This window comes from Brassica napus, chromosome A9 (genome assembly GCF_020379485.1).
Source record: "Brassica napus cultivar Da-Ae chromosome A9, Da-Ae, whole genome shotgun sequence".
Lineage (NCBI taxonomy): Eukaryota > Viridiplantae > Streptophyta > Magnoliopsida > Brassicales > Brassicaceae > Brassica > Brassica napus.
Window position 1 is genome coordinate 28,023,963 of NC_063442.1, and position 136,161 is coordinate 28,160,123.

Below are 136,161 nucleotides of genomic sequence, written 5' to 3' on the forward strand. Positions count from 1 at the left end.
AGCAAACCAAAAGTAAGAATGTATAGAGTTAGATAGAGCTCGTTTTGGAGCTACATAAGTTGAACAAGTCTCTTTTCATAAGTTTTTTCTTTCAAAAGTACACCTCCATTTGGAAATCGCAGATCTTTTATATTGTTTGAACGAGTCACTCTTTTCATAGCTTATGTTAATAAAATCACGGATCTAAACCCCACCTGATGTAAAAGACAATGCCTACTTGTACATCTTATTACCTTAACAATTGTTATAAATATGGCATTCAATAAAAGTCAAATCAGATACGTACCATTCTAGCAGATTGAAAACTGAATCGGACAGTAATGTCCATTGCAAATGTCATATATTAGAGACGATTTTTACTTCTTGCCTCTAACTATTAGATTTTAAGTTGATGATATAATAGTTTTCTTATCCCGCTATGTTCCTTTTCAAATATTTAGTTATATATCCGGTTTTATATAAAGTTTATTCACGCCAGAAAAAAATTATTTATACACATAATTGTTTATGTTCCAGTTACATGGTAATGAAGATATCTAAGCGACCAATTCAAACTTAAGAGTGAATACTTTATTAAAAAGGGATTGAATGGATTCATAATATATGCAATTTTTGATAATATTGAATGAGTCAACGAAAAAACTTTGTATAGTTTTCTACTATGTTCTGTACATTTCAACACTGTTTTGGTATCAGTTTAAGATTTTCTGACCAATTACTTCGTCGTTAGTCTCTTTAAAAGAATAACTATGAATTTCTAAATATTTACCTTTTTTTACTAATAAATATTTATCAATTGTTACTGCAATATATATACTTTTACCACAAAATTATATACAAACTGGGGAAATGAAAAGGAATATCCATAGTGACATTCTGGCATATGCTTCAAGATAATCCTGATGTGGTTTCGCAATATCTTATTTTTAACATTACCCAAGCCGTAAAGCAATAAGACTAAATTGTGAATCGGATATTTACTTAAAATATAAAAGTAAGCCTATGATGTTAACCCAAGTGAGTCTACTATGATGTTAACCCCTTAATTATTTTTATTTTTTATGTATTATATTATAGCTCTAGCGTGAAGAAATGAAACTACCAATAAATAAAATAAAACAACTAATGGGTCCAGTTATATGATGTAGTGTGGTATATATTATACTGAGTTAATTTATATTTAATTATCCTAACGCGGTCCTACTCGTTTTTCTCTAAAATTATGTATTTAGATTCTTTGGTAACGGATAAATTTATATTTTATTTCTGTTAACATGCTTAAATATATAAAATTCCATTTTCAATTCATGAACTAAACAATTCAATCAAGTGGTGATGGTTAAATAACTAAAGGGTTCTGATTGATTCAATAATTACGATTTCAATAATTTTGTTATTCATAAGCATTTTCAGTAGAAAATACAATTTCTATTTTATAAACGTTGTAATTTTTTATTATGAAAATATTCAGACGATATATTCGTGATGTATTTATTAACTGTTCATCACATTCAGGATGTAAAAACATAAACACATAGTTAAACATCATAATTCAATTTCCACAAAACAAGTTCGTTTGAGTTTATGGATCTCCCGAATATGGATAATTATAAATCTCCATTATTCTTTCGTGGGGGATGACTTGACATCTCAATTGATTATGGGATAACAAGTATGTTAAAATACTGTAGGGATGCATTATCCAACATTATATAATAACGCTCATTTCGGCACCTCTTTTAAAATCTTTCCAGCCCCATAGGATATAGTCATATACTTTACCATATATATTATATTTGTATTCTATCTATGTTTTATAGTCTATCTTATTGTCATGTCTCGTATTGATGACTGAAATAAATTCATCTCACCACCACCTAACATCGTAAAGATGTTGCATTTTTGGTCAAATGCAGGTCTATTTGGTGAATGGGTATGTCGTAAAATTAATGCCGAGTAATTGTGTTTATTAGTTGATGTTTTCAGTTTATTGGACAGAAATAAACTAGTAGAAGAACAATAACCTGGATCCATACTAGTCGAAGTCGTTGATTATTCCCTCACCATTCGTTATTAGACAACATGTGTATTCATTTGCTTTGAATACTGCTACTGGGATTGAGTTGGTGAAGGAAGCTACGAAGAATTTTAAATGTATGATATGAAAACTTCTAAAAGTCACACAGTTTTTTTTTCCCGAATCAAGCCGTGTTTAGGTTTAAGAGATACATTGCATTCAAATTTCATAGTTTTTATCCTTTGATTTGTTTTTTATAGAGTAGTAAGTATTTTGTCCATAAGTGCAGGCATAATAACTTTACAAATATTTATAAATAAATATATTATCAATTTAAATGCCATTAAAATAAATGTTGTTCATATGTTCAAAAAACTAAATAATAATAAATCAAAACAAAAAATTCTCTATATATACAAATTTTTATCATAAATAAATACTTTTAGTACGTACAATTTTTTTTTAAAATACCCATGCGTTTAAAATATTTAGTAATAAATTAAATATCAAATTCTTTAGATATTGAAAACTGATATGATCAAATTATCTTCTATTACGTAAAATAAACTTGAAAATGCTCATAAAGTTATATATAAATATATAAATAAATAGGAATTTATATTTATTTTAATTTTTTTAAAAATTATAATGTAAAATATTTTGTTGGATAATATAGTATAAACTATTTTTAGGATCTAGTTTCAGATTGGGATGAGGTATTTTCCGGATCTAGTTTTGGACTGTGGCTTATCGGATCTATTATCAATAGGAGCACTTTTCACTTGGTGGAACAAACAGGAGGGTGATCCAATTGGTAAAAATTTGGATCGTGCTCATGTGTTTTCCTCAGTCTCAAGTTCATTTCGAAGCAGAGGGTATCTCAGATCATGCAAGGTGTTCTGTTCGTATTGCTGATCGGTCTGCTGGTAATAGGAAACCTTTTCGACTTTTCAATTACTTTTCAATCATAACAAGTTTATTCCAACATTGCAAAGGATCTGGGACTTAAGCCCTCCACTGTTACACTCTCGTATGGCCCTTCATTTGTTTCACATGAAGCTTAAACTTCTAAAGTTTAATCTTCGTGCTTTAAACCGGACATAGTATGGAGACATAAGTACTAAGACCCGTGAAGCTTATGTAGTGTTATGCGACAGGCAGAATGAGGCGCTGGTAAATCCTTCTGATGAGTCATTTAGGATTGCGGCTGAGGCGTTGGATAGATGAAACCACTTAGCAACAATTGAAGAGAAGTTTTATAAGCAAAAGTCTTGTGTTAAGTGGTTGGAAGTAAAGGAGAGGAATACACCTTTCTTCCATCAAGAGGTTCAGTCTAGAATGCCAGGAATGCAATCAAGTCTCTTCTCTCGAGTTCCGGGGAAGTCTTCACAGATGTAGCTATTAACGAAGAGGCGGTTGATAATTTCCAGCGCTTTTTGCAGACACAGCCAGATACATCATCGGTCTCCTTGGAAGAGGTGCAAGAGCTCTTGAGTTATCACTGCTCAGATAGTAAAGCTTTGGATCTGGTCTCCCCTATCAAAACCACTGAAATCATATGCACTCGCCAGGCACTACCTAATGGCAAGGTCTCTGGTCCGTGGTCCGGATGGTTTCACTAAGGAGTTCTTTGTAGCAGCTTGGCCCGTTCTTGGAGCAGATTTTTCATAGCAGTACAACCTTTCTTCCTCTTTGGATTTATGCTAGTTGTGGTTAATGCCACTATCCTCTCCCTGATTCCTAAAACAGAATCAGCTCAAACGATGAGAGACTATCGTCCCATAGTGTGCTGCAATTTTCTGTACAAAGTCATATCTAAGGTTCTAGTCCGCTGTCTCAAAACAATTCTCCCTAAAGCTATTGAAGCAAACCAATCTGCTTTCATTAAGGATCGACTTCTCCTTGAAAATGTTATTCTAGCATCTGAACTTTTTAATGGATATCCCAAATCTACTATCTCCAGCAGAAGCACGATCAAGTTTGACATCTCAAAGGCCTTTGATACAATAAAGTGGTCCTTCATTGTTCTGGTGTTGTAAGCAATGGGTTTACCTCAACAATTTATTCACTGGATTTGTGTATGCATTTCCACTGCATCCTTATTTTTCTCAGTCAATGGCGAACTTGAGAGGTTCTTCACTACTGTGAGAGGCATACGCCAAGTTGCTCTCTCCCGCCATATCTCTATGTGATACTCAATAATATCCTATCTCAGCTCCTCAAGGCTGCAGCCAGCAGAGGTGAGTTTGGATATTATCTTTTCTGCAGGGAGATACAACTTACCCATCTTTTCTTTGGGGATGATCTTGTAGTGTTTACAAATGGGCCAACACGTTCAGTTCATGGTGTCTTGGCTGTGATGGATGGATTTGGCCAAATGTCTGGACTGTTTATCAATAACGTTAAGCCTTACTAAGGTGGACTAAGACCCTTTGCTTGATAAAGTCTGCAAGACTTTGCTTGGTTGGACAAACAAGACTCTTTCCTATGCTGCTCGTCTGCAGTTGCTTCAGTCGGTCATTGTGAGTATGGTAAATTTATGGTGCTCTGCATTTATGTTGCCTATGGGATGCTTGGATGTAATTGTTCATTTGTGCAATGCTTTCTTGTGGTCTAGATCGCCAAACAATACCCACAAAGCTAAAGTTGCGTGAGATGATATTTGCTACTCTAAAGAGGTTGGAGGCTTAGGCTTTCGAAGATAAGGACACTAACCGGGTTTTTGGACTTCATCTGATCTGGCACCTATTCACTAAGCCATCCTTCTGGGATGAAGGAGACCACTCTTGGCTCTTGGATTTGGAAAAAACTTATCAAACTGAGTCCTATGGCTTATGATATTATGCATGCATAGCTAGGGAATGGAAGGGATATCTATTTTTGGACTGATGACCGACTCAAAATTGGGCGCTTGATAGACATCACATGAAGCTTGGGTACTCGTTATCTGGGAATTCCTAGAGATGTTAAGGTGTGTGATGCGGTTATCAACGGGGAGTGGAAGATTAGTAGGATAAGTCGGCTTCATGGCGATTTGTGTAGACGTATCCTAGCTGAGGAACCGCCTGATGTTGCGAGTGGAGCAGACTAGTTTTTGTGGCGCCACAGTCAGGACACTTATTCTCGTTCCTTCTCTTCAAAGAATACGTGGGATCAACTGCGCATACGAAAAAACAAGGTCTCCTGGGCACATTTTATATGGTTCTCACAGGAGCTGCCTCGTTTTTCTTTTATCACTTGGCTTGCTGTGCTTGATCGTCTCTCTACTGGTGTTAGAATGAGAATGTGGAATGTCGAGCAGTCTTGTGTCTTCTGCTGGGGAAAAAGATGAGAATTGAGACCATTTGTATTTTGTTTGTCCATACATGTTTACTGTCTGGCTGAAGGTTGCGGGAAGCATTCTTGGGAACCGGAAACGCCGGACTGGACTGTTACTATGATCACTTTACAGGGTGATACTTTCTCATCAATGGACTATGTTCTGCTCTGACTAGCTTTTCAAGTAACAGTGTATTTATTGTGGAGGGAGAGAAATGCTCGTAGGCATCGTACGAGTTGATCAGATGTGTCGTCAGATTGATCGCACTATACAAAACCGTATTATTGCGCTACATTATGGAGCCACACACAAATTTGAGGGATTATTTCGTCGCTGGTTCGCCATTATTGGCTGAAAATGATAGTGAAAAAGACGGTTGAAATTGATTCTTTTTTACTGCTTTATACATTTTCATATCACACTGTAAATGACCAATTTCTTTATTGTTTATAATCAATTTTATATTTTATTTTTATATGGTGATAATTATCAAATCAGTTTAAATTCGTTTTCCATTTATAGTTAATTATATATTAACAAATATAACGGTCACTAATGTTTATAAAGACTTTATAGCATAATATAATTATTTTTAGATGGTGATAGTTGTTAATTTAATGAAATTCATTTTTAATCTACATGGTTAACTATATTTTAACAAATCTAATTATTTATTAAGAGTATTATAGATTTTAGCCTTTCTAAATTTAACCGCGAAAGTTCACAGACAAAAAAAATAATTCACAAATAATATATGTATATATATATCTGAATATAAATAAATATAAAATAGACATTAAAAGAAAATATGTACAGATTCAGTAACTTAAAGATCTTTGAAAATAAAATATAATTATAAACATATTATAGGTTTTTTTTAAAGCATTATAACATATAGTTATACCTTCATTGTTAACAAATAATTATACTGCCTAACTAAATATACAACTAGATCATACTACCAGTCGTATGTATTTGATTAAAAAACAAGTCAGTTACTAATAATCCAAATGATCGTTAGAAATAAATGACGTCATAAGTCATAAATAGTACCATCATTGAGCGATAACTGTATGATTTGGTTCTCAAATCGGTAAGCTCCTCTAATGCACAAAAATACGTCTAATTTTGATTTCTGAGAACTGAAACTCTTGAAAAAGGACAAATCCAAGATTGTTGTGGTAAAAATTGTCAAATCCAAGATATTTGACAATTAATGATTTTAACAAGAAAGATTAGATAACAATTTACATATCCTCCATTATTTTTTGCTAAATATTATATTATTAAAATTTTCGTATATGTTACATTTGAATTTTTAAAAACAACTACAAATAACGAAAAAATATTAAAAGTCTCACATTGAAAATTTCGTGATCAATGATTTAAAACTTTTGTTATAATAAAATACAAATGATCATAAAACCATATAAGTAAAAATAATATTTTATAATTATTTAGATTGATATACATATATTAAACTATATACCATATAAAAATATATAACTATTTTAATTTAAAATTTTGCATTGAACAAGTATTGAGAAATTAATATTTTAATTTTAAAATTTTCATTAAATTTTCAAGAAATATTATAAATTATTAAAAATATTAAAAGTCCCACACTAAAAGCTTTGTTATTAATGGTTTAATTTTTTGTTAAAGATATAAAAAATATCATAAAACCATATGATTTGGAAGTTTCATTTAATAAATAGCCATTATTAAAGATATACTGTATATCTATGTTAATATTATTTAAATTTAATTACATACAATACAAAATAGAGAAAATTATTGTTTAAATTTTTGTACCACAAAATAATAGTAAATAAACAAAAGTGATTTCTTTAATTTATTATTTCTATCAATTTAAGTATATATGTAACAATTAATAATTTTTCAATTATTTAATATATATTATTAATTTTTTCATAATATATAAAAACGTTAGACAAATAATAATACTTAAACATAATTTGTATATAAAATGTTCTTACGCGGAATCTTAAACTAGTATATAAATATAGAGGATAATTGGTTGAACTGTGGATGTAGGAATTTAGCTGTAAGATTTAGACTGTAGTTTTTATTGTTGTAGCTTTATATTTTTTTGCTGTAAAAAAATAGTACAGTTCATAAAACACTTTAAAAGTTGCTTTAATAAAAAATAAAAGTAAAACATGAACAAAAACAAAAGGTTGTAGATGCTGTAGCAAGACTTTGGCTTTGATTGGTGACATGAGTTACCATTAATTAAGTTTGAGTTGGGCTTAGAGCATCTCCAATGGTGCATCAAAATGAGGGAAAACATCAAAAAATGAGGGAAACTCATCTCCAATGGTACATCATTTTGAAGGAAAAATGAGTATATGAACAGTATTACATCAAATTTGAGGGAACACTATTCACAACCTCATTTTGATGTCAAGCTTTTTTTATTTACATAATGATCCTTTATTTTATGATAATATTTATTTTATGCATAAACAAAACATTAACACTAAAGATAACTTTTATAACTTTATACCCAATATGTATATACTGATTAAACTTCTTTAAAATAAAATTACCAATTATTAATTATTAAAATATAATTTATAATTTATAATTTTATAAATTATATTATATAATTTAAAAAATAAAATAGAAAAAAATACCATTGAGATACCATTGTAGTTGGAAGAGAAGTTTCACCTCCGGAAGTTGAAATAGCTGAAGACGAAATTACCCGATTCCAAAAGTTTGTGAGTCGGTTTAGACAAATCAAGGATAAAGAAGCTCATTTTTCTCTTCGAAATGAATTGATTGATCATTTGTGGGGAAAATATAGTAACAGTACTGTTTAAGTAAAATTCTACTATTACTTTGTATGTTGTTATGTACTTTTATTGATGTAATAAATATTTGCTTTTTACAAGTTGAGGTTTGGTTAAACTGTATAATTTAAAAATAAGTGAGAATAATCTAAAATCTTATAAAATAAAGGTGTTTTTTTGCAATATATAAAAAGTTGAAAAATGAATATAATAAGATTTGAGGGAGAAAATGAGGGGAACCATTGGAGCAAATCACAAACTCATTTTGAGTTTACTTCATTTTGAGGGAAAAAATGAGGTAAACCATTGGAGATGGTCTTACAACTCAAAAATGTTACCAATCATGCATTAAATTTAGTTTTTTATTTTATTTTAGGTTTGATTTAAGATGTGTTGTATTTGAGTTACAATTTTGACTTAGACCCTTTATAAATTTGTTAACTCAAAACATAAACCTACATCAACCAAAATCTCATGTTTTAGAATTTGAGTTACAAATTTGATTGATTTTTTTTTTAAGAAAAATGAAAATCGTGAACATGACTTTTTACAAAATAATATATATTGAACAAATAAGATGCAAAAGTAGATTTGGGAATATTGGTGGTGGGTGTGGGGGAGAGTGGGGGTAATATTTATTTGTTTTATTTTAAGATTTTATAAATTATTAATTTTAATGAATATATCTTTCATGATAGTCTATATTTTTCTAATAATTTTTTCAAATCTTCTATATAATACTTAGAAAATAATATAGACTGAAAATTCTTTTTCAAACTTTTTATACTTATTTAAAATAATTTTTCTTTTTGTTTGTTTTTAAAAGAGCTTAATAAAAAGTTTTATTTATCAATTTATATATTCATTTTTTTATTTAGAACTCATACGACAACTTATACATCAAAAATGTTACCAGTCATAAGTTTTAATAAATGATAAATTTTATTTTTACCACAAAACTTACCACATAAACTTACAGTTTTTACCACATATTTTTTACTGCAAGTTACATCGAACTACAAATCATACTGCAATTCAACTTTAATATTACATGTCACCAGTCTGAGCATTTAACTTTAAAATTAAAACTATATCATAATTAGTTAGGATTAATGCTTTAAAAATAAATAAAACTAAAGTCTTAAATTAAATCCCAACTCATCACCATATACTTGTAACCATTATTGGGTAGTAAATATAGGAGATAATGGAGTATTGGTTGAAAATGCATATATGTTGTGTGTGCTAAGAAAAAATTAAATAAAAGATTTGATAAAATCCGAAGACATTAATGGATAATAGCAGGAGAGATAATAATAAAAGATAAAATATAGGGGAAGTGTCAAAATCATAAGTTAAAAAAAATGTCAAAATCGGACGCAAAAATGTATTTAAATAGAGTTAAGAAAAACCTCCTTAAGCCCATCAATCATTCTCATCCTTTCTTGTCTCGTTCTGATATTTTTCCTCCATTATTCCCTTCTTCTCCCTCTCTTTGGTTTGGTTGGTGGTAGAGATTCATCTCTCTCGCTCGCTTCGTGCTTTGTATCGTGATCATCGTCGGTGTTCGGTAACTGCACCTTTTAGAGGTAATTAATTTAGTCTTTACCTCCTCCTCACTTTCCTAAAATTTCCCCCTTTTTTCGCAACAAATTCTGATTTTTTTTCAGTTATCAAACTTAATCATGTTTTCTCCGTCAATTGAATGTTTTTCTACTGAAATCTCTGGGGTTTTTATCTAAACCCTTTCTTAGAATTTTAAAAGGGTTTTTGATCTTCAAAAAGCTGAACTTTTTTTCTGTTTTGTTTGTGTCGGCGGTATTGATCAATATTGTGTCTGAAAGGTTTTAGCTTTTGATGATCCTGATAGATAAAAAACTAAACTGGGTTAGTTTTAATCATGCTAGTGTGTTCATCGATCTTCTTAGATTCTGATTTGGTATATACTCTTGGTATTGGTTTAAAGCTCCCAATCAGATTGCTTTCATGCCCTTTTGGATGTAAAGTTGATTTTTTTTTGCTTTTTAGCTTAATCAAAAAAAAAAAGAGTTCTAGCAGAGTTTATATTTGATTTGTTCATAGTCTCGTATAGATCAATTTTATTTTTTGAGTTCTGGCAGAGTTTATTGTTTGGTTTGTACATAGTTTCGTATAGATCAAGTTTTTTTTTTTTTGGTTACATTGAGGTTTTAGATCTTTCTTGCTTGCATGTTAATTTTTCAACACATGACTTGAGATTTTCTTATGTGTTGTCTGACCTGTGAAGTTCTTATTCTATCTGGGTCCATCTTGAATATGATATTTCATCATTTTCTCCACCAGGTCAAAGAAAGGTCAAAGAAGATAACTTTGTGAATGGATATTCCACAAGACGTAGCTGGAGCTTGGGGGATTCCCTCTGGAATGGGACGCCACCGTCATCTCCCCAGTGATGCTACTCTCTTCTCTGCTTCTTTACCTGTTCTTCCCCATGGAAAACGTATTCAACCAAATCCTTCAATCATTATATAGACGCATGTTTTCTCTTGCTTACTAGTTTTGCTTCTTTTTGCAGTACAATCAAGTGACAGCAGAGATGGTTTCCCATTCATAGACGACGCGGCTGCTTCTCGTCCCGTCCACGAAAGTGTTGACGACATTGAGTCTCATTCCATTGGAAACATGCTCCCTGACGAAGACGATCTTCTGACTGGGATGATGGACGATCTCGACCTCACCGAGTTACCACCAGATTCTGCTGATGATTACGATCTTTTCGGCAGCGGAGGAGGGATGGAGCTCGACGCTGACTTTCGTGACGGCTTGAGCATGAATGGTGGTCCTCCAAGGCTATCCATTTCAAGCGCAGTTCCGCAGTTCAATGTTCAGAACGGCGCCGGAACTGTTGCTGGCGAGCATCCTTATGGTGAACATCCCTCGAGAACGTTGTTTGTCAGGAATATTAACAGCAATGTAGAGGACTCTGAGCTCAAGACTCTCTTTGAGGTATAACTTCTACACTATTGGATTGGTTTATAACAAAGCTTACTCTACATACAGACAATGATTGGTTTATGTTTTTGTGGCAGCAATACGGTGACATAAGAACGCTCTATACTACTTGCAAGCATAGAGGGTTTGTTATGATATCTTATTATGACATTCGTGCTGCTCGAATGGCTATGCGGTCTTTACAGAACAAGCCATTAAGGCGGAGAAAGTTGGATATTCACTTCTCTATTCCTAAGGTTCACTAGTGCTTCTTTGTTTAAATTGTCTTCTTGTCTTGTTGATGCGCTCTAGTTTGTATCTAATGTGCATGTTGCCTGTGTAATCTGTAGGATAATCCATCTGAGAAGGATATGAATCAGGGGACACTAGTGGTTTTTAACCTGGATCCTTCAATAACTAACGATGACTTGCATGGAATATTTGGTGCTCATGGCGAGATCAAAGAGGTGATTCATCTCTTTGTATTTGTATTACTTTGAGCGTCTTGTGTTTTATTCAGTGTTAAGTGTTGTTTTTTTATTTCTCTCCCAGATAAGGGAAACACCGCATAAGAGGCATCACAAATTCGTCGAGTTTTACGATGTTCGAGCTGCTGAAGCAGCGTTAAAGGCTTTAAATAGGTGCGAGATTGCTGGAAAACGTATAAAAGTTGAACCTAGTCGCCCTGGAGGAGCTCGTAGAAGGTTTCTATCTTTCTTTGATCCTAATGAACTCTATTGTGTTTCTTACATCTGACCATACATTTGATCTTTCTAGCTTGATGCTGCAACTTAACCAAGAGCTTGAGAACGATGATTTGCATTACCTGCCGCTGCTTGGTTCGCCTATGGCAAACTCTCCCCCAAGTGAGTCTATTAACTATATGCTTCTCTTCAGACGAAACTGTAATTTTAACACTGTTTGTTGTGATGGCAGGTAACTGGCTGCAGATGAACAGTCCCGTTGAGGGTAGTCCGCTTCAGAGTGTGCTGAGCAGGTCACCCGTTTTTGGAGTAAGTCCTACAAGGAACAGCCACCTGTCTGGTTTGGCTTCTGCTCTAAACTCACAAGGACCAAGCTCCAAGCTTGCACCCATCGGCAGGAGTCCAGTTGCTAGCAACGTCTTCCAACAGTCGTCTCATTTGTTCCAAGAGCCAAAGCCGGATAACAAGTACACTGGAAACCTCTCTCCTTCTGGTCCTCTGATCTCTAACGGAGGCGGCATCGAGACGTTGTCCGGATCAGAGTTTCTCTGGGGGAGTCCCAACACACGCTCTGAGCCTTCAAACTCTTCGGTTTGGTCAACGTCATCCACTGGGGTTCCGTTCTCCTCGGCTCGTGTAGACCGGTCTGTTCCATTTCTGCACCAAACTCAGAACCGCAGCCATCATCCTCATCATCATCATCATCTCCACGTTGGGTCTGCACCGTCGAATGTTCCTCTAGAGAAACATTTTGGATTCTTCCCAGAGTCTTCAAAGGACACTATGTTCATGAACTCGAGTGGAATGGGTGGTGGTCTCAACGGTGTGAGTTTCCCGTCAAGAATGGCAAATCATGGGATTATGAATCCCGAGAACGGTTTCTCAAGTTACAGAATGATGTCTTCACCGAGGTTCAGCCCCATGTTCTTAAGCAGCGGCTTAAACCCTGGACGGTTCCCCGCTGGGGTTGATGGCTTGTATGAGAATGGAAGACCCCGTCGAGTGGAGAACAGTTCGAGCCAGGTTGAAAGCAGGAAGCAGTTTCAGCTTGATTTGGAGAAGATTATGAATGGAGATGATTCTAGGACCACCTTGATGATTAAGAACATTCCAAACAAGTAAAAGCTATTTTCTTTTCTTTACCGTTACTTCTTGTGAAATACTTCTTAGAATATAACTTTTCTGTTGTGGTTTTTTATCATCAACAGGTACACATCAAAGATGTTGCTAGCGGCGATTGATGAGAAGAACCAAGGCACTTACAACTTCCTCTACTTGCCCATTGATTTCAAGGTAAAACAAAAGAATCATTAAGGAGTTCACTAACTTACAGAACAAGCCGTTGATAAATTTTTTTTTGGTTTTGCAGAACAAATGCAATGTTGGCTATGCATTCATCAACATGCTTTCCCCGGATCTCATCATTCCATTTTACGAGGTCTCCTTCTCTCGCTTTCCTTCTAAGATACTAAATAAACTCAGTGCAGAAGATGAACTTAACATATAACATGCTTATTATTATGTGCAGGCGTTTAACGGGAAGAAGTGGGAGAAGTTCAACAGTGAGAAAGTGGCTTCATTGGCGTACGCTAGGATACAAGGAAAAACTGCACTTATAGCCCATTTTCAGAACTCAAGCTTGATGAATGAAGACATGCGTTGCCGTCCAATCATCTTCGACACACCTAACAGTTCAGACTCTGTTGAACAGGTAAATAAGCCTGTTTAAAGATAAAGTACAAACAACAATCTAAATGATGGATAAGGAAGTCAGGACTAGTGTTGATACATGGTTGTGATTTTGCTTTTGGTCATTACAGGTTATTGTTAAGGAAACTAAGAATGGGGATCTCTTTGACTCTGAGGTTAATGATGATGAGGACGATGGTAGAGAGAAGAGCTGACAAAAGAGAGAAGAAGACTCGGTGTTGTGATGATCATGGCTGTGTTTGTTTTTTTATTTACAAGAACTAATATTTAACGACCGTACATAATGGGTGAAAGGCAGAGTTAACTGATGCAGGAGCCTGCAAAAGTGTGTTTTGCGATTTGCAGGTTTTAAATGCTGCTGCAGCTGGAGTATCTATCTACCTACTCTGTTTCTTCTTTTTCTCTTCATGTTTTTTCCTTTTTGGTTCCATGGAGCATTGTATATTATATCAACAAAAGCCATGAATACTCGGATTTTATGTGGGTATGATGTTGTAACTCTCTCTCTCTCTCTGACTCTTGTTGCTTTTATTTATTAAAAGCTTTGGCAATTTGTACAGAAACTTAAACAAAGTGTACTCGTTCTCAAGTCTTTTTGTATTTGAGTTTTACATTATCTCGTCTCGTAAAGCTATTATTTCTGTTTGTTTCTTCTTATTAAAAGATGTCATTTCTCATGTAGAGTAGATGTTAAAAAAAAAAAGAGAAGATCTTAATCTTATCAACATAACGTGGAAGCTTTGTCATGTCCAAAATCTCATGTGGCGTGCGGTTCATGCCGACATGAAATTCGTATTTAATGCTGACGTGGAATCCTTCGTGGATAGATTGTATATTTCGAGTTGATGCCAACGGTGGAGATTCAAGATTCCTTTGATGATTGATTTGATTGTGAACGGCTTTCGTTTTCCCCAATCACGTGTGACTCGGGCCCCTCTTTTATATCACGTGCGAGAAAAGCTACACCGTCCACGTGGCAACCAAGTATGTGTAAGCTCGGGTCCCACTTTTAAAGCAGTTGCGCGAAAACCTACACCGTCCACGTGGCGACTATTGCAGCCCTCAGTGATACGATTTAACGGAAAGATCACTCCGTCATCTTTCTCCCACCACCACCGTCTCTAAACAAATTACACATGGCGAGTCTCTGCATCTCATCGTCCAGGATCGTCTCCCTCCACCACCAGAAACCGTTTCTCTCTCTTAAACTCCGGCCTTGTTCGTCAGGTTTCTCCGTTCCAACTCACCGCACGACTGCCGTTTGCTTCAATCCGCTAAGGTATTAAGACGCGCGATTCCAATTTCTCAAACATTTGATTTGTAAATTCTTCTCGTTCTGAATGTTGGCAGAGTACCGTTAGACCGCCAGCGAACCGCCGCTGCTGTGTCTAGGAAAGCTGAGAAGCAGCGAAAGAGAGGATCGAGTGTGGTCTGTTATGCTGCTCCTCCGATGTCTCTTCATAATCTACAATGGGTCTCAGCAATCTCTTGCGTGTAGGTTCTCACGAAATGGATTAGTGCGAATCGAGTTACATGATTCAGGGACTTTAAGCTTGTATATATGTTTGATTGCCTGGAGAGATCATCATGTGTTGGTGTGAATTGCGATAGGCAGCTAATTCTGTAGCTTTGAGTGTTTTCATTAATGTTTTCAATTGCTATATATATATACTGAATGGTGTTTCTGTGGTAGTGCATTGATGGTTGCAAGGGGTACAGGGATCCACAAGTCCTTTGTTGTTCCGCTACTTGCTCTAACTGCACCATCAGGCATTATCTCCTGGGCAAAGTAAGCTCTCTTTTTTTTCTTTTCTAATGGCTACCTTTTCTTTACTATAAAGCTTCTTCTTATCTCTGTTGTCCTTTTCTTATTCTGGATGAGCGAACTTTGTTTGATTGATTGTACTCCCCATCTTGAAGTTTTGCATTTGGTTTTGCAGGGGTGAATATGGAATCTGGACAGCATTCATAGCACTTCTTGCTCGACTGTTCTTCTCTTTTCCAGGTCTTTTTTTCTTTTCATCTTCAAGTGTTTTGTTTTGTTCAAATGTCTGTTACTGGCATTCATTCATATTGCAATTTGAGATCATGCTAATATCAGTAACGTTGTTCTGTCTCGTCAGGTTTTAAATTTGTAGAAGTTTGTCCCTGTCTTTATCTGCTTGTAATTGTTCGTTCTTAATAGGTGAACTTGAACTGCCATTCATTGCATTACTCTTGGCGATTGTGGCGCCATATCAAGTTATGAGCATAAGGTTAGAGTTTTAGAGAATTTTGGTGTGTTTTGATAACAGGGTTTTCTCTTCTTTAGTCGAGACTCATTGGCTCTATCCATGTGTGCAGAGGGAAACAAGAAGGGGCTCTCATTTCTTTGGCAATATCTTGTTTCCTGGCTTTTCAGCATTTCTCACGAGCAGGCAGCTTGCAGAAAGCGTTTGATCAGGGCTCAGTTGTCGCCACTTTAGGCATCATTGGTGTCACAGTTGTATCTGTCCTTTTCTTGATATAACTATACCTCATCTGTAAATCTCTGTAACGATGTCTATGAAGAGACGAGAAATAATGGGCTGTATTTATTTACTTAATGTTGCTCAACTCAATGTGCTTCTGTTTATCCACTGTGTATGAGATGCTTATATTTAGCACTGTTAGCTGGTAACACATTGATCTTTTTTAATCGTAAATGATTCCACAATAAACTTGTTGGGGGTTGAAAAATTCAACTCAGAAGGAAGGCACTGTTATGGATATTGTGATGCAAGCAACTGCTTTAAAACGCTGCAGGTAATGTGGAGCTTGCCTCCCCATCGTTGATGCGCCTAGCCGTTTTGGAATGCTTGCAGGTATGGAACTACTTGATGTAAAGTTCATTTTATATTTTGTACATCTTTCCCTTTTCTTATATGTGTGTGTGTTTTAACAGGACCCTAAGTATTTTTTATTCTCTAAAACTGTAAAAGAGATACATTATGCTTAACGTGTCTACAAGAATGTATATAACCTAAGCCCTTTCATTTTGTAATATCTCCTACTAAATAAATATACTTCCCGTTATGAACTATAGCAAGAGAACAGATGATGTGTATAAGGTCTTGGATTAAAATCTTCTTGCTGATCACGGCTGATTCCTTCAACTCCATACTATCGTGATGGTGTATTTGTAGGAAACGAGACTTGTAATTTGCAGAGAAAGATGGAAATCCTGAAAACCCTTTGTCCTTTTAGAGATAATTTTGCCTGAGCAGTGGCACTAGTATTCCAACCGCTGTAAATACTGAGAGAAAGCTATGTGACACATGAGTTGCTAAACTCGGAAGCCCCGTTGGCTCTGCCACGCCGTAGGGTGGTCCAGAACCAGGTATATCTGTAGTTGGAGTTGTTATTGGGGGTGGGTATGTAGGAGTAGAAGGTGGGGAATTAAAATCTGGTGGACTTGGTTGACTTGGCGGGCTTGTGCTGCATTTGGCAAATAGAAATCACTGTTATTTTTCTCAGTTTGTTTGACAGGTTAAGACGTTAATTTACCGGAAAAGAAACATACCTGACAGTTCCTGATGATGATGGGAAGCGACAGCTTCCTTTACCTGGAGCAGCGTAAGAGCAGATTTGAGTACCACACTCGAATTTATATTTAGCATATACAGGTGAAAATTCTAGTTGTTAGTGAGCTATTTCACACATTAGAATCATATGGTAAATTGGTGGGAATAGTATTCCTGGGTTCATGAACTTAATCAAGACACTCAGCCAAGTTGTAGTCTTGTAGAGGTCTTAAATAGCTCAATACATGGAGGCAGCAAAGAAAGAAGCAGGGTATATGGATGCTAGTATTCAGGTAACTTAGTTAATTATACTTCCTGGATCTTATGATAAAATCTTGGTAGACTTGTAGTTAAAAGGTTAAAAGTGTCTTACTTGGATCTGCACTGGTGAGTTGTGCAGCCCCTCCAAAGTTGCAGCTGTCTGAACCAGGATGCTTCTGGTAATAACTATTGAAAGCAAAGGATGCATGATCACGAATGGTGTTAGGCTCGTAACAGCTTGCACCTTGTTGGATCTGGCCACAATCAGCTCCTCCATACCCACAAGCGTAATCCAAAGCCACTTGTAATGATGTTGGCGAAGCAGTTGCTTTCGCTATACACCACTGACCTCCACCTCCTCCACCACCACCACCATTATCACCACCGCTGCCTCCACCAGGTGCACCACCACCGCCTGCACCAGTGTCACCACCGCCTCCTCCACCAGGTGCACCACCACCTCCGCCTGCACCAGTGTCACCACCTCCACCAGGTGCACCACCACCACCGCCACCTGGGGGTGTAGTACCATCAAGTGGTGGGTAACCACCGGTTGGGGTGGTACCATCAAGTGGTGGATAGCCACCACCGGTTGGTGGTGTTGTACCATCTAGTGGTGGATAGCCACCGGTTGGTGGATTTGGGTTCGTGACTGGACCTGGGAATGTTGAGGAAGGCGGTGATGGTTGGGTTATGGTTGGTGTGGTGGTATCACCCCCTGGAGATGTAGGATTAACAACTGGTATATCACCCTGTCCTCCCTGAGCTATAATAACATCTAGGGCTGAAACCAAACCAATCATCAGATTAAAGAAAACAGGTCAGTTCGTTGCAATAACACTAACTCTTAAGAAACTTTTAAGAATGTGCAAGAAAAACAGAGCAGCTTATACTCTAATGTTGTAAACAGACAACAAAGAGATTACGTGAAGTGATAAGAAGGCATAGAAGCATGATCTGGAAGCAACGAGGAGCTATACGGTGAGGCATTTCTTTCCGTTCCTTGTTAGTTGAAGCTTTTGAAAGAGAGAGACTTGTCAGGTAGTCTTGGGATGTGGGAGAGGGAAGATAGAATGGTTGCGAAGAAGTTCCATCTCTCAGGTATAAAGATGAAGAGAAAAGGGAGAATCATAGAATCAAAGATTTCTTGGGATGGGAGAGAGAAGGGACGCGAAGACATGAATGAGAGAATATAAGAAAACTTGAGAAAGGAGAAACTAGGAAGCTAGAATCGTCAAGCAAGAGAAAACACCATAAAGAGGAAAAGGTATTTACAGATCAACTTATATAGTACATGAAAATGTATAAGAAGCTCCTTTTTTTGGTGGGAAAATTCAAACATCGTCCTAACTCTTTCATCTCCTAAATTGTAAACAAAGATGAAAAAATATGAGATGGGTATGTGGTGAAAAAGAGATTTGTGTCGTTAATTAGTGTCAAAAGATGATTACAATGACATGAAATATCATACTTCCACTGGAAGTGAGTGTAATGTTTTATCTATTTTAATCAACGTTAGTACTACAGAATGTTGTCTTTTGGAGCTAGGAGTGTCCTTTTAACTGTTGTTGTTGTACTGAATCGAACAACAATAGAGAGAACATGTAAGTAAAGTTAAAAAAAAATAACGAAAAGCTAAAGTGTTTCCTATGAAACATAAGGAATGTGCTTGTTAAGCCTAGTTGTTATTCTCTATCTCTCTTTATTTGTATCTTCTCTTGTAAACAAGTGCTTCTTTTCGTCCATGTGTCTCTATCCCTTTTTCGCCATGTAACTTTTGTTCAGATTAGTTTTTCTTTATGAGAAAGTTCATGTGGTAACTTCCCCCCAAGTTATAAGTGTTTCTTTATCGTCTCTATGTGTTACTTTTGATTCACCAAAGTTGAACAGATCAAGAACAACAGGAAAATACAATGAACAGAATAGTCTGTTATTATCAATGAGTAACAGTGTCCATATATAGGGGGTGATTGGTTGGGCTGTAGAAAGTGACTTTAGCTTTAATTTTCATCTACAACCTTAAATACTACCAATCATGCTTTATCTTGGTTTTTAAAGCTACAACCAAAAAATTAAAACTACAGCAAAAACACACAAAAAATGGCTGTAAACATCTTATTTTCTAAAGCCCCATTTTTTTAGCTGTAGGAAATTTTAAAGCTACATCATTTAAAGCTAAATCAAAAATCCTACAGACAAAATATTAAAGTAAATTTTCTACAATTACAACCCAACCAATCACCCCCATACATGATTAAGCCAAAAGAAACTTAACCAAGAATAACCATAATCAATTTATCTTAACCGGAAATCCAACCAACCAGCAATCCTAACTGTTAATGTTTCATATGGCTTCTGTTCAGATTTGGTTTATTTATAGGTTCGTAAAGAACTTACGTTTTCGGTTTGTTTTTCTTCTCCTTGTCTTCATTTTGTGTTCGGATTCGGTATTTTCGACATTAAAAAAGTATTAAACTATGATAGCTAAATTAAGTGTTATTCAGTTTTTGATCAATTAGTTTTTTTTTTCATTCAGATTCGTTTGATTTATGGGGATTGAACATTCTGATTGGTTATTTAGATATATGACATGTTTTGGTGTCCAATGCCTGAACATACCTCACATCTCATGAGAACTTGCTTCGAAGTAGCTCTCCGTCCACCAAGCTCGTTTTAAAGTTTTCTTGCAAGTACACACATCATTCAAAATATATCATCAGGGCTGGCATGGCCGGCTCTCAGTCCATCCCATATCGGATCAGTTGAAATGCCTAATAGATTATTGTTAGCACGTATAAAAAATATTGCTAAACAGACTCGGCTGAAATTTTGGTATATAAACATGTAACAACTAAGAATTATGACAAGAGAAAATACAAACATGCATTATGTATTTGCGAGACTTCAACACACTATATTGGGCAGCAACAATGCAATGGGCTGGACGATTGGCAATTTGTGCTGAGGGCTCAATGCCTAATATAAATGGGTAGTTTCTGTATGTATAATCAGACTTGTTAAAACAATTAAAAAGTATTTCAGACCATCAAAATCTCAATTTCATTAATAAATAAGTTCAGCAAAATTAGTGAAATTTATTTAGAGTATTTTCATTAAGATTTATTAACATTACAAAAATAATAATTTAGAAAAGAAAGAAAATTTATAGAAAATGTATTTAGAATATTAACATTAAAATACAGGGGAAATTGCCAAAAATTATTCAAAACTTGATTTTAAATACAAAAGTGTACCTTGAATTCAATCAAATACAACTCAAAAGGTTAGTGAAATTATAATAACCTCCTTATGACTTTATTAAATTTTACCATTATAATCCTCCGCGTGAAAAGACTTACAAAAAAGTCTTCTCAGAAAAATTAAAAGGTAACCAGCTTCAGACGGAAGACGCATAAGGTGACCAAAACTCTCACTTGTAAAATCGAAACAGATTATGTGATCGTCAATCATGTCTTCTTCAGTCTTCCTTTGTGAAGCAAGTCAGTAAGTGTTTCCTTTGAGAGACACGTCTCGTTGATAAAATAGTTAATCACACAGTTCCCATATTTTTCAACCCTAGATAGAATCTCCTCTACCAAATTTATTGGAAGATTGGAGATCATCGTTATTGTTTCAACCTGCAATTAGGGTTTTGTTTGTTTGTCCTCTGATCCCTTGAACATTCGAATCTCTATGTATTATATACAACAATTGAATACTCAAACCCTGGAACGCCATGTAATGATTTGAAAAAAACTAATATCTTGGTTATTATATTTATCAATTTATAAAAATATTAATTTTGAGAAATGAAGATTTTGAAAAAGATGAACAAAGAGATAAAGATGAAAACGAAGATCTTTAATTTGATGGATATCGACAATGATATCCAATGCATTTTCTTCTTGTCTTCAGAGTTATCCCACCAAAATCTAACTACTAGTGACTGTATTATTTTGCAGAGGCTCACAAAGAGTTCAAAGCAGGACATGGAGTATGCTGCGATAACAGTGAGGATAACCTTTAGCATTAGCCATGTTCTTTTTGTGAACGCCACCGCCAGTGGCTGTGGCTGAAAATTTAACGTATCACCACAGCAAAACACAGCCAACCACATCAATCATGAAACCAAGCCAGCCTGTTTTCTTTGATGTTGCGGCTGATTGCGAGGAGTAAAAGGACAACTACTTCTCAGATTTTGTACTTACGGCAGTTCACTAAAGACAATTTTAATTTTTCATGGCGTTTAATTTTCTTCCATCACACTGTATTTTTTTTGTCGGTCGCACATTAATGACAAGAACATGGTTATTGTTTAACTTGCCTGCGTTGTAAATGAACTTTGTAGACCAATTTTAGGCTCGTTGTCTGATTCTGTCTATCTTAATGAACCAACATAATTGTGAAAACAAATTATAGAATCAGTTTTACCATTATTATTTTTTTAAATAATGTTCTTTTTAAAGTTTATAAACACTTTAAATTTAGTATTAAAAAAATGTTGATGTCATAAACATCAGTCATGATGAAGGTATCATAATAAGTGGCATCAATTCGTATAGATTAAAAAACCATAAATATATTTATTGTGTAATTCTGAATTAACTAGGTGTTTTCCTGTGCAGTAAGATTTTTTTTATTTAAATTATATTTAAAATACAAATTTTATTAATATTGTAGACTTTATTATTTTCATAACAGTATTTTAATACAAGATAAAATTAAGATAAAAATCTTTTTGTTTATATAAAATTCATTTAAGAATAAATATGTATATATTTAAAATTATAATCTTAGATAGATTTTTATATCTATTTCTTTTGGTTAAATATATTAAATCATTTTGTATAAATTAATAAAAATTAATATAAAATTTGTATAATTATCAAAAACTAAAACTAAACAGTTTTTATAAAGTTTGTAGATATATAAGAAAAAATGATTTTATGATTAAAAATTATATTTTTAACAAAGATTGTAGAAATTTTTGAATATTTTAGTAATAAAAACTCTGTAATTATAAAAAATGAAATTATATTATATTTTAAAATTTGTAATGTCATATTTGTAATATATTTATTTTAATGATGATGCATGATATATTATCATATTCTATAAAGTTTATCGAAATAAATATCAACATTAAATTTAATGTATAAGTTATTACTATATTCTAAAAAGTTTAACAAAAATATAAATCAATATTAATTTAATTATCCATATCATATTTAACCATAAGCAATGTCATCAATTTTTATTATCATTTCACATTTTTTTGTGAAAATAATTATAGAAAATACATATGGCAAATACTTTTCAAATAATTAATATCTAGAAATTTTGTAAGTAAAAATGCAAGTTCAGTGATCTGAACTCTGAATTAAAAGAATATAAAACAGTTGATATTAATAATATATTTTCTTAATAACCTAAATATGTAAACTAAGTGTTAACAAATTCTTTATTAACTTCACATTTAATTTACTCACCATCCCATATATAAAGATATATATATATATATATTTAGATAGTAAAAAAAAGGGCAAATCTCCAAAATAGCACATTTCTAAGTTTATATCACAAAAATAGCACTCAAAAACTAAAATGACCAAAATAGCATTTTATATTTTGAAAAATTTAAATTTTTTTATTTTAAAATTTGAAATCTTATTCCCAAAACCTCACTTCTCAACTCTAAACCCTAAAACCTAAACTCTAAACCCGAAACCCTAAATTATAAACCCTAACCCCACCCCTTAAGTGCTATTTTTGTGACTTTTGAACTTGAGTACTAGTTTGAGAACAAAAACTTGATTTTGTGCTATTTTGGTCTTTTTCTCCAAAAAAAATCGTAATTTTCACTCATTCATATTTAATTCAATTTACTATTTATAGTTTTATAACATTGATGTAATATGTGTGATATATTTAAATAATAGTGATAAAAATAAGGCCTATTTGGTTGGAAATACATAGAATAAAAGTTATTTAGGTAACTATGCATAAAACTTTTTAATTAGGTATGAGGATAAATCGGTGAATGAGAACTTACCCTTCTATCCCTAAAACGAAATCATAGTGATAAGATGATTCTATGAAACGGAAAAGAAAAATCCAGCAACATCGCCATATATATATGTAATTAATTACGTTCGTATAAATACGCATCTTCATTCATCACTCCACATATCTCAACACTTTCTCATTCTCATTCTCTTCAATCACAAAACCAAACCCCTTTATCCATCCAAGACAAAGAGCAAAGAGTTAATGTATATAATGGCAAACGGCAGCGGCGATCTCCATTAAAACGCAGGAGCATCCATCGAACGAGCGTCTCCGGTGGTCCCTCCACCTCGACGTGAAATCCCCACCGCCAATATCTCTCATGCAAGATTCACCGCACAAAACATGCTGTGTCAGAGATGTCAGACGAAAGAGAGGTAGTTAAGCTGGTTTAACCGGAGTAAAACTCTGTCAACTGGTCCGGTTAATTGGTTCCAAGCGAGTGATAAATATCTCAATGACGGAGGGAGAGACGCGGGAGAGATTGAACCGGTGAGGCTGTTGCCTTTGAGATCGATTCGGGTTAGCGATTGCGAGAGAAACGGAGGGATTGATCCGGTTAAGTGATTGTGGCAGAGAATCAAATTGGAGAGCTCCGGTAAGGATCCGATGGACGGAGAAATAGTTCCCGCTAGCTGATTGTAGCTCAAATCGAGCGTTCTGATACGGTGAATCTCGCCAAGACTCGCCGGAATCTCCCCGAAGATGAAATTCTGGCTGATTGCTAAGAAACGAAGGTCTTTTATCTGGGTGAACCGGCTCTGGGATCGCCGAGGTTGAGAGAAATTACTTTATCGCCGTCACAGTAAACTCCAGCAAAGCCGCATGGATCAGAGGTGAAGTCTCATGAATGGAAGAAATTGAAACCAGTCAAATCGTGGAGAGATTTACGAATTGTTAGCAAGATAAAATATCAACAGGGTTACTTTTGGGATATAAGGAAAATGAAACAGTACAAAACCAATCACCTAAATAATCTTTTTATCTTGTATATCATGTGCAATTGCTCTAAAAATATCTAGTTATATTGAAAAGACTGTATATTAAAATTTCATAGTTTGGGAAAGAGAAACGAAAGAGGAAAAAGAAAAAGAAATTAAAACGACGGTGAAAAATCTCGAGAGGGTTTTCTTCTTATATATCATCCATCCCCCCCTTCGCCTTCCTTGTTCGTATTCTCGCGGCTGACAAAAGACACAGAGCGTCGTTATATATTTTCAATCCAGATCCGATTGTGCGAGAGAGATAGAGAGAGAGAGGCAGAGGCAGGTCACGGCGGATAAGATGAGCAGCAGCGTCAAGGTCGTTGTCGGCGGCGGCGGAGGGAGAAAGGGCAATAATGGAATGAACGATATTCCGTCAGGGTCTAGGAAAATAGTACAGAGCTTGAAGGAAGTCGTCAACTCTCCCGAGGCTGAGATCTACGCTATGCTCAAAGAGTGCAATATGGATCCTAACGAAGCCGTTCATCGCCTCCTCTCTCAAGGTTTCTCGATTAGGGTTTGTCGTAATTGGCTGATTGTTTAGGGTTTCAATTGGGGTTTTCGAATTCTGATGTATCAAAGCTTTTTGATTTTTTAGTTTGGTACTATTCATATAGTTTAAAAGTCGTATTCTTTGGTGAAAGTTTGTTTTTGTTTTCTTACTTGTGGAAGTTAGTTCTCATCGTCAAGGTTTTGTCTTTTTATTAGTTGGCGTCTATTTTGTGATACTCATACTTGCTTTTGTTCTCTCTCTATCCAGATCCTTTTCACGAGGTGAAGAGCAAAAAAGAGAAGAAGAAAGAGGTGAGTCAGTCAGTGCTGAAACCCGTTTTCTTACCGCAAATAGACCAGAGTCTCTCTTTTGTGGCATTTTAAAATGCAAACTAATTTGCACTATTTGTTGTGTGTTACCACCATTATCTGCTGTTTCTAGTCACTGTTTTGTTCATTGACATGCCTAATGATGTCGATATACACCTGACTCTAGATGTTTTGGTGGAAGTCAATCATATTTCTAGTTTGAGTTAGTATCAATTGGTTTGCTGGAGCTTTTGGCGATTTTTTGAAGTTTTTTGTTTCTATTCAGACAAGGGATGTACCGGATTCCCGGCCGCGTGGTGCTAATAACAGATACAACAGCGGTGTTAGAGGTGGTTCTGATCGCTATGCTGGACGAAGTGCATCTACCCATCTCAGCTCTGCTGGTATGAACACGATCTCTTGAAATGTCTATATAGTTTTAAACTTTAGGATTCATGCTTATGTGCTTCTGTTGTTCAGATTCTGGAAACTTCCAGGGGAAATCTACAAGCAAGAAAGAAAGTGGAACTCAGGGTTACACTAGTTCTTGGTCTTCTGCCTCTGGAGTGCCAAACCACCAGCTGACACCACACAGGTTTTCCCTTGAGAGCTCTCTTTCTATTGCACTGGGGATTTGAAGCAACTGAAAACAATATCAGTGGAAGTTTTGTGTGCTTCATATTGAAATTGAATTGAATAAGTGATTCATATATCAACCATTTAGTTAATGATTGTATTCGTAGGATCCATTTAGTGTATCAGAATTCAGAAGTTACGAATTGAAATTCTGTGATCATTTGTTTGATCTTAGGCCTTGCCCTTGAAGAACCTTTAGCTGGCTCAAACTCTTTCTTAGGGTTTAAAGTGTTTATATGACCGATGGCGTAGTTATCTTATAGGTTTCACTTTTACTTTTACTAGTTTATTGCAGATCTTTAATTTCTGAATGATCGGAGTTTATAACTAAACGATCTTTTATGTATACTAGTTTGATCAATTAGAAGCAATGCAAATGTTTCACATGATGAGTCTAGTTGTAGGGGTCGTATGAAACTAGGCATGGTTTCTTTGTCAAAATCTTGCTATTTCAACTGTTTCTGATGCATGCTTTATATCTTCAGTGATTCTGTGGTAACGGAAAATAAATTGCCATCTGCTACCGGCGATGGAATATTACCATCACAGCCTGCTTCTGGACATCAAACTGCATGGTTTGGGGCTCCAGGCCAGATGTCTATGGCTGACATTGTGAAGATGGGTAGACCACAGAACAAGACAACAAACTCAAAACAGAATGTCAATATGCGTTCTGAGATTAATCACGAGCATGAAGCTAATGCAAACCACCAGGTCCCTGTTAAAGAAGAGTGGCCATCGATTCAGAAGCCACTAGCTCCTGGTAAATCTTCTGTATCAGTAGCACCAGCAGAGTCAGAGGTATGCGACGGTCAAACTGATTTCCAATCCGCTAGAGTAGATCAGCATCTGAGCGACCGGTTAGAAAACATACATTTAGCAGAAAGTGGCCCTTCTGAGAATCTTGGAGTCGATCAACTGCAACCTAACTCGGTTCCTGTTAAAAATGTCCAAGAAGATGACTCTGGAGTTTCGTCTGAATTTAACGAGAATCAGTACGCATATCAGACGCAGAGCCATCCTGTAGAGCACCACAAAGGTAATATCTTAAGTCTGTATTCATGTTTTCTTAGTTCTTATCTCGGATTAAATTTGGTGTAATTGTCTGATATTTTTCCTTTGATGGTTATGTGAACACTCTGTATATTTGAGGTGAATGACACTGCGTCTCTTCATCAAATGAATCACAATGATTGCTAGTAGTCTGCCTTCATGATCAAAATCCTTCTTATATTTCATCTTGGGGCCGGATTGTGTTAATTGATAATGTGAATACATATACCCTTATAGTTCTGCTGGAGGTGGATGAAAGCATTTTTTTTGCTATTTGTTTGTTCTGAAAGTATTATTTGTCTGTTCTGTTTTCTTCTACCAGTTATCTTTTGGCGGTAGAGTTAATACTCAGTTTGAAGTTCTGCAATAAGAAAAAACAGATTGTTTTTTTTTATGTTTCTTATTCACCGTGTCATTATTACTTTTCAGATGAAGATGAGGTTTCATCTGGTTCGGCTGACGTTCAACAACTAACAGTAGATAGTCATGATCAAGCAGCCTCGCATGAAGAGGATAGACGTGCTGTCGTTATTCCTAATCATTTGCTTATCCATACAGAAGAATGCTCACAATTAAGTTTTGGAAGTTTTGGAGCTTTTGGATCAAAGTCTTTGAGCAACAACGCAGAAGAGACTCCTGATATAGCTCAACAGATCGAACATTCAGATGCAAGGTATCCCCTTACCGCTGATTTCTTCTTCCAAAATATTCTATGGTTTTACTTTTATCTCTTATTTACTAACTGATCAATGCTTTTACTTTACAGAAACACAGAGTTCTATGGAGATGAACATCTTGAAAGCACGGTCAATGGAAATATGGGCCACGCAGCTGCTGCTGGAAGTTATGATGATTCTTTAGAATCTAGGCAAGAGAACCCCGAGACTGTCCAGGAGCATCAGTATACATATGCTCAGTCCGAGCCAGGGTACGCTAATCAGCAGCTGAATACTGCATATGATGCGTCACAGACACATGCACAGAATCAGACGCAGAACCCCGAGACTGTTCAGGAGCACCAGTACGCATTTTCTCAGTCTGAGCCAGGGTACTCTAAGCAGCAGCAGCTGAATACTGCGTATGATGCGTCACAGACACATGCACAGAATCTTGCTTCGTTATCGAATGTGATGGTAAGTTACTAAGTCACGTGTGCATTATTTATGATAGCTTTTTTTTTTTTGACAACTGATAGCTTGTTTGCATCCGGAATATTGCATTCAGACTGTTCATATTTTTGCCGAAAATGTAGTTTTGTGATCACTGAAGTGGTATGAGGCTATTAATGCCTTTAAAAATTCTCTAATGGCAATGCTAATATTGGTTCTTGTTTGTGTTTTTTTTTGCCTGAGCAGGGGTATACACACTCAGTTCCCAACAGTTTATTGGGGCAAACTGCACAAAATGCAAGGGAGCTTGATTTCCAATATTCCCCTTTTGCACAGTCTATGCAGTCAAGAAACAACAACAATGCTTCATCACTTGGTGGCCAAAGCATTTCCATGCCAGAGGTAAAAAATAATCCCTTAAGAAACACGAGTTGTCTCTCGTTTCTACAAGCTTTTCTGTTTACTATTAACTAGCATGAAGTCGTGTGATGTCTTGTTATTTGTTAATCGTGGAATCATTACAGCAATGTTTGCCTGACTAAACAGAATAGTTTCTTTTATGTTGGGAAATTGATTTTGTGGATTTGGTTCTGATCAACCCTTTGTCTGATTATGATTATATATTCTCTTACATTGCAGGCCCTACGAGGCAGTGGAATTCCAGCAACACAGGCAACGCAGCAAAACTTAGCCGGTGCTAATATCGCAACTGGACCAGCTCTTCCTCAACAACAGCTTCCAATGCATCCTTACTCTCAGCCCACGATGCCGTTAGCACACTTTGCAAACATGATCAGTTACCCTATGATTCCTCAGAACTATCCATACATGCCATCCGCTTTCCAGCAAGCGTTTGCTGGTAACAGCTCATACCACCAGCAACAACTAGCTGCGTTGCTTCCTCAGTACAAAGCCAATCTCTCTCCTAGTACTTTGCCTCAGTCTGGAACAGCTCCGGCTTCCCCTTATGGATTTGGAAACTCCACCAACGTTGGATCCGCTGGAAACTTCCCTCTTAACCAACAGTCTGCTCCTACCGGTTATGAAGATGTTTTGAGTTCTCAATACAAAGAGAACAGTCATCTGTTGGCACTCCAGCAGCAACAACAGCAGCAGCAGGTAATTTTGTCTCTTTATAGTCACTTTCTCTTGGTTTCAGACCTTGAATCATCCGATGACATTTCCCTCTTTACTTTCAGAATGATAATTCGGCGATGTGGCATCACGGCCATGGTTCTCGAACCATGTCAGGTGTTCCGGCTAACGCGTACTACAACCTCCAACAACAGCAGCAACTACAACAAGCTCAGCAAGCAGCAGGAGGGTATCGCCAAGCTCAGCAACAACAGCAGTATGGGTCTCATGGCTACCCTAATTTCTATCAGTCCCAAACAGAAATGTCGCACGAGCGCCAGCAGCAAAACCCTAGAGACGCTGCAGGAGCTCAGCCCTCGAACCAAACCCAGCAGCAGCTCTGGCAAAACTCTTACTAAAATAAAAGAAAGTTGAGTGATTTTCTTTAGCTCCTTTCTGTTATAGAGAGGTTTGTGTGGCGAGGCTGAAGAGGAAATGGATATGTTCTTAATGTATTAACTATAATCATCATCCTTTTTGTCTCCTTTGTAACTTAGCAAACCTTTCCTTTAACCGGTCTCGTCTTTTCATGTCCTTGGTGTTTAAACGTTTTGTTAAAGATCTTCTAGCTTTGGGCTTAACAACACCTTGATACTCATCGTTTACTTTTTAGTCAGAGGGGTCTCCCCTAAGCGTCTGTGGAAATAAGAATGTTAGAAGTTAAATCTTTCTAGATAGCTTTTAAGACGGGTTATAATGGTTAGAAGCTTCTCTCCAGCTGTAGAAGTCGATGGATGGTGTAAAGATAACGTCTGAATTGATCTTATATTCAGTCTAATTTTTCTGAGTACTAGTAAACATGCATGTGACGGTGGAGTCAATTCAATGTTTTGAATAAAACATTACAATACTCTACGAATGTCGTCATGATACAAAACTAAGATGAAAAGAAATCGCGTATGCATGGGCATGATTTTTTTTTTCATTGAATCGTTCAACAAGTTACATATTATATCCATGCCCCATGCCATAATTTTTTGTTTTGTTCTTTGGGCTTCCCATGCCAAGTAGATGTAAGAAGACTCAGAAAATAAAATCGAGTCCGTTTGTCAATCCTAATGCATATAATTTCTTATATATTGAAATCACGAAAAACACTTCAAAAGTGTGTGAAAGAAATAATATCATAAGATGCAATGGACGATAATGCGCATATGCACATGATATATTTAACGCGTCAAAAAACACAATGAGTGACATCCACTTCAAGAAGAACAAAAAAATAGTGGATGACACTCATCTTGTAATCATACATCTCCAAGTTATATTTCATGAAATCCACCAAGTATAATTAAAAGAAGAAAAAACAGAGGAACAAACAGAATCTTGAAATCTGTAAATCCACAATATAAAAGGAGACACTATAATGATGAGTTCCACTTAGCAATTTTTTTATAAACATAGAGGAAGAAACAATATCTGAAAAAGAAGAAGAAGAGAAGTTAATTTGCCCCAACTCACCACTTCAACAAAAGAGCTTTCAATTGCTAGAGATTCTGTCTTTCTCTTTACTTTTTTTTTTGCAATGAATATCTTAACTCAGTGCTTTTCTCGTGTGGAATAAATTTTCTTCGGACAATTTCACAAATGAAGAAGAGACATTAGGCAAACAAAAAAAGTGGAGAAGAGACCAGCCATATCATAGTTCAACCCTCAACACAAACCGCAAACCCCATTTCTTTAATCAATCTTGATCACACAATTAGCAAAATCAAACATTCCAAGACGCATACATTCCTCTGAGGAAACTAACTACCACTAGTCAATAACTCAATTCTCAGAAGTCTTTTTGATCTCTTCTTTCTTTACCTTCCAAGCAAATCTCCTCCTCTATTTGATTTTTACATATCTCAAATAATTAACAGAACACAATGCAATAGGTTTCACAACAAATACAATACACATCAAGACCATAATACACTAAACTCTTTTTCTTTTTCCTCTGGAAGATACACATACACATATGACAAATCTTCTCTAAAACTTTACTTTTGTATTATTATTATACCTCCCAACCAAATAAATGTATTATAATATAAACAATCAATGAACACATAGATCACAATACAGGTACAGAGATTGACATCGGAACAGAGACATCCGTCGTAAAATTCCCGCCGTCTCTATTCTCGTTCACATTCCCTACAAACCCATACCCGCCTGACCTCATCGCCGCATGCTCCCGCCTCTGGAAAACCCGAGCAAGCGAAGCAGCTTTCCTTCTAGCCCTCTTCGTCCCGGTGAACAAAAGCGTCTGCAGCAACCCCGCAATGGCCGGTACTCTCAACACTTTCTCCGCCGCCGCGGCTCCACCGCTTCTACAAAGCTCCAGCAACGCAGCCACCGCGTTCTCTTTCCCTCTAGCCGTCCCGCATCTCATCATCCCCATGAGCCCCGTCACGGCGCCTTCCTCTCTCCCTATTGCCTCGGCTCCAAGAGACTGCCTCACCAACAGCGCCAATGCTCCCGCCGCCTCCTCGGAAACGACGTCGTTCTTGAGCGCTCCGACGAGGCTCGACACGCCTCCTCCTTGGATCATTCTACCGCAGTTATCAGGGTGTGTTGATAAGTTGTACAACGCTGTCACCGCGTCTTTCTTCCCTCTCGGCGTCCCGTTTCGAAGCAGCGAGGATAACGCCTCGACGCAATGGTCAGTAAACGCTATGCGTTTCTTGTACTCGTGTACTGCGGAGAGACTGAACAACGTGGCCGCTGCGTTCTCCTGCGCCTCCACTGTGAGACCAGAGAGGAGGACGCTTACTATACACTCCAAACAATCATCCTCCTCCATGATCAGACTCTTGTTCTTCTCGTATATCGAGAGGTTAAGCATCGCTGTCACAGAGTTCTCCTGCGCTATAGCCTTCTCCGATTTAAGAAGGCGGCGCAGGTGCGGTATCGCACCTGCCTCCGCGATGAAAGATCGGTTATCCTTCCCGGTTTTCGCCAGAAGACGAATCTCCCTCGCCGCGATTGTTTGCCCCGCTTCAGACGATCCATCTGCTAGAAACTTGACGAGTATCGAAACAGTAGCTTTGTTAGCTTCAACAGCAGCTTTCGTCGGAAGAGCCGACACAACCGAATCTGTAACAAACTCAGACTCAATAGCTACACCACTCGCTGTACACCACTGCACGATCAAGTTCTTGAGAGCTCGGTTAGGCACGATGCGAGAGTCCATAAGCGTTTGTCCTGTTTTGGGACAAGTACAGTGTCCTTCTTCGATCCACCTAGCGATGGAGGTTCGGTCGTAAGTCTGACCTGTGGAAACAATCACAGGATCTGTCATCAGGTCGAGAGAGATCGGACAAACGAAATCTTTCGGAACTGAAGTTACGATCGTGTCCTCTCCAACCTTCGGATGATTATTCTCGATTCTCCACTCTACTCCATCTTCTTCGAAACCGAATAACAGAAACCTAGAGTAACGTGCGATCGCTACGAAACCGTTGATAACTGAACTCGCAGGCTCTAAGTCTCCGTCGTGATTCACAATCTGTTCTTCCAAGAACTCGATTTCGTTTCTGTAAGAATTAGAATCCTTAAACGCTAACCTCTCTACGAAGAAGGTTTTTAGAGCGGTTGGACTCGGAATCTCACCGTTCTCGAAGGATTCGAGAAAGGAGTAGAATGTTTCGCGTAAGGACTCGTCGTTGTTATCGATGTACAATCTTGATTTCAAGGATTGGTTTTGTAACAGCTTGATATGCTCTCTGATGTCGTCGCTGAGGTTGAGCTCGTTGACAGGGAAGACATCTAAAAGAGTCGAAATCTCTTGGTTCAAGTCATGGAAGTAGCCGGAGATCGAAGGGTTTTGTAATAACAGCCACAACTTACTGGATTGAGCGACGTACTCGAGGAGGATCTTGGACCTGTAGATGAGAAGATAAAACTCCTTCAGACACAGCAACGCTGTTGTTGAAGAAGAGGGAGAGCGTGTCTCAGCGAGGAACTCGAATAACACGACGAAGATCTCGATCTTACGAAGCAGAGAGCGAGCGTTCCTGCGTTGGAACGAGAACCGTGTGGCGGCGAAAGAAGAGACGACCTCTGAGGAGATGGAAGCTAGGGTTTTCACGAGAGCGATGCCGGAGAGGTCAACGGGGGCTAAAAAGGCTTCTAGTGATGGGGATCTCCTCCGCCGCAGAGATGAGAATATAGCCGCGGTGGCCATTGATTCTGTCTCCGTTATTTTTAGCCCAGGTTGGGGAAAAACCCACAAAGGTTTATGTAATATATATATAAATAGAAAGAACAAAGTCAGAGGAGAAGAAAGTGAAAAGGACAATACTTTCTGGGAAAGAGAGGAGAAGGACGAAGAAGAAGAAGAAGAAGAAGAACGCGTAATCTCTTTTTTGTTTCTCTCTCTCTCTCTCTCTCTCTATAAGAAAGTTTTTTATTACAGCGAAAGGTTTTGAGTAAAGTCAAATACTCTGGAATGTAACGGATAGATAGAATCCGTGTTCTGTCCATTTGATATTCTGTTCTTTTTCTAATCTAATCCAACAAAACAAATCTATTAAGTTAACTACTCTTTTAACCATCTCTGATTCGTAATTAATGTCTTCTGCAAAATAGTTATTAGTCTCGTTTATCAACGTATTTTCCTTTTTAATGTCCTGAGATTCGATTGTTGTATCAATACTATAGCATATGTTACCGTGTGGTGTATAGATAAATCATTACCCCTTCTTTAGGTTTGTTTGACCATCTGGTGAACCACTAATTTAGGTCGGCAACGTACTAAGAACACGACATATAATAAACACACAGCATTTAATTCTTGACATAATCTCTCTTAAATTATGCCCGTATTTCTACAGAATCGTTAATTTCTTGATCGTAATTAAAACAAAATACTTATATATATAGAGACAAGGAGTCAAAGGTCGACTTATGTAGAATCTAGACAACGGAATCAGCCATTTTATTAGTTTGATTCTCTACTTTCTTTAGCTTTATGAAGTTCGGGAATAAAATTGGCTGGCCAACAACTAAACAAATCACAAATGTAAAACAAAACATTGCAAAAAAAAAAAAGTCTATTAAAAAGTCATACATCACCAACTACCTAAGGCTTGTAACTGGTGCTGGTTTCTACAAACAATACCACCCGCAAGGCCAAAACTTATTAACCATTGGGAAGAACGTCGGTTACGTTGGACTGGCACCAATTACAAGAGAGAGATCACGTCAGCTGCTATAAGTTGGTTGGATTCTCTGTAAAACGTATTTTTAGTCGATCGATCAATGAATCACCTATTCACCTTCCTCTCAGGAATATAAGTGCATTATATAAATGTATTCCATTTATAATGTCGTCCTTTTCTTACACATCTCAATCTATCTCTCTTAGCCTAACTTTAGGACCTCAACCCTATGTTTTTTTTGGGTTTTGAGTTAACAATATTTATCTTGGTTGAAAAGTTTGTTCTGTGATGGAAATGTTTTCTTGTACGATAATTTTAAGGTTCTATTGGTCTCTTGTGGCCGAACAATGGCTCCCTTATCGGAAAATATAATAAGTGTATAGTAAGTAGATTAGGCTTTCAAAAGCACTATTTTGACAAATCGAACTGTTTGAATTGATTGTGTGATAGTAGACCACTCCTGTCGAAAGTATTCTCTTTCCTCCGTAAGCGACAATAACCTTATGCCGCGGACAATAACCTTATGCCCTGTTCGGAAATACGCTAGGCGTTAGTCGGGTGGCAATCCCAGGCCTAGCGATTTATCGAAAACTTGGAGATTAATCGGGGTATACGCGGGGATTAATTTTATTATTATTTTATTTATTATAATATTTAAATTAGATATATAATATAAATATAGTAGAATGTAATAGTTTTTGGTATGTTATTATCGAAATTTATATTTATTTTGTTTAACAAAGACTAATTATTAGCAAAGATGAGTGTCATATTTTTATTTTTTATTGAAACAATGTTTATATACAAGGAAATATATGCATAAACATCAAAACACGCCTTGGTCTGCTGGTGATTGATGATGTTGATGTTGTATAAGGTATCAGGTTCGAACCTCGGGCATGGCTTATCCAATTTTAGGTAAAAAAATTTTAGAAACATACGAAACAGAGTCCCACATCGGTAAACTTTAAAGAGGAAAGCTGATGAAGACGCCTATAAGTAGTCATTCAGGGTTTGTTTTGAAAATTGCATCCGGGTTTCAATCTATAAGAAGCCCAATAGTTTAAATTTGTTCGGCCTTTTAGGCGGTTAAAAATCGGTTTCAAACCGATAAATCGGTTATTTGACCGATTTGTTGGTCAACCGAGTAGTTGAGCCGTATTGGCCTTATTCGCCGAGGTTGATTGCCGCCGAGCGCCGAGCCGGACGCCTACTCGGCTAGGCGTCCGAGTTTTAGAACAGAGACCTTATGTAAGAAAATGTAATAGTGAAGCGTTGACTCTGAATAATTGCAAGTGCAACGTATCAATTGATGCAAGTGGAGAAAAGAGAATATCTATACTATACTAAAAGGGAGATATAAGCCATGGAGAGGGTGTCCACATAGGATAGAAAAATCAACCAATCAGAGAACCCGAAATTGCCATGTCATCTCATTTATTTTTCGTAAAAAATAAAAAAACAATGCAAATGTGAGAATCGAACCCGGGTTAGTATGATATATATATAGGACAGTTACCACTAAGCCATTGAAACTTTCTTGGACACATATACAAAAACCACTAAGTATATAATCACAAACTCTTATGTACATTTACAATAATATGAATTCAACTTTCAAGACTCCGATACTTTGTTTTGTAAAAAAAAAATAAGTAAGTGACTAAGCTAATATATTCTTAGAAAGTGTGAGAACGTTGACAAATATGAAAAAGCATAGATTTTTGTTTTCGTGACAAAGTTAAGATTTTGTAAAAGTAAGTTTAACATATAAATTTTCGTGACAAATATGAAAAAGCATAGATTTTTGTAAAATTTTGACAAAACAACTCATAACATACTTCACCAATGTCTTAATAAAATATTATTTAAGGGTGCAATAATTAAATATATTAATTCAATAAATTTTGTAATTTATAGACAAAACAATAACACAACAAATTTTGAAACATTTGTTTAACCTATCGATTTTTTTTCATGAGAATCCAACTAAACAAGATAAAAATAATAATTAGATTTACAAATATTTAATTACCATTTTATTCAATTTTGATTAATTTCAAATTGTCATAATGTATCTTTTTGAAGTTACAAATATGAAAAAGCATAGATTTTTGTACAATTTGACAAAACAACTCAAAACATATTTTTCTAATGTCTTAATAAAATATTATTTAAGGATGCAATAATTAAATATATTAATTCAATAAATTTTATAATTTATAGACAAAACAATACCACAACAAATTTTGAAACATTTGTTTAACCAATCGATTTTTTTTTCATGAGAATCCAACTAAACAATTAGATTTACAAATATTTAATTACCATTTTATTCAATTTTGATTCATTTTAAATTGTAATAATGTATCTTTTTGAAGTTACAAAAAAATAATGTTCTTTCTTTATTACACTAGCATTGTATATAGATTCTATATACACAAAATAAATATAATATAACAACATAAGCTTGCTTTCCCCGATTCATATGAAAACTTTTTAAGTTATCCACCAAAGCAAATTAATTAAATCAATGAAATTGTTAAAATACAGCAAATTAATATATAATTTTATTTTAAATTAAATTATTTAAAAAGTGTATTTTCGTTAAAACAAAATAATAAATAAGTAAAACTGATTTGATGGTAATTTTTATGATATATATATATATATATATATATATCAATTCCGTGAAAGAAATAGAAGCTTAATATGGAAAAAAATCTTAAATACAAAAACCTCTAAAAATTAACAAAAAAAACTAATAAATTAAACTATGATATCACTTAAAAGCTTCTTAGACCATATTAATAAAATATTTAAGCGATAATTAGACAAATTTGATTTTTTTTTTCAGCAAAAAGTTTATTATTAATTAGCATCAGTTATTTCAAGATGTTTAAGAAATGGTGGACAAAAAATAGAATGGACATTAATGATATATGAACTATGAATAGTACTTTGTGAAGCAGACTTAGATAACATATCTGCACATCCATTTTCAGTCCTTTTTGATGCCTAAATTCAATTTCTTCAGAGTAGTTATTCCACAAATAAATCGTATTAGATATTGTTTTGATATGTAGATTTGTTTTTTCAATGTTAAGAAGATTGATAACTGTAAAAATGTCTCCTTCGTATATGATATGTCTATAACCGAGTCTCCAACATGAGACAAGTTTGTTTAAAAAGTAAATAATTTTATTTTTCTTATATTATATAATCAATATATATTATTTACTGATAATAAAAATATAGTTATTCATCGATCACAAATATCTATGCAAATATGTGAATCAAGTACAACAATCAAACAACATAATGATTTCCACAAAGAAAATCTAAAAAATATATTTATGTTTTTTTTGTCATCATATATTTATGTTATGTAGTCATATTTTATATTTTTTTAAATAATGTAATACAATATTATACATTATTTTTTTAGAATTGAGAAATACATATATCAGTTAGACAAATTAAGCGATAATTAGACAAATTTGATTTTTTTTTGTGAGCAAAAAGTTTATTATTAATTAGCATTACTTATTTCAAGATGTTTAAGAAATGATGGACAAAAAAATAGGATGGACATAAATGATATATGAACTATAAATAGTTTTTTGTAAAGCTGACTTAGATAACACATATGCACATCCATTTCCAGTCCTTTTTTATGCATAAATTCAATTTTTTCAGAGCAGTTATTCCACAAAGAGATCGTATGAGATATTGTTTTGATATTCAGATTTGTTTCTTGATTGTTAAGAAGATTGATAAGTGTAAAAATGTTTCATTCGAATATGATATGTCTATAACCGAGTCCCCAACATGAGACAAGTTTGTTAAAAAGTAAATAATTCTATTTTTCTTATATTATATAATAAATATATATTATTTACTGATAATAAAAATATAGTTATTCATCTATCACAAATATCTATGCAAATATGTGGATTAAGTACAACAATCAAACAACATAATGATTTCCACAAAGAAAATATAAAAAATATATTTATGTTATGTAGTCTTATTTTCTATTCTTTAAATAATATAATACAATATTATACATTATTTTTTAGAATTGATAAATACATATAATATCTTATCCGCGCGTAGCGCGGTTAAAAAATCTAGTACATGTAAAATCAGTAAACAAAGAAGTTCTATACGTCTTTAGTCAAGCGCCTTGGTAAAGTACCATAAATGAATTCAAACCTAAATCCATGAGGCTATTTTTTGCGTTTACACTTACCAAATTGTGTTTAAAGCCCTCTACAAGACTTGGTTTAGTTATAAATATGTTAGTATATAACGTAAACACAAAAACATGCATGTTTCATTGAAAAACACTATTATTCCATTCAATAAAGGAATTTTCTTACACAGAAACCGGGTCCATTATGAATTATCAACCTTTAAAACTTCATGTCTGAACTGCCATATTAATTATCAAACCAATAAGATTTCGTTATTTCATATTCGATATCTTTTTAAAAAAGAAACAAAAATAATTTTAAGTTATTCTATTTTTAAAATAAAAAAGTAAAAAAAAATAATAATAGTTACGAAAAGTTATTTAAAAAAAAATGTTTTAACGTCGTCGTCTGCAAAACACTAAACCTATTTTTTGCTAGAATAAAAATCATTATGCGAAAATGAAACAGTTGATTTTGAAAATCATAATAAAAGGGGGAAAATCGGACCACCACGGTATCTACTGAAGAAGCATTAGTCATGCCTTGCTGTATTAGTTTTATTTGACTAACGATAAAGAAAAAGCATGTTTAGTTTTACGTGTCCCATAATTCATGAGTACGTTCGACATCATTCATGTTTGACTTTTTCTTCCCAAAAAAACGATGTTTTCAACGTTGAAGTGAGTCACTGAATACCATTCTGATTTGATTCAGCGGAATAGCACACAAAATCCAAATTCTGCAAAAGAAAGTAGGACAAAATGTTCGTAAATTCACATATAGAAGAACCAAGTAACTAAGTATACCAAGTACATTTTAATAGTAAAAGAGCTTCAAAAAAAAAACTGAGTATACCAAGTATATGGGAAAAGAAAAATAGTTGTCTACTTAATATGTATACGTAAACCAAGTATATGGGGGAAAAAAACATAGTTTTCTACCTTATATGTATACGTAAATCACAAGTAACTTGTGGAAAACATATACCGCTCATACTTTTTAACGACTTGGTAACTACCAGAAAACTTATATTCCAATTTCACTAAGATTAGTTGGCTGTTGACCAAAAAAATAGATTAGTTGGCTAACACTTGACAACTTGTTCCCACAAAAAAAAAACACACACACACATTAAAACACAACAATAGGTAACCCCTTGGGTTCAGTGGTTTGGTTTCATTGAGACTTCATTAAAGTTTTTATATTACTCCCTCTGTTTTAATTTATTTGGTGTTTAAAAAAATGTTTTTTGTTCTAAAATAAGTAATGTTTTCACTATTTTATTCTAAATAATATTTAATGTCATTTAAAATTTGTAATTTTTTTCTTGGTTGAACTAGTTTTATATAATCAAGATAAATTATATAAAAATTTGTACTTTCTTAATTTGTAGCAAATTTTTTAATGCAAATTAAAATAAAACAAGAAGTAAGAAATATGATTTTTGAGTCTTGGTAAAAAAGCAAAATGTGCACATTAAATAAAAATACTTATATAAGTTTTTCATTATAGTACAAGTAAAACTCCAGGGTGTAAAACTATCTTACGTGATAAACCGATTTGAAATGGTGTAGTCAGACATGAATTATCATAAAACAAATAAAATTATCGGTTATAAAATCTTTGTAATGCTATAATAAATTAGCGTGGAAAACACAACTATTCACAATACAAATTGTTTCTAACACTGTTTGATGATTCATTTTATGAAAATACTTGTATGACGATTTCATGTGCACTATATTGAGCTACATTATAAGATTTACTTATCACGGTTCTACTTGCATCATGAACAGATAGTTCATGACTCATTATTGATTTTTTGTGTTTATTTAATTCATAATTTTTTTCGCAGGTTAATTAGTGGAATCTATTTTGTTTTGAAAAACTTTTTATTTCTTGAGTAGAAGGAAGCTTTTGATAATCTAGTTTTTTTTGTTTTCTTTTGAAGGTAAGAGTTCCTCGAAAAGTTGGAGGATTAGTGGTATATAAATTTATTATAACCGTGAAGCAATTATTCTCCAAAAGGAACCTAACTTCTTCAGCTAAGTTGAAAACCCCTCTTTATTGCTCATGCATGTATATCAAGTTGTCTGATTAAAAAATATGGGTCCATCTTAAGATTCAAAACTTGGAAAACAAATACTCGATTCCGCTATACATATGAAAATACAACAATTATATATTCAACAATTATGTAATTGACTAATCAAATATCATAATCTAATAAAAAAAAAATCATTTTGATTATAAAAATTACGAAAGAGGGGTTAAGCCCACATATAATAAATAATAACTGAAAGGCCCATATCCATTAATAAACAGCTATTCCGGTCCATCTAACTAACTGAACTCTGTAACTGCTTTTTAAAATTATATAGAACACGTGGAGCACGAGTAACTAAAATATGTTAACGCCTCCACACCATGAGTACGTACGTAGCTGCCACATCACTGTTCGTTGGACGCATGGCGCAATTCGATGCAATATAGACCCATAAAAAGCTGGCGCATCCTACTTTAACACGGTGCGACGTAGCAGATAACACCAACTTTCCACTTACAAAATTTATTGGTAATTATTTCTCCAATTTAGGAAACAATTAACAATTAATCGCATCATGAAGGGCCTGTTTTGGAGGTTTAGTAAGTGAGCGCACACGTTAAGGATTGCCACGTCATCAGAAAAACCTGAAACGTGCATCCTCTCTCTCTTTCTCGCACTCGGTTTCTGGATTCCCGGAAAATACTGTTATCGTCGTCGAGTCCGTCTCCTTCGTCTTCTGGTCAACGATGAATATCTTTAGATTCGCCGGCGATATGACTCACTTGATGAGTATCTTAATCCTTCTCCTCAAAATCTACGCGACGAAATCCTGCGCCGGTGAGTTCTCTTCCCTTGTGTATGCTTCGAAGACGAGCTCTCGAAAACAATCTCGCATTGCTTTGACCAGTATGTTATCGTTTACAATGCAAATCTTATTATATCAATCCTATTCGAGCTCGTATGAATGATCGATTTCCAGAATAGTGGTGAAATCTCATTTTAGATTAGGTTTGAGGGAAGAATGCGAAATGATGAATTTGATTTTTGATTGAGTAGGAATCTCTCTGAAGACGCAGGAGCTGTATGCGCTTGTGTTCTTGACTCGGTACTTGGATCAGTTCACGGATTACGTGTCTCTCTACAACAGCGTGATGAAGGTTGTCTTCATTGCTAGCTCGTTGGCTATCGTTTGGTGTATGCGTAGGCATCCACTTGTGCGGAAGTCGTACGATAAGGACCTTGATACATTTCGTCATCAGTACGTTTTGTTAGCATGTTTTGTGTTGGCGCTTCTCCTGCATGAGATATTCACTTTCCAAGAGGTACTGTCGAATGAGCTTCGCATGCTTTTGTACTTGTAGTTTGTAGAGACGTTCAAAAGTGAATACCTCAAGCATAGTTTAGGTGGTAAGTGGCACTGAAACGTTTTGCCATAAGGTAGTGTAGCTTGGTTGGTGACATATATTGTGTTTTCTTCTTTATGGTTCATTAGTTCACACTTAGATATGGTGATCTTCATACTGCTAAACCATTTCTTAAACAACATGTGCTTTGGTGATTATGATGGATATGTTATATCATTTAATGTTCTTGGCTGTTGGTTTATGTGAAATAATTGATCAGAACTCCTTTCTGAACTGATTTGAGTCTGTATTCTGTAGTCTTATTTGAAACTTTGGCATAGTTGGTGCTAAAGCTTGTTTAAAAATTTGTACTACATGTGTTAGTATGAGAAATTCCTTGAGAGTCAAAAGTGATGCATGGTTATGGGTTTGTTTGCTTCCATTAACGGAATGTATTGTGTCATCACTCATCATTGCCTGTGACAAAATTTGCTTCCAGAAGGTGGACATGGCTTTATGTGACCAGCATCTCGATGTTACTTTTCTTGTCAAAATGTTCTTTGATTATCTTGTCAGATGCAACTATAGTATCTCTCTTTATATAAATCACCAAAAACATTTTAGCCAATGTGCTGCCGTAAAACTTTCATCTTTGCAACTGCCTTCACTCCGAGCTATATTTTGAAGTAGTATTGCAACAATGTGGCTTGTGTGTAATTGATAGTCAGAATCGTAGTGCAATATGCTCATCATTTGAATTTGGAACCATTGTAGGTGTTCTGGGCCTTTTCAATATACTTGGAGGCAGTTGCTATCCTTCCCCAGTTGGTTCTGCTACAGAGAAGTGGGAATGTGGACAATTTGACTGGACAATATGTTCTCTTTCTTGGGTACGTAATTCTTTCCAGAGATATGTTTTTACTTGCTTGATCTACTGGCTTCACATTTTGGAACTGACTGTTGTATAGCATATGACTATTACCTGGTCCTGCAATGATGTTATTGTAATATGATATGTTGGGTTTGTTTAGAATTGTTCTCTTTCTTCTTGATATACCGTGTCTGTCACTTGTTAAATTGATCAATGAGAAACACAAAGACTCTTAGAATCAGTACCTGTATCTCAAAAGTCTATACAATCGTTTTCCTTCTAAGTTTGAGGTTATGCTGTTTTTTTATATATATGAAAGAGATCAGACATGATTACTTTAGTTATGCATTTTGTTTGTACGGGAGTCTGAGTGGGAAATAACTTAACTTGCAGGGCGTATCGTGGATTATATATCATCAACTGGATCTATCGATATTTCACAGAGGATCATTTCACTAGATGGATCGGTAAACAATGTTTCAACAAAGAAGCACCAAATTACATTCTGCACTATTTGGTTGTTGACATATTTGCAATTTTCCAGCTTGTGTGTCCGGTCTTGTCCAAACTGCTCTCTATGCGGATTTCTTCTACTACTACTACTTGAGGTAAATAAAACCTCACCAGTCTGAAATCTCTCCAGATCTTTTATAGCGGCGACTGATCATGTGACTGACTTCGTATCCCTTTCTGTTTCATTCTAGCTGGAAAACCAATACTAAACTGAAGCTTCCGGCTTGAGCAGAACCAGACAAATTTTGTAAGTGTGTCAAAGTTCAGGAAATTACATAGACAGTGACACTTGAAAAACGAAAATAGACATGGTTTGGTATCTGGTTTCTCCCTATTGTTAGTTGTTACAATCTAACAGGGAGAATGATGCAGCATTGTTGTTTTAGAAGTTCTTTACCTTCTTAATGGACATTGTAACTTTCCAGAGTGTGAATTACACGTGGAGGTTGAAATCAAAACTCTTCGTTGAAGTGTTGTTCAAAACTATAGCTCAGATTAGAAGAGCAAAGTACAAAAGCAATGTTTTTGGAAAAAAGCTTAAAACTAGTCTTCTTCAGTATGTTTTACTTTCTTGGTTTTCTTCTTGTGATCTCGTGTCTTCTTGCTTCTTAGCTTGTCTATCTCTTCACCCTCGGAGACTTTTTCTCTACTACGTTTCTCTTTCTTTGACTTCTTTCTCTTCACAGGAACCTCCTCTGTTTCATCATCATTCTCTTCTTCTTGACCTTCCTGCTCCATGGTCTCTTCTGTTTCAGCCTCAACCACCGTGTTTGCGACAGCTATCTCTGCTTAGACCATAAAGAATCAAATCAACAAACACACTAACGGTATGTGATAACGTCAACGGCCAAAAGAAGAACTAACCTTCTCCACTAAAGCCCGAGTCAAAGACAAGACCTGTAAGATGCTGCTTCAAGAAAACCTGGAACAAAACAGTGCGATGAGTGAAACATGATTTCTTATTAACCCAAAACACATCACCTTCCATGACAAAGAGCGTACCGCAGAGATGAGTTGACGTGTCTTCACGTCATAAACCCGTAGATATCGGTCTAGCCCTGAACAAACCAGTAAAACAAAACACAGATGAGATTGCTGAAACGCATATGGCTTTTGAAGTTGTGCGCAACAGAAAGCATCTTACCGCAAGAAGCTATCACTTGATGATGTGGATGTCTAACAACTGATCTTATGCTTCCAGAACACTTTCCTAGAAAGCTTCCCAACAGCTTTCCTGCAAAAGAGATTAATTATTGACTGATTAATTACTTTTTCGATACAGCAACATTGTTTTATGATACGTTTGTAGAGAGAATCAACGAACCTGTTCGTATATCAAAGGCAGCGAGGTCAGCAGAAGCATTCCCGACATAGACAGTATGACCGTCTGGGTCTTCAGTGATTGCTGTAATAGCAGTCTCATGGAAATCAAAGGACATGACCGGTCTACGTTGAGCAGAGACATCATAAAGACGAACCTATCTCAAGAAAACAAGAAAAATTGTGAGTAACCTGGACACAGCGATAAAAATCTGGTGGCAGTGAGAAAAGAAACTTCATTGATTGTTTTAACCTGGTGAGACTTGGTTCCTGTGACAAATTTACGGTGATCGTCGTTGCTCATGAATGCAGCACAAGTGAACCAGGTCGGCGTGAAGATCCCGAGATTGTCTTTGGGAGGCTGCACCAAGCAGAGATTGGTTAGAAAGAGACATAAACTGAAGACTTAGGTAGAGAAGAAACTCACAGATTTTGCGCTCCAGATCTTAGTACATTGTTCAAGATCCCATATATTGACTTCAACACGTTTCCTGCATTAGAACTTTCATTTAAATATGGTAACAACCAAACCGAGATATATAACGAACTAAGTTCTTAACTACTAACCCTCCAAACAAGCCGAAGTTCTCGGTTCCGTCAACTTTACCAACCAATAGTTCACCAGAACCACATGCTCTCCAAGTTTTGGGTGCAGCTTCATCTGTAGAATCAGCACGTGCGTCTGGAAATTGAACTGTTCTGAGGCTCACATCTCCCTTTTTCGTGCATGTAAGCAATGTGCAAGACCTAATAACACCAAGAAACTTCAAACGCAGCACAAAATTAACTGGTGATAGATTGAAGAAACTGTTTCATACCTTTCTGTGTGATCGTCTTTTTGCTTTCTGAACAAGTGCAGGCCGGAGACTTCGTTATCTTCAGGTGAAGAACCGGCATCACCAAACACAGAGTATGCAAAGTGAAGATCACCATTACAAGGATTAAGAACCTCAATCTATAAAACAGACATAAGTAGTTAGCTAGGCTGTCGAGAGAATAAGCAATTTACAAATAGCTTAAGAGTAAGGATTAACACATACGTTGCCATCTTTTCTCGCCACAGCCAAAAGCTGCAATTAAAAGAAGAAGACAAAAAGTGATGAGCTTTTCAACTAAGCTTGAAGCAGAGCTTACATAAGCATTAAAAAGATTAAAACTTTGTACGGGATTGTTTAGACGGTCATCCATGGAAGCGGCGAGAACGCTTCTGGAAGTATTCATCTCCCCCCATGAGTTGACTACAGTCGGAGTGCCTCTCTCTTTACCTCGAGCTTCAGTCACTGCAACATCGAATTGAAAAAAAAAATAGCTTCAGTATAGTTCCTCAGCTTGAGAAAAAGGGAGGGAGGGAGGGAGGGAGGGAGAGAGAGAAAAGTGGGGACCTTTGATTAAGCCGAGAGAGTCAAAGGTTAAAGCACGGATCGGAGGGCAGCCGAGGGTCTCGTTGGAGATGACTCGAGGCATTTCTTCGCCGCTGTAAGTTTGCTCCGAGTTGCAGAGGCGCGACGATGGAGAAGAGTAAACCTTTTCTAAAACCCTACGATTCGACTCTGGACACACATAATTAAACAACTACCAAATTTATCTTCTACCGGAGTCGATTTTTGTTTAGGTTAGCTAAACCAGGACAATAGTAAGTACTGTACTGTACTTTATATGATGTTTTTTTTTCCTTCAAATTTTTGTTTTAATAAAGAGGACGGGCCAAGTCCAACGGCCGAAGCCCAATTGCAAAAGCCCACAATACTAACGGGCTAACAAAACCAACCAAACGCCGAGACCCAATAAGCTAAAACGGCCCAAAGCCCAAACCCTCGAACCCAGCACCGACAGGCTCGGGTACGCGTGCGTCGAGGAGGCTGAAGCGAGACACGTGTGGAGATCCTGACCGTCAGTGCGCCACGCGTCGTTCCGCCTAGACCCGACCGTCTCCGCCTCACAGAGCCGCCGTACCAAAACCACTGAAACCCTTGTTTCGCCGGAGCTCATAATCCCTTCAAGTCTCATCTGACGGCGAAGCTTCGTAACCCTAGAGATCACAAGCCGAGAACCTCTTCCGCTCCATGACCATAACCCAAACTCGAAACAAAACAAACAAACTCGAAAAACCTGAAGCCGGCGACGTAAGGCTGACGGAGCCTTCACCTCCCGGAAGTTTGAGCCGACGACGGTGAAGTTGAAGGAACTTCCGCCTCTCAGCGACTAAAACCGGCGGCGGCGGATCTGACGTAGCCTCCACCTCCCGGAACTAAAACCACACTCATCTTCACCTCTCCACTCCTTCCAAACCTCTGCGCCTTCACTCCAGTTACAGAAACACCGGAAGAGGTGACTGGCCAGAGCTCAGGCAAGACGGATGCCGTAAGAATCGAGGGTGAGACACAAACGGATACTTTTATCTTAAGGGTGACGGTCTCCGGCGACGGCACGCACGCTCACGCGCCGTCCGTCCGCCGAAGATCTACTTTCTCTCTCTTTCTCTGTCCACTACTTACCTCATTAATAACTAACAAGACAAAGCTTTTTTGATGTTTTAATTTAATAAAAACCATAAAATAATAAATCATTTTCTTACCGTATTATGATTATTTTTTTCATATATTGAGATTTATTTTATAATTAAAATTCGTTTTAACACATAAATTCAAGTTAATATTTGTATTTTATAATCATGGTGCATAGATGAGTTGTTATAAAATTTTAACTTAGGATTAAAGAAAATATTATATTAAAATATTTAAACTAAACACAATCCGAAATAAAAAATGAAAAGTAAAAAAAAATGAAAGTCGAATACATCAATCGAGTCAATGACAACATTATACATGTTTTTATGTACTAAAATTTAATATTTTATTAAATAAGTCTTTAAATTTTTATTTTGCTAGGATTTCTTAGAAAGGAAAACATTTTATTTTATAAATCTCATTTTTAATTACAATTAAAAAATAAAAAATAATAATATTAAATACTCTTTTACACTTTTGTTTAAATTTAAAAAAAAGTAAATTACTATCATATAACCTATTACACTTATCTTCTCTTAGAATTTCAGAAAAGATATATTGCTATCAAATAATTATTTTTAGTTATTAATAAATAATTTTAAAATTGGTATTTTTTACAATTCTTATCAATACTAATTTTACACTTATTTTGTTGATTAAATAATTTTAGTATCATGTTCGTCATCAAACACTCTTTTAAAAATATTATCAAATAAATTTTACAATTCTCTTTTGATTAGGACTTAAAAATATTATACAAATTTCTTCTGTTTAGGATTTTTTTTTATAAAAAAGGAAAACAACTATTAAATATTCTTTTACAGTTTTGTAGGATTTTAGAAAAAGAAATTATTATGACATAATCTTATACAATTATAATTTGTCTAGGATTAAAATAAAATAAAACTTTTATCAAATAACTATTTCGAGTTAATACTAACTATTTTTAAAAGTTTTAATTTTCAAAATTCGTTTTTTCAATATCATTAATATTTCTACAATTTTTCTTATTAATTGAATAATTTTTACTATCATGTTTATCATTAAATTTTTAAAGTAAAAATTACTATTAAACAAATTCTCTCTGGTCAAGATTTAAAAAAAAAAGAAAAAATTCTTAATTGGTTCAGATTAGAAAATAATTTTCTTTTAGAAATCTTTTTTATTTAAGATTTTAGGAAAAGAAAAAGTTATTTTCACATAATGGAAATTTTTATGGACACATATAAAATCTAATTTTTTAATTGACACATATCACAATCATATCAGGTGAAATATTTGAAGTTAATTTTGGTTTATCTTTTTTAACACAAAATTATTAAAAATTAAGTTAGTTAATTATAAGAAAAATAAGATTTTATTTACGTTTTTATTTTATTTAGACTTTTAAAAAGGAAATTAGTTATTTATTTCTATTAGATTTTTATACAACTATTTTTTTTAATAGAAAATTCTCTTTAATTATTTATATATTTTGTCTTATACATACAAACACATATTTACACATACTCATATACGACAATAACATTAAAATTAAAAGTTATTCTTGCATCATAAGATGTATAATAACGATAATAAAATATTGAGTTGTATCAAGAAATTAAAAGAAAATACTCAGGTAATAGTTTCATGTGAATACTATTGTGTTTTGTAAAAATAATATGTGGAAGCTTAAACCTAAATAAAGATTTGAAATATTTGTAGCTACTTTTTGTCATAATTTTTTAACATACAATTATCTATCAAAAGAAGAAAGTTATTTACTTATAAGAAAATAATAAGAGTACTTTTACAATTTTATTTTAATTATGCTTTTAAAAAAGTAATATTATTTATTTTAAAGTTAGTTTTTCTTCATGTTTTTATTAAATAATTTATTGTACTTGTAGGATTTTACAATTCGTTTTTGTTTAACATTTGTTTCTTAAAAATTAATGTTTATCTTTTATAATTCTCCATCTTTAGTATCTTTTGAAACAAACATTATAATGAAAAATAATAATAATAATAATAATAATAATAATAATAATAATAATAATAATAAGACTATTAAATAATATTTTTAATTATTTTAAAGAAAATTGTTTTTTATTATTTTAGTATATATATTTTTGATTATGAAATAGTTTAACACATATCACAATTTTAAATATATAACTACCATGTGTCACAATCATGTTAATTAGTAATTTTGAAGAACCAAACTCAATATAATCTCTTACAATTACATTTTCATTAAAAGTTTTGAAAATAAAAATTATATTAAATAAATTTTTTTCAAATCTATTTTTTAGGATTTTGAAAAAGGAAAATTTCTAAAAAAAATTACTACTAAATATTTTTTAAAAATCGTTTTTACTGGTGTCTGCATTGATTCCCATCATTTCGAGCTTCTTTTCTACTGATACGAACCGTTCCGTCGTCGCTCGATGATTTCGAGTTTCTGTATCGTTTCCGAGCTTCAACCACTCCAAATCGTCATACATGCATTGTAGATTCATCGATAATTGCGCTGAGCTCCTCGCTACCTCTAGTTCAGCTCCGATCATCGTCTCCTCCATTCTGCTATCGTCGCGTTGCTTCCGATCAGTTTCACCGCACCAATAATAGAGTAAAGTTATCTCAAACAATGTAAACTCTGAATCAAAGAAGTATTATAGCTTGAAGTATGTAACGATTACAATCTCATAGCGAAAGTAAATGATACATCGATCTCATAGCATTCGAGAGAGAAGTCTCATAACGACTATCTTCTACAACATTCAAGCATAAAGAATACATTCCACTCTCCTTGTTTTATTAATAGTTCCTCACTTCTTTAGCTCAGCTGAATCGTGCTAACCCTCCACTCCAGCTAGAGTCTTTGCATTACTCTTCCAGCTATCCCAAATCATCTTGCTGAGCTGCCAGCTCATGAACTCCTTCGCAAGTTACTCATTTCTTTCTTCTACGCACATACACCTTCTTATATCTATCATTTGGCCAAGCTGTTGGTCTAAGCACCACCTACGTCAGCGTAGTATCATCGATAGCTATAATTACCTTGTTAAGAGGATGAGAGCTTAAACACTATAAGGTCCACAACAACCCTTGGTATTTAGCTTCATCCAGGGAGTTAACATTGGAGAAGGCTCGCCTGCTACGCATGATCAGTTTGCCCATTTCATTTCTAACAACCCATGAGCCTCTACTTCTCGATAGTTTCTTAGAACTCACAAAATTATTAGAACACCTCCGACGACAGGAAAAACTTATATAGTTTCTTAAAAAAAATTTAGAAATAGGAAAGAGACGCAAAAGAATCTCAAATCAGCCAAAAAAGAAAGAAGATGTTTTTCGATGACAGAACTAAAAATAGCTCGAAAGGTGGAAGTGGTGAAGTCGTTGGTTAAGTGCATATCCTGAAATGGATGGCTTATAGTCTGCATCAGTTCAATCGCAAAGCTTCCATTTTGCTCAATCTCTCCCTTCAATTCACTAAACTGAGGAAAATATATCGGCACGCTAAACGACTCGAGTTTTTCCTCGCTTATCAATTCCTACGAAGGAAAAATATGAGTATTAACAACTTTCCGGTATAGGCTTTAAAAATGGTAGAAAAATTCTTTTCAATTGGTGATTTCCCCTAATTTTAATCAATAAAAAAATTATATATGAGATATCATGGTTGAAAAATTCATCAACCAACCGAATGGTAGAAAAATTCTTGTGCTGAACCAAATAATAAAATTGAACCTGAACGAAACAAATCAGTCAACCCAAATATAGCAAAAATCACTGTTATTAATACTCTGGTAAAATATAAATACGGATATAATGCATTTAAATTAGCTAAAATAAGTAATATTAATTATTTGATTTTTGACTTTTATTGGAATTTCTCTACCAAGATAAGCGAGCATATGGGACTCCATGAGTGAGGACATTACGGCCAGATGCACAAATGCCCCGGTCCAGATGGTATGAATGCATTCTTCTTCCAGCAATTTTGGGACTCCATGAGTGAGGACATTACGGCCATGGTCGCAAATTTCTTCGTCTCGGGGAAGTTAGAAGATGGCATCAACAAAACAAACATCTGTCTCATTCCCAAGAAGCTCGACGCGAAGAAGCTGGGGGAGTTCCGACCCATTAGTCTGTGTAACGTTGCTTACAAATTTGTCTCTAAGCTGTTAAGCAAAAGGCTGAAAACTATATTGCCATGGATAATAACTGAGTCACAAGCAGCTTTTGTTGAAGACAAACTTATTTCAGACAATATACTGATAGCCCACGAGCTATTGCACGCCCTCAACTCAAACAACAGCTGCTCTAGAGAATTCATAGCCGTCAAAACAGACCTCTCTAAAGCCTTCGATCGGGTCGAATGGACTTTCCTCAACAAGGCGATGAAGACACTCGGTTTCTCAGATGCTTGGTGTTGTAGGCACAGGGGGGGTAACCCACGAATTGGTTGAATGGTGGAACCAAGGTTTAACCCTGAAAACAAAGAGAACCGATTTTTATGAGTTTTTAGAGTTTTATAATGCAAACAGAAACAATTACGAAAACTAATGAGATGATGATGATAATGATAATAAAACAAGATAAATAAACAAAGGATAGGATGGAATCAGGCTGCTGGATGTGTATCACTCTCAGCTTGATTAGAAGATGAACTGAAGTGGATTTGCGGATGAAGGTTTGATTGAATCTCTCAATCTGATGGAATGATGGATGGAAGTGATTGACTCTCTCAATCTGTGTACTGAGCTTGTTTGATTTGCACAAACAAACTAGACTCACGAAATCAATAAGACAACAAAGAATCTCTCTTTGAATCCTAAAGACTGATATTTTATACAAAGAACAACTTTGATAAAACTGAATAAACTTTCTATTAACTTGGTGATTAAGGGTGTTCTTTACAATGGACGTCTAGGAGCTTATATAAGGCTCAGAGAAAAAGGTCCTAACGTTCTAAAACAAATAGAAAAGGAAACAAATCGAAAACTAAGAAAGAAATCGAAAACTAGCCGTTGGAGCCTTTTGTGGGATTTTGGCTCCAAGTAAAGAATCTGATCTTTCTTGAACCTGGATGGTTTAAGGGGATAAGTAAGCTTCCTGGGAACCTTCTTGACTGCTTGTAATGTGCTGTGGTCGTGCCTAAACTGAAGAGGAAAGAGCTGTTCGACATTAATGTCGGTTTGCTCCAAATAAGGCAGGTTTGAGTAAATGAGGATCCTCCTGATCCAATGGTTGCTAGTGCATGGTATGAACTTGTAGAACTCCTCCTGGATGCCTAGAATATCTCCTGATTGGTTGAAATGATCTCCTGGTCGGCAATGTCTGGTTTGAAGCTGATTGAACCGGTTAGCTTCCAATTGAGGCAAGTGTAGAACTGGTTTGACCGGTTTTGGAGATTGGATCATAACTTCATAATTCCGTGGCCATTTCTCCTGATCTTGGGCTTTCTGGAAAGCTGATAAACTCTCTTGACTCCTATGATGGGCTTTGCTTCAGGCCGCTCCTTACTTGAGCTTAAATCTCCTTCTAAAGTCGGATACTCGCAGATGGACGGGTTGGGAAACTACTGACTTGTAAAAGTCATAACTTCTTGCTCCGTGAATATTTTGGCTCGATTGCAATTGGGATGGACTCCGTCTTGAGTGTAAAAATCCAATACAATTGGTTTCATGTTGAAAGTCCTTCTGGTTGTAGATATATACGCCTTGGACTGAACCTCGGTCGCTGGTACCTTCTAGATGGCCGGTTTGGACGGTTTGGTGAGACTCTGATTGAACCATGGATTTCGTGACCACAACATCCCCTCCCTCTTGACAAGGTTTCGTCCTCGAAACTATATAACCTGCATCAAGATAGAGCAAGTCAGGTTTTATTCTCTTTTGAGAGTTTAGAACCTTACCTTGGTATAAATTTCGGTTTGGTGATGCATGGTGCATCTGGTGGCTCTTCTTTGAGAAGATGTGAAAGGATCACGCCTCTGCTATGGTCATGGCCATTACATCTCTTCTGGAGTGGATGGTCCTTTAAAGTTTGGGTGGCCACGTTTCTGATCTTCCTTGGAGTTGATTCTCCTAGCAACATAAGATTTTCCGGTGGGATTTCTTTGAAGCTTTCTTCTTGGCAACCTGAAATAATCTCAACACTCTGGACAAAAAGCAAGTGCATTATATCTGTCATGGAAATATTAAGAACATGCTGATCTAAAATGAATCTTACCATAGGTTTTGGAACTTGAACAATAGATTGTTCAGATTTCGGTTTCCACTTGGGAGTGAGTTCATGGCTGAGCTTATGGTCTGGTTCTTTCTTTGGGACTTCAATAAGCTTATAGCTTTCATTTATTCTCCCTACACCAAGAACACACACGTCAGTACTAGTATCCAAAGTTGGTGTTAGACACTTACCTTGGTGGGATACTTTTAGGACCGGTTTTGCTTCTTTAAGCAACATGGACTGCATTGTGTCTTGAACCATCTTTTGGTCCATCACAGGTGTGGCGCCTGGTGGCTCCTCTCCTTTGAATTCATGCTCCTTAGTTCCTGTTACATCACCTTTTGACAAAGACAAGTGCATCATACAAGAATTTTGAGCTAATAAATCAGATTGAATAAAACTATCACTCTTCGTAGATAAATCAGTTTTCTTTTCTAGTGATGCTTCTATCAATGCTTGTTTAGTAGGAAAAAATACAGCATAGTGTCCTTTCTTATGACATCTATAACATGTCTGATATTTTAAATCCTCAGAGTTAGAAGACTTACATTGGCTTGATGGCTCTTCTTTCTTTGGGTTTAAAATCTCCTTGTCTCTTAGACTTAAATCATGGACAACTTTTGATTCCAACAAAGATGTGGAGATCGTGTCTTTCTCAACCTCAGGAACTGTCTTAACATCCTTGGACAAAGACAAGTGACTCATACCAGTGGGAGATGATTTATAAACAAATTTATCAAGTATAGGACTTACCTTGGCCTTCTCTTGGACAATAACAGGTTCTGGCTTTTCTTTGGAAACATGAGTTAGATACCTCCTTGGGTATATCTTTCGGATCTTAGAACTTGTGAGTTCTGGTGAAAATTCATCCCTCGTGACTTCCTTAAGATCTCTCCACGTTTTGATAGTTGGCTCCTTGTAAAACCATCTATCATCTTCTTCTTGTACCCACCATTTAAAGGCATTACCTCTTAGTTGATCAATGGCATAAGATAGTCTCTCTTCTTTCAGAATGTTGTTGTAGTGAAACCATTCATCAAGGTTCCTCTCCCAAAATAGGTAGCTTCTTCCTCCTGAAAATGTAAAGAGTTCAATTTTATCAGCAAAAGATTTATGATCAAACCGAGAATTAGCAACATGATGAGTATGGGTTTGAGAAGTTGGATGTTGATTGATCCTTGAAGGATCTGGTGGCTTGGGCTCGACATAGACAGCCTCTGGTGTATCTCCAAATCTCCTTTCTCCTTGCTGTGGACGTTGGACTCGTGCCTTGTTTCGTTTCCTCAACTGAGCAATCCAATCATTGATCTCTTGCAAAGCTGTCAACTGTTGGTTCTGTTTGGCCATCTGACTTTGGCCGTGTGTTTTTCCTACCATGGCTTTCCTGAAAACACTCTCAAAGATCAAGTGAAGGTATGGAAAATCCTGGTCGAATCAAAATAAGAACCAAAAATGCAAGCTAATTAAAATTAAACCGAAAAAATTGCAATTATGAACCGAAATGAAATAAACTATGCTAAAATAATTTTTCTTTTGGTTTTCTCAATACAAAAACGAAATGAATCAATATGTAATAACAATTAACACAAGTGAAAAGAAAATATTGAAAGAAAACTAACACTTATATTTTTTTTTTTGAATTTTCTTATGCAAGAAACAAATATGGAAATGCAGATTTTTTTTTTTTTAAATGAATGCACAAAATCTAAATATGGCAAGTGGAGCTGGGGGAATGAATGCAAACAACTAGACAAGTATTTCAAAAGAATTTCGTGGATCAAACTAGATAACTCCTTCTTCTTTAGTTTTCTTTTCTTAAGAACAACAATAACAATGCAAAAACTGTTTTTTTTTAAATGAAAACAAATGCAAACAAATATGAATGATGCAAGGATAGAGTGACCTGATTCAGGAGCTTCAGCTCTGATACCAAAATGTTGTAGGCACAGGGGGGTAACCCACGAATTGGTTGAATGGTGGAACCAAGGTTTAACCCTGAAAACAAAGAGAACCGATTTTTATGAGTTTTTAGAGTTTTATAATGCAAACAGAAACAATTACGAAAACTAATGAGATGATGATGATAATGATAATAAAACAAGATAAATAAACAAAGGATAGGATGGAATCAAGCTGCTGGATGTGTATCACTCTCAGCTTGATTAGAAGATGAACTGAAGTGGATTTGCGGATGAAGGTTTGATTGAATCTCTCAATCTGATGGAATGATGGATCGAAGTGATTGACTCTCTCAATCCGTGTACTGAGCTTGTTTGATTTGCACAAACAAACTAGACTCACGAAATCAATAAGACAACAAAGAATCTCTCTTTGAATCCTAAAGACTGATATTTTATACAAAGAACAACTTTGATAAAACTGAATAAACTTTCTATTAACTTGGTGATTAAGGGTGTTCTTTACAATGGACGTCTAGGAGCTTATATAAGGCTCAGAGACAAAGGTCCTAACGTTCTAAAACAAATAGAAAAGGAAACAAATCGAAAACTAAGAAAGAAATCGAAAACTAGCCGTTGGAGCCTTTTGTGGGATTTTGGCTCCAAGTAAAGAATCTGATCTTTCTTGAACCTGGATGGTTTAAGGGGATAAGTAAGCTTCCTGGGAACCTTCTTGACTGCTTGTAATGTGCTGTGGTCGTGCCTAAACTGAAGAGGAAAGAGCTGTTCGACATTAATGTCGGTTTGCTCCAAATAAGGCAGGTTTGAGTAAATGAGGATCCTCCTGATCCAATGGTTTCTAGTGCATGGTATGAACTTGTAGAACTCCTCCTGGATGCCTAGAATATCTCCTGATTGGTTGAAATGATCTCCTGGTCGGAAATGTCTGGTTTGAAGCTGATTGAACCGGTTAGCTTCCAATTGAGGCAAGTGTAGAACTGGTTTGACCGGTTTTGGAGATTGGATCATAACTTCATAATTCCGTGGCCATTTCTCCTGATCTTGGGCTTTCTGGAAAGCTGATAAACTCCTCTTGACTCCTATGATGGGCTTTGCTTCAGGCCGCTCCTTACTTGAGCTTAAATCTCCTTCTAAAGTCGGATACTCGCAGATGGACGGGTTGGGAAACTTCTGACTTGTAAAAGTCATAACTTCTTGCTCCGTGAATATTTTGGCTCGATTGCAATTGGGCTGGACTCCGTCTTGAGTTTAGAATCCAATACAATTGGTTTCATGTTGAAAGTCCTTCTGGTTGTAGAGATATACGCCTTGGACTGAACCTCGGTCGCTGGTACCTTCTAGATGGTCGGTTTGGACGGTTTGGTGAGACTCTGATTGAACCATGGATTTCGTGACCACAACACTTGGTGTGCATTGATCATGGAATGTGTAACCTCTGTCCAGTACCAGGTACTCATCAATGGAGCTCCTCATGGAGACATCAGACCAACTAGAGGAATAAGGCAAGGAGACCCGCTGTCTCCTTACCTATTTGTGATTTGCACTGAGATGTTGGTCCAAAAATTGCAAAGCGCAGAAAGAAAAGGAGAAATAACTGGACTAAAAGTAGCAAGAAGCGCACCGGCAATATCTCACCTTCTCTACGCAGACGACAGCATGTTCTATTGCAAACAGTCGGATGAAGAAATCACTCGCCTCTCTGCGATCCTTCAAGAGTACAGCATGGCCTCAGGTCAACGCATAAACTACCAGAAATCAAGCCTGTACTTCGGAAAAAATATTCCCCGTGATAGAAGAGAAGAGATAAAACTGAAGTTAGGAATGGAGCAAGAGGGTGGAGACGGCATTTACCTAGGACTACCTGAATCCTTTGGAGGTTCCAAGGTATCAATACTCAGCTATCTCAAAGAAAGACTGGAGCAAAAGATTGGAGGATGGCAAAACAAATTTCTATCCCAGGCGGTAAGGAAGTTCTCCTCAAGGCGGTTGCTTTAGCTCTCCCGACATACACTATGTCATGCTTCCTCATCCCAAAGACTATATGCAAGAAGATAGCCTCCCTAATGTCAGACTTCTAGTGGAAGACCAACAAGGAATCCAAAGGGATGCACTGGAGCAGTTGGGATTATCTATGTAGGCCTAAGGACAAAGGAGGAATCGGTTTCAAGGACCTAGAAGCTTTTAACATTGCGCTTCTAGGGAAGCAACTCTGGCGTATGATCACCCACCCTACATCCTTGCTAGCCAGAGTATTCAAGAGCCGTTACTTCAGAGACACAGACCCCCTCAATGCCACTTTGGGATCCAGACCCTCCTTCGCTTGGAGAAGTATTCATACTGCTCAAAATTTGATCAAACAAGGAGCAAAAGTGATCATAGGAAACAGGAGAAACACCAGAATATGGGACGAGAGATGGCTGGGAAGCAAACCTGTGTTGCCCATTACAGCTACAAACCGGCTAGCTGCTCCTCTCCGGAATTCACTTGGCCTAGAAATGCGCGTAAGTGACCTGATGACAAGCCCTGGAACGGAGTGGAACGAGGAGATGATCTTGAGGCTATTTCCACAAGATATCGCAACAAAGATCATTTCAACAAATCCACATGGACCAACAGCTGCAGATGTTTACAGTTGGGAATACACAAAGACCGGTCACTACACAGTCAAGTCAGGCTATTGGGTGCAGCTAAACATCATTGAGACAAACGAGCAAGAACAACAGATGGATCAACCGAGCTTCGACGCTTTAAGCCAGAGAATCTGGAAACAAAACACAAGCTCCAAGATCCACCATTTTCTGTGGAAATGTGTTAACAATGCCCTCCCCGCAGCAGCAAACATGAAACACAGACACATCACAAAGGATGGGCGTTGTATGCGCTGCTCAATGGAAAATGAAACAGTAAATCACATCTTGTTCGAATGTCCCTACGCTCGCCTTGTCTGGGCACTATCTCCAGTTCATGCACCTGTTGATGGTATTATGTCTGACTCTCTATACTCTAATTTATGGCGTGTGATGAGCCTCCAAGATAGATATCCTAAGGAAGAAGCACACGCTGATCTCGTACCGTGGCTGTTATGGCGCATCTGGAAAAACAGAAATGATTTCATTTTCCAGGGCAAAGACTATGCAGCTCAAGACGCAGTCAACAAAGCTATCGAGGACATGAAAGAATGGTTGGAGAGATCAGAGGAAGAAAAGAAGGAGGTGACAAAGCTCACAGTTGATAGACCGCGAGTCCAATGGAAACCCCCACCACAAGGTTGGATCAAATGCAATGCTGATGGGAGTTGGCACAGGAACCAGCAGAATCAGGGAGTTGGTTGGGTGAGTAGAGACTACACAGGTCGGCTGCTGTGGGCAGGAGCTCGACGGTTTCAGGGAGTGGGCTCACCAATAGAAACTGAGGCTATAGCGCTACAATGGGCAATCCAATCGATGTCTCGCTTCGGTTACAAGCAGGTCCAGTTTGAAACAGATTCTATGGTGCTGGCCAAGATGATTAATGGTAAGGAGGCGACATGGCCAAAACTGAAGCCAATCATACAGGCGATCACCCACTCCTTCTCAACAAACCGGAGCTACAGGGTCGAGTACTTTGCTCGTGATGGTAATAAAACGGCAGATAGGATAGCGAAGGAAGCTTTTTCTTTTATGAATCATGTTCCCAAGTTGTATTCTATTATGCCAAGTTGGTTAACTCATGTCATAGAGGCTGATATGCCTTCTCTAGGATCAAACTATGATGTAGGTCCTAACAATGTTGGATAATGAAAGTAGTCGTTGAGCCAAAAAAAAAAGATAAGCGAGCATATTTTTAAAACATAAAAGAACCGAACTCAGATCAAAATCGGTTATTAATTCTTCTAGCCCATTTTCAAAAAAAAAAAAATTCCCAAAAATTCTGAACCGAAAAACAAATGTTTTGAGACTATATTAGAAACTAAATGCTTTGAGACTACCTTGTATGATGTTTTGAATATTAGAAACTAAATGCTTTGAGACTATATCTTACCGATTTTTCCATATCCATAAGACAATCACCGATGGTGTCAATCACAATGCCTTCCCAAGTTTCAGACATGAGAACACCATCAGGCAAACATTGTCCTTGTAAAATCATCAGTCCTCCAGGCACAATCTCTGCGGCTCTAGCTTCAAGAAAAGTGCTCATGTCTTTTGTGAACTGGATCTTGTAAGCCTTTGCCGCTTCTTCAATCAAATTATTACACTGAATGTACTTTTTATTCCATGCTGGTGATTTCTTTTCACATACATGTTCGGGAACTTTAGAAAGCCAATGAATCGTGTAGGAAGTATGTCCAACGTGGATGCTGTTTCTTGGTAGCACTCGGCCATAAAAAGAGCCTGGAACTCCGACTGAGAAATATTCTCGTTCGGAGGAAGGAGGTTGAGTTCTAAAGAGTGTGTTGAAGTCATTGTTGGGTTGATCGTTGAAACAAACTAGGAACTCCAGAGACACAAGACTGTGTTTTCTTTCATGTGTTTGAGTTTCACCGCATCAATAATGTTTTGAACAGCATGAAATGTGTTAGGGCCAACAGAACACCCAAAATCCGCAATAGTGAAAGTACTAAGACCGGTCTTGAGACTCAGGAGATCAATCTTTTCTAAGATGTATAGCCTTCTCTTTTCTTGCAGACTATCTATGGCTGCTTTCTGTATCAAAAATATATGCGTGCATGATATCTAGACATTTCGCTAACAATAATTGCATGATCGATATATATGGTTAAGTCTAGGAATAATAAAACCCTTAATTTTTGCTTTTGTATAATATATAAGAAGATAATTCATCTATACATCACATACCTGGTACGAAGAATTATGGATGTAACTGTGTAGATCTTCGCCCCCGCTCATCGGGTACGATTGGGAAGAAGTTGACATGACGCTGTATTTGTGAAAGTCTACGAACTTATGTTCTGTAAATGTTAGTAATCATAGTCTCAATATATAACCAAAGAGAAGAAAACGATTTCGTCATTTAAAAATGGTTGGAACATATCAGCACATAATAAGATAATAAACAGATGCTGGGTGAGGGGTTAAAATATGTGTGAGCAGAAAAACGCAGATAATTAATATATAGTGGAGACCATGTGCTCGGATTCAACCAACGTATATCGTATACATATAGTTCTTAGTTTGATTCTAGAATCTGCTTTCTATGAGGAAAAAAAATTATGCAATCATTACCACTGATCAAAATAATTATGAATCACAGCTAATTCCTCAAACCGATACTAACCAAACAATATATTAGAATTCAATTCAGCATTAACTTGATCTTAATTAGGCCCAATCTTTTTTTTTTTGTGAACATATTTAATTCCATTAGCCCTATGGGCAAATATACAGAAGCACATGAAGATTACAAAAGGCTAAATATTAAAATAAAGTTCAATCGGTAAAAAAGACAGAACAAATATTACTTGCACTTAAGACAGCTGTATTCGACCAATTTAGTAAGGCCACGTGTCAGATATGTTGGAAGTAGGACATGCATTTCCACCGACTAGTCCTTCACCGTCTCCGGTGACTCTGACTCCTCCGCCACCTCACTCTATCTGAAAGACTTCAAGTAGTGCTTCTGAATCATTCCTCTACTGCAATCGCCTTAGCTCGTGACATCAATCCCCATCATCATCTTCTTTTAACACTAGAGAAACTGGTAGAAACAGAGAGGTAGATTATTTGCTGAGATGTCTGCCATAGGAGACCCCAACTCTACTTAATGTATTCCCAAAATTCACCAAGTATCTCTCATCTTCTTGATTCTCATCCGCAGAAAACTCCACGCAAAGCCAACTTCACAGGCCATAAATTTCAGTATACATTTTTAGAAGTTATGTGAAATTTAAAATATTTCAACAACATAAACTTTAGTCATTAAAAAATATTTTCCTTACAAAAAAATAATATTATAATTAATTCAGATAATTAATTGTAGAATTATTTTATATTTTATTTTAACATGTGAAAAAATCGGGAATAAACTTTTAAAGTTTCTTTGGATGTTTTTTAAAGTTTCTTTGGATGTTATTTTTTGAGAAAAGGATGTTTTTATTTAATTTTATTTCTTTTGTAATATAAATAATAATTTATTTTTAGAGTGTAGTAAATTTATTGTTTATTACTTAATTTCAATTATTCATGTAGTTACCAAAAGTTAAATACAATTTTTCCTTCTATTTTATTGTTTAAGTTTTAGTATTTTTAGGATATGATTGAGTTCATAAATTAAATAAAATTTATAGTAATATTTACAAACAATCCTCCTATACATTAAAAGATAAGTCACTTTAGTGATTTCTGCTGACGTGGCAATCACATAGAGTTTCTCACGAAAATTCTTATAATTCTATTGGTTGATTTTTTTGAATTTTTATTTTTCATTTTTTTATTCACTCGCCTCCGCGGAGTGGAAAACGCCGTCGTATCGCATGAAGTTTCTTCTTATTTTTTTTTTCAATCGCGTATCAATTAAAGGGGGATATAGTTTGAAACCGATGAAGACAGTCCGACCAAATGAGTTTGCTTCTCGACACTCTGAAGACTCAATCAGATCCATCGCGTCAAGAAGCGACGACCAGATGAGTTTCCTTCTCTCCACCATCGATCAAATCGACGAGGTGAAGTTTATCGATACTCTCGGAATATACAGATTTTTTTTGGTTTCTCTGATTGGATTCAACTTTTAAGCTATGAGGCGAAGATTTTTTGGTTTCTCTGATTGAGTTCGACTTTTAAGCTATGATACAAAGATTTTTTGGTTTCTCTGATTGGATTCGACATATGTTAAGCTATAAACTACAATCTGCTTATTAACATTTTGAATCTTTGTATCTAATTGACTGATTAACCTTCAAAGATCAAAAGGTTGAAGAAGCTACATACATAATCATTAAACAACTTCGTTGACCAGGTATTATTAACTTCTTGAAGTTTTTCTACCTATATGTTTCTTGCTGTTGAGGTATTGATTCTCTTAAACAATAACATTCAGCTTGAGCATCGAACTAATTGCCACGTCCAGAGAAGTATTTCGCGGACTGTCTACTGATGGAACAAGAAGAGACAACTGACATTTACAACAAACTTGGATTCGACTTCAGTCTCTGAAGAAGGACTGTAAGATTATCTTCTCCTTAATAACTCAACAAGCATTTAGACAGTCCTCTCTTGAGATTTTCAAGTTTGGTTTTCGGTTTCATTAGCACGATTTAGAGCTTCACATTACTAATTTAGTCAGTCTGTTGCATCGCTAATTGCAGGACACTTTATATTCTTTGCACTGGTTATAAATAGTCAGGCGCTTGAAGATTTTGTATGTAGCTTCGGTACCCACATTTTCACTAGCTGAGTTGAAGCTGAGAATGAGGTAATATTTGGGTCCTATCTTCTTAATTAGCTTTAATTATCTTAGAAGAGAAAAAAATATCTTTAGCCTATTTAGAAAAGCCCAAATATATTATCGATTTAGTTAAACCCATATATATATTCGCTTGGGAGATAATAATCAGATATTTAGTTTAGACTTGCGCAAGATTGTTAACTAATACAAATATTAATAACTTTTCTTATTATTTAAACCAATTTCTTGCGCCGGTTGATATCATATTTATTATATTACTTGCGCAAGTTAAAATCATATCATATGCAAATCACTTATTGACAATACACATTTAGCATCTTTCTTTAAACGATTTCATTTTTTATTAAGGGTCATTAATATGATAAATAAATTGCCTTTATATATATAGGAGATACCTGAATGCTTAAAATACAAACATTCAGCTCTTACAAGAACAATGGCAATGGTGCGAGCCTCCAAAAACATTGTTTCTTATGTTAGAGAATTAAAACCCCGTAAAGATACGTCGCGTATTGAAGTTAGGATTGTTTGCTTGTGGAGAAACTATAACAAAGAATCAAGAAACACCATTGAAATGGTTTTTGTTGATAAAAAAGTAAGTATAAATCACACAAAATGCATTTTTTTGGAAGCATCGTTTATGATTCATTTCGAGATATATACTTATGATGCATTTATAAAACTCTTATTATTTTTGTGACCAGTGGATAAGAATTCATGCTTCAGTTGGTGAACAACTCATCAAAAAATTCGATGACAAGCTACGCGAGAGAGATGCGATTGTCGTCCAGTTGTTCAAAGTGTACGATGCTATTGGTAAATACCGTACAACGCCACATCCGTACAAAATTGGCTTCTTTCAAACAACATTTGTTGGAAAAGCTGATGATTTTCCAAGTGCAGTTCCCGAAAAATATTTCGCGGACTTCTCTGATATTCTTGGTGGAAATCTTGATCATAGCTGTTTGATTGGTGAGTTAGTTTCTTACACAGTTAAAGAGTCTTTCACTTTTGTTATACTTGTTCCTGATTTGACGCTTGTTTTTGTTATGTAGATGTGGTTGGCCAAATAGTTAACTTCGGATCTCTGGAAAACAAAATAATAAAAGGAAAAGATAACATGAGGTTCTTGATTGAGTTGCGTGACCCAAAGTAAGACTAAGTTCTTAATCTGAGTAATAATTTTCATATGAACATCTATAATTTGTATTTAACTTAAGTTTATATTATACAGTAATGTGAAGATGATGTGTACTCTGTGGGGTTTTTATGCTAAACAAGTATACGATTACAGTAGGAGTAACATGTCCACCATGGTTATTTGTGTTATCAGATTCTGTTCTGTTAAAGAGTGGAAAGATATATAATATTGTTTCAATTTGTGTAAAATTATTACTCGCATAACATACTAATAAGATCAAAATACTTTGTAGGTGCTTACTCCATATCTAGCGGGTATAATTCAACCCATATTTTGCTCAACCCAACACTTGAATTTATTGAGGAGTTTAAAGCAAGGTATGTCTCCTGCGTCTTACGTTCCAGACCTATTGAGGAGTTCAATACATCTAGATTTTTATTTTAATTTTTGAACGTCATTTTTAACTGAAACGTTTTTAAATTATGTGTGATTATTTGATTTGGCAGTCTCCATGATGATTCACTTGCTCTTACAAACAACGATAGTAGCCAATGGTCTGTTGGTACTGCTACATCTATTCTTGCCAGGTCTTTTTTTCTTAATGAGAGGCTATCCATAAGAGAGATCATTGATAGTACTCTGGTATATAGACTACACCCTTCACTTTAGGGATTTTTTACAGATGAGTATACTCCATGTATTATCAATGCTTTTAACATATTGTCATTGACGAATAGGTTGGCACTTTTGTCACTCTGGGGACTATTGAAACAATTGATATTGAACGTGGCTGGCAATATTTAAGTTGCAAATACCACAACAAAAAAGTGATGCCTACAACCAAAGTTGATGCTGATAACCGGCCCTTGTTCTTCTGCAATACATACGATAAATAACACAGTGATGTCCAGGTATTGTGCGGGTTAGATATACACACATTTTAGTTAGGTAGATCGTCATGGAAATAGTCTGAGACGTTTATTTATTTTTGTTTTCAGGTTCAAATTAATTGCTCATGTTATGGACGACAGCGGTGAGGCTAATTTTCTTTTATTTGATGCTAATGCTCAATAAATTGTGCATCATTCTGCCGCTGAACTCTATGACGAGGTACTTTTAGTAATTCTTATTTACATCAATTAACACCATAAATTCTTTTATTGAGTTATCTCTATGTAATTGTAGAATGAAGATGAAGACTTCTTACCAGAAGCAGTTAGCGATCTCTTTGGTAAGAGAGTCCTTTTTGAGATTTCAGTTGATGCTGATAACATCAAAGGAAAGAGCTCTCAGTGTGTGGTTCGATTGGCTACTGATGACCGTGAAATGGTTGAGGAATTTGCTGATTTGCCTCCTAAACCGGTATTACACTGCTTATAATTGCGAATAATTTGATTGTTACATAAGCATAATGTTGATTCGATTAAATCTGTATCTTGCAGGTCCTAATGTTGGAGTCCGCAGATGATATTTCCTCTGGCTCTGGTGGTTTTACAGCAACTCCTTTGTCCAAAAGAAAAAGCGAACAAGATGAAGACAGTTGCCTTGAGGATCAACACTCTGTTAACAAAAAGCTCTCTCAAAAGAAACTCAAGGGCGAGTGATCTGTCCCTTTTTTTAAAAGCTGTCATTTCTATTGTTATGGTTGTGTTTTTACATCATTTTTTTTAATTTGGTCTAAGAAAGCTTCTGTATCGAAAATATTTAACCTAATTGAAATTTTTGTCTCTATATAGAAAATTTACACATTTTCTTTCTTCCTTTCAAATGGCTGCAGTAAAAATGAAATTTTCTCACTCTAAAACTCTCTAACCTCTCTCTAATCTCTTTGAACATAAAATACCAAACTTTAAATCCATTTCTTATTTTTTTGTTCATGTCTTCTCACTAATTTATCTTCTCTTTGCAGGTTTTTTCTTACATGGTTTTCATCTTTCACTCCTTCAAAAGTAGATATATAAATTTTGGATATGTATTATTGTGTGTTTTATATATTAAACTCTAAAAATCTATAAATTCAAGCTAATGTGATTGTTTTTTTTCTATCATTTAAGCATCTCTGCTTTTAAGACCATTTGAATGTTTTTGAATTTCCAGGTTTTTCAAACCTGAGACATAATTTGAAAGATTTCTCAGAAGACTCTTGAAAGACTTCTAGGCAAGTCTTCTAATGCATTTTATGCTAGAAGGCATCCCACAAAGTCTTTAGGAAGTCTTTCGAAGTTTTCTGCCAGAGTGATACAAATTTTATATATGTATTTTGTATGTCTTATACATTGGAGTCTAAAAATTTACCGATTCAACCTAATATGGTTGTTTTGTTTATTATTTAAGCATAAAAAATTATTTTTGAAGCTTTCTCTATTTTGAAGCCATTTGAATGCTTTTGAATATGTAATTTTTTTCAGATATGAGTCAGACTTTGGAAGACTTCTCAGAAGACTCTCGGAAGACTCTTGGAAGAGTTCTTCAAAAGTCTTCTAATGTATTTTATGGTAGAAGGACTCCCACGAAGTTTTCGGGAAGTCTTCCGAAATCTTCTGCCCAAAGTGGTACAAATGAATGATGTCAAGTGGAGTTCAAGCTTTTCTATGCTGAAGAATGATATCTAGCTCCATGTGTAATACTTTTGTTCATGGTCTATTTTATTATTTGTATGTGTACTATTTTAGTTGTGAATTATTTTGTAAAGTTGAAGAGAGATGTTAATCAAAAGAATTTGGTAAATATATTCATGTTTTGCCAAAAAATTTTGACATTATTGAAGTTATTGATACAATAAACCAATAATTTTTTTTTTACCATTCTACCCACTCATAACAAAACACAGCAACGCAAAAATTTAGTCAAATTACTAACTAAGAGAGAAAACTTCACAAAAAAAACTTAGTCAAATTCACAGAAGATCAAACTTGAATTTTAAGTGAAAGTTGAAATTTTAAATCTCATGTAAGTTAAAAATTATATCTTTAAAAAGACACATTAAACCATATGACTTGATATTCTTGAAGTTAGTTAACACTTTTGAAAGTTAAAAACATACCTGGAAGTTATTTAAGAAGTCTTTTCGGATTAGTTAGAAACATTAGTAAACATAAATATTTGAAATCTCATAATTATCACCAAATGAGTTATGAATTTCATCCAGAAGCCCTCTGGGAGCCCCAATATTGACTAATACACACGAATTAATAAGAAAATATTAAAAATTCATTTTAGTTGTAGAGAAAATGAAAGTTTATTAAACATTGACGTAAAAAGTCTTCTCCGAGAACATTGACGTAAAGTTTATTGAAGTCATTTTTGTAATTGTAAATTTACGAAGGAAAACACCTAAGAAGTTTATTCTACATAAGACATCTTGATAAGTCTTCCTTTGTAAATATTTTTTTGACTTTTGAATTTGAAAAATTCTCGAAAATGCTAAAAAAAACTTCTCAAGATATCTTCTTGAATAAACAAATTAGTTTTTTGCAATTGACCGAAGTTTGTCAAAAAATTGAAAAAAAAACCCATAATTATAATTATGGGCTATGAAGTCCATAATCATATAATAATCATATATTTATTGTAAAACTTTTCTAACTGCAAAACAAAGTTAAACATTGTTTAGATAGATTAATCATTCATATCATTCAAATAAAAAAAGTATACTAAAAATATTTATAACATTGTAGTAGTAGTTAATATGCATCAATAAATCTATATAAAATTATTAAAAATTATAATTAATAAAAATGTATATACATTTATAAACGTAACATATACATCTACGTATACAAACAAAATATTTGTTATTTTAAAAGGTATAATTTTATAAAAACTTAAATAAGAAAATGATAAATCATATTTTACACTTTCATAGAAAAGATCAATTATATTTCTTATTTTAAAATTATTATAAATGAAACTATATTATTAATAAAAACTACATGTTTGCTTCGTATAAGTTTGGTGAAGCAACCAACATAACATATAAAACTAAAGATGATTCCTAATTCCTAATTCGTATAAGTACCGGTAAAAATATAGAATCATGATTATTCCTAATTTGGTGAAGCAACCAACATAACATATACAACTAAAGATGATCTCAGACGTGTTTTGCAAACGAAATATATTTAGTAAATATTGTTTGTAAGATTGATAACAAGTTTAAAGAGCCTTACATAGTAAATTATTTGAATTTTTTTTTTTTGTTTAACCTGGGGGTATCCCGGGCCTATGGAAGGACCCAGACTAATCCCCAAGAGAAAGTGCAACCCACGGATAGGCCTTCTCTCCGGATATGCAAACGGGCCCTAAAGCATAGGCCTATATCTGTGTAGGGTGTCAAGAGACATCATGAGGTAGTTCCCTCCGGCAGGGTTCGAACTCGCAACCTGGGTGCAGGAAGGAGTCCGTCCTTACCATTGGGCCATGATGTTCCGGATAAATTATTAGAAATTTCCATTAGTATTTCTGAAGAATGCGGACAATAAAATATAATCTACACAACAATATAAGAAAATGATATGAAAATAGTCAATGTACATTCATCAATGATAAATAAATATAATAATACTAATAAACAAAGTAAAAACAATAATTTAAAACTTCTAACTGTTTAATAAATAAAACATCAAAATTATAAGAAATATGTTGAGTAAAAGATCTACTAAATGTTTTCAAAAAGTTAGCAACTACAAAAGAATTTGTGTTATGTTATAGGTTTCATAGGGTCTTTGAATCTTCATCCAAAAAGTTTGCTTGCAAACTACATGATTAATTATCATAAATTTTTAATCTGACCCACTTCATAACATATAAAAATTAAGATGCTCTCAAATGAGTTATAGCTAAGAAAATATTTAGAGAATAATTTTTATAAGATATATGAAGAAATAATGAATCTAAAAAAGGAATGTCAAATAAGTTAGTTAAAATTTTAAGAAAATTTATAAGAAAAAATCAACTTTAAATTGGCATAAATAGACAATATAAAATTATGATAGAAGTAAAAATAAATATGAATTTATCAATATAATAATATACTATCTAAGTATTCTAATCAAATTATGTTATAGTATTCAAATAATCTTACAAATCTTCATGTAAACTGCAAAAAAAAATACATATATCATTTGTGACGCCAAAATAATACATTTTCACACCAAAGAATTATAACATTATTTTTTTGATGAAATATCAAATTTATTGATCAAGCTAAAAAGTGGCCATTTATAAAATGAGGGGTACTCTAAGTGTTAAAGAATAGAAAGAATGGGTAGTAGAAACTCAGTATATACAATCATACAAGATTTACGACTATTAAAAATATAAATTAGATAAAGTAGAAGATAAATCTTATACTTTATATTATTTATTATTAATTCAATAAATAAAATTTTATTTAAAATTAATTAATTTATTATATATACTTTAATTTTATATTATTTTACAAAGACTATTTGAAATTAATAGTTAAACTGCATCAAAATATTTATCATGATTAAATTTTAAATCTAAATACTATTCTGTCACATTCATGATTAATTTTAAAACTTTTATAGTTTAACTATTAATAAATACATTAGTTATAATTTAAAATAATACTAATATTTTCAAAAGATATATTTATAGAAACAATTAATACATTTATAAAAAAAGCTAATAATAGTGTATTATAAAATATAAATACTAAAACACAAAATCCTATTTAAAATATGAATTTATATAAATCAATTATATTTTTTGTTTAAATTTATTATAAAACTAAACTAAATTATTAAAACAGTTTCGTGCGAATGCGGAAGTTGAAGTGCTCATTTGGGTGATGGCAGGGATGAAGAATTTAAGACAGTATCACGTAACGTTCGCAACATATTGTTCTCAATTGATGAAAATGATTTATGAATCAGAAGAATAACATGCTTTTGATAGTTATTTGGAATATATGAAGACACCGAAAGAAAGTTTTAATCACTCAAAATTCATTCATATACCCTAGACACAGAATACAAGGACGGACAGTCTTGCACACGGTGTTAGGCAACGATATTCGTATGTCATTCATATGGATTTGGAGATACCAATTTGGTTTATAGAGTCTTCGATGAGTTTTTTCTGTTTATTTTTTTTAAATATCTAATTTAAGTAAAACTATAAAGGCTATGTCAATTGAAGTTTGCGAAAATTGGCCTAACTAAAGATAGCATTCGATACTAAACCTCAAAGTCAGTATCGCCAAATAAATATATTACTATATGATAATTCGCGCATGCGCGGAGTGAATTTTTTTATATTAATTTTTTGTTCATTAAATAAATTTAACGTTTTGCAACACTACAATCTTTATCGACTGTAAAATGACGAATACAAATGTTGGTATCTTAAATGTATCATCGTTGTTGAAGAGTTAACGTATTACAACTTATTTTAATTATTTTAAGACTTCATATACATAAAAAATTAATTTTTGCGTCTGACACAAATCACAAAAACTAGATAGACAACATTGATTGTTAAATGACGAAAGAAAATTCGGTTTTCTGCTCTCGATTTGTTTACTATTGACTTTTTATAAGTGATTTTATTTTCTACCTCTATAAAATTGTGCTTTCATTCTCGTTTATGTTTTACTTATATGAGTTTTTTTTAACTTTTTTGTGAACTCGGTGAATTACATAAGTGTCAATTTATTAAGATGAACATCTGTAAAAATTAGTTTCACTCCAAATACATATCTAAGAATTAAATTTTTGAAAAAAATCACCGGAAAACCCTATTCACAAGTAACTGTTCAAATCTAATATATCAAGCTGCTATATAATATAAGTGCAAATTTGAAATATAAATGTCTGTCTAGTATATATTCACCAGTTCGGTCTAAAAATCATCTAATTCTAAAACAACAAAATAAATTAATTATTTTATTAACTTACGCTTTTGAAGTTTAGTTACTTAATAGTATACCGATAAAAAAAATATTTAATATTTTATCATTCTAGTATATGTAAACTATGTATAAACTAAAAATTGTTTGATTTATTAAATGATAAACCCAAAAACTTATAATAAATAGTTCAAATCTCTCATTCTTACAAATACGATAGCTAGATAAGGTATTATACATAAACAAATATTAGACGAATCTTTGAACAAAATCAAAAAGAAGTGATTGGAATCTTGTCATGATATTTCATTAAAAGCTTTTTAGGAATAAAAATCAAGATTAAAATATTGTATCTGAATGAAATAATATATATATAGTGCTTCCAATATTAAAAATCACTTCGATTTAAAGAAGTGTATTTATGGGATTGTCAGGATCAAATAACATATTAGAAACCACATATTCAAGAAATAATTTGTATACATAAGAGTATCTACACTAGAGTAATCATATAAATCAAAATCAATACAAAAATTTGTTTAATTTCTTTAATATATTAAATTAAACTAAAAAGAGAGATGATACAAAAAGTGTTATCAAATATGTATCTACATAGCTTTTATTTAAAGAAAGAATTTAGTATTCTTTTGTACATTAATAATCAATTTTATAATTAGTTTAATAAAAATTATAATACACTAGATCTTTTATCCGCGCTACGCGCGGATTATATCTTATTAATTTGTTTCTTATTATTTTTAGTTATAAATTAGTTTTTATAAAAAAAAGTTAATTTTTTAAAAACTAATTTCAAAATTTAGGTCTCTCCGATTATAGATTAGTGGGTTAAAAGAACAAAACTGAACTCATTTGTTGTTATGTTTTGTTATAGAAACTTGTGTAATCTAAAGAAAAAAAAATCTATATAATTATATTTATAGTTAACAATACTTTATAAATAGGTAAATTTTGTAGACTAAATTTCTAACTAATGTTCTAAAACTTTTATTAGGTTAAACATTTTTACTTTAATTATCTACTTTATTGTTGTGCATATAATTTTTGCATATTTTGACGTACTTTCAGCGTAAATGTAAGTATGGAACAATAGTTGGAAAAAGGTAAGATTCTTTTTCAATGGTTCTGTCTAGAAATTGGTACATTGAAGATTTTGTTTTTCATTTTGATCAAAAAAGAAAGATTTTGTTTTTCTTCCTTCAGTAGAATCGATGTACATATATTACTTGTTAGTTGTAAACTTGTAATGTAATTTACATGTGCCTTTGATCTTGTGAATCAATTACACATTAGGATTAACAAAAGTATTTTTTTTTAACACACCACATAAAGATTAATCTCTAGAACTAATCATAAACTCTATAAAAACTATGGTACGACACTGCCATGAATTAAAATTATCAACTTGACACAAATGAAGACAATACCAGACTGCTTTAGAATCATACAATCCCGAGATCCATCGCATGATAGAAGGTAAGAAAATATTGGTGACATGAACATAGCAGCAGCTTGAGTTTCGGAGCCCTGATTCAATCAGGTAGTCACCAAGCCTCCCTAAAAGTTAGAACCATATTGCATTGTCCAGAAGTCATTGGTTTGTCACAGAAAAGACCAAAAGTTAGGTGGTCTTCTTGACTAAAACATTACCAAACCCCAATAATGTAAAGCAAAAAGTAGCACTAATTTATTAAAAACAACTGCCTTGGAACAAAAAGGCAAAAGATTTTTACCCAAAAAAGGCAAAAGATTCATCAGAATCAGTCATGTTACCTTCTTCCCTCGAATGACAGCATTTGGCTCTCATTGGATTACCATGTACTTTGTGCTACCGCTGCACAATGCCATTGGAACATGCATATAAGACTGACCTAGGATCCTTCCAATACTGGTGCACAAACACCAAGTGGTTGTAGTATCATATTCTTTTGGAAGCTTGAGAGTTCTGTCATGGCTTACAAAAGGCATAAGTATGCATTCTTTGGTGTTAGCTTAACACAGAGGTGTTTAAACTCTGCAACCTGCACATACCTGAAACAAAGAAAAACAGAAGAGAGTGATCAATATTAGGAACAAATGAATGATAAGTATCTGTTTCTCTAGAGAAAGAAATAAAAAATATGTGCAACTCTTAAGAGATAAGGTGATGAAGGTAAGAATAAACTGATGGTAGCGTTAGAAAATCAAGTAATGAAAACAGCTCTGCATATAGCGTTCGAATATTGTCCACGTCCTTACAAATAACCCACCAATCAGCCTCCGCTTTTCTTCGTTAGCTTTTAGCTGGATAATGTCTGCCTTTGCTTTCTTCAGCCTCACAATTCTCTCTAGCTCTGCCTCTCTGCTTTCTTCTAGCTCTCAATTTCAAAGCATCAGTGACAATCAGAATAATATTCATTCATAAATAAACAAAATACCATACACTTAGCAATATTAATTTAAGTTTGAAAAAATTAATATTAGGATGCTGATTCTGCTAAATCACAATACTTTAGTATCTCATGGTTCTTCGCTTCCACGTAATATCCTATTAACAAAGTCGAATTCTATAAACAAAGATTCCCGATCCCAGTTTGGTGTACATTCTTGGAACATGTCTTCAACCCAACCCAGCAGCATTTCTTTCTTTTTTGTATTCACTGAATCTCTCTTTCCATGAGTTTTATCTTACATAAATGAATCTTTTTTGTACTTAATCCTTTTAACTGCAGAGAACCAAAAAAAGAACAAACAAAACTCACAAAGATTTTTTTAAAAATTGAAGTGAAAACTTTATTGGGGTTTAGGTGTATACTTATACAACTGGTGTCTCCGGCTTGAAACCGTTTATTAGAAACACAATCAGTGAGACTTGTAGAAGCATTTGCTGTTGGAACAAACCAATGGAGTCTGAATTCATGGGAAAAGACAGAAGCTGAAATCATGAAGACAATAACCAGCCAAAGAAACATTCTTTTAATTACATATTTTTTTTGATTTCCAAGTTTCTACAGAGAGGTAACAGTAATGGATGATGTTTTGTTTTGGAGTATAATAAGTTAGGGGTTTTATAAGAAAGTGATTTGAGTTGGTTACGGAAAGAGAGGGAGATAGTCAAGTTGATTATTAAGTGTTAGGGATTGATTAATATCTTTTCATACTCCATTGGTTTCTCACAAAAATATGAAAAGCTCAAGTTAGCAACATACCTTGTATGATCAACATGAAAGAGATCATACTGTTTCAACTGAGTAGTTGTTAAACCTTGCCCACCATGACTGCATAAAACAAAGATAAACCACTAAAATTAGATTCTGAACTTTTAGCTTAGAATATAAGAAGAGAGTACACTGTTTAACCATATAGTACCTTTTCTACAGGATAAACTTTCTTTGATACAAACGTTTCCGCAGCAGTTGGATCCAAATAGATGTAAATCGTTTGAGAGCTTCATCCACATGTCTGACGTTTGAGAGCTTCATCCACATGTCTGATGTAAATCGTTTGAAAGCTTCATCCACATGTCTGCGTTTACTCTTGCTTCCATGTTCCAGCTTTAAGGACTTGAGATATTGAAGTGACTGCACCAGAAAACAATATCAGCCATATGTTGTTTTCATATAGAGAGGCTGATGAAGCAAGTACTGGATCAGAATTCCTATGAGGTTAAAGGGTTCACCAAAACAGGGATCGCTCCTGCTTCAGTAATCATAAGAAATGTGACTTTATACGCTCGAGCTAAAGAAAATAAGCTGAATTATTCCAATCTTTACTATTTAAATTCCAAACATTGAGATATATAATATAGAAGTAATCATGTTCTTTTTTTTTGTACTGGAAACAAAATGGGAGTGAGACCAAGACCTCAGTGGTTCCCTCAAGCTGAGAAAGATAATTGTTTGTCTGCAACAGAGACATTAAGTATCATAACACTATCTACGGTTTTAGAATTTGTATAACCCCATGGGAAATACAATATCTGGACAACCTCTCCTAAGCTCGCGAAGGACACATTCTCCATAGAAGACGCCTTGTAAACCTGCTACTTAGCCTACATACATGGCCATGTTAGAATCTATGAATAAAATTTGGTAAAAGTTTTGAAAACAAAACTAAACATGTATGGAAATGGCAAGACTCTGGCTCTGAATTTACTGATTATATATAGCTTTTGTAAAACAGAGAAATCCATATCAGAACTATATAAACGTAATCATTTTCCTTGATGAGAGCTGACCTGCTTCCGAGCTCTTAACATGTTTGGTCACTGAGAGCTGTGCCAACTACTCTTACTATGAAAAGGAAGAGAATTGTTAGATTATAAGGTTCAATATTTAAGGGCATCGCCATTACCTGATTTGATTGAATTGTGGGTCAACTTACATCTGTGTATACTGTTGGTACAGCCTTCAAAAGGCAGAATAGAGTAAAAATATGGCATGTTAAAGACAAACTTAACTACCATATTACTGTTTGTTCCAGAACAAATCTGACTCATAGTATTAAGCATGTTTTGAGTCTTGACTCCACTGGACTCTGTAAATTTCAAGTCCATTAGAGAGCATGACAAAAATAAATGGGAATATGAATGGATTTTACCGTAATGGTCATTACTTGTCAAGAGGTTTAACGACACCATAATGATAGTCACAAAAGTCAGTCTAACGTAACTTACCTGCAGTGAGACACAACAACTAAAAAAATGGAAGTGCGAGGACTGAAATGATAATGAACGTGAACGCGAGCATGATGAAGTAACCACTGATATTCACACCTTCACCTTCTTCATCCTCACTCTTTCTAGAAAACCAGAGCGAAAAAGATTTCTGGTTAAAGACTTGCCAATCGCATACCAAATATAACGAAAGAAATGAAAACAATCTACAACTACAATGAAACACAGATGGCAATGACGTTAAAGATAAGAAACCCTTTTTTATCAGATCACATAGTCAATCAAATCCGGATTTGTAACCCGCAATCTTTCTTTCTGTATGTTTTTCAACAAAAAAAAATGGAAGAAGAGGAGAAATAGAATCTGATCAAGAAAGGATTGCTTACATGAGGAAGAGAGACGTGAGATAGATCACAATTGTAGATGTGAGAAACGGAAGCGTGAGTAGGTGAAGAGATATTTCAAGAGACATATATAAAGAGAAGGAAGGCAAAAATACAAAAGGGAGAAGAATAGCTTAGTTGTGTTAGTACGTTACTCTCCAAACGAAAATTTACAGAGAAATTCGTCTATGAAACGAAGGAGAAGGGTCGGGACTTTACGCTTTCATACCAAAGAGATTTAGTGACCATGGGCTGATATGGGTTTTTTTAAAGTATAAACAGCCCACTTAGAAGATGTCGCATGAAATATATAAATGTAGTATGATGTGTCAAGTGAAATCATCTGATTGGATGATTTTTTTAGCAGACGTGGACACTCTCTTTGCTCTTGTTATCCTCCTTTTAGTATAGTCTTGATATGTATATTGACCAATTTTTGTTTTAAGGATTCTAATAATCATCTTATTGATGACAAATATATAGGGGATTCGATGTCGCAAGCCATGAAGGAATACTAAGTCTGTGCCACCGCCATATGGAAAGACTGTCAAGGTTGGCATAGAACATGAACTGAGTAAAAATACTATGCTTCATATGTCAAAGACTACTCGAGAGGCGAGTTATTGTTTCTAGGGCAGGGCATTAAAACCGAACCCGATCACCCGAACCGAACCCGGTCCGATAAAACCGGTTCGGGTCGGGTTCGGATCTTGAGAAATACCCGAATGGTCACATATTTTTGGTATAATGGGTTACGGGTCGGGTCGGGTAAAAAGCACCAACCCGATCGGGTTAATGGATACCCGAGCATCGAGTGATATATGTCTAGGTTTCCATTTTTTCCCCCTTTCGATTTCTCTTGATCTTGTTACGATTTGATCGTTTCTTCTCAATATTGAGATTTCCCTAAATCATGATCCTCTTTCCTAAACATATCCTCTCCGATTTCTCTTCCGATCGGTTCCGTGATTCGCAAACCCTTGTATCTCCTTTCTTATATAAGTTGTGCTCTTCACCGAAGTACAAAGCACCAAAACTCCTCTCCTCCTCCTTCGACGATTTCATTAAGAGGTGAGATACTCTTCCTCCTTTTCTCTGCAATCGAGTAATGGCTAGATGTTCTGGGGTTTATGGGTCATTCGGATTTGTCGGGTTTATGGGTTTCCTATTCAGCTAGTTGTTTTCATGAACAGAACAACGTCTTATGTTCTTAATTCATAGAGTTATGTTCTGTTGTTAGATGATGTTCGTCTGCAGTTGTTTCATTTTCTTATAAAAAGTGACGTTTTATTTATCTTGATTGATCCTTAAAGATGATTGTTTTTTTTAACTTGTGTTCATGTCTATGCGATGATGTTGATGTTCTGTTTTTTCATGTTCTAAAATGTATTTAATCTTTAGTTGTTTTGTCTGTTTTGTTTTGTTCAATCTGACTATTGTTTGTCACTTCTTAGCAAATGGATTCATCAACATTCAAGAACACAAACAGTGGAGCTGACAAGCAAGATGGGGTCGAATACGAGAACTTTGAAACACCAGATAGGTGTGGAAAGAGGAAGGAGACATGTACACCTTGCGAAGAAAGTCCTGAGGCAAAAAAGGTGAAAAAAGTTGTTGTGCCAAGATCAGATGTCTGGAATCATTACACCAGGACAAAGCAGAGCCGTGACAGGTGCATTTGCCACTACTGCCAGAAGGTGTTTTCATGTGCAACAAAATCAGGAACTTCCAATCTCCAGAAGCACCTGCTCATCTGCAAAGAGTACCAGGCGCACTTAATCAGCAAAGGAAAGAGTCAAACTTCCATCGATGATGAAGGGAGTTTGAAGCCATCAAAGGTACCTGAGAAAGTTGTCAGAGAAGCTACGAATGAGCTATTGGTGTTAGCTGAGTTGCCTCTGTCTTTTGTAGACAGTACAGGATGGAAGTATTTCTGCAATAAGGTAAAGTTTTGAATTGTAAATTATTTCTCTGATTTATGAAACTAACGTCAATTTGTTTTTTCCGTGAAGGTGAACCTTTACAAACCTCATTCAAGGCGAACTGCCACTAGAGACATTGTGGAGATGTTTCTGAAGAAGAAAGAAGCATTGAAGATATAATTGCAGACTAACAAACAAAGAGTTTCTCTCACTACTGACATTTGGGTTTCTCAAGTGACAGGTAAGGTTTTTTCTTTTCTGAAAAGTGAAAACAATCTAATTTTTTATTTATACTAATAGCATTGTTTTTTAAAAAAAAATTTCAGGTGCAAGTTACATGGTTGTAACTGCACATTTTGTTGACCCGACTTGGCAGCTGAAGAAGATCATCCTTGGTTTCAAACTGGTCATGGATCATAAAGGTCAGACGATTTCCACAGTTCTTTTAGAATGCTTAGCTGACTGGGGAATTGAGAAACTGTTTTGCATTACGGTAGACAATGCCACTGCTAACACCTCTGCTCTTAGGCGTTTCCATAGTCAGTTTAGGTCAGTCTCGCCTGATGCTTTGGTATTAGATGGTAACTTTCTTCATATGAGGTGTTGTGCACACATTATCAACTTGATAGCTAGGGAGGGTCTAGGTGATTTAGGTGACAATGTGTTGGCAATCCGCAATGCAGTCCAGTATGTCCGGTCTTCTACCAATAGGTTAAACGCCTTTGACCAAAGGGTTACTACTGGTAAGATGACACGAGGAAGTCTCCCGATGGATGTTAAGACTAGGTGGAATTCAACCTTTCTCATGTTATCAAGAGCCTTGCAGTTCAGAGTGGCGTTTGATAGGATGGAAGCAGAGGATAGACTGTACAATGACTACTTTTTAGAAGTAGAAAATGGTGTTAAGAGGTGTGGACCGCCTGGTCTTAGTGACTGGAATGCTGTGGAGAAGCTAAGGAGGTTCCTGGTCATCTTTTATAATAGCACTTTAGTTGTCTCAGCTTCCTCAAAGGTGAACTCCTACAAATGCTATGGTGAGATTGTGACAATTGAGAGGAATCTCAACGCATTAGCTTGCAACTTAGACTTTGATTTAAAGTTGAAAGCTGAAGACATGTTGCAGAAGTTCTTGAAGTATTGGGATGGCATGAAGAATGTGAACAAGATGTTGATTCTTGCAGCAGTACTCGATCCCAGGAAGAAGATGACTTACCCAAGCTTCTGTTTTGAGACACTGTATGGAAAAGACAGTACAGAAGCCAAAGAAATGAGTGACTCTGTGCTTGATCTCCTTACAAGAATGTTCAACGAGTATGCTAGCCGGTTCAAAGGGGCTAATAGCGAATCATCTCAGGCGAAGCAGACTGAGACGGTGGCTGTTCAGGAGAGTCAAGATCATTTGGACAGGCTCAAGTTGGTTGTTGAAGACTTTGGGTATTTGAGAATGGACTCCGAGTACAAGAATCTTGTTGCTGATTCAGGAAATGAGCCAAGGGATGAGCTGGATATGTACTTAAAGGAACCAGTTGAGAATCAAAAGCTTATGATGGGATTCGAGTTTGACATACTCGGTTGGTGGAAGGTTCACAAAATGAAGTTTCCTGTGCTAGCAGAGATGGCGAGGGATTTATTTGCGATGCAGGTTTAATTACTTCTGTTGTTCCGTTGGTAGTTAATTTTTTTTTTTTCTAGAATGCTTAGCTGACTTGAGGATTTACTTGTGATGCAGGTTTCATCAGTGGCTTCAGAAAGTGCTTTTAGCACAAGTGGCAGAATCTTGGAACCATATAGGAGCTGTTTAACCCATTACTTGATCGAGGTTCTGATGTGCAGTGAGCAGTGGCTGAAAGCTGATATTAAGTTCTCTGAGAAAGTCCAAACAAATGAGCAGATTTTAGCTGAAATTGAGCAGCTAGACAAGCTTGAGAAAGGTATGCATTATTTATCTTGGTTTCTCTTACCATTTCATTTGATTGTTGGTGTACTTAACCAAGCTTTTGTTTGTCGCTTCAGAGTTTGGGACTGTGAGGATTGAAGACTGAAGATTGCTTTGGAACTTGGAAGTCTTTTTGTTTCTGTTTTGGTGTTGGCTTTGCTTTATATTTCAACTTTGATCTCATTAGAGATGTACTCTGTTTCGAGTGTTGCTTTTAAGGTTCATTATGAACAAGTTTGCTTTCTTTTGAAGTTTAATAAAGGTTCTTTTATGTTTTATTTTCACCATTGCAACTGTTCTGTTGATTATTTATTCTAGTCTTCGTCCCCATTTGGATATAGTTGTGTAAATAACTTGTGTTGCTTAAAGATGAAACACTTATAGACTCTTCGTCACCATTACTTGTGTTTGTGTAATGCATGCTATGCTTTGATTGATTTTTTGAAGTGTGTTTTAGTTTATGTCTATAAGTGTTTCATGAAACAAGATAACAGGTTCATTCTTTCGGGTAGGGATAGGTATTTCGGGTAGTATTAGTAGTTTGGATAACCGAAACCCGGTTTAGAACCGAACCCGGAAAGTAAATGGGTTTAACCGGGTTTAGGATGTGCTACAGAATCCGACCCGAACCCGACAAAACCCGAACCGAGACCGAACCGAACTTTTATAATACCCGATTGGGGCTGATTTTTGTAAACCCGAAAAACCAAAACCCGATTAGAACCGACCCGAACCCGAATGGTCACCCGATTGCCCACGCCTAATTGTTTCTTAATGATTTTCTTTTCTTTCAAAAGGTTACCTTTTAAGGATCTATCTGTTCTGTCAAACATGTTAAAAGGGTACCAGTATGTAAATACCGTAGGAAAAAAAATAACACAGAACTTAACATACTAATGGAGGTAAATCTGTTGGTTAATCAAAAAGTATATACCAGTTTGATGGTCTATTGAACCTTACAGTGGAGTTTCTCACTAGTCTCAACAAAATTTAACCTTTTATAAGACTCGATTCATTCAGAAGCCAAAGAAGCCAAGCTCACTCGCTTTTTCCTTCTCAAAAGTTTCGAAGTACTGATATATAATCGTCACAGCTAGTAAGATTCCAGTCCCTGACCCAATGGCTCCCATGAAATCAGCCAAAACAGTGAGTGCACCGATGCAAACTCCTCCAAAAGCAGCTGCCGTTGGGATATACCGGTTCAGCTCCTTCTGCAAGTTAGACTCTCTGTGTCCCGGCATCACCATTTGTTGTTCCTAGTCATTATATATTTCAATCAAGTGAGTTCCCAGACCTGGGCAGTGTTAAAAAACTTTTTGTCAATGGAACTGGGTTTCAACAATACCTTGAGCTGCTTGGCTACGTCTCTAGCAGAAGACCCGGAGACTTCAATCCAAGTCTTTGAGAAGAGGGCACAAGCGGTGAGCATGAAGACGATATAGAACAGAGCATGGAACGGATGAGCTGCCATCTCGGCGAAGCTGTAACCATAGAAAACATATATTCAGAAAACTGAGTTATCATTGTGTTGATGGGGACATAGTAATTGAGCATTTACCTTGCTGGAGCTGTGATCAAGTAAGCAAGACCACTAACTGGTATAGATTGTCCACTGTACTCTGATTCTTTCCACTGCCCCAATAGGTTTACAAAGAAATTTCCACTGAACTTCCTGTAGAGTAGCTGTTGACAAGGGACGGATATGAAAATTGTATTAGATAAAGGTTCTTTCCTAAAATCCTTTATGCGGAAACAAAGGAAGTACCTGAGAGATGAAGTAGAGGTTTGAGACGAGAGCAGATTGGAGAATGATTGGCATGTTGGAGGTGTAGAACAGCTTGATCGGGTAAGAGCCCTGTTGGCCACGGGCACTCTTTGACCTCACGGGCAACACAACACGGAAGCCTTGGAAGTAGATAACGATCAGGAATATCAAGACCGTAGCAAGCAAGTTGGTAACATTGGGAAGGTTTTGCCTGTAGAAAGCTTGTCTGAGCGCAGCAACCTTATTGGATTTAGTTATCAGCATATGGAACAAGGCGATCACAGCGCCTTCGAACTCAGCTCCTCGACCAGTGTTGATTGTTGTAGGACTAAATGATTTCCAGATAATGCTTTCACTGCGTCACCACAACAAAAGTTGAAAACTTTATGCATCTAAAAACAATCTCCCGCATAAAAGACTAACACTTTTAAACATACCAGATATTAGTTGCTATGAAGAGAGAGATCCCAGAGCCAAGCCCATAACCCTTTTGAAGAAGCTCGTCGAGGCAGATAACGATAATACCAGCAAAGAAAAGCTGGAGGATGATGAGAATAGAGTTTCCAACACCAAGCTGACCAACAGGACCGTACATTCCAGAAAGAACATAAGCAACAGCTTCACCAATGGCAATCAAAATCCCAAGAAGCTTCTGAGCACCATTCCTACAAAAACACACAACTCATGAGACAACAATTCTTGACTCACTCAATAACTCAAAATCATCACAAGTACTTACAAGAGAGCACGATCCTCACGAACATTGTTGTCAACCTCAATGATCTTAGACCCAGCCAAGAGCTGCATAACGAGACCAGAGGTGACAATGGGAGTGATACCAAGCTCCATGACAGTACCACGGTTGGAAGCAAGAATGACACGCATCCAATACAAGGGATCAGCCCCTGTGGTGGCGTGGATTCCGTAGAGAGGAAGCTGGCTGCAGACGAGGAAGATGAAGAGGGAGATGACTGTGTAGATGACTTTCTCCCTGAATGGAATCTTCCTGTCAGCACTCTGCACCTCTGGGAGAAAAGGCAAGAACGGCCTCACCAGATGCAATACTCTGAATCCTCCTCCCATTATACCTTTTCTGCAAACAGTCATAAGCAAGAACGATATAGCTACTTGTTAATTTGCTATTCAACGAAATTACATTCGATCACAGCCCATAGATTAGATCTACCTAAAATTTTCACGAAAATCTCAGATCTATATTGCGAAAAGTTGATAGATCATGGATGAATCTTTGTAACTAGATCAGGAAGCTAAATTATCAAGAAGGATCGGAGACGATTTGGGATTATCAATCTCTGTAGTTTAGGGATCGAAGAAGCTTTACCTCTCTGCGAGCTTGAGAGTAAGCGCTGCGAAGAAGAAGAAGAAGAAACGTGTTCCAAGATTTTTTCGCTCGAAGCTATTTTAAACAAGAAGATACATGTCATCAAACCAATTAGAATCGCACACGTGGCCGACTATGGCCAAGTGATGACGACTTGATTTTACACAAACAAAAAAAAACTCTTATCGATAATAACATTGTTAGTGGATGGGATTAATTAGTAGTTAATCCTAGACAATTTGGATAAAACAATGGACTTAAATTCAACACACTTGCGTTTGTTGTGTAAATCAATTTGTTGCAATTAGGCCCTTTGGTTGATTCTTTTGACGGAGTCAACTGATTACCTTTCTAAAAACTCTGCGTGTGGATTTGATTATTTCGGCATTGACCATTTTTATTGTTTTTACATTGGCTTCCCCTCTGTTTTTGATTTCTATTTTGTATTCATGCTCCCGTGTTCTCTTTTCAAGCATTTTCAACTTCTACCACCACTTGTAAGTTGTGATTAAATTTAGATTTCAAACAAAGAAATACATTGATTTCTTTCATATAAAATATATTAGTAGATTATCCTCTCCTAATGCAAGGGATAGACACAAATCGAATATCCGAATTTTTTTGAGATATATGTGATCTGTTTCGTCCAAATAATCAATTATCTGACTCAATTCGATCCGCAGCAACCAAGACATTTGGTGTTTGGATATCCAAATTTTTTATATCTTAAACGGATATTTGATTCAAACTGTAAAAAGAAATATTTTTTTAAAATAAATAAAAATCAAAGATAATATCAAATAGTATATTTTGTTACAAAAATAAGAAGATATTTATTTTTCAAAGTTTGATAAATAAATAAAGTATTTAATAAATAAAAACATTGTAAAACTTACATAAATATAATAACTATATTACTTTATACATAATTTTTTTATATATATAGCATATCAGATATTTGTTTCTAAAAATATTAGTATTTGTGATTTGTTTTGTTTCTCACGGATATTGCATATTAATATTTAAGAGGTGTTATTGGTTATGTAAGTTAAAATAAACTCTATTAGATTTCAAATAGGATAGATTTTAAATATTTTGATTCATTTTACAATCTAATATAGATGATTTATTTAGATATTTTAAATCTCTGTTAATGTATTTATAAATTCAACATAATATGATTTGATTACTATAACAGAATTACAATTAAATTTAAGGATTCTAAATTGAATTGCAATTCCAAAGTTTTAAAGCTAAAAAAATTATAAAATTAAATGAAATCACAAAAGTTATTGAAGAAAATATAAGTCATTCATATATTATTTTCTTAAATCTCCGCTTTGTATGCACGTTCAAGAAAAAAATATTATCATAAGATCACCATTAATACACAACGAAAACAATATTTTATATTTATTATTATGAGCAGTGAAAATATAATAGCTATCTGAAAGGAAAAAAAAATCCCAATTTGATCAATGTAATGCAACGAAAATCTGGGTTTGGTCAAACGATGAAATCTATTTTCTAGGTTTGATCAAATGATAGATATAGATGAAAATGTCAGATGCTAATTTTTTTTAACAAAATAGGATAAACGAATCGAATAACAATTTATAGATATTTTGACCAACCTGAAGCTTTGTAAATAGAACTAAAATCATTTGACAGCTCGAAAAAGGGATATATAGAGAGCATCTTTATCTTTTTTAGTTTCAAAAATTGTTATAATTTGAATACACTATGCAAAACAGAAACTCACATATTATGGAAATCGTGTCACATATTGAGTAATGAGTAGGGTCTGCGTTCTCAAATACCTGAGGATATTATTCCTCAAAAGTCAAAACTACCTCCTCTGCAACGTCTTTAAAGAGAACCCGGCCATGAGTATTCAATGAGACATATTGATTAAGCCCACTATTTTTTCATACAGAAAATAAAGGCACGATATTATCTATAAATGATGATGTTAATTATATATATGTATGTAAAAATAATTAAAATGACAACTACAAAGAATAAAGATTACTCCATCTCCCTATGTTTCATATTAAGTGTTGTTTTAGACTTGTGTACACGGATTAATGAAAAAATAATTTTGCATGTTTTCTATATAAAAACACAATTATCTATACACCTAACCATATTTCAACCAATAGAAAAAAAAAACATAATAAAGTTAATAAATTTTGCATTGAAAACCGAAAACGACACTTATTTTGTACCAAAAAAGTTTTTTTAAAATGACACTTAATATGAAACAGAAAGAGTAAAAGAAAAGGACACTTTAAATCCGCAGGTGACTGGAACGAGAAAATTTTTTTAAAAAAAAAATTAACAATGGCATTGTACTTCGTGGAGGGGAAACCTTAAACTTTTCTTGTAATTTGTAATGGCATTGTGAACAATATTTCAGTTTATCAAACATACAAGACACATATCATGATAACTTAGATTACCCGGCTTCACGAAATTTTAACATTTGTTGGACCCACCCACTAATTTATCCTTATGGCTAGCTTGAATTACGATATTCAAAATTGCTTTATCACTATTTTCACTTTTATTTTTATATTGTAGAAAATACAAGTGTTAGGGTCATTCCTAGATTGCGTTATACATAATACATATACACAGTGTATAATACACTTACATTTACTCTAAAGCTATATTTAGGAATTTTGTGTGAATAATTCAAATCGAATCCACTCCACTCCATTTTGTCTTTGAAACTTTGTAATCATCCTACCGTATTAGGCGACGTCCATTGTTTCTTAAAACTTAGGATATGCTCATATTATATGATAAGTGACCATAAGGCACACGTACATGTGCGTGTGTTGAATATTTGAATTGTATATATCTATGGTACTCAATACTAGTTTAGAGTATGTACAATAAAAATTCATGCATGCTTAGATTTTGAAACGTGCTTAAAATAAAAGGATGAGTTTTACTAGTTATAAACTAATTAAAAGCTGATATTATACATCTTTTTTGGTTGGACGAATGCTTATACTATACATCTCACAAACAAACTGAGAAACAATTTGGAAACTCGCATTTTACGATAAAACTAGTTAGAACCATTAGTTATTTATTTTATATTTTGATATATAAGCTCTTTATCAAGACACCAATTTTCTCACATTTGTTCCTTTTTACTATATATTTATCTGAAACATATTAGAATCTTATGTATTGGTTCAAAAAGAAAAAAAGTACTCTTATGTCTCATTTAAACATGAACATAGGATAAAAACAAATTATGCTACGCAGTGGCAATAGTAAATATGTCAAGACATAATTACATATGAGTGCTTATAATTAATTAATCACTGCCTTCTCCGACCAAAATGACCCGACCTTCAATATCCTTGTAAATGACGCTTACTCGTACTGTTAGTCTGTTACACATCAATGCACGCATACAAATCAAATGATTAACTTATTGTATTATACATACGCTTTCTGACTTTCTCTATACTGATATACAACATATAAAACAATATATGTAGTATAATTCTTTTTTTTGACAACGTAGTAGAAAATTATACTATAAAATATACAAAAGCAAAAGAGAATATATTATATTTATATTTGCTCTTTTAAAAATAATAATTAGGTCACTCTTTTTTCTTCTTTTTGCTGTATCAGACTCAGCCAACTTGTACTCTCCTAAGACCACCCGCAACGCGGGGTTTAAGTAGATCCTTAGCATTAATTCTTATGCGGGATTGATTAAAATATTAATATAAAAAAATCATAAGTTAAGAAAGAGTCCTTAACTAAGGAGATTAAGGATTTGGTCCTTGATGAGTTGGCAAAGTCCGATTGGTGAGGGTCAGGGTCGTGTTTTGTAAGGAGAAAAAAAAAAGAAGTCGCGACAATTACATAAAAAAAATTCCTCCGACGAAACAAAAGGTGATTCGGCGATCTTCGGTGTTGAAGATAAATCAGAGCGTTTTAGTTCATTATCTTTGCATTTGGAGTTGATGCATGTTGATTTCATCAATTTTTACGGTTCGATTGTGGGATTTTACTAGAATGAGGGTTTCAAATCGAATTGGGGATTTTAATCGAATTAGGATTTTCGTCTGGGTTTGCTATTTTCTTATTTCCGATTCGATTCTTTGTTGTTTCGTCGTCTGGGAATTGAACACATAATGAAAGGAATCAGAAGCAAAGATGATCTTACGGCTGCGTAAAGTTTCATTCTTTTTTCACTCAACTTTTTGATCCCTGTTTATATTTCCTTGTCTGAGAATCTTCAAGATTTGTTCTTTGGGTGATATTGATTTGATGAAAACCTGTTACAGACGTTGTTTCTGATTGGGTTTTGACAAACTTTGCAGCATGGTCTCAGCCTCAGGTGGTGGGTTGGCGTACGCTTTTGTGAGCAAAGGCTTGAAAGTAAGGCCTGCACACGCACTCTCCTGGGCTGTTTGCTACGCTGTTGCGTCAGGAACAATGTATAAGGTGATTGATTGATTGTTCATGAACCAATACAAAAAGAGTATACATATCTTTTTACTTACCACGGGTTTTTGTTCTTCTTTCAGGTGAAGGAAACAATCAGAGCAAGAAGTAAACATTCCACCAGCACCAGGGGCAAGGCTTTTGATACTTGATCATATCAAGAGGTTTGTTTACAAGCTTCTCTACTAGTACTCTCTCACATGGATCAAATATATGATAAACCGCAAGTAAGGAAAGCAGTAATTTGACACCAACCCTCCCTTTTATCTTATATGGTGGTTGTAATAACTTGGAGATATAGTTTCGAGAGACGTAACCTTGCTAGTTCATTCGCTGAAACTTTATGTTTGCTTTTAAGTAAAACCAACAATGTAACAGAAACTATTTTTTACAATTTTTTTACTTTTAAAATTTTTTAAATGTTTTACAAATTTACTTATTTTTAATGTTTTACAAATTTATTAAATGTTTTACAAATTTAATTATATTTTATTCCTAAGAATTCTATAATGGATAACACCATTGGACTAACAAATATGATTAGAGTCCTTAACTATTCAAACAAAAAAAATTAAAAAAAAAATATATTATTTTATTGTTAAGGATTCCAATGATGAGTAACACCATTGGAGTTGCTCTAAACTGTCAGAAAATACAAAATTCAAAAAACCCATTTGAATCTCCTCTAACAACACAACAAGATCAATTTTCAAGCTCTGTTTCAATGGACACACTGAAGAAGAATCCATCTGTCAGAAGAAAAAGCAAGCTAGCAAGAACGTTCCAGAAGGTATGCAGCCTGAGGACGACGTCGACGAAGGTCTCCTCCATGTTGAAGCCCCATAACCCAAACTTCTACGACGAGGATGACGACGGAGACTCCGTCTTCGATCTGAAGAGTCCTTCGAGCAGCAGGAGTGGAGAGCGACGGAGAGCGGTTTTAGAGGCGGTGGTTGCGAAGATCTTCGCCAGCACGACTTCTATTAAAGCCGCGTACGTAGAGCTTCAGATGGCGCAGCATCCGTACGACAACGCCGCGATACAAGCGGCGGATACGGCGGTGGTGGAGGAGCTTAGAGCGTTATCGGAGCTGAAACAGAGTTTTCTAAGGAAGGAGCTGAATCTTTCTCCGCAAGTTGCGATTATGCTCGCTGAGATTCAGGAGCAACAGAGCTTGATGAGGACTTACGATATCACAATCAAGAAGCTCGAATCAGAAGTTACAGAGAAGCAATCAAGAGTCGATTCGTTGAAGACGAAGCTAGAAGAACACTCGTCGTTCAACAAATCGCTGGAGAAGAAGCTCACGGAGGTTGGATCAGTCTCTCTGTTTACGAATTTGAATCTAAGCCACTTCGTTCAGATTCTAGGGTTTACGTTGAGATCCGTACGTAGCTTCGTTAAATCGTTAGTAAAGGAGATGGAATCGGCGAGGTGGGATCTCGACGCCGCCGCTTCCGTCGCAGCCCGAAACGCATCCACCGTCTTCGCAAGGCCAAGTCACCGCTGCTTCGCGTTCGAGTCCTTCGTCTGCGGGAAAATGCTGGAGAATTTCGAATCTCGCAGCTTCTCGTTACCTAACGTCGACGTGAAACGGAGCCGTGAGGAATATTTTAATCTAAGATCCGTTGACCCGATTCAGTACTTGACCCGGAACCCGGGTTCCTCCTTTGCGAGGTTTGTTCTTCATAAGTACTTGAGCGTTGTAGACGCGAAGATGGAGTGTTCCTTCTTCGGGAACTTGAACCAGAGGAAGCTGGTTAACTCGGGCGGGTTTCCGGATTCGGGTTTCTTCGTAACGTTCTGTGAGATGGCTAAACGGATCTGGCTTCTGCACTGCTTGGCGTTTTGTCTCAGCGAAAACGTCAAGGTGTTTCAGATCAAAAGAGGATGTAGATTCTCTCAAGTTTGCATGGAGAGCGTGAAAACTGGTGACGAGTCTCTCGTCTCCGGCGATAATGCGGATATCCGGGTCGGGTTCACGGTTGTTCCCGGGTTTAAAATTGGCCATGACGTGATTCAGAGCCAGATTTACTTATCTCCGGTGGCCGGTTTTCATCTCCCCCGTTCATGAAAAGATGATAAACACGCTGTCTTTTGACACGCCGGCGAAATAAAAGAGCGGTGGCGCGTGTAAAAGGAATGGTGGGACCTGTTTTGGAAGGCGTAAGAGAATGTGAGCGGTGTTAGAAAATGGCGGGAGGGATCTCATTAATGAATTAGTTAGTGACACACTGACAGTCTGACACTGTTACAGAAAATGATCAATGAGAATTTTGTTGTTGCTAAAAAAAAAAGAATTTTATTTTGTTTAAAGTATAGATTATAAAACCCAGCACAGTAGAATGCCATGGAAGTGGTATAGTATTCAGTATTCTATGTCTTGACTCTTGAGTTGGTCGGACCATGCATGTAAATATCTTTGGCAGGTAAAACTAACTTGTTTAAATTTGTTTTTTTTTTAGTTTTATTTATATTTAGTAAAAGATATGATGACAATAAAATGGAGTAACTTGGAAAGTAAGATTAGAATCGGTTTATAGGGTCCGAATAGTAATGAGTCTAATCGGACCGATTAGTAACTTTTTGACTGTAGCATCCAAAATTTTGCTGTAGAAAATTTTTTTGTAGAATTTTTGTTGTGGCTTTAGATTTTATTAGTGTAGAATTTTATGGAAAATTCTCAAAAGTTAATGTAAATATTTAGCTTTACAGAGCATTTGTACATCTGTAGGTTATATTAAAAGATGTGATTTTAAATTTTTTTAATTAAAACCTGATTGTTGTGAATTAAGTAGCGTAGAAATAAATGAAGTTGTGGACAGCCACTACCAATCATACTCATAGTCAAACATTTGGGTCAGAAATGGTCAAAACATTATACTAATCAATATAAAGTATGCATTGAATGGTATGTGTGAACTAAAGATATTAGAAAACGTGCGGATGATGAATAGGTAGGAGGAGAAAGAGTGAAAACTAAAGATTGCATTTGAGTAAGACCATCTCCAATGGTTTACTCTATTTTCTACTCTAAAATAGAGTTTGAATTTGCTCCAATGATACTCTATTTTAGAGCAGAAAATAGAGTGATGAACAACAAAAAAAATTACTCTATATTTGGAGTAAACCTATTTTTCACTCTATTATAAAGTGAGAAATAGTGTACCATTGGAGTATTTTCACTCTAAACTCTATTTTAGAGTAAAAAATAGAGTGGAGGTTGGATATGCTCTAAGAGCATCTCCAAGGAGACTCTATTTTTTCCTCTATAATTTACACTAAAATAGAGTAACTCTATTATAGAGTTGAATTTGCTCCAATGGTTCACTCTATAATAGAGTTACTCTATAGTAGAGTGAAATATTGAGTAATCTTATTTTTTTACTCCAAATATAGAGTGAAAAAACAAGAATACTCTATATTTTACTCTATTATAGAGTAACTCTATTATAGAGTGAACCATTGGAGCAAATTCAACTCTATAATAGAATTATTCTATTTTAGAGTGAAATATAGAGAAAATTATAGTGTACCATTGGAGATGGTCTAAGAGCATCTCCAAGGGGACTCTATTTTTTCCTCTATAATTTACATTAAAATAGAGTAACTCTATTATAGAGTTGAATTTGCTCCAATGGTTCACTCTATAATAGAGTAGTTACTCTATAATAGAGTGAAATATAGAGTAATCTTATTTTTTTACTCCAAATATAGAGTGAAAAAACAAGAATACTCTATATTTCACTCTATTATAGAGTAGCTCTATTATAGAGTGAACCATTGGAGCAAATCCAACTCTATAATAGAGTTACTCTATTTTTTAGTAAAATATAGAGAAAATTATAGTGTAGCATTGGAGATGGTCTAAGACCATCTCCAATGGTTTACTCTATTTTTTACTCTAAAATAGAGTAACTCTATAATAGAGTTTGAGTTTGCTCCAATGGTACTCTATTTTAGAGTAGAAAATAGAGTGATGAACAAAAAAAAAACAAATTACTCTATATTTGGAGTAAACCTGTTTTTCATTCTATTATAGAGTGAGAAATAGAGTACCATTGGAGCATTTTTTACTCTAAACTCTATTTTAGAGTGAAAAATAGTGTGGGGTTGGAGATGCTCTAAGCGCATCTTCAAAGGAACACTATAATTTCCTCTATATTTTGCACTAAAATAGAGTAACTCTATTATAGAATTGGATTTGCTCCAATGATTCACTCTATAATAGAGTTACTCTATAATAGAGTGAAATATAGAGTAATGTTGTTTTTTCACTCTATATTTGGAGTAAAAAAACAAGATTACTCTATATTTCACTCTATTATAGAGTAACTCTATTATAGAGTAAACCATTGGAGCAAATTCAACTCTATAATAGAATTACTCTATTTTAGTGCAAAATATAGAGAAAATTATAGTATTTCATTGGAGATGGTCTAAGGGGGTAAGACAGATGTGTGTGAGTTAAGACAATCAACCTACTGAAATAAATTGGCTAATAAGAGTCCACACACGACCGACCTAAAATATAACTTGTTGGACTAGTCAGCAATTAAAACTGTCGTTGTTTAGTTAATTCGTTTTATTTAATTTATATTATATATGGGATGGACATGGAGTCATATATTCGAAATTTTAAGGATATCCAAAAACTATGTATTCAAAATTTTAAGGATATTTGAAATATTCAAACTTCGGATATTTGTGATCCATTCTATTCCGTATAAATGATTATTTTTTGATTCAATCGAAAGAATACCGAAGATCCAAAAATCAATATTTTTATCAAATATATGATTTGATCCGTAAAAATAAAATTAAAATTTAATAAAAAATAAGAATATTCCATTACAAAAAAATTTAAACTACACATTATTAAAAAAAAAGTAATAACTAACTAATCAATTTAGTGGATAAAATATTATAAAACGCATATATATATATTAAATTATATATATAATATATATATGTATATCGAATATCCATCTTTGTCGTAATACGAATATTCTGATTTTTGTTAAGTCAGAATGAATAAGCGATAGAATCAAATTTTATAGAAATTTTGTCCCACTCATACAAATTCTTTTGGCGTGAATTGGTGATATAAGGTTCACCTAATACATTTTAGTTAATTGTCGTTAATTCTAACTAGCTGGCTATTTGATCTTAGACCATCTTTAACGCAGAATCTTAGTGGGGTTTTAAGGTTAATAGGTGATTTAAATTAAATGAAAAGAAAATAAAACTCAAGTTATCGATCCTTAATTAGTGTGTTCGGTTACCGATTTTAGTGGGGGTTTTATAGACACGTGTAAGCAGGATAGGGAAAGTATTTTTTTTAATTCAATTTTCCTTTATTTCTTTCTTCTCCTCTCACTTCGTGTTCTCCGTCATCAACAACTCGACAGACGAAACCGACGAGTGATTCAAACCCATCACCGATCCTCCACCACCGATACTCCGTCTGGCTTCGTTATCGTCTTCTCGTCTTCTCCGTGACAGAGGGCAGATCGAAACCCACCACGAAGGACGACGGTTCTCTTGCTCCTCACGGCGTCTCCTCCGTCTTCTCCGTGACAGACGGAGTCTCGAAACCCACGACCGATCCAAACCCACCACGAAGGACAACGTTCCTCTCGCTCCGTCACAAGAAGGTTCCAATCCCACAAAAGACGACGTCTCTCTCTCTCTCTCTCTCTCTCTCTCTCTCTCTCTCTCTCTCTCTCTCTCTCTCTGTCCTGAAGGCGCCTCCTCGGACGATGCAAAGCCACCACGGACGACGTTTGCTTCGGTCCTCACGGCGTCTCCTCCGACGATGCAAAGCCACCATGGACGACGTCGGCTTTGGTCCTCACGGCGTCTCCTCCGACGAGTGTCTCGGTCCTCACTGAGATCACTTCCCAAGTAATTAACTTGCTCACTTCATTCATCTTAATTAGTGTTTTAAAGATTATTTAGCTAGCGTAAGGATCAACATTTGGCTCTGTATTTTAGCTTAGGCTCTGTATTTAGCGTAGTGTGTTGAAGTTGGATCATGTCCTAAGTTCATTGTGTTGCTCGTTTTGACAGGGTTGAATCGATGTGAACAGGTTTACACATCCAGTGCTTGCGAGAAGCAAACACAACTTCAGATTGTCTTTGAGGTTAGTGTTCAAAACTTAAAATCATTTTCTTGGCATTTTCTTAATTGTTAGGGCCGGTTAGTAGTTAGTATAAACAATGGTTGTGATGAATGCTGGTTAGTGAATGGTTGTTGTGATGAATGTTTTTGATAGTAGTTAGCTTAATGAATGCTATAATTTTTAATGCTTGTCATAGTTGTTAGCTTTATGAATGCTTGTTAGAGTTAGGTAATAAATAAGTTAGATATGTGTCTACTCAGCTTTACTCTTTTCAAAGAGTAAAGACAGTGAAAAGAACCGTAACAACATCTTCTTCTCTTTTCATCTATAACAACATCTTCTTCTCTTTTCCTCTATAAAACCGGGAAAACATCTTCTCTTCCTTTTCATCAACCAACATCCTTCTTTGTACTTCTTCTTTTTCACTTGTTTGACATAGTAATATGGATTCTAGTAATCCATATAGTCACACGTCCAACTTTGTGGACCTTTTGAACTGTCAACAAGATTGTAACCTTCCCGAACCCTTTCCTTATGAAAGCGCTTCACAACTCCCAGTGTTCAGTAGTCAACCAACTGAACCTGCAAACACCAGTGCCGAACCAACTGAAGCTGCAAACACAAGCTTCTGTGGAGACTCACGTTCAGTGCGCAAAGAAAGAAGAAAATGGACTCCCTCTGATGATCTAGTGCTCATTAGCGCCTGGTTAAACACCAGCAAGGATGCTATAGTCAGCAATGAGCAAAAAGCAAGTACTTTCTGGGGCCGCATTGCCGCTTACTTTGCAGCTAGTCCGAAGGTGGCAGGAGGTGATCCCGCAGAACCTCTTCAGTGTAAGCAAAGGTGGCAGAAGCTGAATGATCTTGTTTGCAAGTTCTGTGGATCATATGCGGCAGCAACAAGACAGAAAACTAGTGGTCAGAGCGAGAGTGATGTTGTGAAACTGGCACACGAAATATTTTTTAATGATCACAAGATTAAATTTAATCTCCACCATGCTTGGGAGGAGCTCCGCTATGACCAGAAATGGTCTGAGCATGCGAGTAGTAAGCTTGGTGGAAAGGCGCAGAAGAGAAAGTGCGATTCTGGAGCAGAAACAGCAAGCTCTCAAGCAACTATCAATCTAGACGAGCAACCCACCAAAAGGCCAGCTGGTGTTAAGGCTTCAAAAGCAGCTTCTGCAAAGAAACCAATCGCAGATCATGAGGCTTCGTTAAAGTTTCAGACCATGTGCTCTATGAAAGAGAAAGACTTGGCCCTGCAAGAGAAAGACTTGGCCCTGAAAGAGAAAGACTTGGCCCTGCAAGAGAGAGTTTCGAAAATGGCTCTGCTTAACAGCCTCATTTCAAAAACAGACACACTTTCTGAAATAGAACAAGCAGTAAAGACTAAGCTTCTTAAAGAGATGCTGGATAACTAGGTGTATGTGTTTAAATCGAGTTCTTGTGTAATGTATGTGTCATCTTCTGTTCCTGTTATGATAAAATGTTTTCCAGTTTATGTTTATGTGTTTAAATCGAGTTATGTTCCTGTTCTTGAGTGAAATGTGTTAAGTGAAACTTGAGTGAAATGTTTTAATTATATGTGTTATGTGTATCTTATTGCCTTTCTTCCCGTGTGCAGAGAGAAAGAAGTCTGGAGACAACAGAGCCAAAATTCAAGTATTATGTGAGTTGAAGTCAAGAGTCACGAGTTGAAGTCAAGACAAAATTCAAGCTGTAGGTTTGTACGTCCGTGTCATGCCTTTTGTATGTTTCTGTCACGAGTTTTGTATGTTGAAGTGAGGAGTTTTGTATGTAAGTGTCACGAGTGTCTGGTTAACAAGTTGTATGTGTCACGAGTATTGGTTGTGTCACTCTTCTCTCTTGCTCTATATAAAGCATTGTAATGCATTTCATTGTTTTCACTCTACTCTCATCATCTAAAGTTTTCATAAATCATTGTCACTCTTCTCTCTTTCTCACGAGTGTAGGTTGTCTCTTGCAAAACACAAGTTACAAATTTTTCTCTTCCACTACAAAGTTTTATTGTCTTCCCCTTGATAACAAAGCCATTCTCTTTTATCACAAAATAAAATTCTCTTCTCAACAAAAATAAAGTTTTTTTCTCTTCTCTTTCAAGTTACAAAGTCTTCTCTTTTTTCACCAAATAAAATTCTATGGCTTCATCTTCTCATAATACTTTTGAGGGGGTAGATGATTTTGATCAATATTATAATCAGTATTGCAATCAATATTTTGATCAAACGTTCGAGGATTTGTGCATAAATCATGATGATCAAGAAGATACAAGGAAGAAAAGGAAAAAACGAGTCCACATTGAAAGAAATCGTGAAGAAGGCAATGTGCGTTTATGGAATGATTATTTCAGCGAAACACCAACATATCCTCAAAATCTATTCCGTCGGTGATTTAGAATGAACAAACCATTGTTCATTCGTATTGTTGATCGACTCTCCAATGAAGTTGAATTCTTTCGACAAAAGAAAGATGCTCTCGGAAGGTCTAGTCTTTCTCCACTTCAAAAGTGTACAGCAGCCATTCGTGTCTTGGCATATGGTAGTGCGGCTGATGCTGTTGACGAATACCTCCGTCTCGGTGAAACTACTACTCGGTCATGTGTGGAACATTTTGTGGAAGGAATAATTTCTTTATTCGGCGTTGAGTACCTAAGAAGACCAACACCCGCTGATCTTCAACGTCTACTTCAAGTTGGTGAGTTCCGTGGATTTCCCGGGATGATAGGAAGCATCGATTGTATGCATTGGGAGTGGAAGAATTGTCCCACCGCTTGGAAAGGGCAATATACACGGGGTTCAGGAAAACCCACAATTGTTTTAGAGGCGGTTGCTTCGTATGATCTATGGATATGGCATGCATTTTTTGGACCTCCAGGTACCTTAAATGATATCAATGTTCTTGAACGCTCACCTGTTTTTGATGATATAATAAAAGGTCAAGCTCCAGAAGTCACTTTCTCTGTCAATGGAAGAGCGTATCATTTGGCTTACTATCTCACCGACGGTATTTATCCAAAATGGGCAACTTTTATCCAATCTATTTCAATGCCACAAGGGCCGAAAGCGGTTTTATTTGCTCAACATCAAGAAGCTGTCCGAAAAGATGTCGAGCGTGCTTTTGGAGTCTTGCAAGCTCGATTTGCCATTGTTAAAAACCCTGCGCTTTTCTGGGATAAAGCCAAAATTGGGAATATTATGAGAGCATGTATCATTCTCCATAATATGATCGTTGAAGATGAACGAGATGGATATACTCTATCTAATGTTTCAGAGTTTCAACTAGGAGAAGAGTCTGGAAGTTCACATGTCGATCTCGATTATTCTACGGATATGCCTACAAATATCGCCAATATGATGGGTGTTCGAACAAGAATTCGTGATCGACAAATGCATCAACAACTCAAAGCTGATTTGGTTGAACATTTATGGAGTAAATTTGGACGTGACGAAGACAACAACTGAGTTCAGAATGTTTCTTTCAAATTATTCTCGTTTATTTTAGTAATCCTTGCTTTTAAAATTTTTTTTAAAATGTATGTTTAAAATGTTCTATTTTATTATGTTTTATTTAATAAATAAATTTTATCTTAAAAAAAAAATTATTAAGAACCCCTATTTAAGAAACTACCATTGGAGTCTACATTTTTGAAAGTTTCTTATCTAAAGTTCTTAAGTACAAAAAGGTACAATCAATTAATTAAAAAAGCATTAAGAAACTCATTTGGGGTAATAGGGTTAAAGATGGTCTTAAGAGAAATCACCTCATGACTCATGTGTGTAGAAAACCGAGCTGGGTGAGAAAGAGCTTCGATCTTATGGTTCTAAGTTTCTAACCAACTTGTAAACTCTGCGTCAAGGGCATGTCTCAAAATTGCATTGTTTTTTTTTTTACATTGTTTATACTTTATAATGACAAGTTGTATCTAAGACTCTTGCGTATGATTCTATAAATTTTATGTTTTTGATTTTATACTAGTTTGTAATTATGAGCTCTAAGATTACTATAAAGTAGAACAAAAAAAATAACGAGAAATGGCATTCATTGAATGTGTATGTGTTTCTAATGACTTGTAATAATTCGTGTAATTGAGAGCTTACATGTTGAGTTTATTGAAAATGAATAAATTTATGTAGGCTAAGACAAAGATCGAGACATCATATAGGAAAGGTAACATATATATTAAGAAAAAAAGATACAACAATTCTGAAGAAGCTTAAGAGACTTTCAAAGAAAATTGAGTATCCTTTCGACAAGAGATTAATAAAGCAAAGAGAATGTAAATCTAAGTCGTGCTATATTTATTTGAGACCTACTCACCAAACTCATATCTTATCAGGATAGTTATTCCACGTCAAGGCCATGATAGATTGATAGTATGATACTACTGATTACTGAAATGGAAAAAGGAAACATAATCGTCCTCATTTACGAGAAACTATAAGTTCACTAAAAGAAACTAAAAGTGAGGGGGTAGCGAAAGGCAAGCAGTAGACACGTCAAATGAGTTCACGAGGGATAAGGAAAATGTTATATAGGTAAGTCTTAACTGAGAACGCAATGCGGGCCGACTCATTCTATTACTGCGGGCCGCCGGCCCATCCCGACAATCGATTGTCAGTTGTCACAATCGTGCGGTGAACATTATATACCTCCACACGTACAACACCTTTCATTTGGGTACTACTACTATGATTGAAATGTCATAAATATAAACCATGGATAAAAAGAGGTTTCAATCAAGTATTTTTCTTTTCATTTGGCTCTCAACTTCTCACTATAGAATCAATATCCAATTAAAGTTTCAATTAGAATCTCCAATATGGACTTCAATATTAAATACAAAGACTTTCCACTAGTTTATTAAAATCCGTTAATAGTACAATATAAACATTATTACTATATTGATATTGTTTATAGTACTTCTATTATCTCTCTATGTATTATTGTAAACCCCCTCATCCACTAATTTCAAGACCATGGGTGTATGTAAATGTTCAAACTCATCAAGTACGTCGACTGAATAAGATTTACTAATCTCGGCCAATAGAGACAACTTGTTACAACATTAGACCCCCAAAACTTGTTACAACATGAAGAAAAGTAAAACAATGTTATTATTACAAGATGGGATATAAATTTAAAACCGTGCCATATTGAACCAATAAACTTTTGATTATTTACTCATGGAAAATTTTTGGCAACGCGAAAAACGTAATTTAAAAAAATAAAATAAAAAAGAATGTATAAAGTCCCTAAACAATGGTCTACCTCGTGGAAATTTCGTATCATAATATAGTCAGAAAAATAATGTACTAAACTTTTTAAAATTGGAAAAGGAATCTAATCTAACGAAGACTATCAATGGCCAACGCCCGGACTTGGAACGGATTGCAGAAACCGGTCAACGGTGGAAAGATGTCGAGATCGGGTCTTCACGGCTGAGATGGCGGCGTGACCCTTTTTGCTCGGCGTCGAGTTTGGGATTTTGCCCTTTGGCAAAGCTGCTAGCGTAGTGGTGTTGGTCACGTGAGGTACATGACTCTTCTCTTCTTCTCTTACCGTCAAGTTCTCTTGTTTTTTCATCTCCAATAGCTTTCTTGAAGAAACCGGTGACGGCAAGGCCACGACGATGATGACAAAGACAATGAAGATCCCGATGGTTACTAGACGAACGGCCATGAAAATCTTTGGGTATAAATTCAGAGAAATAGAAAGAGAGAGAGAGAGAGATGAATTCTATATAATTCAAAGACTTAAGGTTGCTTTAAAAGTATGAAGTATTATGTATATATATAGCCAATATAATAGAGAGAGAAAGACAATTCCTATTTTAGAATGTTGATTAATGTATGAATTGGTGGAATCACTATTTGTCTTTTGTGTTTGTTTTTCTTTCTTTTGAATAGAAGAAGTCTAACGTGAGACTCTACCACATGCATGCATAGCAAATTAGTATAACTTGGTTATAATTTTCAACAATATGTTTTCCATCAAATTTCATTATATTGTCATTCGGAAAAAGTGAATTGAGAAATACAGATCAAACGTTCCAAGAGTCATGTAAAAACCTAATAAAAAATATTCTTGGAGGTTTCAATTGTACATAGAAAAATGAATTAGATTCTCAAAAGTCAAAGAGGAAATTTTAGACAGCAGCCTGAAGAGGAAAAAGTGAAGTTATCATCCGCAAAAAGATGAATATTACCAAACAATTGTTATCCAAAATGTGAAATGTACTTAATTTGTAAGGAGGCTAAAGTCAAAGATCAAATAAAAACTATAAGAAACGAAGACGATCATTTTGACTTGAAAAGAAACGGATTAGTCATCAACGAGAGTACAAATAGTTTAATCAGTATGCAATAATCAGAATAATCTTTAGTGAATCAAGTTGAGTCCTAAGTACGTAGTGAATCAATTTAATGCTGTTAGACTTATTTAGTTAATTAGTTAGGTAGGCTAATTAAATCTCCGGGGATACGATATTACGTACGACTAGATCTTTTTTCCGCGCTACGCGCGGATTATGTCTTATTATATTTTATATTTAAAAATGATTTGGATTATTTTTCACTAAAATATTCATAAAATATGCAAAAAAAAGTAATTGACAGTAATTAGCGATGTTTGGTTGTGATTCTTTAGGTTGATGAATTCCACTTTATTTCTAACTATTGTGTATTTTACTGCATAATTATACACCTATGACTTTAGCTTCATTTCAGACAAATATATAAATATTTTTTTATAAATGTATTCTATTTCAAAAATATTTTTACTATATGTTTGATAAATATTTGAATGATAATAGTTTTTGATAACTAATCAAATTCACTCACCTAAATCTTTAAATCTTGAATCAATATCTTTTTTTTTAATGAACTTACTTTTACACTATTATATAAGCAAAAAATAGAGTAAAATTATATCATTTTACTCTTAATTTTATTTTAGAATAAAAATATAAATTGAAGTTGAAAATGCTCTAAAACGAAAAAAAAAACTTACTGCAGGGATATAATGAATACCTATGTTTGAAACTGATCCAATGGTTTTTTTTAGAGCAGTTTGGTGAGTCGTTACAAATATCTGCATTTCTTCTTATGACTCATTGTTATGTTTCTCTACTCTTTTGTATCATATGGTTTTTTAAGTACTATCAAAAACTGGTCTACGCTGCCCATTGTTTAAAAAATATTATTATTATTATTATTATTATTATTCTGGTTAAACAAATGGTTAAACAAAATGAAATTAAATTTTCAATACAAAATTTTAACTGACACAATGTATGTAAAAACAGTTGGTTACATTATTGTAAACCATATTTATAACTGAAGAAATACCTACTTTTCTAAAATACCTTGATGAAGTCTATTAAAATAAGAGAGTTGTTCTTTCTAGGTATTAAAGTGTATGTAACATCCCTTACTTATTCATAAACAACCTTAACAACTTCTGTTTTTTTGCATATGAATTTGGAGATGTGTGTCCTTATACAGTGTATTGCCTTATAACATTTGTTTGTACTGTTTGCTAAGTATATTGTTGTTTTTAGTTGACCTTAGGACATTTTCAACTCTACTACATAATTTATTTCAAAATAAAATTTGGAGTAAGAAATGCTATAACCTTATTCTATTTTTATTTTATAATAGAGGAAACATGGATAACTCGATAAATAGAGTAATTATTTTATTTTTTTTGTCTATTACTTTATTTTCACTCCATTTTTAGAGCATGGTTAGAGAGTAAATTCAATTCCATTATAAAATTACTTTATTTAGGAACAAAAATGAAGTTTTATATTGGAAATGTTCTTAAAGATATATGATGTGGAGTTAGCCTATATTTATTACCACTGATATGTACTACAATATCTGTAAATTCATAAATTCTATTCATTTTCAAAAATTTCTTCTTGTTTATATGCTTTTAAAAATAAGAAATTTAACTTTAACCATTTGTCCATATTATTGTTTGGTTTTATGTTTATTACTATTTTTTGAATGACTAAACTGATAATAGTAATACATTTTTTATCTAAGTAGATTAAGACCATTCCTAATTTATCGATCTATTTGTGTGATTTTATATTGTTCTCAGACGGTTTATGTGGGCAAATAATTTAAATTTTCATAGAGTTACAGAAAATAGAGTGTATATCTTTCTTGTTTATTTTTTTGTACTGCATCCGTTTTTTTATTATTTGGAACTACCCTTTTTTTACCACCATTCTGCATTTTAAATTATATTCTTTTGACTAAATATTTTAAATTATATTACTGGATTGGAAAACGTTTTGGTATTATAGTAAATTGAATTTTTTTTTCTTCGCCATTTTTTTGAAGAGAAAAATAGTGTTGAATTTTTTTATTTAACAGATCTTAAAACTAAATATTAAAAAAATTTAAAATTATATAATTTTTACTGTATACTTATGTGTTTCACTTAATAATTTAGTTTTTTTAAATAACTTGTAAACTATTTGTGAATGAATTTATTTGGAAAATATTTTGGTATTATAGTAAACTGAATTCTTTTTCTTCACTATTTTGTTTTGAAGAGAAAAATAGTGTTGAATTTTGTGATTTAATAAATCTTAAAATTAAATATTAATTAAATACAAAATTATATAATTGTTAGTGGATACTTTTGAGTTTCACTTAATAATTTGTTTTAAAAAAATAACTTGTAAACTATTTGTGACTGAATTTAATCATCACAAATATACAATCAACTTACTCCGGAATTTATCTTAAAGTTTGTACTTGTATTACATTTTATTTCGTAGTCGCTTGAACATAATTTGCATTATAGTATATAATTTAACTTCGGAAATTTAATAGTACAATAAAACTCTTAATAATATTGGAACTATGATAATTTATTAATTTATAGAGCTATTAATTTAGAGAAATTTTCATTTTTAGACTTATATTTTAAAAATATATTATATTTAAAAGAAGGAATGAATGCTTTCATAATAATATATATTAGGTAAAACTTTATAGATTTGAAGTTCATCAATATTTATGATATTATTTGATACTAAAGTAGACCCTCTATAAATTAATAAAAAATTCCGGTCCCAAGTTCGGCCGGTTCAAAATATGACACAAATCAATAAAATAAGAAGATAATATGTTCTTAGAAAATCCTATGTAAATATATGGTCTCATTAAAATCATAAATTAATAATATATCTATATATACATTTCATATAAGTACAAACCAAATATTATATTATTGATTTTATATTCACAATAAAAATACTTCTATTTTTTCATAACATTTCAATATATTTTGATAATATTTAGTAAAATTATATCGAAAAACCACATATAAGTTATATAAAACATAAAAATATAAACCAAGTAATATAATAAAACAATTTGAAAGTCAATTTTCTAAATTTTTTATTTATGTATATATGGTATAAATAAAAATAGAAAAAAGTCGAAAAGAATCGAAAAAGAAACTTTTTGTAAATTAATATCTCTATAAATTAACATAATTTCAAAGTCCCAACATTATTAATTTATAGAAAATAATGTTCAATTTATAGATGTTCTATTGTACATTGTATGTATGTTGAATACATATGGAAGTATACAAATGAGTTTTTATATGTAATTTGATAAAGCTACACCAAAATATTGAAATGAAAAATAATAATTAGAGAAACAATTCATTTTGAAGATTAATAAATTACATACCACTCTTAGATCAAATTGAATCTACTTTACATGTTTTCCTAAAAAGATCAATCCTTTTTTATAAAAGGGTCCATTAAGCTATAAAAATACCAGTAATCTAGGTATAATTCTGAAACGAAGAAATAAGTCACAACTTGCAAAACACTTGGAAGAGGAATTGGCAAAGAACGCAGGAAAAACTTAAATAGGTCTTTACCAATTTTGAAAATCACTAAGGAAAAGGTTAAAAAGCAAGTACAATCTTACCGACTAACGGCAACTTACGCCAATGAACATAATTCCAAAAACATAGTATAATTACAAAACACAACTTTGGTTTCCTTAGTTCCTAAGCTGAAGCTTACTTCTGTAGCCGGACCCCTACAAACAATAATTGTCAAAACTAAATAAAGATAGAAGAAATAAATATGGATCATGGATAAAAATATTGGAGAAAGATAGTTGCGCACCTTGTCATCAAATATGAAAACGCCTTGGGACTTATTTTGTCCATTCATCATTTAACAAACAATTTAGATAACACTGTTTGATTGCAGAGATAAGTGTTCATATATAACCACTATCTATCAGAAAAGATTATCATTTCAATATAATATTAAATATTTAAATAAATTAATAGTAAAATATATAAAGTAGCTTAATAAGCAATAATGGTAAGCAAATCTGCGCACACAACTATAGAAGTTGCTGGAATAAGGAGAGACACTTACAGCCACAAGTTTAAGAGTCTGATCTTTTTCCAGTTTCATCCTTACCACCTGAGATCTCCGGTTCGGGTCTTCAGCGTCCATCCACGAAACTCAAATTCGAGAACCGGAATGCATTCAGCGAGTAACCCAGCACGTCCATCCAATGCGCCCAAAACAGTTTATCCCCTTCCCCACTCGGAATCATCTCCTCTATCGCCTTACCTAACCCCACATCCTTCGCCACGTGTTCGTCGCAACATCCATCCGCAACCGTCGTCTCTCTCATAAACTCTCTCTGAAGCGTAACCGCCGAAATCCGATCGCACGCCCCGGTGTTCAGCCGAAACGTCAGCAATCTCTTCTCGCCGTCGCGCAGATCGTAGAGACTAACGAAGAAGACGCCGCACTCGCCGTTACTCCAAATGCATTTCTGAAACACCCATTTCGATTCCGATTGACTGGTTCAAAAGCAATGTGTGGATTCCCTAAAGAACTGTAGGAGGAGACACGCTTCAGAAAATCTTCATAGCGGCTTCAGAACAATGGAGCCATGTGGATGTGTGATATATGTTAGGTTACATAAACTGGCACTATCAAATTGAGGGGTTTGAGAAGATTAGGTCATACCTATTCTTCGATCAGAAGCAGGTGAAGGCCGATTAGCATCCCGACTTTAGCGGGATATGGGCTTCTCAAAAGTGAATCAACTTGACAGGCGGCGACTTTGTCGAAGTAAACAGTCAGAGATCGACGATTTGGAGCGTTTTAGGGCCACCATAGCGATGGTTCAAGGATTTGGAGTCTATATATATATATGTATCAAAGAGAAGTTGGAAAATGGATTGACATGTAGAAGTTTGAGCATACTCTAAACGGCAGAAGATGAAGAAGAGGTAACAGATGGCTAGGTAAACTTTATGTCAATTAAATCAGAATCTTTACAGTAGAGAAATCTGAAAAGGTTGTAAACGGTGGCTGTGATTAATTAATTTTGCCCGTATTTTGAATAATAATGATATGTATTTTGGGCTATAATGATGAGCCACGACAACACAGAAAATCAGAAGCCCATAACTAAGTTGGCCTGCGAAAATTTTGTGTTGACTAACAGCAGACTGACGTGGCAAAATGAAACTTCATTATTGGTTGATTTTTAAAGTGACGTGGACACCTTTCCTGTGGATTATATATCCCTTTTATTATAGGATAGATGTAACACGTGGGATGAGTTTGGTACGTGATGAAGTTGATGTTTTTCATAATTCAGAAGCCGCAAGCCACCATTTTCAACGGTGGTCTTCACGCCACCGCCAAAGGTTAGGCTCACAAGCTTCACACTTTCCAGTTGATGTTGTTATCCCAACTTTTTTGGAGTTTTCTTTTTTCTCTAGTCTGAGTTTTGACGACTATTAAAATCAGTTTTACTAAAAAATGGTTTATTAACACATTAATGTTAGTTATTCACATTCTCAAGCTTCTTGTTTAATACTATTTTGATTGATACAAAATATCATAAAACAAAACATTGAAAACACGAAATCTAATCAAATATTAGATGGCTGGCGAATGTCTAGTTAGTGCTTACTATAATCTTGGGCGTCGATTAAAAACTACGTTGTTCAGCGAATCAAATTTGAAGAAAGCAAAGAGAAAACGAATTGAGACAAATACATGTTTACGATTTGTATATTAAGCTTTAAAACTCGATTTCTTTATTTTTTTAAAAAAAATTCTTATCTATTAAAAATTAGAAATTCATACATCATGCTTATACATGTTTATGACGTGGTCTTACCCTAATTTATGGATAGTTTTTATCCACTATATGGAAAAGAAAAAATAAATGAGTTACAACAAACACTTGAAAAAGTACAAACATATAATATCAGGTCTCAGAAGAATATTCTCGAAGTGTCTAGAAAATTACAAGATTCATATAAGGATGAAGAAGATTATTGGTACCAGAAAAGCAGAAACATGTGGTAATAATCTGGAGATCTTAACACAAAATTTTATCACCTTTTAACTAAACAGCGGCGGATTCGTAATAGAATTATTGGTCTACATGATGCTAATGGGAATTGGATTACAAAGAATAATGGTGTGAAAAAGGTGGCAGCAGACTATTTTAAAGAGCTATTTAGTACCACCTCTCCGTCGGAATTCAATAATTTTCTAACAGAGGTTACCATGGGTATCACTCCTCAGATGAATCAACGTCTGGTGAGGCTAATGACGAAGGAGGAGGTTAAAGAGGCTTTGTTTATGATGCACCCAGAAAAGACGCCAGGACCGGACGGCATGACATCTCTATTTTTCCAACACACCTGGCATATTATTAAGAATGATTTGACAGGGATGGTGAATAATTTATTGGTTTCGGGAGAAATAAATGCACGTTTGAATATTACTAATATCTGCATGATCCCAAAAACAAAGAGGCCTACAAGGATGACGGAGTTGAGGCCAATCAGTCTCTGTAATGTCGGATATAAAATAATTTCCAAAGTTTTGTGTCAGTGATTGAAAGTCTATCTTCCTTTACTCATATCCGAAACTCAATCGGCATTCATGGCATGAATATTGATTTCTGATAATATACTTATCGCCCAGGAAATGTTCCACGGATTGCTCACCAATAAAGCATGTCAAGGAAAGTATATGACAATTAAAACGGATATGAGCAAAGTGTATGATAGAGTAGAATGGGACTTTATTAAGGCCTTATTGTAGAAAATGGGATTTGATCTTCATTGAATTAAATTGATGATGGAATGCATTTCTTCGGTTCAATATCGGGTTCTCATAAATGGTCAACCTTGTAACTTCATTGTTGCACATAGGGGTTTACGTCAAGGAGATCCTTTATCGCCTTGTTTATTTATTCTCTACACTGAGGCTTTAATTGCAAATATAAAAAAGGCAGAGAGAGGGCAACAAATAACGGGAATGAAGGTAGCTAGAGCTTGCCCATCGATATCTCATTTGCTTTTTGCGGATGATAGTCTTTTCTTTTGTAAAGCTCAAAAAGAAGAGTGTCAAACCATTCTTAGGATTTTAAAAGAATATGAGAAAGTTTCAGGACATCTAATAAATTTTGATAAGTCTTCCATTCAATTTAGACATAAGATTGATGAATTTGTTAGACAGGAATTAAGAGATATTTTGGGCATTCAGAATATTGGAGGAATGGGATCATACCTTGGATTACTAGAAAATATTGGGGGGGGGGGGTCAAAAATCCAAGTTTTTAGCTTTGTACATGATCATTTAAATAATAGAGTCAATGGATGAACTTTTAAGTTTTTCACAAAAGGAAAAAAGGAAGTGATCATTAAATCAGTGATTACAGCATTGCCAAATCATACGATGTCCTGTTATCGTTTACCTAAAGCAACAGTGAAAAAAACTGACATGCGCGGTATCACAATTCTGGTGTAGTCCAGGGGGAAGTACGAGAGGCATGCACTGGAAATCATGAGACAAAGTATGTGTAAATAAGGATGAAGGAGGTTTGGGGTTTAAAGACATCACTGACTTCAACACAACGATGCTTGGTAAACAGTTACGGTGTCTGATAGAGAGGCCAAATACTTTATTCTCTCGGGTTTTCAAAGGGAGGTATTACAGGAATGCCTCACCTCTGAAACCAATTCGTTCATATTCTTCGTCATATGGCTAGCGGAGTATTGTCTGTGCTAGATCTCTGGTAAGCAAAGGACTAATCAAACGGGTGGGATCAGGTTCTTCTATATCTGTATGGAATGATCCATGGTTCCCAACCATTCGCTCGAGACCAGCTAATAATTACCAATACAATTTATATCCAGACCTTAAAGTGGAGTCTCTCATTGACTCTAACTCACGCACTTAGAATTCACAGGCAATTCGGGTTTTGGTGGATCCACGTAAAACTTATAGAAAGCATACCACTGAGCATGACTCAGAGGGTAAATAGAGATGGATGAAACTTCACTAAAAATAGAAAATATACAGTCAAATCAGGATACCAAGTAGAACGGATCTATCCAAACAAAGACATACCACCATTACTGATTGGCCCCATAGTTGATATTCTGATGACTTTTTGTTGGAAAACACGGTGCCCACCAAAGTTAATACATTTCCTATAGCAACTACTGACAAGGTGTATAGCAGTGAAGAAGAATTTACAAGTGAGGGGAATGCAAGGGAATATTTGTTGTGTCAGATGTGGAGCCAACGAGGAATCGATAAACCATGTATTTTTTGAATGTCTTCCAACAGTTCAGGTTTGGGCTCTCTCGAAGATTCCATCAAATCCAGCTATTTTTCCAACATGTTCTCTTTTCACAAACATGGATCATCTTTTCTGGAGAGTTTTTCCGAAGATGGAAGATCATCAATTTGCATGGATACTATGGTATATTTGGAAAGCTAGCAATAATAAAGTTTTCAGTAATCTCGATATGGATCCTATGAATATACTTAAACTGACAGAAACAGAATCTAACACTGTGGTTTGAGGCATAAATATTGAATGAACAGAGGACAATACCACAAGTAGTGGATACGACCCTACCATCAATCCTATGAAGATGGTGTTTTACAGTGGCTCGTGAAAAGAGGGTGATACTTTTTCAGGACATGGTTGGTTCTACACATTAGAAGGATTTGATAGATTATTGGGGGCGATGAATGTTAGGGCTAGCCTGTCTCCCCTTCATTCGGAGATAGAATCGCTACTCTGGGTAATGAAATGTATGAGGAACTTACATCAATATCAGGTTACGTTTGCAATAGATTGCTCTCAATTGGTGAAGATAGTTTCGGAACCAGAAGAATGACCAGATTTTGCAAATTATTTAGAAGATATCAATGTCTTGAAAGAGAGTTTCACCCGATCATAGATTATCTATGTACCAATGACGCAAAACTCAATGGCAGATGAACTAGCACACAGTGTTAGGAAGCAACCGTCTTTTGTCATTCACATAGATGCAGAATTGCATATCACTCGGTTTGGTTTACAGAGTCGTTATGAATTTGTATATGTTGATGACAAAAAAAAAAAATTAGTTAATAATTAATTCTGTGAAACCCTACAAATTTTTTTTGTTTTGTGAAAAAATCCCTATGAAAGTTAATCATGGCATTTTGACCGATATAATGGAACTAACCTGCAGCACCCTAGAGTTTAGAATATGAATTAACGAAGTGCTTCTAGCGATGATCAGTCATGGTTATATAGAGCCTAACTAAATACAGAATGTGTATATGACTATATTAATCTTTTTTCAACTGATCAATAATCCATTTGAAGTAGGGCCATTTGGATAAGTAGCTTTTCGTCAAGTGAATTTACTAAAATATAGAATTTGCAAAATCTTAACAAGAAAATATTTAGACAAAACTAGACATGCATTAAGAGAAACTTATAATGTATTATTTCTGGCTATTACACATTTAAAAAACGCTGGTGCACACTACCTATCAGTATCACATGATAATGGTGATGCAGCAACATATACTTGTTTAAATTGCGATTTTTTCACAATTTTGGACAAAAATATTAATATTAATTATAAAAAAACTGTTTGCCATATATTGATTTCACAAACATATAACACACTGTGTCTATGATGATGCAAAATATATATAGAGTTGCTACAACTTTTTAAAAATGTCACAAGCTAGCTTTCTTATATATCTCAATAAGATATCTAATGAATAGAAATCGTTCTCTTTTATATCTTATATATTAAAACAGAAGTCACAACCTTGATTCATATGTAATTTTTTTAAAAATGGATCTAATGGACTTATTCCTAGAAAGTCATGTTACATTTAATCTTATCATTTAAATTTTGAACCTACCAGAAATTTTTATTATGCTATCAATAATTGAATTTAAACAATAGATGATCCATTGGATTTATAGATAATATAAATTAAATATATATAATTTAATGTTGTAATACTATACCTCCATGTGTTAAATATTTAAATATTTGTCGATGTTAAATTTTAAAATTTTAAAGATTTTTTTTTAAATAACAAAAATCATATTATCTAACAATGATTAATCTTTACTACCTTAAATCAATGAAATTTTTTTTAAAACTATATAGTTTATTTTAAAAATTAAACAAAAACTAAATGTTTAATTATTTAGTCGATAATATAAATATATGAATCGAAAAGTTTAATTTTTTAAAAACTTTCTAAATTTGTGAAATGTTACAATATCTTTGAATATGACAATAAAATAATATTTTACTAATCTTATATATATAGTTACGATTTTAATAATGAAATAATAATCTGAAAATATATATATAGAAGAAGATACAAATATATGTAAAAGTTTGAAACAAACTATTCAGTGAAAAAATATAATGTAAACTTATTATGTTTTAAAAATTGATAGAAATATATATATTATAATATATATATAAATTTAGAATTGAAAACAAATATTTATATAAAAATAAATGAAAATAAAAACCTGTACGGTTGCGCGGATCGAGATCTAGTATAATATTATATTTTAAGACCATTAAATTTGTTGACTTATATGATTTTGTCACTGTTTTATCGGTAGAACTATGCCAACTTTGCCAAGCGTGTTCGTGACATTAATGAGGTAAACACAAAATCGTGGAGGCAGAGAAAAGTCAAGAGCATGGCCGGTACCTAAGACTTCAAAATGGGCCTCCACTGCTCCACCTTCACATATAATCCTAAACCTTTGCAATCTTAGTAAATGATAATTCTGTACCGAACAAATATTATATACATCTTGATTCTTTCTATATAATTTTGAACAAAAATATCAAGAAAAATGCTATTATATATAAATATGGAATTTATTATCTATATATATGTATATATAATTCCTTGTATTTTAAGCATATTTTTTTTTTTTTTGATGAAATATCAAATTTATTGATCAAGCAAAGAATGTTATTTACATAAGTATGACTACTCTACTATCTTTATGTATGAACCAGTGCTTCTTCACATACTAAGCTGGAACCAACGGCTGAGTAATCCTCCATATTTGTGATCGAACCTGTATTTGAGTGATGAGATTCTGTTTCTCACTGCCTTATCAATGCGCCGACGCATATGATCAGTGGTGACTCTGCTTTGCTGATGACGCCTCCCATTCCTTTCTCTCCAAATGTGGTAAATTGTGGTCTGCAACAAAAGCTTCACCAAAACAGTATCAGCTTTCCCTTGACTCATTCTTTGTATGCGATGCAGTGTCCATTGCCAATCCGGATTGATGCTGATGCCAATAAGTCTCCTAGCCAGACTCTCCCACACTGTGTAGGAATAAGGACATGCGAAGAACAAATGATCACGCGTTTCATCTCTCTCTCCACAAAGTTCACAACTCTGTACCATTCCCCATTGTCTCATACGATCACCAGTTGATAGTCTATTCTTCACTGCTAGCCAAGTTATGAATGAGAATCGTGGGACCCCTTGTGTGAACCAGATTACTCGACTCCACTCGACTGTAGGCCTCCTAGACCTCACTTGCTCCCACGTACTAGCCGCAGAGTAATGATCTCTGTAATCATCACTCCCATGCTTCCACAATACTATGTCCTTGCCGTTCTCTGGTTGCGGAGGTTCTCTTTGTAAGATACTATTTCTCAGCTCGTGGAACCTACGGCTTCTACTTCCTCGTATGCTCCACTCTTCCAATGTAACAGCATCGCTAACCTTAGCGTGTCTCCTAATGCCCAAATAAGTAGTGCCTGTAGGACCTGTGATGTCGATCAGCTTCCCTTGCCCCAACCAATCATCAAACCAAAAGTGACAGTTGTTGCCATCTTGAATATCAAACCTCAAAAATTCATAAGCCACATCTCTCAATTTGAGTAACTTCCTCCATATCCAAGATCCCTTTGTGTCATCTCTTACATCCCAGAATGAATTATATTTGAGCAAATAATGCTTAACCCAGCTCACCCACAGTGAAGTAGGTTGAGTGAAGAGACGCCAAATGAGTTTCAGAGCAAATACTCTGTTCGTCTCCCGCAGCTTCCGGATTCCAAGACCTCCCTCCTCTTTTGGAACACACAAATCATCCCAACTGACCTTTGCTTTATGAGTTTGTGTTGGTGAGCCTGACCAGAGGAAGGCACTACACATACTCTCTATCTTATCAAGACATTTCGCAGGCAGTATGAATGCCTGACTCCAAAAATTGACCATACTGGCTATGACTGATTTAATCAGCTGTAGTCGTCCTGCAAACGATAGAGTTTTGTTGGACCAGCAGAGCATTCTACTTCTGATTTTATCTATCAATGGCTCGTAGTCATGGCTGGTAAGTGTCTTAGTCGTCAGTGGCATGCCGAGGTAGCGAATAGGTAGTGTGCCCACTCCAATATTTAACGATTCTGCTGCAGCAAGTAGGTCACTGATATTATGCCCTGATGCGAATATAGAAGACTTAGCCACATTAATGTGGAGACCAGACATTCGAGCGAATCTTTTCATAACCTCCAGAACGCCCATAAGTGAACCCGTTGTGCCCTTGGTGAATACTAATATATCATCAGCAAAACTCAGATGCGTGAGCTTAACTCCCTCACACTGCGGATGATAAGCAAACTCACCTGCTGCTGCTGCTTTGTTCAAGAGCTTAGAAAGCACATTGTTCAGTATAACATAGAGATATGGTGAGAGTGAGCAACCCTGCCGTATTCCTCTAGCACTAGTGAAAAAACCCTCCAGACTTCCATTAACAGACACTGAAAAAGCCGCAGTAGTGATGCAGAGCCGGATCCAATTGACAAACTGAGGAGGCAAACCCATGGCAAGCAGAACCGAGGTGATGAAAGACCATTTCACTGTATCAAAGGCCTTGGATATGTCAAACTTGATAGCACACTTCGCTTCGGTCACTGATCTGTGATAGCCACTAACTAGTTCTGAGGCAAGCAAAACATTCTCCAATAATAAACGATCTGTGATGAAAGCACATTGGTTGGCTTCAATGGCTTCCGGGAATATGATTTTGAGTCTATTAGCAAGTACTTTGGAGATAACCTTGTACAAGAAGTTACAGCAGGCTATTGGTCTATACTCCTTCATTGTCTGTGCATTCGTTGTCTTCGGTATGAGAGAGAGGATTGTAGCATTAACACCAGTAGGCATGAAGCCGAAGAGAAAAAAGGATTGCACCGCCACAATGAATTCCCTGCCTATAATAGACCAAGCTGCCACGAAGAACTCTTTGGTGAAGCCATCTGGACCGGAGACCTTGCCGTTAGGTAAAGCTTGGAGAGCCTGATATATTTCCTTCGCTGTAACAGGGCAAGCCAGCGCCGCTGCAGTTTCATTTGAGCACCGGTATGTTAATAACTCCTGAAGGGAAGCAACTGAAGTTTCCTCCAATGTAGCATCCTGGCTCTGCAAGAATGTCTGAAAGTGAGAAACTGCCTCTTTTTTAATATCCTGATCAGATGTGAGCACTTCTCCCTGCCCATTAACCAAGCTTCTGATCGTGTTTCGAGCAGCCCTTGTCTGCACCACTGAGTGAAAAAATCTTGTGTTTTGATCTCCCACTTGTAGCCAACGAACACAAGATTTTTGCATGTAAAATTTCTCCTCAACGCGAGCTAATCTATTCCACTTCTCTTCTGCTGCTGCTGCTCTAGCTATGTTTTCAGGACTAGGATCTTGTAGCACTGTGTTCTGACAGTTACACAACTCTTCATAGGCCTGCTTAGTTCGCGCTGGTAAATCCCCATAGTGTGTCTTGTTCAATGCCCGCAGAGGCTGTTTGAGGAGTTTAAGCTTCTTATGAAACCTAGAGAGGGCTGACCTCGAATGGTAAATAGGCTCTGTATTATCCCATACGTCCTTAACCGTAGCTAGGAAATCTGGATGTTCTGTGAGGTAGTTAAAGAACCGGAATGGTTTTCGAGCTTGATTCACAGCACCTGTCACCCGTATCACACATCTGGCGTGATCAGAGACTCCCCCAGCATCAAACTGTGCAGAAGCCTGAGGATAATGGCTCAGCCATTCACTATTAACCAGAGCTCTATCTAACTTTTTCCCAATCGGGTCTTCAACTCTTTTATTCCACCATGTAAAAAGAGCCCCTGTATATGGCAGATCCGTGACCATACAATCAGTTATCGCCTCCTGAAAGTGTCTCATCCCTATCTGATCACCTCTGTAATCCATAGCCCGAGAATGCTCACTAGAAGAGAGTGTGGCATTAAAATCCCCCAAAATTATCCACGGTAATTTGAGATGACAGTAAGCCGCCTTAGTACCCCTCAGCTCTTCCCATAGTGTCATTCTCTCGCCAACTGTGTTGAAAGCATATATCGCTGAGCAAATAAACTGCTCACCTGTGCTTGGAATTTGAATAGCACAGGTAATAACTTGTGCACTCATATGCAGCTTCGTAACTATAACATCATTAGACCAGCAAAACCAAATTCTGCCAAGGTGATGAAATTCATAATTAGTCAGAGAATTCCAAGTGGGCATCGCTGCATTCATACACCTCGTATGATTGTTTTCCTGTACCCTCGTTTCCAAAAGACAGCCAAAAGATGGTTTTTCCTCTTGTAACCATGTTCTAAGGGCTCTGTGCTTGCGTGTCATGTTGAATCCACGCATGTTCCACGCGAAGAAGGACTTCATAACTTCCTACCGGAAGTTTTTTTCGTTGTGCCCTGCATCCCCACATACAGTAGATCCTTAGAACGGGCAACCTTGCCCCTCGCTTGCTTCCCAACCGCTACGGAACGCCTACTACTCACTGCTTGCGTTCTCTGAACTTTCTTTCCTGCTGCTTTACTATCCACGATCTCCCCATCCTCAACTTCTTTTAATATCTCTTCTTCCTCTTCCTCCTCCTCTTCATCCTCTACGATATCTTGTAGAGGACTAAATCTGGATGGTGAAACTGCAATTCCTTTTCCATCTGCACGTTGATTTTGCAGTACTTCCTGGTGGCTCTGATTACCACCTATTTCTGTCCCTTTCCTCCCTCCATGAGCATTTTCCCAACCACACGTGTCATTAGTGTGAAATGCTTCGGTGGTCGGCTCAATCAACTGGATCCCTTGTGCCTTTTCTCTAGCCTGTAAATGCTGCTCATCTAAGGTCTTATGATTGATATCAGTTTCCAAATCATTGGATGAAGCACATATAGCAGGTCGAGGAGTGATCGCTTCCAGATCCTGAAGAAGATCACTTAGAGCCCTATCATTCAACCCAACATCCTTTTCAACATCAGCCAATATCTCTACTTGCGTCCCTTTCTCTTCTTCTTCTGGTTTCTTCAGCAGTTTGACTTCCTTTCCAGTACAGTCTTGTGCCTTATGCCCCCATTTCCTACACACAGTACATCGAGGTGGAAGCCAAGGGAAGTTCACCCCAATCTCTCTTTCCACTCCTTCCTTATCTTTAAAAGTGATCTTTTCCACCAAAGGTTCATGAAGATTCACTTCAGTCAGAACACGCGCTACATCCAACCGAATACATCTCTCCGTGTTTGGATGCAGCTTAACAAAACGCCCTACTGCTCTTGTCAGACACTTCAGACCTTTATGTGAGTAAAGATCATTTGGAACTCCACACAAATCAACCCATAGCGGCATTGAAGTCAGGTCAGGAGGGTTGAGTGCCGACTCCGGAGACCAAACGTTTACCACTAATGGAACATTTGCAATGTGCCAATATTTCCTCTGTAACACACGAGTCCTCATCTGACTGTTATCAATACGAAACAGAACAGTATTCTTCTCAATAAACTGCACATCAATCTTTGATCCATCTTTGGGTGTAGACCAAATGCGATTCACAGTCGCGTGCACTGAGCCAATATGAGGGGCATCTCCAATGAAATAGCCTACTACAAATGACTTCCACAGCAATTCAGACTCATCAAAGATATCCTCTGGAATTTGCATCGAAGCCACTCCTCCGACAACTTCAATTACCGGTACCGAAGGACCAGCCTGACTATTCTTCAACCATGGAGAATTAGTCTTACTGGCACCATCCTTAATGGAGATCGGAGACCCAACCGTAGCCCCCGTTCTCCCTCCCTCATTCTCCCCTTGCGTCCCCGCCTTAACGATATTCGAAGTCCCGCCTTGCACTTCTCTCGCCTCGGAATCCATCAGTGAAACACGTAACAGATCCCCTTCCTTTGTGCCTGTCGAGGCTGAGCCTCCGCCACCATCGCCTCCACTAGGGTTTTCGCCTTCAGAATCGCCGTCCGTAAGAATCGCCATCTTTCTTAAGCATATTTACTGGTAAGCTCTCCGACTAACGTTAAGTAAAATAAGATGATAATTTTATAAATTTACTATCAAACCAAAAAAAATTGCGTCAAAATTTAGAATATAATATAGTAAAATTAGATCTCGATACGCGCAATCGCGTGGGTTTTTGTTTTCATTTATTTTTATATAAATATTTTGTTTTCAATTTTAAATTGGTATATATTATAATATATACGTGTCTATCAATTTTTAAAACATAATAAGCTTACGGTATAATTTTTTCATTGAATAGAATATTTCAAACTTTCACATGTATTTGTATCTTCTTCTATATATATATTTTCAGATTATTATTTTATTATTAAAATCGTAACTATATATATAAGATTAGTAAAATATTGTTTTATTATCATATTCAAAGATATTGTAATATTTCATAAATTTAGAAAGATTTTTTAAAAATTAAACTTTTCGTTTCATATATTTATATTATCGAGTAAATAATTAAACATTTAGTTTTTGTTTAATTTTTAAAATAAACTATACAGTTTAAAATTTATTTTCATTGGTTTTAAGATAGTAAAGATTAATCATTGTTAGATAATATGATTTTGTTATTTAACAAAAAATCTATATAATTTTAAAAGTTAACATCGTCAAATATTAAAATAATTCACATATGAAGGTATAGTATTACAACATTAAATTATATCTATTTAATTTATACTATCTATAAATCTAATCGATCATCTATTGTTTAAATACAATTATTGATAGCCCAATAAAAATTTCTGGTAGGCCTAAAATTTAAATGATAAAATTAGAGACTAAATGTAACATTATTTTTAGAAATAGGTCCATTTTAGGTCTAATTTTTTAAAAAATCACACATGAATCAATGTTGTGACTTCTGTTTTAGTATATAAGATTTCTCACTGAAATCGAAAAACTAAAAATCGAATTTCAGAAATTTTTAGTTATTTATAGTCCGTAAGATTGTTAAAAGTCTCCAAAATTAAATTAAAAAACAATTAAATGGGGAAATCAATACTATTAAATGGGAAGGAGTCTTAAAAAATCTACATATGAAAGTTGTTTGGACCCTTTCATTTAACTTATTATTTTTTGGTGTTGCCTTAAACTAAGACTAACAATATGTTACCATATATTTCTCTAACAATAGTTTATTCAATTCCTTTATTTATTCAAATATCACTCCTAAATCCTAATCATTACTATTACTATATTTACCATCTTTATTTTTAATAGTAAAAGCATTGAAACTAATGTTTTAATTTATATTATCACTTTTATCATATAATAATATAATATATGATTTAAAGCAAGAGAAGTTACACAATATATATGTGTACATTCTAACTTTCTCTTTCCTTTATAATAAAGTAATCATATCATATATAAACTTTCCCACTAAAATCTCATATCGTATACTAAACTTTCAACCGTCTAAAGTTTGATAGATATTTTCATATTTACAAATGAGTTTTCTGAATATTCATGTTACCTTCACAAAAATGTAGAAATTCATTGGTTCTGTTAAATCTAACCCGACTTCACGATATCAGTATCGATTATTCACGATTTTGAAAATTATTGGTTTATATATTATACTTTTATATACTTTTCACTTAAAAACGATCAATATTATTAAAAGGGAAAGAGTCTTAAAAATCTAATATAAAAATGTTGTGGGAGTCATGTATAACTATTTATTATTTTTTTGATAATACCATTAATCATTCTAACCATACAATATTTTAAATATTTTTAACAGATCCTAATATTATTCCTTATGATACATTTTTTCAGAAAAAATATTTCATCAACCATGTTTTGTACAATAACGTTAAAAATATATATCAAACGGTTGTTCGACCCAATATGGACGTAATGGGTCCACATCTGTTCGGGTATTTAGGATCTTAATAAAATTCGAAATATCTAAAAATATCTGAAACATGAAAAGTACTTGAAACTCCAAACAAATACCTAAAAAATTCAAATACCTAAAAATTCAAAATCTTATTAAAATATGACAGTAAACTGAAAATACCCAAAATTTTATCCAAATATCCATTTTTTTTTTAGTTTAAAAATTTACCTGAAATCGAAAACTATAATCGTAAACCAAAAACTTAAAAAAAAATCCATAATACCGGAAACATATTTGAAATATCCAAATATACCTAATAAACACAATATATTTATGATCAGGTCTAGGGTAGGACCCATACTCAAACAAAGACCTGCGGGTCCAAAAAAAATCCAATAGGTTATCTTCTCTGGACTTGAACTAAACCTATATTTTTGGGTCGGTTCGGTTTGTTTTTTTTATCCGGATATAATTCTCATGCCTAAAAGAAACTTACGTAAAACTGTACATATAAAATATCAAATAAACTAATTCGTAGATTATATAACTGTTAAAAATTATATTTTTCTATAAAATAACACTTTGTATTATAATATAATCCAAAAACCCCGCATTTTCAAAGCGCGGATCAAAATCTAGTGGATATTTAAATTCTCAACTATTTGAAATCAGCAATTTTAGTACTAAAGTATTGCCTGTACGATTTTATTCTCCAACTAATAGTTGATTTGGCAAATTAGTGATTATAAAATCAACCGTTAAGTCATAGACGACGATAATCAATTATTCTCGCAACTGAACCTGAAAAACTTGAAATCTCCAAATTCAAACCCTAACTTTAAGTGAAAACGATTTTCTGCAACGGGAAAGACGATTTCTGGTGACATTTGTTTTCGTGATTGGGTCGGATTTGCTCTCTTATCACCGAAAATTGTTTTATCATTGCCAAAAAAAACATCACCACTCAAAGTTAAGGTTTGAATTTGGAGATTTCGAGTTTTCCAGGTTCAATGGCAAGAATAATTTGATATAATACTAACGAGAATTGTTTGACTTAACGATTGAGTTTTTTAGTCATTAATTTGTCAAGTTAACTATTAGTTGGAAAATAAAATTGTGCAAGTAATTCTTCAGTATTAAACTTGCTGATTTCGAATAGTTGAAGATTTAAATGTTCATTTTCCTCAATTCAGTGTGAATTATTCTATGATTATTTAGCAAATTTCAAAATGACTTAAAACAATATACAATACATACATATAGCAGTATATGTATACTTAGACTATCGGTGGATCAAAGCAAATATATGCGATGTCCAATACTGTTCATTAAGGGGAAAGACCTTTGAAAAAAAAAGATGAATCATGCTTTCATCAATTAAAAATTAAAACAGATGAAAAAAGTGTAGAAATGACAAAAAGAAGAAAAAAGAGTGGGTGGGTAACATGGCCATGTTCTTGTGTTGCCGATCAACAGAGAAACATTGGCGCGTTCTGCCGTCTCCTGAACACGTCCGGTCCCATGCATCCTCTCTGCTGTATTCTCGTTTATTTTTTTTCTTTCTAAAAACTGTATTCTCGTTTATATGTACACATTTGATCTCTTTGTATGTAATATATACCTACACATAATGACGGTGATTGGTTAACATTGTGAGAGTTGTAGCTTTATATTTTTTTGCTGTAAAATTTAATCTGTAAATTTATTTGTTGTAGTTTTCATTGCTGTAACTTTCTAAAACACTAATTTTTTGCTCTGAAAATAAAGATTTGTACAGTCATATTTTGATTTTGCAAAGATTTTTTTTGTTGTGAGTTTTTTAAGAAAAAAAAAAGTTTGATTGATTGACATATATAGCTCTAGACTAAATTTTGGTTGTCCAAAGCATCTACAGCAACAACCAATCATTCCCTCATTTACTCTAAAATTTTGCCAATCAAGTAGAGTTATTTTTCCTCTAAGTTACTGTAGTTACTATTTAAACAAAAGAAACCATACATTCATTATTTCTCTAGATTTGATAAGGGTAATATTGTTTTATTTTGGTAAAAGTAATACTATATTCGTTTTTTTCTCCTTCCATTTTAAGGCTTCAATTGATGACCATATTTTACGAACAAAATAATAGTGAAATTCTTATTTTTCCATTTTAGACCAATCATGTTAATTTTTTTTCTCAAATTACAGACGTATGGGTTCTATTCTATTCGTCTCATTTTCTTAAGAATGAAAAAAATTATGAAAAAAAATCCTTCACTAATTTCAGTGGAGAATGAATTGAACATAAATTTTTATATTTCTGTTTATTCATTTTCTCAATTAAATTTTTGTTCGTTATGTTATTCATTTTCCGTTCAGTTAAACAGTTACCATTTAGTCTAAATTTTCCTCTCTTGACAAAGAATATTTTCATTTCATTTTTTTTTGCTGACAAAGAATATTTTTCTCTCATTTTTACTTTAAATATCTCTCTCTTTTACTCTATAAATTACCAGTCACATCCAATGTGTTAAAAACTAGTACCACACACAAGAGACGAGAATGTGATTGGCTATTGCTGTAGATGTTCTCCACAGCCACAAATATATCCACATCCTTAAATCTACACCAATTTTTATTTGTATTTTTTTAATTCACAGTCCTTTTTTAAATCCACAACACTTCTTTAAACTCATGTTTTTATAATTATTCTGCAAAGACAAATATTTAGAGCCCAAATTTAAAGATTTTTAAAAATTAAAAATCTAGAGCCAAAGCAAAAAAAAATATAGCAATATTTCTATAACAAAAAGAAAAAAAATCACAGTTGTTACCAATCAAACTCGATGTATACGGTTTACCAAAAAAGAAGAATTGTTAGAAGTCGAATGATGAAAAAAGCAAAACTATCACACGAAAATTATAGTGAACATAAAATGTCAGAAGTGATACCTTTGACAAAATAAACGCTTATCATCTTTGCTTAAACACGCGAAACTTACGTTAATATCCAAATTATTCCCCCATATATATGGAAGAGTCTAATTCAAGATAAATTATTTAACTACTAAATGACCGCTTATCACTTTCTTTCAGTCCTCTTCACAAAATCTCAGCGACAAGAAATCTATATAGGTGATGCCAATCTTAATTATCTTTATACTGTCTATAATGGGAGTATCATTTCTAAAGCATAAACCCCACATCCCAAACCTTTTTGGGTAAGATTTGTCTTTATTGATTTATTAGACGGAATAATATATGTTTTAGGCTTTGGCAAAGTATAGTAAATGTCGAATTGACTTGTGCAACAAATATTCTCGTTTTAATGATTTCCTTTTCATATATTAAACTAGATTTTGATCCGCGTTTTCAAAGCGCGGAATGATTTACTTTTTAAAATTCCTTTTGAAACACATATATTATTGTACTAATACAGTTATGTTGATTGTTTATTTTCTTGTATTTAAAAAAAATGATTGTTTATGTTTACAAAATAGTAATTGAATCTGAGAATCAATTTATAAAGTGGTACATTTCTAATCCATAAATTTAGTTGTGCAGGTTGTGCAGTTTTATATCTTTTTAAGTTGACTGTATCGACATATTTTCTTAAGTTTATTGTAATGAAAGTAAAAATGAATAAAATACTGTAGGTTTAACAAAATGGGTTATGTTATTTAAGTATCTGAAAAGGATACATTATCTATTGGACTTCGATTAGTAGTAGTAGACATTATAGATTGGGCTAGTATCTTAGTTAGATAAACATGTATGTATTTGAAAATAAAATATTTGTAAATGTATAAGGGTTATAGTGGTGTTGTGTATTTTTTTGTCGACAAAAAAGATAATGGTGATTGATGTGTATTACGATTTTTTTTTTTTTTTCCGTCAAAGTTTTTTGATATTATATAACTGGGCCAAGCCCAGACAAGAGCCGAAGCCCGAATACATAAAGACTGACTAGAAGCCCAAAAAAACAACAACGGGCTCGAAAAAATCTAAACGGGCCTTCAGCCCAATCTCAACATCACTCGCCCCACATGGAAAGCGCGTCAAGGAGGCTGGCTCGACACGTGGGGAGATCTGCTCCCTTAGCGCTTAACGCGTCGTCACCGTCTCGACTTAACCGCCTCCATCTTGACCTATTTTTAGTAAGGGTTTTATTTATAGTAGTAGATTGACCTATTTTTAACGATTTAGTGGACAAATATGTTATAGCATAAGAATCGTTTAGTTTAGGAAATCAGAATATTATTGATGTCATCATATCTTTTGAAATTGCTAAAGAATATAAAACTAATTATTGATATTAATCTTTTGATCGTAATCTCCGCCATATAGTTACTATAAAATAGGTATTTGTTTTTTGTTGGTTGAATATATAGGTAGCAAAAATAATTAAAATTATTCTAAAAAAAGTAATAGAAATTTTTGTAATTAATTAGAAAAGTCAGGGGCATAATCGATTCTGATTTAATAGTATAGATTTAATGTTAAAGCTTGGAACTGAGTAAAAGTCTCATCGTTTTACAAAGTCATACTAATTGATATAACGAATATTTATCTTTTTCGTGATGTATAATTTGACTTGGGAGCTTTTAAAATACGAGAGACGACGTGTTTGATCTCGCTGTGCACAACCTATCACACACTGTTACACGGTATACATATAAAAAGGTGAATTAAGCAAACAAGTTATGGGCTGCCGACAATAGTTGCTTCGCAGATATTGTAATTTATATGGTCTACTCTAATTTTTTATAGCTTATAAACTATAAAATATTGCGCCATTTTAAAGAAATATCATCAATAATTTATAGCCTTTGTCTTCGAAAATGAAAACAATGTCAAATAATGAAAATAAGGTAGCCGAATTCGGTCTCAACCTATGTGTAATATTTTTATTACTTGATGTTTTGGATAGTGTAATATTTTTATTACTTGATGTTTTGGATGTTTGCACAAAAATAAAAATATACACTCTTTTTTAAAAAGTAATACTAAAAATATAAATTAAAATTAATTCAATCAATTTTTAAAAATAAGTATAAAATATATTGGTTATATAGTTTTCAATAAAAAGTAAGATTAATATAAAAATATATAAAAATATTTTTTATTTTAAAACATCAAAAACTTTTTAAAACATCATTTATTTTAGAACGGAAACAGTATAAGAGTTAGGGGTATAATTTTTCTCAACGACCAAGAACACAGAACGGTCTCTCACTGTTGCATTTGCTGACTTTAGGTGAGCAAAATGGGACCTGAATTGGTGATTGATGTCGGTGGCTAAGGTATCTCTGACTTCAGATATAAAGTATTAATTTTTTTTTCTTTTTTGGATAAAATGTTAAAATTATTATACTAAGGTTTTAGTTTTTTACAGAAGAACACAGAAACATAGTAGCAGAAATGCATAAATTGAAACTAAACAAATCACCTAAAGCAGATGAACTTTAAGAAAAGAAGATGGGATCCAGAAAGGGACTGACATTAACGCTGCAGTGACGGACCTTTGCAGAGACATGAGCAGATCGAGCTACCAGTTTCCGCGAGCCGGAGAGAAAAACGCCCTCATAACTTGAAACACCGGGTCCTACAGCTTCCAAGAAGCCCTCACATCAACACCTACACAAAGAATCAAACGTCTCGCATCCGCAAGCCCATCCAATATCACACCTCCGGCAGCAAGAGAAGGAGTCCACAACCGGCGATGCCGTCGTTCGGGATAAGAGTCCGGAGATTGCTGCCTCCATCCTCTCAGACCCGAGACCGTATACACCCTTTTAACCCACCACCCATATAGAGCAATGAGACAGGTCGGGCACACCTCCTCCGGGGTTGTAACCATCGAACTAGCAAGAAGAAAATCGAGAGCAAAGCTAACACCTTTCCACTCTCCACGGACCCAACCCGCTTTCATAGAAGCGCAACCGCTAGAAGGTGATGAAAGGATAGAGAACCGGTGACAAGGAGCGCCACACCATTGAACCAACTCCAACTTCGGGGAGACGCAAGAACCACACACGCCGAGAGGATCTCGACAAACGGGGGTGATGTCACCACCACGCGCCGCCACAAGAGAGAACCGGAAGGAAAGGACGACGAGGCCGGCCCGGAGGGCAAGCCACCCAAGCCGTGGATTAGGGCATCCAAAATAATAGGACATATTTTTTTTTAAAAAATATTCGTATCATTACATATAAACAAATAAATTTTTGTAATTTTTTTGTTAAAATATTATTTATAAGGCATTTTTATATAAAATTTGTTGAACTTTTCAACTATATTTATAAATTTGTTATATATTAAATATATTAGTAAATTTCTATTTTAGATGATAATTCAAATTCTCATTAAAATTAGAAACAAAACAGATTTTCTTTTGGTTTCAATTTATTCTTTTGCATCGTTTTGCATAATTTTTATTTTATTCTAATTTTTTGTTTGTCCTCGTTTCTTTTAACTCTTATTATATAGTTTAGTTTTAATGTTTCAGTTTTTTAACTAATTCTTTACGTAGTAAGAAGATATGTTTGTTAGTTCATAGTTTTATGTGATAAAAGCTTGATAGCTTCACTTTATTACGATAATATTTTTGGATTGTGTTTACTGATTTTTATGATAGACATATAATGGATAGTTGAAAAAATGACCGTAGAAATCTAGTGGATAATTTTGCATAAAAAATGAAAAACAAAATTCATTTTATACCAATAAATATTTTTATCACAGTTTTATTTTCTAAACAAACTATAGACTTCAATTTCTATTTAATAAAAACTAAAGTTGTTTTATACTGTTTTATGATTTTGATAAAATATGTACAAATGCATAATTTTAAATTTTGATTGGGGCAGTGGAAAATGTTAGTCCGGCACTCCGACCAACCCCCGATCTCACCACGCGCTTTTTCTAGAGACCACCAGAGAACACAAAGAGGTTGTTGGCTTCGCTGCGATGATTTTCATAAAGTATTAGTTTGTGCCTTTTGTCACAATAAACTTTCATTTCCAAGCATTTTGTTTCTCTTCTGGTTAAACACGTACGAGTAATTTCTCCCAAAAACACGTACAGGTGTTGGTCGATGAAAGAAATGGAAAAAATAAAATCAAAACACTAGCTTTTGTAAAGGTATTGTCAAATTTTCATTTTAACTATAAACAAAATGACGTTTTTCATTTTTATTTTGTTGTGTCGTCCCATCATTTGCTCAGTTGGATAATGGATAGTACTAATCGTACGTACATGTGCACTTTCATAGAAGAGTAAACAAAATTCAATCTCTGGTTGGGCCGAAAGATCTATACTTGTTTAATAACGATGATGACATTTTTGGACGGCGGTTATAGTGAAACAAATGAAAGAATTTAAATACACAAAAAAAAATTAAATTCAATCAACGTAGTTTAGGCCCAACACACAAGACCCGAAGAAATAAAAAAGAGTCTCAATACCCCCTCACTGCACTGCTTTATATTGAATTAATTTTCATAAAGTAAAATACCCAAAATAATACTTTTCTTTTTAAGTGGATTTTTACACATTTTCATTTTTTTACTAATTCTAACCAGTTCATTTATTATTTTCATGTAAGTATTTTATTACATCTTTTACATTTTTTTCACTCTTCCAAACTAAATTATTAATTATATTTACCATAAAAATTTGATGTTATTTATTATGCATATTAACCATAATAATTTCACGTGTTTAATGAAATTGCTCCATTAGTGACAAGAATTCAAACCGGTTAACAAAATTGTTTTAATTTGTTTACATAATCAGTTAGACATTGACATTTAAGTATACGTTCGGATACATATCATTTTTTACGGGTATCGGGTTTTGGATTTTAAAACTAAACTATGTTTAAGTATTATAAATTTTTGGACATGATTCGATTTTGATTCATTTGGGTCGGGATAAGTTTGTATGAACCTAAAAATTTCTAAATAACATCTATGTATAAAAATGTCACTAAACAATTTATAAAAAGATAAAACCAAACCCGAACGGACGTGCGGGTCAAGCTCTTGTTAGTTTTAAGTTAAAAGTCTATAACAAACCTAAATTTAACATGGTAATAGAGCCCATATCCTAAAACCCTAAACCTCTAACCGAAATAACTTCTCTATTTAACCCTTTCGACCGGATATAAAAGTCATATTAAACTCGCTCGACTGAATATAGATGTCCTAAATTTTTGAGATTTCTGGCCGATAAAAACCATTATCTCGATAAGAAAATAATCGTAATAACTAGTAAAGTTTTGATCCAAAACCAATGGACTAATATTAAAAAGTTACGTGTATATATATATATATATATATATATATATATATATATATATATATATTAACTTATAATGTCAGATTTTAAACATGTATACATAATATTTAGTGTTTTTTTGCTTGTTTATTTCAGACCAAATTAATGCCAATTTTCTTGAACTGGCCTGGTTAGATGGCATGTATATATTATGCAAAATTCCAGCTCAAAATCAATCGGTTGAAAAGGTGAAAATGTTGCATGCGGTTTGAACTTTATAGCTTGGCTTACGATCATAATAAATCTAACCTTATGTAAATTAAGATCGCTGATCTAGTATACATTTAATATCATTGAACTTTAATATCAAGAAGAGAAACTTCTCCAATATTGTTGTTTTCTTAGTATATGATATAAGCGCCAACAATCCTATATAAAATAATAGAATATTTACAAAATTCGTACTTTCTTGTGATATAGTCTACAAATAAGATTATGGGAAACATTGATGAAAATAAAGGTTCGTGGGGGGTCGGGCAGGGGTGGTGGAAAAGACGACAAAGAAAGCGGTGTAAAAGATGATGACTAAAGCAAGAAAACGTTGTTCTAAAAGTCATCGGTGGTCTTACATTTTGCTTTCCTGGGGTTTTGGCTAAGAGTTTTCGATTTTCTTTCCATTTAATTGATTTTTCTTCGAATGGAAGTTTGTGTTCTTTTGATACAAGTTTATCTGTGTTACTTGCCAAGGACGTTGGAAAGGATATTAGAATGTATTAACACCTTAATCTGATCTAAAACCCATATTATTTCACGGTATATATATATATATGTGTGTGTGTGTATAGATAGTCATCACAATATATTCTATTATTTTTTGTTAAAGAAAACATAAATAACAATATATATTCTATTATAGTTTCGTAATCCTGCATTTTAAAATGCACACCATTATCTTCCTCTACGTAGACTACTACCCTTAAATATACATACTACAAAATTATGTAGAGGAGGTTGGACTGCCGCAATTTTCTAAAATAAAAAAAAACATCTAAAGTCAGAACTACAGTTAATGTGAACACATAAAAGCTCTATTATACAGACTTTAATAATATACTAGTAATTACAGAGAGTTTGGCAGGCAAAGTAACGTGAATCATATCACAACTAATCAATTCTTTTGTTCAGCTGTGCTATTATTATTCTTCGCGTAAAGTTTATTAAAATCACGTACGTAATCATGTACCAACAACTCTTAAGTTTCAAGATGAAGTTCCGAAAAATATGTTTGTTTTAATCTCTCTACTATGATATCAAATTTATTAGCATTTTCGATCTCGTTAAATGGTATCTCATGATCTAAGTACGTAAAATCATATAAATAGAGAAAAATACAATATTCAAAGAGTAGAGTGGAAATTACAAAATCGAATCATACTTTTTTTTTAATGAAAAGTGTATATAGAGACTAGAGACAGTCTTATGATGAGTTATTGTTTACCGTTGAGAAACTTAAATAAACAACAAAAACCGCCGTGCGTACAACGCTTCCCATGTGAGCAACGATAATATCCAATAAAATACCAACACGTGTCAAAAGATCTCCACTTGTGACCCTACTAACCTACTCCGGTGACTAAACACCGCCGAACACTCCGGTAACTCGCCGAGATCGGCAAACAAAGACTCATCCTCCTCTCCCATTGGGAAAAACACGGCCACGTCATCTGGCGTCGCCGAGACAGCTGTCTTTTTCTCTGCTGAAAATATCGGACTCTCAAGAATGGTCGAAGATGTGGTCTCCATCTCACTAAACCAAGCAAACTCATCAATGACGCAAGATGGTACCGTTTGAACCTCTCTCCCAAGAACCATAAACTTATTATTATTATCCTCCTCCTCCTCCTCCTGCTCCACCTCGGGTAGTACTTCTGGTTCGGGTTTGGGCTCGGGTTTAGGTTTGGATCCATTTCTAGAAGAGGAAGCGAGAGGCCAAGGATGGTTATGCTCAGAGGTGTAAGTGATGAGAATCATCGTCGGATCGTCTCTGCTTCTCTCGACTTGCTTCCTTGCTGGACAACCTTTTGTGCTACTACAACGGTAATAACCTCTAGGGTAAGGAGATCCCTTAATGGGCTTTTGGCCGTACTTACGCCAAGACCACGAATCTGACGGTGGAGTTGTGTCGCCTTTGTGCCGAGAACCCTCTATTTCTTTCATCGGTATGTTCACTACTCTCTTCTCTATGGATCTCTTACTGTAGTTAATTAACAAGTACATCAATATATGAATCATACTTAATGCTAAGCTTTTGCATCAAATTATTTGTAATTTGAATCAAAGATGTGTATATTGATTTACCTTCGTTTATGTGATTGAGAAGAGATGGTAGCGTTGAAGGTTAGAGAATTTGGTGATTCGGGTCCTGTTTCTTGACTGCTTTCGTGATCATTGTAGCTTCTCGCCATATCTAGACCTCGCTTCATGTTTATATTTTCTATATACTATATAGTTCTATATTTACAAGTAGTTAAAAGAGGAAAGAAGTGGCGGTCAATGATATCGACCAAGAATCAGATATTTCGTTGATCTTGGTCGCTTTTGAAAAGATCTGAGTTGCAGAAGGAAGAAGAGGAGTAGAAGTAGAGAGAGATAAGAGAAGGTGGAGACGAAGAGGGGTTGTGTATGAAAGAGGACGTGCGAGCATATGTCAAGTTAATAGTACTTGTTATTTTAATAATAATAATACTTTATATCCCTAACATTGAGAGATGGACCCCGATCGATTGTTATTTTAACAGCTAATAATTTGACTATAAGGCGATGGTTACATATGATCACACCCTTTGTTTATGATATATAATAGTTTTATTAAGTGTTCTCAACTTTGAAGATGGGGTTAGGTATATTATTAGTTTACACTTGTTTTGTTTATTTTTTGTCTTTATTCACCAATGTTCAAAACCTTCTCTACAATGTATTCAAATGATTGGAAGATGATTAGGTTCATTGGGTGGTGTAGTGTGTGAACAAGCAAATGGGAACGTATATGATCAAACCCTTCGTTTCAAGATTTGTTTTGGTTCTAAAGTTTATCTCTATCTTTTTCAAGAACTTTTCCATTCATAAAAAGTGTATTAGTGTCGCTTGCATGAAAATCAGATTAGGTCTTATATATGCAAATTAAACTCCAGTTCAAGTTTTATGCCAAATTTAATTCAGTTTTTAATATATTTGTCAATATGTAATACTAATGTACATCTTATTCATCGTATTTGTCAATTTGAATAGGTTATAGCTCTTGATTTCTCAGCTATTGAATCTAGATACAACTTTTATGATCATCTTAACATGGTACTATATATATGCTTGCTATGTATATTGCTTGTTTAATTTAGATTATTAGCTATAACATTTTATCGCTGTATATATCATGTATATATGAGTATTGAAAAGGGACATTATACCACTGTTAAAAGAGCTGCCACTTATCTAATTCATAAGATACATATCCACTTCTTCTTTTCTTCTTTATTTATGTTTATAACTTTATGGATGTTTAGGCATCTTGGTGTGCATATGCATATGTTGTATGTACATGCATATAGTGCATTGTTTTCGATGCAATTCCAAAGACACTCAATAATTAAGTACACCAAAGTACGAGCCGGGACTATGTGCAATATTAAAATTGAAGTTCTTATGAGTTATGAGTTTATGACCCTTTTCCTTCACCAACAAAAGCAGCATCAATAACGCATATATAATAATTTAAATTCTGATTTCTAATCATGTAGATAATCTTATTTATGTATGATGGTTATCGTTTACTGATCAAAGTTTACCCTTTCTTTGCGCTGATCTTATCAACTAGAGACAACACAAATAAAATGGGATATATGGACTGAACATCCAATCAGTGTTACGCAAACGAATATTTAATAAGGAAAAAAATAAAAGATTTATATCATTATCACGGTTTTCTTTATTTTTCTCTTCTATCGAAAATATTTTGTACAACATATGCATAGTATTCTTTCTTTTCCATAGGAAAACGTTTTTTTCGGTTCAAATAGGAGTTTTTTGTCATTTGAAGAAATATACTCATATAAGAAAAATGCTCACAAACACCATACGGTGTAATTTAAACACACATTTGAAAACAAAAGCTGGCTTACAGAATCGGATCAAAGATGGAACCAAAGTCGCAAACGTTATAATTAATTAATTATTGTAGAAGTTATATAAAGTGTTTAACAAAAAAAAAACAAGTTATAGAAAGTACCCGTTACATTAAAGAATAATTTGATAAGTTTCAATAAAGAATTTGATATACACCAACTATCTAATTGTTTTGACAAGGAAAGCTATAATTTTCCTACTTTGGATTTGATATTGGTTGAATACATTGAAATGTATTGCTGCTTCACTATTGGTTGAATACATAGAAATGTATTGCTGCGTTAAGCAATGTGGCTACAATATTCCATTCAACAGAATTATAGTCACAATTTGGCAAACTATAATTATATATTATTGGCTGACTGCATTTAAATATCTTATTGGTGGCTCATATCATTTAATATTATGTTATTAAAATTGAGACTAATAATTTGGCATCTCTGACTTTTCCTAAAACCTCGGCGTGGTTCTTGTACAACATGCCATAAATTACTTTTATTTCAATATTTTAATATTGTTTTATCCTCTTGTATTTGTATATTTCTTTTTCTTTCCAACCAATATTTCTAGATTAATAATAAGAGTGTTATTGCAATATATATATATATATATATATATATATATATATAAATATACTTAACGTTACGTGAATCATTTTTTCTTCTTATGATAAGTATGTTACATGAATCATGTATGCTGGCATAATGGACTAGGGATCTCAACGTTTGATAGTACGAGATAAAGACACACAAAAAGAATTAAGGAAATAGTATACAAAAGAAAAAAAAAATCAAATCCACTCCATCACATTTTTAATTCATGAGGGTATAGGAATTTTTTTTATTGTTTAAAAAAATTTCAAATCCACTCCATGCTCTCATATATCAAAGAGCAATCTCCTATGGACCTCTCAAATATCCTATACCCACATGAATTTAATGAAGTATGGATATTCGATTTTATCATTTTCTAGTTTTTGTTTTATTTTTTATAAAATTATTTTCAAAATATTAAATTTCAAAATTCTGAATTTCAAAATTATAGTGATAAATTTTTAAGTTGTTATACTGAGTTCTATTTCGTTATTACTAAATTAGTTATAATGAGTTTTACTAGTTATATTGAATTATATTAGTTATACTGTGTATTGCGTATTACTAATGAGTTAGATATAAAGTTGTAATAATTTTAATGAGTTTTACTAGTTATACTGAATTATACTTATAACACTACGTATTACTAGTGAGTTAGATATACCAAATTATACTACTTGTACTGAATTTTACTAGTTATACTGAGTTATACTTGTAATATTGTGTATTACTATTGTGTTAGGTATACATCGTTATACTAGTTATACTAAGTACTATTGAATTCAGATATGAAGATGAAATGAGTAACACACGAATTATACTTTGCACAGCGTTTTATAACCGCTTCTCATGTAAATTTTATTTCAAGATGATTAAGTTTGTAAATCATAAACCGTATTATAAAACATATCTTTTCATATAAAATGTATGGGTCATTAGCTGATTTACCCTTAATTCTGTTTCCATTCGGGGTTCCTATTTAAATCTACTGATATTACGTGTATACGCACACCAAATAACCTAATGTGCACACTACCACAATCGAATGGTATGTCGATGTAGCACTTTAGGATCGAATCCACAGAGACCAACGGTTACACTTTATCTTTATGGGATCAATACTTAGCTAAAACAATATGGGGGGTTTTAAGATTTGAGGGTTTCGTGAGAAACAAGTAACAAGATTAATTAAAGTATTCAGATAACTAAAATGCTAGCCTAGGGTGGTTTGATCGGGGGTTAAACAAGTGTGAGCCAAACAATTATTCAAGTTTGATTAAAGACCAGTCTAGAACTCGGATCACTCAAGTAGAACAGCCCACTGTCGTGGAACTGCCCCCTATGCTGATCGATCTTGATACCTAAACTCTCGTTTGGATCAAGATGCGACAGCAAGCAATAGAGATCAAGTCCGATATGTTCACAAAACACCCTAATATCTACTTTCGCTGATTAGGGATGCAATGCTCATTCAAGTTATGTCTAGCAACCTATAACACTTTTGATGAATAGATTAAACCTAAAATCAGGCACTAAGTGGTTAACTTGATGCAAGCTTTAAGAACAACAGTGAATGAAGACAACCGATTTATAACTTATTTATGTCAAGCTCACAGATCTAACACCCTAACACCCTAGACTAAGCAAGCTGACTACTCAGCCATGGAGCAAGAAAACACAGAGATAACAGATGAAGAAAACATGCTGAATCACTAAAATAAAAGAGATAGGGTTCAGGATTCTTCTCAAGAGTGTAGAGATCCTTCTCCCTTTACAATAAGCAAATCCAACAATGGAGTTTTTGGGTCTGGTTCCTCTCTGTAAACTAGCGTAGAATGATCAGGAAAACAGAAAAAGAAGATATATCAAAACAGGCGGCTGGGAGAGAAAATAGAGAGATTAGGGCAAATCCCGAAATAGGTTGTTGTTTCCTTAAAAATCTCTGCCGCTGGAACACTCCCTCGGAACAGTCACTCGGGTTGCTCCGCTATCCAGAACAGTCATCAAGACTGTTCTGCGTGAAAATCACCAAATCGCACTGTTTTCTGCCTCTTTTGTTCCAGCTGGTTCATCTCCCATCCAATGCAACTCCAGACCTGTAATGACTCGAAAAGGACTAGGAAGACTCGATAAAGACTTGAAAACCAATTTAAAAGCATATATACAAGATGTATAAAACACCATATATCAATTCCCCCAGACTTAGATCCTTGTTTGTCCTCAAACAATGTCAAGTATCAAGAACAGGGAGAAAGGTTTGAAAGTGTGGGAACTCTCCTATTCTCAGCAACCATACTTTAACCACGAATCTCTGAACCATACAAGCAGTAAAACTAGGACAACACACCCTTACCGGAACCCCACTGACTGCTGTTCAAAAATCGGCTCCATACTCTTCATCTCAAACCTGAAAAAGCAACACTATCGAGACAGAACTCCCTACATTCATTTAAGAGTAGCGTGAGCTTCTCATCACAGGCATCATTCAGGGTAGACGGTCTAGGTGTGGAACAGGCTATTTAATGGTGGAGTTAAGAGTGCTTAGGGGCTACCATTTCATTGAAGAGGATGCAGGATATCACACAAAATGGCAAGAGAGGATAGATCCATTGATGTCCATAACCTCTACTCGTTTTTGCTCTATCTGGTGCGACTGTTCTGATGACCGAACATGCAACTGATTGTTCTGCTTTCTACTTTCCTCTACACACTCTTCAATACTTGGTACCAACTTCTTGCTCGACCTTTCCAGTGGCTCCATGTTTCTTTTCTTTCTTCCCCTTCTCCATCACATTAATCTCGTTTTTTTTTTTGAAGACTGATATGGTGATGTGACGAAGGAGGTAATACATGATCGTTCTGAGTGCCACTGGTGGTTCTGATTTTGCAACCATTCTGGTTCTCCACCCCTGCTCTTGCGCAGTTCATTGGTTATGGAGCAGTTGCTCCCTTAATCTGCTTGTTCTCCTTTCTGACTGAATTTCTGCAGCAGTAACGAGTAGCAGGCTGCGTTGATCCTTTCCTCTCCGACCTTTTTGCACATATCTGCACATATGACACTGAAAAACAAATGCATGAAGGTGGAATAAAGGCTAAGGTGCAGGGTGGGAACTAGCTAAAGATGAGCTAGCCACTCAGGATCAGCAAGATGGATAAAAAGGATAAGAAGTCCTGAGTGTGTTCTCGTTTCACTGATCTAATGCCCATAACAAGAAGAATTTCAGTCAAGATTAGGTTCAAGTAAGGTGGAGTTAAGTCTACCCAGTGTAACCTGATCGGCTGAGAACTTCTGGAGAATCAAGTGAGATATGTCAGGGTGTTCCAGGTCCACATGTGTGTCTTTCGCCACTGCTAAGGTCACTGAATAAGATAACTAAAGCACGAGGTGGTCAGTGATCAACACAGAATAAGGTCCTAATTCCCACAAAGTTTTGACTGACTCAATAAAAACTGACTCAAATTGACCCAAAAGAAAAACAAAAGAAAGAAACGAGTTAGTAAACGACGAAAACCCTCCCCCAGACTTACTTCACAACGTCCCTGGTGTGAAAATAAATCAGAGAGAAGGTGAAATCAAGAATAAACTTTTTTTTTTTTTGTTCGAGATACTTATCTGGCGCGGAGCAGCCTGACAGAGCAAGACGCGGTTGCTCCAGCAAAGGATGCTCTGGAATGAGAGCAGCCAGCTGCTTGCTCCAGTCAAGGGTCTCGGATTTTCTGATTTATGACCTGAGACTCAACAAACTAAAAACAAAAATAAGTGAAAAAGAAAATCCTAATGTTAATGACACTCACCAGTGGGTTGCCTCCCACCAAGCGCTTGGTTTAAGTCTCTAGCTTGACTTGGTGACTGGGATCAGTCGGATTGAGCAGGAGGGCCTGTTCCAAAACAAGCTCCACAATCAGACATGTTCAGCTTCAGAACTCTGCTCAGCAACCCTTTCACAGCAGCGTCTCCTTTCTCCTTCAGCTCATGTGTGAGAATGGCTCTGACTTTAGAGAACGGTTTGGAGGTACCCTTGCACTTTACCTCATACTCAATGGAGTTCTCATCACACTTGAGAGGTATCAAAGTCATTGTAGGATCTCCCTTGACCCTTTTCTTCTGGACTTTTGTTTCACCCTTGAATTCCCTCTGAATTTAGTAGGATCAGTGCTAGGATCTTCATCAGAAAACAGCCTGCTCTCACCCTTATCACCATGCTCCTTCTCTGGAACAACCTTCAGCTTTTCTACATCAAACACTGAGATGCAAGAGGCGTGTGATGAGGAAGATCTGGTGGGTACAGCCTTGTAAAAAACTTTCTTGTTGATGTTGGAGAAGCAGACTCTCTTGTTGGGCATATCGATGGTTGCTCCAACAGTAGCCATGAATGTCCTTCCAAATATCAAAGGCATCTCATGATCCTTGTTCATCTCAACAACTTGAAACTCAGCAGGAACAATGCATTCCCCTACTTGAACATGAAGGCTGCGGATGGTTCCATATGGGACTGCTCTGGAAGAGTTTGCAAAGGTCAGGGTCAGCTGAGAACGCTCAACATCAGCAATACCCAAATCGTCTACAATAGCCTTTGAGACGAGATTCACACAAGAACCAGAGTCACAAAGAGCGTCCTTGAAGGTTGTTCCTGCGATGGAACATGGGAAAACAAACTTTCCAGGATCATCAACCTTAGGCAATACCTTCAGTGCTGGTGTAGACAGTGCTTTGGTATAGAGGACCTTGATCTCCTCTTGAGTCTCTCTACAGTTTTTAAAGAACTGGAGCAATGGACGAATCTGCAGAGCATCTTCAAATGCAAGTTCTTTAGGAAGCCTTCTCACCACCTTGTTAAAACCTATCAGCTGCTCTTCACTAATGGGATCCATCAGATGTCTAGGTGGAATTGGATAGGGAACCTTGGGAACATAGACTCGAGATGGTGGAGTCTCGGCAAGTTCGCTAGAAGCAGTCACTCCAGAGCTAGCAGACTGCTCTGCTCTCTCTTCTGCGCCTGGAGCAGTCTCAGCGAACGGATGCTCTATTGCATTACAGTGCTCAGTCCTAGGATTTTTATCAGTTCTTCCAGGGAGCGTCTCTTGTTGCCTCTTGACACTCTCAGCTGTTTGAGCAAGCTGAACATCGATCTTTCTTATGTGGATCGCAAGATTGTCATACTTGTTATTCAGCTCAGTGAACATGTTGCCCATCCTGGTATCCATTTCTGTGGTTACCTGATTCAACGCCTTGGCCTGAACCTGCTGACCCTGCAACAATTGTTGCATCATCATACCCAGACCCTTCAGCTC

At 34.7% G+C, this 136,161-nt stretch overlaps 15 protein-coding genes, 1 long non-coding RNA gene and 2 pseudogenes across 19 annotated transcripts; 8 read left to right on the plus strand and 10 right to left on the minus strand.

Annotated features, from left to right (window-relative positions):
• Window positions 1–9,555: 9,555 nt before the first annotated feature.
• On the plus strand, window positions 9,556–14,155 carry LOC106400487 (protein MEI2-like 5). Of its 2 annotated transcripts, none has more exons than XM_013840845.3 (12): window positions 9,556–9,744; window positions 10,478–10,634; window positions 10,710–11,140; window positions 11,224–11,382; window positions 11,476–11,592; window positions 11,678–11,829; window positions 11,903–11,991; window positions 12,062–12,947; window positions 13,038–13,122; window positions 13,199–13,267; window positions 13,358–13,540; window positions 13,650–14,155. In XM_013840845.3, the coding sequence occupies exons 2-12, from the start codon at window positions 10,511–10,513 to the stop codon at window positions 13,731–13,733; spliced, it is 2,379 nt and encodes a 792-aa protein (XP_013696299.1). In that variant the 5' UTR covers window positions 9,556–9,744; window positions 10,478–10,510; the 3' UTR covers window positions 13,734–14,155. The 2 variants fall into 2 exon arrangements, with proteins under 2 accessions (XP_013696299.1, XP_022558022.1); XM_022702301.2 differs by having other exon boundaries at window positions 9,569–9,744; window positions 10,489–10,634.
• A 407-nt stretch (window positions 14,156–14,562) lies between these two features.
• Window positions 14,563–16,153, plus strand: LOC106367399 (cold-regulated 413 inner membrane protein 2, chloroplastic). The gene is made up of 6 exons (XM_048740084.1): window positions 14,563–14,818; window positions 14,890–15,033; window positions 15,233–15,328; window positions 15,480–15,544; window positions 15,725–15,794; window positions 15,883–16,153. The coding sequence occupies exons 1-6, from the start codon at window positions 14,676–14,678 to the stop codon at window positions 16,046–16,048; spliced, it is 684 nt and encodes a 227-aa protein (XP_048596041.1). The 5' UTR covers window positions 14,563–14,675; the 3' UTR covers window positions 16,049–16,153.
• A 309-nt stretch (window positions 16,154–16,462) lies between these two features.
• On the minus strand, window positions 16,463–19,080 carry LOC106400488 (loricrin-like). The gene is made up of 4 exons (XM_013840846.3): window positions 18,269–19,080; window positions 17,455–18,126; window positions 17,081–17,123; window positions 16,463–16,995 (listed from the first exon to the last, which is right to left on the minus strand). Exons 1-4 carry the CDS (start codon window positions 18,330–18,332, stop codon window positions 16,761–16,763), a joined length of 1,014 nt encoding a protein of 337 aa, XP_013696300.2. The 5' UTR covers window positions 18,333–19,080; the 3' UTR covers window positions 16,463–16,760.
• Window positions 19,081–24,437: 5,357 nt separating this feature from the next.
• LOC106367401 (putative uncharacterized protein DDB_G0271606) lies at window positions 24,438–29,722 on the plus strand. The gene is made up of 10 exons (XM_013807165.3): window positions 24,438–24,894; window positions 25,152–25,195; window positions 25,479–25,596; window positions 25,673–25,787; window positions 26,314–26,867; window positions 27,311–27,554; window positions 27,648–28,014; window positions 28,237–28,392; window positions 28,630–29,109; window positions 29,190–29,722. The coding sequence occupies exons 1-10, from the start codon at window positions 24,693–24,695 to the stop codon at window positions 29,481–29,483; spliced, it is 2,574 nt and encodes an 857-aa protein (XP_013662619.2). The 5' UTR covers window positions 24,438–24,692; the 3' UTR covers window positions 29,484–29,722.
• A 1,373-nt stretch (window positions 29,723–31,095) lies between these two features.
• LOC106367402 (U-box domain-containing protein 17-like) lies at window positions 31,096–33,538 on the minus strand. The gene has a single exon (XM_048740086.1). It carries the CDS (start codon window positions 33,296–33,298, stop codon window positions 31,184–31,186), a length of 2,115 nt encoding a protein of 704 aa, XP_048596043.1. The 5' UTR covers window positions 33,299–33,538; the 3' UTR covers window positions 31,096–31,183.
• A 7,488-nt stretch (window positions 33,539–41,026) lies between these two features.
• On the plus strand, window positions 41,027–43,717 carry LOC106367404 (ER lumen protein-retaining receptor A-like). Of its 2 annotated transcripts, none has more exons than XM_022692659.2 (6): window positions 41,027–41,426; window positions 41,577–41,842; window positions 42,638–42,753; window positions 43,128–43,201; window positions 43,279–43,342; window positions 43,439–43,717. In XM_022692659.2, exons 1-6 carry the CDS (start codon window positions 41,267–41,269, stop codon window positions 43,473–43,475), a joined length of 717 nt encoding a protein of 238 aa, XP_022548380.1. In that variant the 5' UTR covers window positions 41,027–41,266; the 3' UTR covers window positions 43,476–43,717. The 2 variants fall into 2 exon arrangements, with proteins under 2 accessions (XP_022548380.1, XP_013662621.2); XM_013807167.3 differs by having other exon boundaries at window positions 41,066–41,357.
• On the minus strand, window positions 43,692–46,204 carry LOC106367403 (WD repeat-containing protein 74). Its single transcript, XM_013807166.3, has 12 exons — window positions 45,950–46,204; window positions 45,732–45,847; window positions 45,608–45,637; window positions 45,386–45,522; window positions 45,135–45,314; window positions 44,995–45,058; window positions 44,821–44,928; window positions 44,572–44,725; window positions 44,392–44,481; window positions 44,250–44,305; window positions 44,112–44,169; window positions 43,692–44,032 (listed from the first exon to the last, which is right to left on the minus strand). The coding sequence occupies exons 1-12, from the start codon at window positions 46,029–46,031 to the stop codon at window positions 43,791–43,793; spliced, it is 1,317 nt and encodes a 438-aa protein (XP_013662620.1). The 5' UTR covers window positions 46,032–46,204; the 3' UTR covers window positions 43,692–43,790.
• Window positions 46,205–55,733: 9,529 nt separating this feature from the next.
• On the minus strand, window positions 55,734–56,400 carry LOC125577927. Its single transcript, XM_048740087.1, has one exon. It carries the CDS (start codon window positions 56,398–56,400, stop codon window positions 55,735–55,737), a length of 666 nt encoding a protein of 221 aa, XP_048596044.1. The 3' UTR covers window position 55,734.
• Window positions 56,401–59,138: 2,738 nt separating this feature from the next.
• Window positions 59,139–65,988, minus strand: LOC106363255 (annotated as a pseudogene).
• Window positions 63,053–65,361, plus strand: LOC106363256. The gene is made up of 6 exons (XM_048740488.1): window positions 63,053–63,211; window positions 63,321–63,588; window positions 63,672–63,768; window positions 64,264–64,399; window positions 64,943–65,119; window positions 65,200–65,361. The coding sequence occupies exons 1-6, from the start codon at window positions 63,053–63,055 to the stop codon at window positions 65,359–65,361; spliced, it is 999 nt and encodes a 332-aa protein (XP_048596445.1).
• Window positions 65,989–80,441: 14,453 nt separating the features above from the next.
• LOC106367405 (protein transport protein Sec61 subunit alpha) lies at window positions 80,442–82,774 on the minus strand. Of its 2 annotated transcripts, none has more exons than XM_013807168.3 (7): window positions 82,652–82,774; window positions 82,049–82,402; window positions 81,747–81,974; window positions 81,310–81,664; window positions 81,103–81,227; window positions 80,890–81,025; window positions 80,442–80,800 (listed from the first exon to the last, which is right to left on the minus strand). In XM_013807168.3, exons 2-7 carry the CDS (start codon window positions 82,390–82,392, stop codon window positions 80,561–80,563), a joined length of 1,428 nt encoding a protein of 475 aa, XP_013662622.2. In that variant the 5' UTR covers window positions 82,393–82,402; window positions 82,652–82,774; the 3' UTR covers window positions 80,442–80,560. The 2 variants fall into 2 exon arrangements, with proteins under 2 accessions (XP_013662622.2, XP_013662624.2); XM_013807170.3 differs by having other exon boundaries at window positions 82,496–82,697.
• A 3,512-nt stretch (window positions 82,775–86,286) lies between these two features.
• Window positions 86,287–89,582, plus strand: LOC106364694 (protein GRAVITROPIC IN THE LIGHT 1). Its single transcript, XM_013804217.3, has 2 exons — window positions 86,287–87,133; window positions 87,217–89,582. The coding sequence occupies exon 2, from the start codon at window positions 87,744–87,746 to the stop codon at window positions 89,205–89,207; it is 1,464 nt and encodes a 487-aa protein (XP_013659671.2). The 5' UTR covers window positions 86,287–87,133; window positions 87,217–87,743; the 3' UTR covers window positions 89,208–89,582.
• Window positions 89,583–91,946: 2,364 nt separating this feature from the next.
• Window positions 91,947–97,014, plus strand: LOC125577928 (annotated as a pseudogene).
• On the plus strand, window positions 93,702–94,679 carry LOC106363258 (glutathione S-transferase T3-like). The gene has a single exon (XM_013803033.1). The coding sequence runs from the start codon at window positions 93,702–93,704 to the stop codon at window positions 94,677–94,679; it is 978 nt and encodes a 325-aa protein (XP_013658487.1).
• A 1,477-nt stretch (window positions 97,015–98,491) lies between the features above and the next one.
• BNAA09G26990D (precursor of CEP14) lies at window positions 98,492–99,701 on the minus strand. Its single transcript, XM_013804219.3, has one exon. It carries the CDS (start codon window positions 98,956–98,958, stop codon window positions 98,638–98,640), a length of 321 nt encoding a protein of 106 aa, XP_013659673.1. The 5' UTR covers window positions 98,959–99,701; the 3' UTR covers window positions 98,492–98,637.
• Window positions 99,702–103,175: 3,474 nt separating this feature from the next.
• On the minus strand, window positions 103,176–103,620 carry LOC125577929. The gene is made up of 2 exons (XR_007316303.1): window positions 103,448–103,620; window positions 103,176–103,358 (listed from the first exon to the last, which is right to left on the minus strand). It is a non-coding gene; the product is annotated as an uncharacterized LOC125577929 (long non-coding RNA).
• A 158-nt stretch (window positions 103,621–103,778) lies between these two features.
• Window positions 103,779–115,953, minus strand: LOC106363260. The gene is made up of 3 exons (XM_013803034.2): window positions 114,401–115,953; window positions 110,742–114,146; window positions 103,779–104,145 (listed from the first exon to the last, which is right to left on the minus strand). Exons 1-3 carry the CDS (start codon window positions 115,951–115,953, stop codon window positions 103,779–103,781), a joined length of 5,325 nt encoding a protein of 1,774 aa, XP_013658488.2.
• An 11,523-nt stretch (window positions 115,954–127,476) lies between these two features.
• LOC106364696 (probable WRKY transcription factor 65) lies at window positions 127,477–128,939 on the minus strand. Its single transcript, XM_013804220.3, has 2 exons — window positions 128,456–128,939; window positions 127,477–128,351 (listed from the first exon to the last, which is right to left on the minus strand). Exons 1-2 carry the CDS (start codon window positions 128,578–128,580, stop codon window positions 127,688–127,690), a joined length of 789 nt encoding a protein of 262 aa, XP_013659674.1. The 5' UTR covers window positions 128,581–128,939; the 3' UTR covers window positions 127,477–127,687.
• Between the last annotated feature and the right edge of the window lie 7,222 nt (window positions 128,940–136,161).

What these genes read in the sequence shown, in the direction of transcription:
- LOC106400487 (XM_013840845.3), top strand. Translation starts at nt 10,511, where the DNA reads ATGGATATTCCACAAGACGTAGCTGGAGCTTGGGGGATTCCCTCTGGA. An exon ending in TGTTCTTCCCCATGGAAAAC is followed by an intron (nt 10,635 to 10,709) that starts GTATTCAACCAA and finishes TTCTTTTTGCAG; the next exon opens with TACAATCAAGTGACAGCAGA. An exon ending in TCATCATTCCATTTTACGAG is followed by an intron (nt 13,268 to 13,357) that starts GTCTCCTTCTCT and finishes TATTATGTGCAG; the next exon opens with GCGTTTAACGGGAAGAAGTG.
- LOC106367399 (XM_048740084.1), top strand. Translation starts at nt 14,676, where the DNA reads ATGGCGAGTCTCTGCATCTCATCGTCCAGGATCGTCTCCCTCCACCAC. An exon ending in GTCTCAGCAATCTCTTGCGT is followed by an intron (nt 15,034 to 15,232) that starts GTAGGTTCTCAC and finishes TTTCTGTGGTAG; the next exon opens with TGCATTGATGGTTGCAAGGG. An exon ending in ACTGTTCTTCTCTTTTCCAG is followed by an intron (nt 15,545 to 15,724) that starts GTCTTTTTTTCT and finishes CGTTCTTAATAG; the next exon opens with GTGAACTTGAACTGCCATTC.
- LOC106400488 (XM_013840846.3), bottom strand. Translation starts at nt 18,332, where the DNA reads ATGCCTCACCGTATAGCTCCTCGTTGCTTCCAGATCATGCTTCTATGC. An exon ending in ATGCCTTCTTATCACTTCAC is followed by an intron (nt 18,127 to 18,268) that starts GTAATCTCTTTG and finishes GTTTGGTTTCAG; the next exon opens with CCCTAGATGTTATTATAGCT. An exon ending in ACTCACCAGTGCAGATCCAA is followed by an intron (nt 17,124 to 17,454) that starts GTAAGACACTTT and finishes ACGCTGCTCCAG; the next exon opens with GTAAAGGAAGCTGTCGCTTC.
- LOC106367401 (XM_013807165.3), top strand. Translation starts at nt 24,693, where the DNA reads ATGAGCAGCAGCGTCAAGGTCGTTGTCGGCGGCGGCGGAGGGAGAAAG. An exon ending in TCATCGCCTCCTCTCTCAAG is followed by an intron (nt 24,895 to 25,151) that starts GTTTCTCGATTA and finishes CTCTCTATCCAG; the next exon opens with ATCCTTTTCACGAGGTGAAG. An exon ending in CTTCGTTATCGAATGTGATG is followed by an intron (nt 28,015 to 28,236) that starts GTAAGTTACTAA and finishes TTGCCTGAGCAG; the next exon opens with GGGTATACACACTCAGTTCC.
- LOC106367402 (XM_048740086.1), bottom strand. Translation starts at nt 33,298, where the DNA reads ATGGCCACCGCGGCTATATTCTCATCTCTGCGGCGGAGGAGATCCCCA.
- LOC106367404 (XM_022692659.2), top strand. Translation starts at nt 41,267, where the DNA reads ATGAATATCTTTAGATTCGCCGGCGATATGACTCACTTGATGAGTATC. An exon ending in ATCTCGCATTGCTTTGACCA is followed by an intron (nt 41,427 to 41,576) that starts GTATGTTATCGT and finishes TTGATTGAGTAG; the next exon opens with GAATCTCTCTGAAGACGCAG. An exon ending in TTCTACTACTACTACTTGAG is followed by an intron (nt 43,343 to 43,438) that starts GTAAATAAAACC and finishes GTTTCATTCTAG; the next exon opens with CTGGAAAACCAATACTAAAC.
- LOC106367403 (XM_013807166.3), bottom strand. Translation starts at nt 46,031, where the DNA reads ATGCCTCGAGTCATCTCCAACGAGACCCTCGGCTGCCCTCCGATCCGT. An exon ending in CTCTCTCGGCTTAATCAAAG is followed by an intron (nt 45,848 to 45,949) that starts GTCCCCACTTTT and finishes TCGATGTTGCAG; the next exon opens with TGACTGAAGCTCGAGGTAAA. An exon ending in TCAAGTGATAGCTTCTTGCG is followed by an intron (nt 44,306 to 44,391) that starts GTAAGATGCTTT and finishes TGGTTTGTTCAG; the next exon opens with GGCTAGACCGATATCTACGG.
- LOC125577927 (XM_048740087.1), bottom strand. Translation starts at nt 56,400, where the DNA reads ATGACTTTTACAAGTCAGAAGTTTCCCAACCCGTCCATCTGCGAGTAT.
- LOC106363256 (XM_048740488.1), top strand. Translation starts at nt 63,053, where the DNA reads ATGGCAATGGTGCGAGCCTCCAAAAACATTGTTTCTTATGTTAGAGAA. An exon ending in TGATCATAGCTGTTTGATTG is followed by an intron (nt 63,589 to 63,671) that starts GTGAGTTAGTTT and finishes TTTGTTATGTAG; the next exon opens with ATGTGGTTGGCCAAATAGTT. An exon ending in ATTGAGTTGCGTGACCCAAA is followed by an intron (nt 63,769 to 64,263) that starts GTAAGACTAAGT and finishes TTGATTTGGCAG; the next exon opens with TCTCCATGATGATTCACTTG.
- LOC106367405 (XM_013807168.3), bottom strand. Translation starts at nt 82,392, where the DNA reads ATGGGAGGAGGATTCAGAGTATTGCATCTGGTGAGGCCGTTCTTGCCT. An exon ending in CGTGAGGATCGTGCTCTCTT is followed by an intron (nt 81,975 to 82,048) that starts GTAAGTACTTGT and finishes GTGTTTTTGTAG; the next exon opens with GAATGGTGCTCAGAAGCTTC. An exon ending in ACCTCTACTTCATCTCTCAG is followed by an intron (nt 81,228 to 81,309) that starts GTACTTCCTTTG and finishes CCTTGTCAACAG; the next exon opens with CTACTCTACAGGAAGTTCAG.
- LOC106364694 (XM_013804217.3), top strand. Translation starts at nt 87,744, where the DNA reads ATGATGAGTAACACCATTGGAGTTGCTCTAAACTGTCAGAAAATACAA.
- LOC106363258 (XM_013803033.1), top strand. Translation starts at nt 93,702, where the DNA reads ATGGATTCTAGTAATCCATATAGTCACACGTCCAACTTTGTGGACCTT.
- BNAA09G26990D (XM_013804219.3), bottom strand. Translation starts at nt 98,958, where the DNA reads ATGGCCGTTCGTCTAGTAACCATCGGGATCTTCATTGTCTTTGTCATC.
- LOC106363260 (XM_013803034.2), bottom strand. Translation starts at nt 115,953, where the DNA reads ATGGCGATTCTTACGGACGGCGATTCTGAAGGCGAAAACCCTAGTGGA. An exon ending in GCCCGTTCTAAGGATCTACT is followed by an intron (nt 114,147 to 114,400) that starts GTATGTGGGGAT and finishes TCACCTTGGCAG; the next exon opens with AATTTGGTTTTGCTGGTCTA. An exon ending in ATCTCATCACTCAAATACAG is followed by an intron (nt 104,146 to 110,741) that starts GTTCGATCACAA and finishes CTTTTGAACCAG; the next exon opens with TCAATCGGAATCGAAATGGG.
- LOC106364696 (XM_013804220.3), bottom strand. Translation starts at nt 128,580, where the DNA reads ATGAAGCGAGGTCTAGATATGGCGAGAAGCTACAATGATCACGAAAGC. An exon ending in TCTCAATCACATAAACGAAG is followed by an intron (nt 128,352 to 128,455) that starts GTAAATCAATAT and finishes AATTAACTACAG; the next exon opens with TAAGAGATCCATAGAGAAGA.